This window comes from Salmo salar, chromosome 19 (genome assembly GCF_965601325.2).
Source record: "Salmo salar chromosome 19, fSalSal1, whole genome shotgun sequence".
In the NCBI taxonomy this organism is placed as follows: Eukaryota; Metazoa; Chordata; class Actinopteri; order Salmoniformes; family Salmonidae; genus Salmo; species Salmo salar.
This window is the reverse complement of record NC_138309.1, coordinates 19411060-19555238: the sequence shown is the minus strand read 5'-3', so window position 1 is coordinate 19555238 and position 144179 is coordinate 19411060. Positions and strand designations below refer to the sequence as shown.

At 43.5% G+C, this 144179-nt stretch overlaps 3 protein-coding genes across 4 annotated transcripts in view; 1 reads left to right on the top strand and 2 right to left on the bottom strand.

Moving 5' to 3' along the window:
• Window positions 1–72415: 72415 nt before the first annotated feature.
• On the bottom strand, window positions 72416–79783 carry LOC106578551 (BMP and activin membrane-bound inhibitor homolog). 2 transcript variants are annotated; one of them, XM_082965659.1, is made up of 4 exons: window positions 79692–79783; window positions 79553–79620; window positions 74148–74426; window positions 72416–73415 (listed from the first exon to the last, which is right to left on the bottom strand). In XM_082965659.1, exons 3-4 carry the CDS (start codon window positions 74374–74376, stop codon window positions 72997–72999), a joined length of 648 nt encoding a protein of 215 aa, XP_082821785.1. In that variant the 5' UTR covers window positions 74377–74426; window positions 79553–79620; window positions 79692–79783; the 3' UTR covers window positions 72416–72996. The 2 variants fall into 2 exon arrangements, with proteins under 2 accessions (XP_082821785.1, XP_014012981.1); XM_014157506.3 differs by lacking the exons at window positions 79553–79620; window positions 79692–79783 and adding an exon at window positions 76318–76859.
• Window positions 79784–83159: 3376 nt separating this feature from the next.
• Window positions 83160–124660, bottom strand: LOC106578550 (WW domain-containing adapter protein with coiled-coil-like). Its single transcript, XM_014157505.3, has 13 exons — window positions 124366–124660; window positions 124147–124180; window positions 123210–123402; window positions 115017–115111; window positions 104764–104879; window positions 104042–104163; window positions 101194–101448; window positions 94310–94450; window positions 93831–93979; window positions 91043–91170; window positions 86390–86615; window positions 86004–86131; window positions 83160–85898 (listed from the first exon to the last, which is right to left on the bottom strand). Exons 1-13 carry the CDS (start codon window positions 124404–124406, stop codon window positions 85829–85831), a joined length of 1698 nt encoding a protein of 565 aa, XP_014012980.1. The 5' UTR covers window positions 124407–124660; the 3' UTR covers window positions 83160–85828.
• A 6138-nt stretch (window positions 124661–130798) lies between these two features.
• mpp7a (MAGUK p55 scaffold protein 7a) overlaps window positions 130799–144179 on the top strand; it is a 331927-nt gene continuing 318546 nt past the window's right edge. Inside the window, exon 1 of the mRNA XM_082965658.1 lies at window positions 130799–130994. The gene's annotated coding sequence lies outside the window, so the exon portion shown is untranslated. The remainder of the gene's footprint in view (window positions 130995–144179) is intronic.

The following is a 144179-nucleotide window of genomic DNA, read 5'->3' as shown; positions in this document are numbered from 1 at the left end:
CATTCAGGGCTGTGAGTTTATGAGGTCAAATCCTGTTGAAGTGTGAATTTACTGTTTTTTTAAATATTTGTACTGTCTGTCAACTGTCTTTTCATCCATGTAGCACCATGTTTCACTGCTCTTCTATGCAGGAGTTCTATGCAGGAGTTCTATTTAGAAAATTGTTTTATGTGAAAGCACACTTTCTGCACTGTTGTTGAAATAATAATAGATTCAGTTTTTGAAAAATAGTACATTTTAAGGCAAAAAAAAGGAAGCATGATGTGAAATGCTAACCTGATAATCCAACTGATTATAGGCTACTAAAGCCAATGACCTCCCACCGCGCTCCAGAGTTCTGATGAAAACATTAGGGAAAAAGGCCTATCTGATCATCAAATGCTGCTATTTATTGCTGACCAGCAGATGTCACTAATATGTATTTCGAACAGATAGTGAAGCTCAGAGTAATGAACCGTGTTCAACAACAGTTGGGTGAAAGCGCCGAAGCCTTCAGATAGCCTCTGTTTCCCATCACTAATTGCTGTGATATGGATAAGGCAGATAATCAAAAACAGACGTTCAGATTTCTTAACACACTATAATGACATATAACTGTACGTAACCCTGGTTAAAATCTGAATAAAAGTGAATGCAAGGCCCTTCATGGTTGCTAATTCTACTGTCTGTCAATCTAAAAGCACCTTGAGATATATGCAACTGTCTGCAAATATGCCTTTAGAAGGAATTTTTGTACTTTTTAATTACCATGACTGTGTTTGCTAGTTACAGAGACACGTTGCATTCAAACCCTAGAAGTGCTGTAATCTTCAACAAGTGAGTGCAAAGTGAATAGTACATCATTAAAATGTAACCCTTTATGACATTACATACAGTATCATACGGCTATATCTCAACAGCCTAGTTTATTGCACCTCCTTTTGCCGTCAGAACAGCGTCAGTTCGTCAGGGCGTGGACTCTACAAGGTGCCGAAAGCGTTCCACAGGGATGATGGCCCATGTTGACTCCAATGCTTCCCACAGTTGTGTCAAGTTGACTGGATGTCCTTCGGCTCGTGGAACATTCTTGATACACACTGGAAACTGTTGAGAGTGAAAAACACAGCAGTGTTGCAGTTCTTCACACACTTAAACCAGTGCACCTGGTACCTACTACCAGACCCCGTTCAAAGGCACTTACATCGGTTGTCTTGCCCATTCACCCTCTGAATGACACACACACACAATTCATGTCTCAATTGTCTCAAGGCATTAAAATCCTTCTTTAACCTGTCTCCTCCCCTTCATCTACACTGATTAAAGTGGATTCAACAGATACTTCAATAAGGGATCATAGCTTTCAACTGGTCGGTCTATGTCATAGAAAGTGCAGGTGTTCTCAATGTTTTGTTTACTGAGTACATAATTCCTATTGGAATACAGCCAGGATAGCCAACAATTTGAATTTATGATAATCTGCCAACTGCATTGCAAAGGACTGCTAAGAAACAATGGAATGGACAAAGAAGACCGCCTAAACCATTTCAATTGGAGCAACCATCTCAGTAACGGGTGCAATAAGTTGAACTACTAACGGATTGGTTTAGTTTAGAGAAATGGATGTTAACATCAATCAAAAAGATATTTAAACAAACAATTCTAAAATCAACTTGCTGGGAAATATGCTAATGTTGGGCCTGGTTTTGAATGACCATGTTTAAACAACAGAGTAAAAATGACACAATCACATTCAACTCTGGTTAAAACCAACTCTTGGGTTATTTTACACCTCTGAATGATAATTTAACTCCTGGAATTAATAAAGGTCTGATGTATTTTATGGAGAGTGGAATTCAGCTCTACCGTTAGTAATTTGGCTTTATTTACCCATACACATATCATACAGGGAAGCACACATTTGCTTGTTGCTGGGAGCGTTGTCGACATGACCACAGCTCTGCACAATCCACTAATTTCAATCATGATTCATGTTTCGAGCTATGCATTTAAGTAATTGACAACATGATGTGTAAATGTTAGGTAAAGGGATTTGTTTGAATATAAAAAATGTGTAGCTAATGTGTTTTATGTGTTTCCCGATCTCATATAAAAAGGCTTGGCAATTATTGTAATAGTTTTTAGAGCATGGAGCTTTGTTCCCCACAATGTGCCAAACCAATTGGAGAAAAAAACGGTATAAAGCAAGAATGAATAATACAGTAGTTACTACCGAGGGCAATCGAGTGTCCTGCATTTTCAGTATTATTTAATGCTTTTCATATTAAACAGCTTTAACTTATCAATGAGATTCACTAATTGGATGGGTTATATTGAGGATGATGTTTAACATCTTCATGATTATATGTTTACATTCTAAAAGTTTAAGCTGTGGGGGGGGGGTTAAAATGCCATGGTATTTTTTTAAGATAGTCATACTATGGATAATTGAGGTATTTGAGTTTGAATTTTAGGACCCCTTTAGATATAATTATATTTTGGAGGGGATAAGATATCGCATTTGGCCTTTACTAATATAGCATGTTCATTTAATTCGGAAATGTGCAACACCCATGGTGTTAGAGACCCAACACTCTTGGGGTGTTAGTATATTGACACTTTGAAAAGTAATAGTTTAGCACTGTTTGATCATTTCTAAGAAAGTGTTACATTTAACACAGTGGGAGTTAACATTCCAATCACAAATGTTCTGTGCACACGCATGCACACCCGCATACACACACTGTACCCGTGCTGTTAATCTATCTATATCTGCCCAGGAGCATCTAACTGGTCTCTAATGCTAACAGCAAACTCCTTTCTTTATCCTATGGAAGATGTACCTCCTTGTAATTAAATCAGCCAAATAGGTTCCTGCTTTTTTTCTTCGGGAGGGATGCTGGCACTTTAAACGGGAGGTCTAATAGACAGTCTGGACTGCATTCATCTCTGGCATTAAAATGCAGCTCCCTATTTTTAGATCCCAAACAGACTGTATGGTTAAAGGGAGGGGGGTAGGGGGCCAAACAGACTGTATGGTTAAAGGGAGGGGGGTAGGGGGCCAAACAGACTGTATGGTTAAAGGGAGGGGGGTAGGGGGCCAAACAGACTGTATGGTTAAAGGGAGGGGGGTAGGGGGCCAAACAGACTGTATGGTTAAAGGGAGGGGGGTAGGGGGCCAAACAGACTGTATGGTTAAAGGGGGGGGGGTAGGGGGCCAAACAGACTGTATGGTTAAAGGGAGGGGGGTAGGGGGGCAAACAGACTGTATGGTTAAAGGGAGGGGGGTAGGGGGCCAAACAGACTGTATGGTTAAAGGGAGGGGGGTAGGGGGCCAAACAGACTGTATGGTTAAAGGGAATGGTGGAGCTTTTTGTTTAAAGGGAAGGTTGCAGAATTAGGTTGCTGTTAAACATTCTGATTCGTTTCATCCTTCCAACTAAAAGTTCCAATACGACATATCACTTTACCTTTTGTATTTTTGGAAAAAATGTCTGTTTTATCCGAATTTGACCGAAGTCGTGTCGGAAAAGCGTTCCAAAAAGTGACGTAAAGAGGAGCACTAGCCTCTGTCCACATGAGACGGTTAAGACCCATATCATACCAAGTCTCCTATTTTTTTTTAAATATATATTTTGGCATTCTGAATGAAGCCAATTTATCATCTGACCACATCCTGTGATTTCTGTATCAGATTTTTTTTAATCTCTTATACAGTTTGCAGGCTTTTAGCATAGTCCATTTTCCACCCCTGGCTGACCCCTACTAGCTAACCACTAGCAGGCTTCAAACACATCACTTATTAGCAGTTCAGCGCACCAGCATTTCTCCTACTATTACACAAAATCAAGATAAACATTTACCATCATAGCAGACATTGAACGTCTATAACCAAACTGGCTAAAACTCTGTTGTTGACCAATGGTAGCTACAGTTAGCCACATGCTAACCTGCGTGCTCGTACTAGCAGCAGTAAATCCAGGTAGAGGGAAAGGGAAAGGGGGATACCTAGTCAATTGTACAACTGAATGCATTCAACTGAAATGTGTCTTCCACATTTAACCCAACCCTTCTGAATCAGAGAAGTGAGGAGGGCTGCCTTAATCGACATCCACGTATTCGGCGCCCGGGGAACAGTGGGTAAACTGCCTTGCTCAGGGGCAGAACGACAGATTGTTACTTTGTCAGCTCTATAGTGGCTAACACAAACATTGGCTACCATGATATACTGCAAGTTATATCTGCCAATGAAGATCAGGTAGCTCAGCAAAAATAAAGATATATCTTGAAATAAATAGTGACATCATTCAGTTTGGTAGTTGACAATTTATTTCTGCAAAACGTGCAGTATTGTGTTGATGGAGTTGTTGTAGCTTGCTTGGTAACTACCTAGCTTATATCATCCCCAAACCCCATGCTAGATCTGTGTGAGTGGGCCAGTTTGTTTTCCATGGCCGGTGCAGTTAGTTTGCTGGCTATCTTCGTTTTTTTATCATCTACTAGGAACATAGCATGAAAAAACTTTTTAGGCACTTCAGTACAGTTTAGTACAAGCTCCCGAGTGGTGCAGCAGTCTAAGGCACTGCATCTCAGTACAAGAGGCGTCACTACAGTTCCTGGTTTGAATCCAGGCTGTATCACATCCGACCGTGATTGGTAGTCCCATAGGGTGGAGCACAATTGGCCCAGCATCATCTGGGTTTGGCTGTCATTGTAAATAAGAATTTGTTCTTAACTGACTTGCTGAGTTAAATAAAGGTAAATACTTACCTGATTAACCTCCATCACTGAAGCCACACGTTGTAGTAACACTGATGTTATCAGGGGACTTGGAGCCTACATGGACTGTGGGCACAGAACAGTTTTTTTAGCCTCACCTTCATGGTGAATCCACTCTTTCACTGTCGGTAGCCATCTTAATCATTTGGGACAAAGTGAGCCCCGCATATGACTGCAGTGCCAGGGATTCCCCTGACCCAGTCTGCCCTCTGCTTTTTCACGAAACCGCCAAACATGCATGCCGGAAAACTATGGTTGTAGTGCACTGCCACCACCACCGGGTTATTCCCTTCTTAACGTCAAAACCTCAATGTGTTGTTGGTATATGGGTTTTTGTATTGATTTTGGAATACCATGTCGTTAGATTTGTGGAAACATATTGTGTAAACTGCCCTTTAAGGTTCTGTGTCCAAAAAGGCACCCTATTACCTACAGTACTAGTTAAACGTTGTCTTTACTATTCACATTGTGATAGTGAAGACATCAAAACTATGAAATAACACATATGGAATCACTGCCAAAACAGTGTTAAACAAATCAAAATATATTTTATATTTGAGATTCTTCAAAGTAGCCACCCTTTGCCTTGACGACAGCTTTGCAAACTCTTGGCATTCTCTCCACTAGCTTCATGAGATCATCACCTGGAATGCATTTCAATTAACTGGTGTGCCTTGTTAAAAACGTATGTGTTTGAGCCATTCAGTTGTGTTGTGACAAGGTGGGGGTGGTATACAGAAGATAGCCCTATTTGGTAAAAGACCATCTCCATATTATGGCAAGAACAGCTCAAATAAGCAAAGAGAAACGACAGTCAATCATTACTTTAAAACATGAAGGTCAGTCAATACGGAAAATTTCAAGTGCAGTTAAAAAAAAAACATCAAGCGCTTTGATGAAACTGGCTCTCATGAGGACAGCCACAGGAAAGGAAGACCCAGAGTTACCTCTGCTGTAGAGGATAAGTTAATTAGAGTTACCAGCCTGAGAAATTGCAGTGCAAATAAATGCTTCACAGAGTTCAAGTAACAGACACATCCTAACATCAACTGTTCAGAGGAGACAGTATGAATCAGGCCTTCATTTTTTAATTTAACAAATTTTTTACTTCATGATCGAATTGCTGCAAAGAATCCACTACTAAAGGACACCAACAAGAAGAGGAGACTTGCTTGGACCAAGAAACACGAGCAATGGACATTAAACCGGTGGAAATCTGTCCTTTGGTCTGAGGAGTCCAAATTTGAGATTTTTGGTTCCAACCACTGTGTCTTGGTGAGACAGAGAGTAGGTGAACAGATGATCTCCGCATGTGTGGTTCCCACCGTGAAGCATGGAGGAGAAGGTGTGATGGTGTGGGGGTGCTTTGCTGGTGAAACTATCAGTGATTTATTTAGAATTCAAGGCACATTTAACCAGCATGGCTACCTGCAGCGATAAGCCATCCCATCTGCTTTGCGCTTAGTGGGACTATCATTAGTTTTTCAACAGGACAATGACCCAACACACCTCCAGGCTGCGTAAGGGCTATTTGACCAAGAAGGAGAGTGATGGAGTGCTGCATCAGATGACCTGGCCTCCACAATCACCCGAACTCAACCCAATTGAGATGGTTTGGGATGAGTTGGACCGCAGAGTGAAGGAAAAGCAGCCAACAAGTGTTCAGCATATGTGGGAACTCCTTCAAGACTGTTGGAAAAACATTCCACATGAAGCTGGTTGAGAGAGCGCCAAGAGTGTGCAGAGCTGTCATCAAGAGAAAGGGTGGCTACTTCGAAAAATATAAAATATATTAGTTTAACACTTTTTTGGTTACTACATGATTCCATATGTGTTATTTAATAGTTTTGATGTGTTCACTATTATTCTACAATGTAGAAAATAGTACAAATAAAGAAAGGTGTGTCAACTTTGACTGGTACTGTTTAAAGTGCACTGCCTTTGACCAGAGCCCTATGAGCCCTGGTAAAAGTAGTGGACTATAAAGGGAATAGAGTGCCATTTGGGACGCATATCCCTCTCTTTGTGTTCCCAAGGATTTCAAACTCACAATCAGTTTATGGTTACCTTTCCTTTTCTTTGAGCATTTCCTGCAGGGAAAAAAAGAATCAGGAGGAATTTGGGATTGAGTACTTGGCTGCTCCCTTGTCTGGGAGGTTGTGGGGTGTGGGTGAGGAGAGGATGTGACCCAGTCCTACATAGGGGTGTGTTACGTTGGGTATGGGAGTGTGTATTCAATATCTGTATTCTGTATCTATAATGGATAGCTACAATTTGTACCCTCTTTCCGTCACCTGCATATAGGGTGAAGGCTAGTACACTGCACAGCGATGTCAGATGTCCTCTCCATCCCATTTTTGTATCCCAAATGGCACCTTATTCCCTATTTAGTGCACTACTTTTGACCAATGCCCATAGAGCTCTGGTCAAAAGATGTGCAGTATATAGGGAATAAGGTGCCATTTGGGATACAAAAATGGGATGGAGAGGACATTTCTCAGCCTTTCTCAGCTAATGAGAGCACAGCTGTGTTAAGAACGAAAATCATCTGGAGCCCTGTATGTCCTCTGGCTATGTGTTTACTTTGGCACCTGTGCCCGCTTTGGCATTGGCATCCTGCGTCACCCTCCACTCCCATATACTACCCTAGCACAAACTAGACTCTTTGATTTGCCACATGAGACCCTGTCTCCTGCTGAGTTCAAGTCATTAGTGTGTCTCTAAAACCACCATCACTATTTAGACATTATGGTTCAACCTGCTGTAGGCCTTCCCTCTCTGACTGCATTGACTTTGTCCCTTGTCTAACCATGCATCTACTCTGTCTGTCTGTCTGTCTGTCTGTCTGTCTGTCTGTCTGTCTGTCTGTCTGTCTGTCTGTCTGTCTGTCTGTCTGTCTGTCTGTCTGTCTGTCTGTCTGTCTGTCTGTCTGTCTGTCTGTCTGTCTGTCTGTCTGTCTGTCTGTCTGTCTGTCTGTCTGTCTGTCTGTCTGTCTGTCTGTCTGTCTGTCTGTCTGTCTGTCTGTCTGTCTGTCTGTCTGTCTCACTCACTCACACACTCACACACACACACACACACACACACACACACACACACACACACACACACACACACACACACACACACACACACACACACACACACACACACACACACACACACACACACACACACACACACACGAGCGTGTGTGCGTGCGTGAGTATGGGGAATGTTACAGCCTCTTCTACCAGACCGTCTCCAACAGAAGCACCTGCTGCCCCTTCCCCACACCACCACACATGCACACTTAATCTTTACAATGGAAAACATAAATACCATGATGCCTCAGAGAGAGATGCGAGCTCAGACAACCACCCAGCTACCCAGCCACAGCTTTAGGTCATCCTGGTCAGGCTAGCTCCATCAGATGGTAGACAGTACTGGAAGAGCTTTGTCTCTGAGACAATACATACAAGCCCTGACCATGGTCACGGCATCAAAACATAAGCTTTACCAAAGTGTCACATATTTTAGCGTCTGTGGGAACATATTTCCCCATTGGGGGGGGGGGGGATTTTTTTACTTAGATTGACGCACAGATGCATCAATAGTCTCTTAAGGATTTCATGGCTAAGTCAAAGCGGGTGCTAGTCTACAAACTCCCTGCTTCCAGAGTCACATCCAATCAAACACATGTGGTAACCTCTGCCTGCCGCTACTTCAACCCCATCTAAAGACCTCTTTGTTTTGCTGGAAAAACACATTTAGGCAGCAGGCATTACGGTACAGTGGCCTCCGGTTTAGCGAGCCATGGGATGTTTTCTATTAATACACACACACACACAGCTCTGGGTCCTGTTGCTCTCGTTTGCTATAGACAGATAATGAGAGAGAGAGGGAGTGTAATTCCAATCATCTGTTCTGGGTTTGGTGTGTGTTTGGGGCCCTGAATGCAGCTTCTTTAGGAGGTCCGTTACGCACCACAGAGAAAGTACCGCGAATACATTGTGTGATGTTTACAGTAAACAAACAAACACACAGACAAAGACACACATCACACACAGACCTGACCCTGCTCAAGGCACCTATTGAACTAAAAGACTAGAGCCTGGAGGGCTATAGGAAAATCTGTAGTGACATTCCTGCTTCACATCTCCCCCTCCCACCCTTTACCAATTCTTTATTTTTTTTAGTTCATCTTCTCACTCTTGTTCCCTTTTTGGGTCCCCTGACCCTCAGCTCTAACCCTGATACCAGATCACACAGACAGAATCTCAGGCCTCCACTGTAAGCTGATGAGCCTCCCTACCTGTCCCTCAGAAGCTCAAGGAAGAAAAGGCGGCGTCACGTGACATGGGGTAATTTTCATACCTGTTGCGTTGGTAATGGTGCATCGCTTTCATGATGGGGCCCCAAATGGAAAGAGAGGATTAGATCTACCTCATCTACTACTGTACCTTCAGGAGAGAGAGAGAGCGAGAGGGTGAGAGAGAGAGGGAGATGGGGAGAGAGGGAGAGAGAGAGAGAGAGAGAGAGAGAGAGAGAGAGAGAGAGAGAGAGAATTGGAAAAGGAAATTTTACCCTCTAGTGTCTGATCCATTTCATAACCTGTGTTGAAGAGGAGGGGGGTAGCTACAGTGACAAGAAAAAGTATGTGAACCCTTTGAAATTACCTGGGTTGCTGCATAAATTGGTCATACAATTTGATCTGACTTCATCTAGGTCACAACAATAGACAAACACAGTCTGCTTAAACTAACACAAACAATTCTACGTTTTCATGTCTTTATTGAACACACCGTGTAAACATTCACAGTATAGGGTGGAAATAGTATGTGAACCCTTAGATTTAATAACTGGTTGTGTAACGGCTGTCTTCTGTAGAAATGGACCAAGGCGCAGCAGGTATGTGAATGCTCATCTTTAATTAAAATAAAGAAGTAAAGCATCCACTTAACAATGCAAACAAAGTGACAACAGCTACAGTTCTGCAGGCTAGAAACGCAGTGCAAAAACAACCACCCACAACCCCAAAGAAAAACACACACACCTATATAGGACTTCCAATCAAAGGCAACTATACACACCTGCCTTCAATTGGAAGTCCCAATCATCCACCCAACATTTAACCAACACAAACATGCCACGTCCTGACCCCAAAACTAAAACACTAGCTCCATCTGCTGGTCAGGACGTGACAGTACCCCCCCCTCAAGGTGCAGACCCCGGAATGCACCTACCAACAAAAAACCCCAACACAAAACCCATAAACAATAACCCTAAAACAATAAGGGAGGGAAGGGAGGGTGGCTGCCGTCACCGACGGCACTGTGCTACACCCTCCCTCCCCAACCCACCTATCCTGGAGGTGGCTCAGGTGCAGGGCGTGGACCTTGCTCCACCGCCGGCGTAGCCCACTTCGGTGGCGCTGCTAGCTGCGCCGGGCAGATGGGCCACTTGGGCTGACCCTGGCAGACGGACCACTCGTGCTGGGCCGGAGGACAGGAGGGCCCCTCGGGCTGGACCGGAGGGCAGGAGGGCCCCTCGGGCTGGGCCGGAGGGCAGGAGGGCCCCTCGGGCTGGGCCGGAGGGCAGGAGGGCCCCTCGGGCTGGGCCGGAGGGCAGGAGGGCCACTCGGGCTGGGCCGGAGGGCAGGAGGGCCACTCGGGCTGGGCCGGAGGGCAGGAGGGCCACTCGGGCTGGGCCGGAGGGCAGGAGGGCCACTCGGGCTGGGCCGGAGGGCAGGAGGGCCACTCGGGCTGGGCCGGAGGGCAGGAGGGCCACTCTGGCAGGGCAGGAGGGCAGGAGGGCCACTCTGGCAGGGCCGGAGGGCAGGAGGGCCACTCTGGCAGAACAGGGCAGTCCGGCCACTCTGGCAGAACAGGGCAGTCCGGCCACTCTGGCAGAACAGGGCAGTCCGGCCACTCTGGCAGAACAGGGCAGTCCGGCCACTCTGGCAGAACAGGGCAGTCCGGCCACTCTGGCAGAACAGGGCAGTCCGGCCACTCTGGCAGTTCAGGGCAGTCCGGCCACTCTGGCAGTTCAGGGCAGTCCGGCCACTCTGGCAGTTCAGGGCAGTCCGGCCACTCTGGCAGTTCAGGGCAGTCCGGCCACTCTGGCAGTTCGGCCACTCTGGCAGTTCAGGGCAGTCCGGCCACTCTGGCAGTTCAGGGCAGTCTGGCCACTCCGGCAGTTCAACGCAGTCTGGCCACTCCGGCAGTTCAGCGCAGTCTGGCCACTCCGGCAGTTCAGCGCAGTCTGGCCACTCCGGCAGTTCAGCGCAGTCTGGCCACTCCGGCGACTGTTGACTGGCGGGCAGCCCCGACGACTGTTGACTGGCGGGCAGCTCCGACGACTGTTGACTGGCGGGCAGCTCCGACGACTGTTGACTGGCGGGCAGCTCCGACGACTGTTGACTGGCGGGCAGCTCCGACGACTGTTGACTGGCGGGCAGCTCTGACGACTGTTGACTGGCGGGCAGCTCTGACGACTGTTGACTGGCGGGCAGCTCTGGTGACTGTTGACTGGCGGGCAGCTCTGGTGACTGTTGACTGGCGGGCAGCTCTGATGACGACTGTTGACTCCTGATGCGTGGGGCAGGTATTGGACGTACCAGCCTGGAGACACGCACCTCCATGCTAGTGTGTCTAGCGGGAAACACCGGACCGAAAGGGCGCACTGGCGGTCTTGAGTCCAGGGTTGGCATCACCCCTTCCGGCTCGATGCTCCCCTTGCCCTGGCACCTGCGGGGCGCTGGTACTGGGCGAACTGGGCTGTGCGTCCGTATAGGCGAGATGGTGCGCACCTCAGCGTAACATGACGCCCTCCACCTCGTACGCTCCTCCCTGTAGTCACGGGTAGCTGGCTTACGGCTCCTCCCTGGCCTGGCCAAACTACCCGTGTGCCCCCCCCAAAAAAAATCTTGGGGCTGCCTCTCGGGTTCCCTTAGCTCCCTTAACTTGTCCGCCCAGAATTTTCTTTCGTCCTGCCAGGTCCATTCCTCCATTTTCTTCTCCTGTGGCTTCCTCCTCTTCTGCTGCTTGGTCCTTCGGTGGGTGGTTCTGTAACGGCTGTCTTCTGTAGAAATGGACCAAGGCGCAGCAGGTATGTGAATACTCATCTTTAATTAAAATAAAGAAGTAAAGCATCCACTTAACAATGCAAACAAAGTGACAACAGCTACAGTTCTGCAGGCTAGAAACGCAGTGCAAAAACAACCACCCACAACCCCAAAGAAAAACACACACACCTATATAGGACTTCCAATCAAAGGCAACTATACACACCTGCCTTCAATTGGAAGTCCCAATCATCCACCCAACATTTAACCAACACAAACATGCCACGTCCTGACCCCAAAACTAAAACACTAGCTCCATCTGCTGGTCAGGACGTGACAGGTTGACCCTCCTTTGGCAGCAATAAACTCAACCAAACGTTTTCTGTAGTTGCGGATCAGACCTGCATAACGGTCAGGAGGAATTTTGGACCATTCATCTTTACAAAACTGTTTCAGTTCAGCAATATTCTTAGGATGTCTGGTGTGAACCTCTCATGCCACAGCATTTTAAATCTGGTTGAAGTCAGGACTCTGATTGGGCCACTCCAGAAGATGTATTTTCTTCTGTTGAAGCCATTCTGTTGTTGATTTACTTCTGTGTTTTGGGTCGTTGTCCTGTTGCATCAACCAACTTCTGTTGAGCTTCAATTGGCGGACAGATAGCCTTACATTCTCCTGCAAAATGTCTTGATAAACTTGGGAATTCATTTTTCCGTCAATGATAGCAAGCTGTCCAGGCCCTGAGGCAGCAAAGCAGCCCCAAACCATGATGCTCCCTCCACCATACTTTACAGTTGGGATGTGGTTTTGATGTTGGTGTGCTGTGTTCCTTCCAAACAACTCAACTGTAGTTTCATCTGTCCACAGAATGTTTTGCCAGTAGCGCTGTAGAACATCCAGGTGCACTTTTGCAAACAGTGCTGAACTTTAGAGTAGAGTAGCAACAGTGCTGAACTTTCTCCATTTATAGACAATTTTTCTTACTGTGGACTGATGAACATCAAGGCTTTTAGAGATCATTTTGTAACCCTTTCCAGCTTTATGCAAGTCAACAATTCTTAATCTTAGGTCTTCTGAGATCTCTTTAGTTCGAGGCATGGTTCACATCAGGCAATGCTTCTTGTGAATAGCAAATTCAAATTTTGTGAGTGTTTTTTATAGGGCAGGGCAGCTCTAACCAACATCTCCAATCTCGTCTCATTGATTGGACTCCAGGTTAGCTGACTCCTGACTCCAATTAGCTTTTGGAAATGTCATTAGCCTAGGAGTTCACATACTTTTTCCAACCTACACTGTGAATGTTTAAATGATGTATTCACTATAGACAAGAAAAATACAATAATTTGTGTGCTATTAGTTTAAGCACACTGTGTTTGTCTATTGCTGTGACTAAGATGAAGATCAGATCACATTTTATGACTAATCTATGCAGAAATCCAGGTATTGCAAAGGGTTCCCATACTTTTTCTTGCCACTGTACATTATGGTAGAACTTTATAGAGCAGAAACAACCCAGCAGAATCTCCAATAACAACAGACCAGAGGTGGGACCCGCCAGGAGCTTACGGTTAATGGGCCACATTATACTCATCACACACAGAGGAGGTGTGAGAGTGCGAGAGAGAGGGAGAGAAGGAGAGAGAGAGGCTATGTGCCCACTGCCCACAAAATTAAATGGAAACTGAGCTACACTTCCTAACCTCCTGCCAAATGTATGACCACATTAGAGACACATATTTCCCACAGATCACACAGACCCACAAACAATTTGAAAACAAATCAACCATTAATAAACTCCCATATCTGTTAGGTGAAATAGTGCGCAGTGTGCAATCACAGCAGCAACATTTGTGGCTTGTTGCCATGAGAAAGGACAACCAGTGTGAGAAAACAACATTTTAAATACAGCATATATTTATCTGTTTATTTATTCTCCCTGTCATACTTCAACTACCTGCACATTGTTACAACACTGTACATAGCCAATAATATACCATTTGAAATGTCTATATTCTTTTAAAACTTTTGTGAGTTTAATGTTTACTAATGTTTCTCTTGTTTATTTATCTTTGTTTATTGGCTATTCCACTTGCTTTAGCAATGTAAACATACGTTTCCCTTGCCAATAATAAAGCCCATTGAATTGGGGGGGGGGGGGGGGGGGGGGGGCAGAGAAAGAGCGAGAATGCCGGTAAGCAAGAAAGGGTGCACACTCCATCCCCACAGTACTTCTGTCTGTGACACCGGAATCCCTGCCAGAGGGCCAGGCGTTAGTGACAGCCCAGACGGTGTGTGTGAAGAGTGTGTTTGTGTGTCTGTCTCCAGTGTGTGCGGCTGGAGCACAGGAGCCATTAATAAGGGCAGAAAAGAGGGAGTGCTATTTTCCTCTTTTCCTGCCCACTCAGTGAGACCTGGGAGGAGGTTGTAGCAGGGAGGAGGGAGAAAGACGGGAGGGGGGTTAAAATTGCAGGATGTGGGAGAAAGGCTTTCATCCGGCCTGGAAGACAAAGGAGCTGCCAGTGACGAGCATGGGTTCCCCGCTGCCATCGCCCTACTGCATGGTGGATGGGATGTTAGGGAAGCAGAGGGGAGGCAGAGGGGAGGCAGGGGGGAATAAATCTTTTTTTATGGGGCAGAGGGTGGGAAGGAAGGCAGGGGGTGTTAAGGAGGCTTGGGGGAGGCAGGGGTAGGAAGGTACTGTAGGGCAGGGGTGTTAAGGAGGCTGGGGGGAGGTAGGGGTAGGAAGGGAGGCAGGGGGTGTTAGGGAGGCTGGGGGTGGCAGGGGGAGGCAGGGTAGGAAGGGAGGCAGGGGGTGTTAGGGAGGCCGAAAGAGGCAGGGAGGCAGAGGGATGAGGAAGGGGGGCCTCGCAAATTACTGCTCAGTGTCTAATGGTAGCCTCTCTCTCCCTCCCTCTCTCATGGCTGTTTGTCTCAGACAGACGGTGTAATTACAGACTTTAACATAAGAGCAGGCCTGGTTTTGTGTGGGTAGCCTAACTGACAGCTCTAGTACAACTGTGTGTATGTGTGCGCGTGTGTATGTCTGTGTGTGAGTGTGTGTGGGGTTGGGTCACTTTCATGTCTCATGTTCCATTTCCTTCTTGTGTGTGTGTGTGTGTGTGTGTGTGTGTGTGTGTGTGTGGTGTGTGTGTGTGTGTGTGTGTGTGGTGTGTGTGTGTGTGTGTGTGTGTGTGTGTGTGTGTGTGTGTGACCACATCAGCCAGGCTGTGTAACTTGCTCATTGAGAAAGAAGGCCGTTTTCCAAAAAGCCTAAGCAGCCACAATCTCTCAGAGTCTCTGTCGTCTACTGTGCAGTATATAGTATGTGTGTGTTTGGGTGTGAGGCCACCGTCAATCTCTGTCGTCCTCTGTGCCATATCTTATGACCAGCACTGAGCGATCTGGACTTCCTCATCCCAGACCCTACACTGCGTCCTAAATCCCATCCTATTCCTCATGTAGCGTACTACCGTAGGGCTCTGGGCCTCGTGTCCCAGTTGCAATGTAATTTAAGCATCACGATGATCGTACGAACCAGATGCATCGCTATTTACGAGCCAACTTTTTAAGAGTGTTTCCAAAACCAGGCACGTAGAGGAAACATTCACTAAGTGCGTCGTTAGACATTGTGTCAATACTGATCGGATGGAAATAAAAGCAGCGCTGCTCTCAGATCAGCTTTCTCCATTCAAATCTTACCTTAACGTTTTCATTATTTCACAGTACTGGCGACGGATCAGCTCCTAGAGAGATATTAACACCTATGGCTACAAATACTGAGGCAGCTTTTTCTAAATGCTTACCTTATAATAATGCACGAAATCAAGATTTGTCCGATAATTTTTTAAACGTCATTAAATATATTAAGGCAAAAAATGACAGACAGTAGCCTAGAATTAGCTAAATATTCAACTGATGAACCCAATGATTAATGACAACTTGCTATGTCCTCATTGAGGTTTTATGGGCGTGTTTCATGCGTCTTATTTATACCCTTTTGGAGTGTTTGTGAAATGCATATTGTTATGTTTGGTAGCACTTATTTCTTTTTCCTTTGCCTCCAACCCCCTTTCCATGCGTGGAATGGATGTGGGCGGGGCTAGGTCTACATAGAGGTGCTGTTTTCAGAAAATTCACAAAAGCTCTGACGAAGGCCGTGAGGCCGATACGTAAAGCTTATTAAATATCAAGAGCAGTGTGCGGTTCTCTTTTTCCTTCAAACTGAATGAACATAAAATGTATTTCAATGTGATTAAAATATATAGGCCTACAGAGTCTATAATGTAGGAATATATATATTTTGCAGTAATCTCGGGTTTTCATTTGAAGCATTGTTTTATTCTTCACTTGACATTGTCAACTTTGTATTTCTGTCAACTTCGTTGTGAAGCTGTTGGCGGTCACAGAAAGACAGATAAACCTCTTGATTCTGTGTCAAGCGGTGATCTTCTGTGTATAAAGTGACACGAAATGGAAAAACATTTTCATACGACACAATTAGCTGTTCAGGTTGTCAAACAAATTTGATTTAATTTCAGTCGGTAAATAATAAGCATTTTCAAGTGCATTTTAGTAACGATGGTTTTGGGAAACAGCTCGGCTACAAAAGATCCATCATAGATGGTTCTAACGATGATCTTAACACTACAAAGGCTCTGGGAAACGAGGCCCTGGTCAATAGTAGTGCACTATCTAAGAAATAGGGTGCCATTTGGGACACAAATCTACCACTGCCATTTCACAGGCGCGCTGCGCTCACACCACCCATTCAGTTTACACACACACACACGGATCAACACATATATTCCCCAAACACACTCCATCATTCTTCAGCAAACCGCAGGAGTTTACAGAAAGATAACCCAAACATCATAAGCCCTGGAACGATACACAAGCTAAACATAAGGGCACTCTTGCCACAACTTTTAAAGCCGTTGTTTGGGCATCATTTTCATATGATGCATATTTGTTTGAAATGAAAGAATACATGGGCTTTCAAATGATTGAACCTGTGTGAAGTTTGAGCGTATATTATATAATGTATAGTGTATAGTGTATAGTGTATAGGTCCATGCCATTTCAAACATCTCAACCTTTATGGATGTGAAAGGAAGTGCATTATTTATGAAACGTATGTGGTTGCTCAGTGGTTTGAAAGTAAAGTTATGACTAGAGTTTTTCCGAGACATATTTAGCCAGCTACTCCCCTAGGGGCTCTTCCCTCTGAGTGGATGGTCAGGGGGCCTAGGGTCTGTTCCATCTATCCTCTCCTCCCCACCCTCTACTCAGGATGATGGGTCCAGGGCGGCCTGATTTTTTCTTAAGCGGACGGTCAGGGGGCCGGAAAATAATGACAAATAGACTGCAAATTGACTGCAAGAAGCCCAAACATATATTATATTTGACTAAAACAAAATCATTTCAAACCTTGCTCACATATGTATACGATCACATATATCTCTCTAATATGCGTGGGAATACTTTTCTGTAAAACAATACTGTAAAAACAATTTCCTGTTGTTTTTACAGTCCTTTATGTCTAACAAATAAAATGTAATTTGGCCAGCGGGCCCCCACTTGGGGAACCCTGGTCTAGGGGTTGTTCTCTCTATCCCCCTCACCTTCTACGCAGGGTGACGGGGCATGGGGCTGTTCTATCTATCCTTTCCTCCCCACCCTCCACTCAGGGTGATAGGCCTCTGTCTCAGGAGCTTCGGACCTGTCTCTTAAATATCCCTGAGCTAAGACCATAATCTCAGGCAGAAACTAGAGCCACAGGTTTAATGGACTATTATGCTGACAAACCACTCCCCTAACGCACCCAGCCGACCTGCAGGGGTGCTTCTATCGCTTTCTTTTGCTCCCTATTATAGTTTCTGTATGACTGTCTCACTCTATCTTTTCTCTGTTTATTTTGCCATCTCCCTCCCTCTCCCCTCCTCCCTCTCTAACCTGTAGTATTCCTTTCAGCGGAGGGTGATTCCACCGCTCGGAGGGTGATTCCACCGCTCGGAGGGTGATTCCACCGCTCGCTGGCTGTATATTTGTATCTGACAGAAGCTTTGTTAGGAGACCTCCTGACCTGCCGCGGCCGGCCTCTACTTATCACATTCTTCAGGGAATGGAGACTATTATTGTCTGCATCCCAAATGACACCCTTTTCCCTACATAGTGCACTACTTGGGCTTGGGTCAAAAGTAGTGCACTATGTCGAGAATAGGGCGCCATTTGGAACGTGACCCCATAGCCTCGTGGCTATTAGCTGATGGGACATACTCAGACATACACTATACAGTGCATTTGGAAAGTATTCAGACCCCTTGACTTTTTCTAAATGTTGTTACATTACAGCCTTATTCTAAAATGAAAAATAAAATAACAATAATAATAATAATAATTCCTCCAATCAATCTACACACAATACCCCATAACGACAAAGCGAAAACAGGTTTTTAGAAATGTTTGCAAATATATAAAAAATAAAAAACAGAAATACCTTATTTATATAAGTATTCAGACCCTTTGCTATGAGACTCAAAATTTAGCTCAGGTGCATCCTGTTTCCATTGATCCTCCTTGAGCTGTTTCTACAACTACGTTGGAGTCCACCTGTGGTAAGTTCAATTGATTGGACATGATTTGGAAAGGCATACACCTGTCTACATGAGGACCCACAGTTGACAGTGCATGTCAGAGCAAAAACCAAGCCATGAGGTCGAAGGAATTGACTGTAGAGCTCCGAGACAGGATTGTGTTGAGGAACAGATCTGGGTAAGGGTGCCAACACATTTATGCAGCATCGAAGGTCCCCAAGAACACAGTGGACTCCATCATTCTTAATTGGAAGAAGTTTGGAAGCACCAAGACTCTTCCAAAAGAGGGCTGCCTGGCCAAACTGAGCAATCGGGGGAGAAGGGCCTTGGTTAGGGAGGTGACCAAGAACCCGATGGTCACTCTGAGAGAGTTCCAGAGTTCCACTGCTGTGGATATGGGAGAAACTTCCAAAAGGACAACCATCTCTGCAGCACTCCACCAATCAGGCCTTTATGGTAGAGTGGCCAGACAGAAGCCACTCCTCAGTAAAAGGCACATGACAACCCTCTTGGAGTTTGCCAAAAGGTACCTAAGGACTCTCAGACCATGAGAAACAAGATTCTCTGGTCTGATGAAACCAAGATTTAACTCTTTGGCCTGAATGCCAGGCTTCATGTCTGGAGGAAACCTGGCACCATCCCTACGGTGAAGGATGGTGGTGGCAGCATCATGCAGTGGGGATATTGTTCAGCGGCAGGGACTGTGAGACTAGTCAGGATCAAGGGAAAGATGAACAGAGCAAATTACAGAGAGATCATTGATGAAAACCAGCTCCAGAGTGCTCAGGACCTCAGACTGGGGTGAAGGTTCAACATACAACAGGACAACGACCCTAAGCACACAGCCAAGACAACGCAGGAGTGGCCGAGCAGCCACACACTGGCCTAAGATCACCATGTGCAATGCCAAGCGTCGGCTGGAGTGATGTAAAGCTCACCGCATTTGGACTCTGGAGCAGTGGAAACGCTTTCTCTGGAGTGATGAATCACGCTTCACCATCTGGCAGTCTGACTGACGGATTTGGCGGATGCCAGGAGAACGCTACTTGCCCCAATGCATGGTGCCAACTTAAATGTTTGTTGGAGGAGAAATAATGGTCTGGGGCTGTTTTTCATGGTTCAGGCTAGGCCCCTTAGTTCCAGTGAAGGGAAATCTTACCGCTACAGCATATGTCATTCTAGATGATTCTGTGCTTCCAACTTTGTGGCAACAGTTTGGGGAAGGCCCTTTCCTGTTTAAGCATGACAAGGACCCCGTGCACAAAACGAGGTCCATACAGAAATGGTTTGTCGAGATCGGTGTGGAAGAACTTGAGTGGCCTGCACAGAGCCCTGACCTCAACGCCATCGAACACCTTTGGGATGAGTCGGAAGGCCGACTGCGAGCCAGGCCTAATCGCCCAACATCAGTGCCCGACCTCTTTAATGTTCTTGTGGCTGAATGGAAGCAAGTCCCTGCATCAATGTTCCAACATCTAGTGGAAAGCCTTCCCAGAAGAGTGGAATACATAATAGCAGCAAAGGGGTTACCAACTCCATATTAATGCCCATGATCTTGGAATAAGATGTTTGACGAGCAGGTGTCCACATACTTTTGGTCAAAATAAAATGTACACACACACGTAAACACACACACACACACATATAAACACACCCTTTTAAAATGTCAGAATGATCTATAACATTGAAGGCAGTTGTCTGTTAAATGGCATTTTAATAGCCCAGAGCCTTTTCTATAACCTTTGTTGAGCTGTCTCTTCGCCTAAGAGCTTTTCTGCTTGACTAACCTGTTTAGTCCTGAGTCCCAAAGGGCACACTTTTCCCTGTATAGTGCTCTACTTTCGACCAGGGCCCTATGCATTATGTAGTGAATAGGGTGCCATATGGGACTCAGCCTTTATCCTCCTCCATACCACTCATTCTACAGACAACCGGGTGTGTCATTAAGGCCTTGACAACAGTGCTAAGAGGTCCAAATGAACACACATGCTTGTTTGTTTATGTCTTGTAAAGACTTTAAGCCTCTTTCGGCTTCTTAGAACAATAGTCAAATGCACACACAAGTATTTCATTGTCAGTCAAGCCAGGCTAGTCTTTGTTTTGAGAGGCGACAGGGCTAATATGCTGAGATTTGGTTTAGCGCAATGGTCCGCCCCATAGTTATTATACAGGCCCAGCTCAAACACATATGGTAGGATATCAAAAGTCTGCTATAGTGTGTTGCGTTTGCTCTAATTTTTTCAGGAGGAGGTGTGTCATTAAAGTAAGTACCTCTCTGTTCTACCTCTTGTATCCAAAATACAGTCCGTACATTCACTCTCTGTTAGTCACTCAGATACCCAACAAGCTCTCACAGTCTCACTGCAGAGTTCAACGTTTGTCCATAAACGTCACATTTCAAAGGTTAAGTTTAGTCATTCATTACGAATGGTTAAGTTAAGGGTTAAGGTTTGGGATAGGGTTAAAGAATATATATAATAATGAGTGCTTAGCACTGGGATTGAACATGTGACCCTCAGGGCTGGCTATCCACCATCCCCTAGCAAAACACAAGCCTGTTTGACGGTAATAGCCCTCACTGTTGCCCCTGGTGGCCGGTTTTGAAGCTATCCCTTGACATGCCGCTAACCTGGAAGGACGTCAAATTTCGCAGAGGATCTTGAGCGACCTGGCTGCAGACACCATGCTTATCACGGTCACATCACATGAATGATAGGAGGTTTTTGAAGACACACACACACACACAGAGAAACGCACACACACACAACCAGCCATAATTGGATCAGCACCAGAAGAGGGAGGGGTGTCTAGATGTTTAGAATGGGATTACACCCTATCTCACTGACAGCTCGACGCCTGTTGGTCTGTGAGACGGCTGTCCCCATTGTTTTCCCCAAACGGACACTCAAGTGACACAATGTTGCAAGCATTCCCTTCAGGCTGGCGCTGGCTGTCACACCACCTGGTTGGCTCATGGGATGTGTTTGTGTATGTGTGTGTGTGTGTGTGTGTGTGTGTGTGTTTGTGTGAGCGCAAGTGCGTTAGCTCTCACACCACCTGGCTGACTCATGGGACCTATCATTTTGGTGACCATTTTCTGCCACCGCCCCCCTTCCCTTCCCTTTGTGCTGCTGGTGACTGAACTGCTATCCCGTCATGACAATGTTACTGTGTGAACCGGTAACTGCAGTGGAAGAGCGGAACAAAAATCGGAGTTGTAGATCTCGGCTTCCATTTTGACTCAGAAAGTGATCTTGACCTTTTTTACATTTTTTTATTGAATATCCAAAACTCACAGTGAAGCCGCTCAACAACTACACCACGCCAGTCATCCAACAGACTCCCATTCAGAGCCACGGTGAAGCCGCTCAACAACTACACCACGCCAGTCATCCAACAGACTCCCATTCAGAGCCACACACAGAAGCATCCAGTGACCTTGACCTTGGTGACCACTGCTTTAAAGGGTTTAGTCTGAGACAGACAGTGCATACAGAGCGTCTGTGGTAAAGCAGACAGACAGTGCATACAGAGCGTCTGTGTTAAAGCAGACAGACAGTGCAGACAGTGCAGACAGACAGAGTGTCTGTCACATAGGGCTAAAGAGTTGTAAAGTCACGCCAAGGGTTCTGGACAGTATCCCCTACCATTCCTCCAGAATCATGTCACGGAATGGGCTGTGTTCTATAACTAACATGTACTAGAGTGTTCTACGACTGTCCTAGAATCTGCTGTTAATGTCATATCATATTATGCTGTTGAGCTGTGCTGGACCTGTATCTAACTCTATTGTATCATACTCTTCATAGTTCTCACTCTGTACTAAACACATATGTGAATCCAACGGTGAGGAGAACCACATTCTCTGGAAATAATATTTAAAAGTGTCCCGTGTGATACAACATGTCCGACCACTACAGTATGTCCCTGTGAATCGGTTGGTAAATAGCATTAGTCACTGTCCTCGGCCATATTCCAAATGGCACCCTATTCCACTTCCACTGCACTACTTTTGACCACAACCATAATGGGCACTGGTCAAAAGCAGTGCACTCTATAGGGAATAGGGTGCCATTTGAGACACAGACTTTGTCCTGCATGGCAACCAGACTAAAAAGTGACTTCTCAGGGCATTTTTTTTTACTCTCATAGCAGAAATCCATGTAAAGAATGTTTGTCTTCTCTAACTCAACACACACACCAACCCTGTGATAAACCCTGCTGCGGAACCAGTCACATGACTCAGGGGAGAACTGGTTCCAATCAACATGGACGCAGAGAGTGAGGGACTCCGCACTCAGCTCTCTACCCACGTACAACATCTCACCACACACTCACTCAAACACGCACACACGCACTCACACACGCACACACATACACACAATAGCCCCAGCAAGCCCCATGCTATGCCAACCAGCCAGCGTATATATTTACATCTCCATCTCAATCCGTGTCCCTGCTTTAACTCTAAACTCCAGTGTAAATAGTGAAACAAAGCGGGTCAAACAGGGAGTGTGCAAACAGTGCTTATCCCCCCCTGACGCAGTGTGTGTGTGTGTGTGTGTGTGTGTGTGTGTGTGTGTGTGTGTGTGTGTGTGTGTGTGTGTGTGTGTGTGTGTGTGTGTGTGTGTGTGTGTTTGTGTGTGTGTGTTTGTGGGTGGGTGGGTGGGGGGGTGCATTCAAAGCCGTGGCATACCTCAGAGACTTGACTTGCCAAGTCAGTTTCCCTTCAAAGGCCACTCTTGACAGTACGGTGGCTTGGCACAAAATAACATTACCAAATCCCAATGTGGAGAAATAATTTTCAAGTTTCAAACTTTTTAGAAGTGCTGCAGTACACTCAGCTGTCCTTTGTGTCTCAGTCGGTAGAGCATTGCACTTGTAACGCCAGGGTAGCGTGTTCAATTCCTGGGACCACACAGACATAAAATGTACGCACACGACTGTAAATTGCTTTGGATAAAAGTGTCTGCTAAATGGCTTATATTATAGCTGTCTGTCTTATGCTGCTATTTCTGCTTCGTTTCATGAAGGAAAACTAGAGATAAATCCCAAATGGCACCCTATCCTATTCCCAGAGCCCTGTGCGCTATGTAGGGAATAGGCTGTTATTTGGGACACAGCCTGGTCCTTTGCTTTCCTCTCCTCCTTTCCCCTCCCTCCATTCCTCTGCCAGAAGTTCTTGTAAATGGAGGCTGTGATTTTGATTCATGTGGCACTAGGCAGTCCCACACAGAAGTGTGGCATACAGTGCATGCAGGAGAGAGATTTCACAAATACAGTTTTGGTCTGTGGTGTTCTTTTCTTTCTTCCTCTCTCTATCTCTCCCTCCAGGGTAACTGTATACCAAACGGTTTCTTCCTCTCTCTCTCCATATCTCTACAATACTTCTACACCGGAAAGAAGAATTATCACTGAATCATCACAGTGCATTATTGTAACGTTTGTTTATGTGTCAATTAATCCTATAAGGGATGGGTTGCCAACTGGCGATTTGGCACGAAAATACAATTTCATTAATTAATTAATTAATTCATTCATTCATTCATTCATTCATTCATTCATTCATTCTAGCAGACTGTGTGGAGTCTGTCTCTTTCTGTCCTTATTCCCTCTCTATCGCCCTCTCTCTGTACCCTACCATGACTGTTTCCTTCCTTCCCTCCATCTTTCCTTCCCTCTCTATCGCCCTCTCTCCGTACCCTACCATGACTGTTTCCTTCCTTCCCTCCATCTTTCCTTCCCTCTCTATCGCCCTCTCTCCGTACCCTACCATGACTGTTTCCTTCCTTCCTTCCCTCCATCTTTCCTTCCCTCTCTATCGCCCTCTCTCCGTACCCTACCATGACTGTTTCCTTCCTTCCCTCCATCTTTCCTTCCCTCTCTATCGCCCTCTCTCTGTACCCTACCATGACTGTTTCCTTCCTTCCCTCCATCTTTCCTTCCCTCTCTATCGCCCTCTCTCCGTACCCTACCATGACTGTTTCCTTCCTTCCCTCCATCTTTCCTTCCCTCTCTATCGCCCTCTCTCCGTACCCTACCATGACTGTTTCCTTCCTTCCCTCCATCTTTCCTTCCCTCTCTATCGCCCTCTCTCCGTACCCTACCATGACTGTTTCCTTCCTTCCTTCCCTCCATCTTTCCTTCCCTCTCTATCGCCCTCTCTCCGTACCCTACCATGACTGTTTCCTTCCTTCCCTCCATCTTTCCTTCCCTCTCTATCGCCCTCTCTCCGTACCCTACCATGACTGTTTCCTTCCTTCCCTCCATCTTTCCTTCCCTCTCTATCGCCCTCTCTCCATACCCTACCAAAACTCTATTTCCTTCCCTCCACCCCTCTCTCCCTTAGCCCAGATGGAGGAGTGAGGACTGTAATCTTGGCTGAGTCCTGGGATCTGTCTATACCCTACAATCTAGCAGAGTCATAATTAGGCCTACACCAAGCAGAGAGGATTCTAAATCACACCAGGGGTGGTTTGGCCTTCCTCCTTTCCTTCTTCTTTTTCTTCCTCTTCTCCTTAAATAACGAGAGAGAGAGAGAGAGAGAGAGAAAAAAAAATCAATTTAGGCAGGTTTTGAAGGTTAAATTATAACTCCGCTCCTGCAGTTCCTTTTGCTGAATAGTATTTAGATATTTCTATCGTCTTTATAAAAGGGGGCTTTTGACATAAAGACAAATTAATGTCTGTTTAGTTTTTTTTTTACTCTGAATTTCTCCTGTTTTATGCAGAAGCAAAGTCTCTTTGCTGTTAGGTCCTATAAAAAGGTCCATGTTGCAACACACAGGAAATCATTTACAGAGAGAGAGAGAGGAGTAAAACGACAGAGGAGAAAAAAGGGAAAGAAAGAGAGAGAGAAGGAAAGAGAGTAAGACAGAGACAGAAAGAGAGGGAGAAAGAGAGGGAGAAAGTAAGAGAGAGATAGAGGGGAGGGATCAGATCCTTCTCATTTCTCATGTGGAGAACGTGTAGAATAATCTGTCATGTCTCCGAGGAAAAGCCCACCAGCCTCAGAGGAATGTTGTCCTTCTATTTCTGACCAAACACGATAACCAGCAGAGAGAGAATGAGCAGAGGGGGAGAGAATAAGGAGAGAGGGACAGAGCAAGAGAGAGAGACAGAGAAAGAGAGAGCACAAGGAGAAAGAGGAGGCAGGAACACAAAACAAGGACCACATACACTTGTTTTAGCTCCAGTTAATCGGGCCTGGAGCTCCCCTGTAAATACAGTATAACATATCATATACGTTTATTTGTGCTGAACGAATCCCCGCAGCAGGAGAAAAAAACGACGTTCAAGCGCGACTAACGTGATTATACAGAGATCAGAGGCAGATCCTATCTTCTCCCTTCCGTTTCAAAAACAGAAAGTCACGCAATGCAAAGTCCCTGCTGTGACTCCGCCGGCCTCTCGGACTAGCCTCTCAGGCTACAGCAGAATATTAGATAGACCAACACGTGTAATCCTAATTGCTGGGAACAACGGGAGTAGTGTGTGTAGATAGGATCAAAGAGAAGATGGTCTGGTGTAGATAGACACACTTTTAAAACTGTTATACAGGAAACTGACAGGTACTGTAAGTAGCTATTGAAAGACAGTAGTAGCATAAATGGGAAATGACTGGGCCAGACGTGTTATTATTTACAATCAGCAATATTGACATTAAACTAACAACACTGTGTAATATTTCAATGACCTCCTTTTCTATGAGTCAGGCCCACACACACACACACACACACACACACACACACACACACACACACACACACACACACACACACACACACACACACACACACACACACACACAGCCCTGCCTGTACAATTAACAGAGCCCTATAGCAGCAGTGTGTGGTAGTAGTAACTGGTACATTACCTGGCCTAGCAGCACAAACCCAAGCAGGGCCATACAAGCAGCATCAAATGCTCTGTAGTTTAAAAGGAGACGAGAGGTTTACAGTGTGATTTCACCAAAGCCTAGGAGCTCTCTAACACCAATGTCAACCAGACTCCAATCTGCCTGGGACAGGTGAAAGCCAGGATAAAACGTGTGTGTGTGTGTGTGTGTGTGTGTGTGTGTGTGTGTGTGTGTGTGTGTGTGTGTGTGTGTGTGTGTGTGTGTGCGCGTGCGCGTGCGCGTGTGCGTGTGTGTGTGTGTGTGCGAGGGGGTGGTTCAACACACACTTTATATTATATTAGTGTTCATTCATCAAAAGGGAGGCTACAACGTGCCAAGAGGTTGTTAAACTGTGTTTCATTCACTGGAGTGAAGGAAGGTTTGAGGGAGAACGGTTTAGGATCTCTGTTAGAACCTTAACAGGGTACGTGACCTTGGAAAAGTGTGTTGGGAAACAAAGTGGTCTTTATGAGAGGAATCATAACAGAAATGTGGTAGAAACACACTGGGCAGGTTGCGCACATAAGAACAGCCCCAGGTGATGTAATAAATCATGTGGTGTGTGAACGCATTCTAACAACAATGTAGGGCCTGATTTATGAATTTGGGAAAGTGGTGCAATCTTCATACAGGGTTTTCCCTCTTTCATGTTTTCAATTCTCAGTGAACAAGTCTGCCTACTGTATATTTTCAAATCCAATTATATTCATTACATGCTTTGTAAATAACAAGTTTAGACTAACAGTGAAATGCTTACCAGTCCTTCCCAACAACACAGAGTGAAAGAAAATAGAGAAATGATAGAAAGTAAATCACACAACAATAACTTGGCTAAATACTGTATACGGGGTACGAGTACTGAGTCAATGTGCAGGGGTACGAGGTCATTGAGGTAGATATGTACGTAGAACTAGGAATAAGTTACAGATAACAAACTGTAGCAGCAGCGTATATGATGATTCAAGAAAAGTTAGCTAGTGTATCACCTAGAATCAATTATCATGATTAAAAAGAAACATTCTGTCTCGGTGAAACAAGCATTTTAGAGGGCAAATAATCAAGCAAAAGAACAGATAGCTCATACAAGTATACCATATTTCCTGCACCTGCATAGCGACTGAGGAGATATAGGTCCAGTGTCTCTGTGGATCAGCCCAGGCCAATCCTGGTGTTGAGAGACTGGCAGGCTGGGCTAGGGTGGGGGTATGGGAGGAGAGGAGGTGAGAGATAGAGAGCAGCTGACCGTGTGTGTGTGTGTGTGTGTGTGTGTGTGTGTGTGTGTGTGTGTGTGTGTGTGTGTGTGTGTGTGTGTGTGTGTGTGTGTGCGTGTGCGCGTGTGTGCGTGTGTGCAGCCGTTGCACCACCTGTGGCCTGGTCTGTAGACACTTATCTCCCATCTGTCTGTCTGTCTGTCTGTGAAGGCCCCTGGAGGACAGAGACAAGGGTTGCGTCCCAGATGGCACCTTGTTCCCTATGTACTGCCCTACTTTTGACCAGGGCCCTATGTAAGCCATTTAGTACACAGTCAGAGACAGAGACAAAGGAGGCACCACCTGATCCCAACAGACAGTAGACAGTAACCTGCTCTCTGAAGCTCCTACTGGGCCTGCGGCTGGTGGTGGAGGGGTGTAGAGAGGTGAAGGGCAGTAGGGTGGAATGGAGGTAGAGGGGAGTGCGTGGAGGGTCAGCGGGCTGTGCTTTTACCACATGACATGGATATGGAGACAGTCATTCTAAACCCTGATGCTGGTGTCATGTCTGCTCCTGAGCATCTCTGCCCTGTCATTAGCTGTCACAGGCAGGGCCGCACGCCCTAATTTCAGCCCTGCTCACACTGTGTGTATACCTGTATAATGACAACCAGGAGAGCAGGGCTGGTGCCAGTGGAACTGCCCCGAAGGCAGTGACTCAATCAGGGAAGGAGAGGAGGGACTGACAGCACTGGGCTTGACAGACAAGGCTATGTTGATCATTCTGAAACCTGGAGCCGTTGTAGAGAAGCTCAACACGTGCACACACGCACAAACATGCACAGACACACACATACACACACACACAGCCCTGGACGGACCAGGACCAGTAATTGGCCCAGCATCATGCCCCCGGCCTGAAGGCTTGCTTGGCCCACTCTGGGGGCTCTAGGGGGTGGAGGGGAGGAGGGGGTTTGGGGCTTTGCTCTAAAGCGTGGGTCTGCCTGCCCTGCTGCTCCTGTAGCCTCAGTGTCTGTAGTCTGACTAATTCAAAGCTACGCAGCAGCCGTCCGCCCCACCCGGCGCTGCACTTTAATGTCAGGGGGCACGGCCTGAGCCGACGGTGCCGTGGAATTATCAAGCATGATGGGACACGGAGAGGAGGGGAACATCTGGCGTGGCGCAGCGCTAGCAGAGACAGGGGGAGGGAGGGGTGGGGGGATGACGGGGGCGGAATCCTCCCTCTGCTGCTCTTCAGGAAAGGCGCTCCTCTCCTTTGATCTCCAGCTGGAGCTGTCTGTCGTGCCTCGCCAGATCAAACAGCTAACGCAACAACTTCTAGCTGTAGCCTAGCTCAGGCCTAGCGCTAGCCTAGCATTAGCTTTAGCATGTTCTAGTCTACCATGGTAGCTCTAGCTTAGCGTAGAACTACGTTTGCTAACAATCCCATGAGCTAGGACAGGCAATGGCATAGGTATCATTAGAACATTGGTCAACAATACACTTACTTTTTAGATTTTTGGGCGACTTCAGGTTAGCTCCAGTAAGTGAAAAATGATAGTCCCATGCAATCGCCTCCCTCCCATACCTGTTTATTGTTTTTTCACAGTCGTGCAGCCTCTCTGTCTGTCTCATATGGAGCTTTCCTGTGGTGTTTCAAAAGGCCGACAAACGTTGTATCCCAAATGGCACCCTATTCCCTATACAGTATTGTGCACTAAATTGACCAGGGCCCATATCGAATAGGTTGCCATTTGGGATGAAGATAGACAGTCCAACTCTCTGATACTGGGAAAAGAGTTACATTTTAACTCTGAGAGCAATGTGTTGCACTGTGATCTGCCTTGAATGTTGCCAATGTAGCTTACTGCGTTCCAATGCCTGCCAAGTGTACACTACAGTACTACTTTCTGTGATTATATCAACGGCTGGTTTGATTCATATTGTCAGGGTTTTAGTGGAATAGTTAAATAAAGCATCCGACATTATAAAACCATTAATTGTCCCTTGAGTCTCCGTGGGAGTAATTTTTGTATTAAAAGGATTTGTGCTTAGTTGCCATTAAAAAAACATCTCATCACAAAGCCATTCTGTCCTCCTGGAAAGTTACATTTAGCCAGTGTATCTTTGAGGCTAAATTGAAAAGAAAATAACCAGGAGGTTTTTTCCCTTAACCACTGCATGTTGGGTTGGTATTTCAAAGACATATAATTTCCTCCTCGCTGGTCCTAAACGTCCTCTCTAGACTGAGGCTTTGAAAAGCTTCCAGTGAATCCTATTAAAGAAATATCATATAATTCAATTCAGTTTTCTTCTTTTTTTATCCAAAGAGGCCCTCCTTGTGAACACAATGTGCCTCGAACGTATGAGTCCAACATCTGTTTGTAATGCCTCCCAATTCAGGGCAAGCGGGCGACGGATGGAGAGAGGGAGAAAGGGTTGAGACAGTATTTTTTTGCCATCTGATATGGTCCTGTCCCACACAACAAAGAAAAAGAACATAAATCTTAACTTCTCAACCAAATAATATTGGAGTTGTTTATGTTTCCGTGAAGGGTCATGGTCGACATGACATCCATGACGTGTTCATTCACGCGGCGTCTTGGTGTAGGTCTCAAATGGCACCCTATTCCCTATGTAGTGCACTACTTTTGACCAGAGCCCTATAGGCCCTGGTCAAAAGTAGTGCATTATATAGGGAATAGGATACCATTTGGGACATCATCTCTTTTTAATGGAGGACCGCGGACAGTCTTCAAGCCTTTCTTACGACGACTCGGCCGGAACTCCGTCGTTTCGATGAGTTAGTTTCATACCGTATGGTTTTGTTTCTTCTTCCAATAAAGTCCCCACTGAACTTTGTATTTCAAAGAAACCTGCAGAGACTTATTGAGCTATTTTGTTGAAGTGTTCCTTTTGTTTTCAGAGTGAAACAGCAGTTTTCCATTACCATGTCCTAAAAGGTCCTAATTGTAAAAGAGGACAGTATGCCCACTGGTTCTGAATCTGAATGTGATGTCATCTGGTGGTTTCATTGCCTCTAAAGTGTGGCACACAGTCTTTAGTAGGGAACTAAACCTGGGTTCAAATACTATTTCAAATACTTGTTTTTTTTGTTCAACGCGCTCAAACTCTCTCTCACTCTATCATTCTCTCTCTTTCTCTCTCTGTCGTAATGTTTTTCCGAAAAAAATACCCTCAAACAGGCTAATGAGAATACAGAGGCATAGGTGTGTCTCGACTTGGCAGTAGCTTGAGGCTGAATCACCCTCCTGCTCTGCTCTCCACCCATCTCTACCTGTAAAACACTACAGATCAACATGTGAAGCAGTGTTAGAGTCTGCTTTCACCTAGGTCACAGGGCTGCCTTAGGGTGAGTTCCTGGTTGTGCCCAAATGGCACCATAATATACTGCATAGTGCACTACTTTTAAACAAAAGTAGTGCACTACATAGGGAATAGGGTGCTATCTGGGACAAATTCCCTGCCCTGGGGGGAGAAGACGCCCACGCTACCTCCCTCCGCCTCACAGAGATAAGCCTCACAGGAGAGTGGGGAGAGAAGGGGGGAGGGCATGAGAAGTTCTGAATAGTTCAAAGGGTTCTGGAGGGTTCCGTTTTTTATTTTGATGGAATTTCTGATTCTCGCACTGGGATTTATTCAGAATTTTTACTTTTTTGCTCAACAAATTGATATAAAATGTAAAAACTGTATATCGGTGGACTTTCCATGTAAGCTTGTCGATACACTCAGCCCACATTCCCACAGAGAGAGAGAGATGGTCGGAGGTGGTGGGCGGGCCTTGGTGTTGTGAAGTAGAGGTTCTCAGTGAAGTGTAAATCTTGTCAGCATGGTGTTGGAACAGGAGAGGTTAGCCTTAATTACACACCTGCGGCAGGCAGGTACAGGTGAAAGGGCGCCATGGAGAGAAGCCGAGCGCACGCAACACAAACACACAAAAGCTGTTGCGTGCGTTTGTAAGTGCATGCGTGCGTGGGTGGGTGCGTACGTGTGTGTGTGTGGAGTCATTATTACATGGCAACAAAAGTATCTCACAGGGGTTAAGAGGCAGGAACCTGGAGGAGGAACCTTTTCCATTCCACACATCGCTCTCTTCAACCTCCCTCCTCAACACTCACAGACAGAGAGACAACGGAGGAGGCTACAGGACTGGAACAAACCAAGGCCCAGACTATTATACTGTTCACACTACTGAGCTGAGTTGAGCTGAGCTGTGGCCTAGTTATGCATCCAACATTATACACGTCAAGCATAATAGTTGATTTAACCATAGTGGAAAATAAAAGATGCAAGCCAGCACAGTAAGGTTCCGATCAGCACAATAGTAATGGGTGGGCTGTACGAACCATTGCCTTCAGCATCCCTGTGTAAGTACAGTATGTCTCTCCCTTTCACCAAGCCAATTTGTACTTGGTTTATTTACCCAGCTGTCTTTACTTGAGCGATAACATACAGTTGCAGTCTTAGAAATAAGGGTACGGTATTGTTCCCTGGGGTACAAAAAATGATTGCACATGGTACTGTTCAGTACCTTTCAGGGTACATGTGCGGATAAAGAGGATAACGGTACATTTTTGCACCCAATATTTTGAATATAACGGTACAATCGTCACACTCTCACTCTCAAAAAAGGGGGTACAATGTGAAGGTACAAATCTGTTTCACAAGGTACAAATGTAATTTGTGTACACTTAATACCCACCATAAAGTACAATTATGAATTTTTGCCACCTAAAAGGAACTACTCACTGGCACATCTGTACCATAATTATTATTATCAACATCATATTTCCCAGAATGCTTTACTGCAGGTAGATTTTTTTTAAAGTATTTAATATCTGTGTTTTTGCAGGTACATTGATTGATTGATTACTCTTATGCTACACAAAAATAAATGATGTAGATGTTTCTAAACTAATCCAATCAGTTAGTTTGATTTGTTGCACCCGTTACTGAAAAAGTTGTTTCAGTTTAAATGGCTTAGGTAGTCTCATAATATAATGTGGCTTGCAAAATTCTGATAACTTTCACAGGTTGAGAATGAGCAGGAAATCCTTAAAACCAAGATATTTGAAAATCTGAGAATTTTGGAAAAGTTACTGGAGTTTTGCAAGCCTTCTTGCAGGTCTGATGTTGCCTGTAAACCATAAGTTTCAGGCCACTCACTGTATTAGGGTAAAACTAGGCCTCAAAATAAGTCCTTATGAGATATGAAGTGTATTGTCATAAAGAGTTGAATTTGAATTATAGTATACATCTAGAAACTCACTTGGTGAAGGCCACAGGACTGAAAATAAACAAATTCAACAACCATGTCAGGCATGGGTTCTAACTCTACAGTTCACTAAAAAAGGCAAGTCACACTGGGAAATGATATTGGAGGCGTGGCTTAGTACGGGCATGGCCTTCACTAAGATAGTTATTTTTGGCCACCCGCGAGCAAAAGTGTTGTACCCGTTTGAGTGGTCTATGGTAGAGGAACAAATTTGCCATATAAAATATGCAAATGGCTTTGTCACTGTGGTGGTACTACATAAAGAAAAAAGCATGCTTTTGTACCTGTGGAGAAAGGTACTGTCCGAGGTATGAACTGTGGTACAATTATATACCTATAACGAAAAGTACAAAGGAGGACCTAACAGGGTACCATCTCAGTGACAAGCAGTTCTACCCCTTTAGGAACACATCTAAACCTTTATTTCTGAGTGTATAGTTAGCTGCCTTAATCACACTCTTCTGTCCTCTACAGCGGAACATCATTATCATGACCTTTGACCTTGTGAATGACAACATTACATAAGCCATCCATAACAGTTATTTTTCAAGGAGGATTTTAAGTTAAAAGACATGGCCTTCATCCCAAATGGTACCTTATTCCCTTTATAGTGCACTACTTTAGACCAGAGCCCTATTGGCCCAACGCAAAAGTAGTGCACTAAAGATGGAAAAGGGTGCCATTTGCAACGATAGTTGAGTGAATGACATCAGTAATAACATAGTCTTGTCTCATAGTCTCCTAAGGCAGAGTATAAACAAGGTTTCAGCCAGGGGAGTCTCTCTTCAGAGAAACTTCAAACAACCTCATCTCATGTACTTTGCCTTTGATCACAGTCTCACTTTTGTATCATACTTTTCCAATAATAAACCATCATTTCAACACTATACTGTGTGTGTCTTTGCTTGGATCCCAAATGACACTCTATTCCTTATATAGTGCACTACTTTGAACCAAAGCCCTGTGGCCCCTGATAGGTCCATGGTAAAAGATAGTGCACTTTGGGACGCAACCTCTGTGTTTTCTATCTGATAGCGGTAATTTCCGTCCGAAGGCCTCTTGGACTCTTTCTCCGTCTCTCTCTCTGGCCCGTATCCGAGTGCGTTCGCTCGCCCTTCAACAGACAGCTCTCCTCCTCTATACCTCCGTGGCATGGGAACAGGACAGATAGTGAACGTCCTTCAGGTCCCCCCCAAGGTCGCAGACGCAGCCTCAGTCCTCAGTGATAGGACGAGAGGTGAGTGGCACCGTCACTTGAGATAAACCCAACATACTCCTTCCATAAGTCTGGTATGGAAGGACGATTCATTTCTATGTTCCAAGGCCTAGCTGAATGACTACACGTACACACAGCACACAGTACACAGCGCACACAGACACACACACAGCACATACTCACAACAGATAAGGGATGAGAGCCTTCATTCCCCACTGATACAGACAGCAATCCTGGAACATGTGTCCGCCAGTGTTGTCAACCAGAGAGAGGTAAAGAGAGACAAATTATAGAATAATAAATTATTCCAGGTTTTCCTAAAAGGGCCAGGAACATTCTCTCACACTGCAGACATGGAACAAAACAGTTAAAATAATCTGGAAACTTCTAAAATGATTGACTACGTCCCAAATGGCACCTTATTCCCTATATAGTGAACTACTTTTGACCATGGCCCAAAGTAGTGCACTATACAGTAACAATCCTACAGTCCATAGACTCCCCATCCCCAGCACACAAACACCCGGGCAGGGCATGGCACGGTAGCGTCCCCCTGAACCCTGGAGAGCCCACCATGCCACAGAAAACAAAGCATTCATTGAAAGGCGAAAAGAGAGGGAAGACAGTTTCTCAGGAGGGAGGACAATAGGCGATCTCCTCCGTTTGGCTCACCCTTTCATCCTCGCACGTCCACAAGGGATGCAATTGTTCAAAACAATGCGATACGGGGAAAAGTTTTAGAAGACGCATCGCTTTTAATTAACTGTTGGTAATGATCTCATTATGGAGGGAGCTGAATGGGGCTGAGCGAGGGGTTCCCTGCACCCAACGGAGCGCGCTCACAGAGGTCAGGCAGGGTTCAGTGGACTACAGCATGGCCCCCCTCCACACTGACTAACTGAAAAACATGGAGGAATTTGTTGTGCCTCCCTCCCGCCTTCCATCGACTGAGCCGACACACAGCACTGCAGTGTACATCCACTCTCTCTCTGGGACTCTGTGACTGTCATGGTGGATGGTGGATGTTGGATGGTGGACGTTGGATGATAGATCTTGGATGGTGGATTGATGTTTCAATTTTAGACAGCACAAGAAAAGTCATCTTTTAAATATTGTTAAACCAACACTTGGGTTTCATTCCTCATCGCATTGCTCTCTCTCTCTCTCCAGTTATGTTTTTGTTTGGTCTGAATTGAGCAATGTAGACCTTCATGCTTATAAATATTCCCAAATGCTAAGAAGGGATGTTGCAAAATACTGTATACACAAGACAACAAAAATAAGCTACCCCTAAATTAGCTTTGGATATTTGGCAATTTCAGAGAAGTGTCCAGTGAAGTAATATATTTCTACACAAAAATAACAGAGCGTCTACATTTTTAGAAATGCATTCTGATGCTTTCTTGTGTTTTCTGTCTTCACCAAGCTAAAGGACCAGGAATGAGCTGAAAGTGAGTGGAGAGAGAGAGCGAGAGAGAGTGAGTAGAGCGAGAGAGCGAGAGAGAGAGAGAGAGAGAAAGAGAAGGGGCATGGGATAGTGAGGAGACAGGAGAGAGTGGAGAGAGAGGTTAGAGGTTTGAAGAGAGAGTGGAGAGAGAGGTTAGAGTTGAGAGAGTGGAGATAGAGGTTAGAGGTGAGAAGAGAGAGTGGAGAGAGAGGTTAGAGGTGAGAAGAGAGAGTGGAGAGAGAGGTTAGAGATGAGAAGAGAGAGTGGAGAGAGAGGTTAGAGGTGAGAAGAGAGAGTGGAGAGAGAGGTTAGAGGTTAGAAGAGAGAGTGGAGAGAGAGGTTAGAGGTGAGAAGAGAGAGTGGAGAGAGAGGTTAGAGGTGAGAAGAGAGAGTGGAGAGAGAGGTTAGAGTTGAGAAGAGAGAGTGGAGAGAGAGGTTAGAGGTGAGAAGAGAGAGTGGAGAGAGAGGTTAGAGTTGAGAAGAGAGAGTGGAGAGAGAGGTTCGAGGTGAGAAGAGAGAGAAGTTAGAGGTGAGAAGAGAGAGTGGAGAGAGAAGTTAGAGGTGAGAAGAGAGAGTGGAGAGAGAGGTTAGAGGTGAGAAGAGAGAGTGGAGAGAGAGGTTAGAGGTGAGAAGAGAGAGTGGATAGGATAAGGGACAGCTGTCTGTCTGTCCTCCAGCCACTCCTATCCGCATTCACAGACCCACTTGGCCTGCCTGCCTGCCTGCCTGACATACATGTGCCAAAAAAATCTCATATCAACAGTTTGTCCTGTGTTTGAGCTGATAGGTGGGGCTCTCTCTTTCTCCCTCTCTCTGTCTCTCTTTCCTCTCTCTCTCTCCTTCGCTCTACCTTCTCTCTCTCTTTCTGCAGATAGCTCTTAACTCACTGTGATCAGAAAGACAACTGCCTACTGGGCACACTACGCCATTTAAACCTGGTTAATATTTGGTTGAGATGTTGATCAATGAGATTAGAATCTATATTCACCCACTCAAAAAGACAGCCAAAAGTTAATTGAATTTTCCATGTGTTATCACACTATGCTTTCAACCATCTAAAAGCACAACCAAATTCCAATGGAAAGCAATGTCTCATTTTTGGTTTAGTTGTCACCCAAATCTCTATTACCGCGCTTTCAACCATTTAAAAGCACAGCAAAGTTGAAATGGGAATACAATGTCAGATTAATATGTTATCACTGTGCTGCATCTAATAGCAGAACCAAACTGGATTGCACTTGAGATTACATTAAAAGTACACGGTGCAGATGATCACTGCCGTTCGAGATTCTGCACAGATTATTACAGCAGTTGTGAAGATCTTCACAGACCTGTGATGACCTATACATTCTATCTTGAATATGCACTCTTTCTATGATTACATAAGAAGACATTTATAGTTACAGTGACCTCAACGTGGCCATAGATGTGTTACTCATCTTAAAGTTGAATGTTACATTAGTTTCTAAGATAGACTTCACTTTAGGCTATTTACTGTCTTACAAAAGTAATACTGAATTGTGTTAGGTTGACAACGCAACCAAATATCAGCAATTATTAAAGGAGATGTATTTACTGCTTGGATAGTTTTTTATTTTATTTTTTATTTCACCTTTATTTAACCAGGTAGGCTAGTTGAGAACAAGTTCTCATTTGCAACTGCGACCTGGCCAAGATAAAGCGTAGCAATTCGACACATACAACAACACAGAGTTACACATGGAATAAACAAAACATACAGTCAATAATACAGTAGAACAAAAGAAAACAAAAAGTCTATGTACAGTGAGAACAAATGAGGTAAGTTAAGGCAATAAATAGGCCATGGTGGCGAAGTAATTACAATATAGCAATTAAACACTGGAATGGTAGATGTGCAGAAGATGAATGTGCAAGTAGAGATACTGGGGTGCAAAGGAGCAAGATAAAAAAAAAAATACAGTATAGGGATGAGGTAGGTAGATAGATGGGCTGTTTACAGATGGGCTATGTACAGGTGCAGTGATTTGTGAGCTGCTCTGACAGCTGGTGCTTAAAGCTAATGAGGGAGATATGAGTCTCCAGCTTCAGAGATTTTGGCAGTTCATTCCAGTCATTGGCAGCAGAGAACTGGAAGGACAGACGACCAAAGGAGGAATTGGCTTTGGGGGTGACCAGTGAGATATACCTGCTGGAGCGCGTGCTACGAGTGGGTGCTGCTATGGTGACCAGTCAGCTGAGATAAGGCGGGACTTTACCTAGCAGAGACTTGTAGATAACCTGTAGCCAGTGGGTTTGGCGACGAGTATGACGCGAGGCCCAACCAACGAGAGCGTACAGGTCGCAATGGTGGGTAGTGTATGGGGCTTTGGTGACAAAATGGATGGCATTGTGATAGCCTGAATCCAGTTTGTTGAGTAGAGTGTTGGAGGCTATTTTATAGATGACATCACTGAAGTCAAGGATCGGTAGGATGGTCAGTTTTACAAGGGTATGTTTGGCAGCATGAGTGAAGGCTGCATTGTTGCAATATAGGAAGCCGATTCTAGATTTAATTTTGGATTGGAGATGCTTAATGTGAGTCTGGAAGGAGAGTTTACAGTCTAACCAGACACCCAGGTATTTGTAGTTGTCCACGTATTCTAAGTCAGAGCCGTCCAGAGTAGTGATGCTGGACGGGCGAGCAGGTGTGGGCAGTGATCGACTGAATAGCATGCATTTAGTTTTAGTTGCGTTTAAGAGCAGTTGAAGGCCACGGAAGGAGAGCTGTATGGCATTGAAGCTCGTCTGGAGGTTAGTTAACACAGTGTCCAAAGAGGGGCCAGAAGTATACAGAGTGGTGTTGTCTGCGTAGAGGTGGATCAGAGAATCACCAGCAGCAAGCGCAACATCATTGATGTATACAGAGAAGAGAGTCGGCCCGAGAATTGAACCCTGTGCCACCCCCATAGAGACTGCCAGAGGTCCGGACAACAGGCCCTCTGATTTGACACATTGAACTCTATCAGAGAAGTAGTTGGTAAACCAGGTGAGGCAATCATTTGAGAAACCAAGGCTGTCGAGTCTGCCAATAAGAATGTGGTGATTGACAGAGTCGAAAGCCTTGGCCAGGTCGTTGAATACGGCTGCACAGTAATGTCTCTTATGGATGGCGGTTATGACGTCGTTAAGGACCTTGAGCGTGGCTGAGGTGCACCCATGACCAGCTCTGAAACCAGATTGCATAGCGGAGAAGGTACGGTGGGATTCGAAATGGTCGGTAATCTGTTTGTTAACTTGGCTTTCAAAGACCTTAGAAAGACAGGGTAGGATAGATATAGGTCTGTAGCAGTTTGGGTCTAGAGTGTCACACCCTTTGAAGAGGGGGATGACTGCGGCAGCTTTCTAATCTTTGGGAATCTCAGACAATACGAAAGAGAGGTTGAACAGGCTAGTAATAGGGGTTGCAACAATTTTGGCAGATCATTTTAGAAAGAGAGGGTCCAGATTGTCTAGCCCGGCTGATTTGTATGGGTCCAGATTTTGCAGCTCTTTCAGAACATCAGCTATCTGGATTTGGGTGAAGGAGAAATAGTGGGGGCTTTGGCGGGTTGCTGTGGAGGGTGCCGGGCAGTTGACCGGGGTAGGGGTAGCCAGGTGGAAAGCATGGCCAGCCGTAGAGAAATGCTTATTGAAATTCTCAATTATTGTGGATTTATAGTTCCCTCTGATCCACTGGCTTAATTCCCTTCTTTAACTTTTATTTTTGGTTGATTTGGAGACGTGAATCCAACATATCATTTGTTAACTTGTCGATAAGTTAATAGGCTACTTATTGTATTTCAAAGTGATAATGAATTGTGTTTGGTTGTCAACATAACCAAATATCAACATTTGAAGGAGATTTATCCTCCGTTTATAGTTCCCTCTGTGCCACTGACTTTGTGTGGCTTTAATGCCAGTACAATATAATAATTGCTATGTTGGATTCACATCCGCATCTCAACCAAAAATCTAAATCAAATCAAACTTTCAATGCAATTTAAATAAAGTTTGATTTGATTTAGTCAAATATTTCGGGTTGAGATGTGAATCCAACATGTACATGTTTTACTTAAAGCCAAACTGGTATTAAAGCCAGACTAAGTCAGTGGTACAGATGGAACTATACAAACACAATATACATCTCCTTCAAATGTTGATATTTTGTTGTGTTGACAACCAAACACAATTCAACATAACTATGTATAACACCCTTTGAAATGAACCAGAGCTTGAAACCCTAGACATTGTCTATTTTTAGTTGAATTCTGGGTTGAATTTAAACAATAGCTGTTGATGACTTTGTAAATGCTATATTGGGCTACATAACATCATTGATGATTGATAAAATATGGTCCCATTTCATTTGCTCTGTTAAACCTACCCTTTGGAATGGCTTTGATAGCAACAGTGGACCTCTCAACAATCATTCTCACAATAGCACATTGGTAAAAGTCAGAGACAAACAACATCAATTCAACCAGTTTGTGCCCAGTGGGTGGTCATGTGGGAACAACCCCATAAGGCCTGACAGCCAAAAGGCCTTGAACACATGACAGCCAGGCCTGAATGAGAAAGCTAACCATACCCTTCAAAGGAAAATTCCATCCAAAAACTATATTTTGGTATTTGATGCAAAACGCATCATATGATGCAAAATGCATCATACCGGCTGTATTAATGTACTTTGGAAATTATATATCTTGAAAACTTGATTTCTGACATGCAAAACATTTTGGGACTATATAAACAATGGACTAATGAAAGAATTACCAAACAATTGTTTTGGGATAGAATTTTCCTTTAAGGAGAGTGACTGCTCCCTTTAAAGGCAGAGAAGCAGGCCTCTGCGGCCAACTCATCCCTGCCTCAGCCATGGCCCACAGTCTGCTGCATCCTCTGTAACAGCGGAGCCGCTAAGGTCAATATTTAGTGTTATTTCTTTGACTAGCTAGATGATCTTATCCAGGGTAACTAAAAACATGGCTGACATTTTTTACATGTTATATCATTCAGAGGCGCAAGCTTGATAGTTACCAAAGCAGGATAAACAGCTCCTCTCTAGGGACAGCTGCTGACGCAGTGCTGGGCAGCATCCTAAAATAGCACCCTATTCCCTATAAAGTCATCAATCAATCAATCATATTTATAAAGCCCTTCTTACATCAGCAGATGTCATAAAGTGCTATGCAGAAACCCAGCCTAAAACCCCAAACAGCAAGCAATGCAGATGTAGAAGCACGGTGGCTAGGGAAAAACTCCCTAGAAAGGCCGGAGCCTAAGAAGAAACCTAGAGAGGAACCAGGCTCTGAGGGGTGGCCAGTCCTCTTCTGGCTGTGCCGGGTGGAGATTATAAGAGTACATGGTCATTAAGGCCAGATCGTTCTTCAAGATGTTAAAATGTTCATAGATGACTAGCAGAGTGAAATAATAATCACAGTGGTTGTAGAGGGAGCAACAGGTCAGCACCTCAGGAGTAAAATGTCAGTTTTATTTTCATAGCAGAGCATTAAGAGTTAGAGACAGTAGGTGTGGTAGAGAAAGAGTCGAAAACAGCAGGTCCGGGACAATGTAGCACGTCCAGTGAACAGGTCACGGTTCCTTTGGCCGCAGGCAGAACAGTTGAAACTGGAGCAGCAGCACGACCAGGTGGACTGGGGACAGTCAGGAGTCACCAGGTCAAGTAGTCCTGAGGCATGATCCTAGGGCTTAGGTCCTCTGGGAGGGGAGGGAGAAAGGGAGAGAGAGAGAATTAGAGGAAGCTTACTTAAATTCACACAGGACACCATATAAGACAGTAGAAATACACCAGATACGACAGACTGACCCTTGCCCCCCAGCACATAGACTATTGCAGCATAGATACTGGAGACTGAAACATCGGTGGGTCGGGGGACACCGTGGCCCCGTCCAACGATACCCCGGGACAGGGCCAACCAGGTAGGATATAACCCCACCCACTTTGCCAAAGCACAGCCCCCACATCACTAGAGGGATATCAACAAAGCACCAACTTACTACCCTGAGACAAGGCTGAGTATAGCCCACGAAGATCTCCTCCAACAGAATTCAGGGAACTCAGTGAGGAACGCTGTATACGGCCCAGGAGGCCTGTAAATAGTAGCTATAAAAAGTGATTGAGTAGGCTGCATAGATTTCATGACTAGAAGCTCAAGAGACGATAAGGCAGTCTTTTTTTTTTGTAAATTGAAATTTGCTGTCATAAATGTTAGCAACACTTCCGCCTTTGCAGGATGCGTGGGGATATGGTCACACGTGTAACCAGGAGGAGAGGCCTCATTTAACACAGTATATTCATCAGGCTTGAGCCATGTTTCAGCCAATCACATCAAGATTATGATCAGTGATTAGTTCATTGACTATGACTGCCTTAGAAGTGAGGCATCTAACATTAAGTAATCCTATTTTGAGATATGAGATATCACAATCTCTTTCAACAATGGCAGGAATAGAGGAGGTCTTTATTCCAGTGAGATTGCTAAAGCGAACACCGCCTTGTTTTGTTTTGCACAACCTAGAACGAGGCTCAGACACGGTCTCAATGGGGATAGCTGAGCTGACTACACTGACTGTGCTAGTGGCAGACTCCACTAAGCTGGCAGGCTGGCTAACAGCCTGCTGCCTGGCCTGCACCCTATCTCATTGTGGTGCTAGAGGAGTTAGAGCTCTGTCTATGTTCATAGAGAAATGAGAGCACCCCTCCAGCTAGGATGGAATCCATCACTCCTCAGCAGGCCAGGCTTGGTCCTATTTGTGGGTGAGTCATAGAAAGAGGGCCAATTATCTACAAATTCTATCGTTTGGGAGGAGCAGAAAACAGTTTTCAACCAGCCATTAAGTTGTGAGACTCTGCTGTAGAGCTCATCACTCCTCCTAACTGGGAGGGGGCCAGAGACAATTACGCGATGCCGTCACATCTTTCTAGCTGAGTTACACTCTGAAGCTATGTTGCGTTTGGTGACCTCTTGACTGTTTCATCCTAACATCGTTGGTGCCGACGTGGATAACAATATCTCTATACTCGCCAGTTTTAGCCTGCACCATCTTCAGATTAGCCTTAACGTCGGTAGCCCTGCCCCCTGGTAAACAGTGTATGATCGCTGGATGATTCATTTTAAGTCTAATACTGCGGGTAATGGAGTCGCCAATGACTAGGGTTTTCAATTTGTCAGAGCTAATGGTGGGAGACTTTGGCGGCTCAGAAGGGAGACCCCAGAAAGGGCTGGGAGACCCCAGAAAAGGCTGGGAGACCCCAGAAAAGGCTCGGCCTGTAACCCCGACTCGTTGCTTAATGGGGAGAACCGGTTGAAGGTTTCTGTCAGCTGAATGAACGACACCGGTTGAGCATGCCGACAGCATTTCTTTCCAGAACGCTTGAGAAAGTTGTCCGGCTGCGGGGACTGTGCTGGGGGATACTACTATCTGTACTTACTGGTGGCACAGACGCTGTTTCATTCTTTCCTACACGTAAATTGCCCTTGCCTAACGATTGGGAGACAAGTCTGATAGTTGAGGGTGTTTCTTTTGACAAGGCCCCTATGAAGTTGTGCACTTTATAGGGAAAAGTGTGCCATTTTGGACGTAACCCTGTAGTAAAATTACACAGCACTGCTACCTACCTAAAATATCTCATTATAAGTTATTATATTACAAGTCTATTGTTTCTTCTCTGAGATCAGAGAGATGGTGGAATTGAAATCTTCTGTTTTTACACTTGATTTTTTACACTGCTCTTAGGCCACAAAACTAACTCGATTCAAGAACACTGGAATATTTTTAAAGTCGTTTTTTATCACCCTGAGATTTTCCAATGGGTCTCTGTTATGTTTTTCCAGTTAGCAGGCTAGCTAGCTAGACTAGTTGAATAAACTCAATGTTTATTTCATACATTTTTTCTAGGTCAGCCAAGAAGCCTATTACAGCTAATAGACCTAGCTGTGGTGCATTATAATATAAACAGAATGTTAAACATACCTATAAAGGTAACCTAGTGGTTAAGAGCGCTTAGCCAGTACTTGGGAGGTTGCTGGTTCGATTCCCAGAGCTGACCAGGTGAAAGATCTGTCAGTGTTCCCTTGAGCGAGGCAACTAACCCTAATTTCTTCTGTAAGTCGCTCTGGATAAGAGTGTATACTAAATGACTAAAATGTAAAGACAAAATAAGAGCATTCATATCGCTAGCTGGTTAATTACATCCATAGGTCCCTCTAGTCTGACTGATCATGTCCCAAATAGCACCCTATTCCCTATGTAGTGCACTACTACTACCCATAGGGCTCTGGTCAAAAGCATTGAACCATATGAGGAATAGGGTGCCATTTAGGACTACCCTGACTCTATACACTGAGGTTGGGTGATGCTGGGAGGCATGCTTTGCACTGAGTTTTCAAAGGAGTGTTTTCATGGGTTTTTAAGACCTAACAGATTGAGAGCACGCTACATAGCGTGAGTGTGGATAGTATACCTGGGGGCAGTGGATCACATTGCACGCTGCCTGCCCTGCCACCAATGAGTGTTGAGTATGTTCGTGTAAATCAACTGGAGGTCCAATGCTTCTTCAGTTCTGAGACCCCTATTTTTAAACATGGAGGGGAGTGGGAATGTACTATGTCAAGAAGTACAAGAGGGAGGAAGGAGACAGCCGCACTGATTTGACAACAAGTAGTGATAAAAACTGACTGGGAGAGATAGAGAGAGAGGCAGAGAGACAGAGAGAAACACAGAAGAATACTGTCTGAGTCCCGTAACCTGTATGACATAATAATGCCCCTCAATCCACAATCACATCCACAGACATGCAACATGTGACACATGTTCATCATCCACAAACCCCATCCTGTATGTGTGTGTGTATTTGTGTGTTATGTGTGTTGGGGTGCTTCTTTTGCTCATAGAATATGACATGCAACTTTGAGCTAAAAGCAACAGGATGGTGTTTCCATACACCAAGGCTAAGGTTTCCATTGACTTTTAGCTTTTTTTTGCTTTGCACAGAGGATAGACAGTAGCTTGTGTCCCAAATGCCACCTTATTCCGTATGTAGTGCACTACTTTGGACCAGGGCTTTGGTCACAAGATGTGCACTATATAGGCCAGGGCTCTCCAACCCTGTTCCTGGAGAGCTACCCTCCTGTAGGTTTTCACTTCAACCCCAGTTGTAACTCATCTGATTCAGTTTATCAACCAGCTAATTATTAGAATCAGGTGTGCTAGATTAGGGTTGGAGTGAAAACATACAGGACGGTAGCGCTCCAGGAACAGGGTTGGAGTGAAAACCTACAGGACGGTAGCTCTCCAGGAACAGGGTTGGAGTGAAAACCTACAGGACGGTAGCTCTCCAGGAACAGGGTTGGAGTGAAAACCTACAGGACGGTAGCTCTCCAGGAACAGGAGAGGAGAGCATTGATTTAGGGAATAGGGTGCGATTTGGGGTCCCTGCATGATGTTGGTATTTACAAATGTTTTATTTAACTTTTATTTAACTAGGCAAGTCAGTATTGGTATTACACTGGCTACGTACGAGACACCATCACCATGACAGTCAGAACATGTGTTTCCATGGGTACAGGTTCCACGTTGGCTGGGTTATAGATTGTTCTCCTCTGTGATGTCGTGGCCTCTGGTCTTTTTTCTCCCTCCCCTGGTTAAGCTGTCTTCAACAGGAACAAGGAACAAGGCAAAGCGAAAAGATGAACCCAGTTGCAAAACATACACAAAAAGAAAAGGGTGCTCCAACATTTAAATGCACCCTCAGGCAATTACGTGCCTGTTTCAATTTCTTGCATGTTCTCTCTCTCCTGCCTGTTCAAATTAACTTTGCTCAAACTCTCTGCCGGACATAAATCATCTGATTACATCAACTATACAGTACAGTACATGCTATATGTTTGGGTGAAAATCAGCTACAACATTCAGTATGTAAATTAAATGGTTCAGTTACAGACAAGTATGGTTCTGGTTAGATGGAGAAAGAATGTTCCTTTATAGAGTGCCCAGCTAGCGCATTTGGTTCTTTGGAAGTTGTGGGAACGTATGTTTTTGGTTTCACATTGATTGTGGGAACGAAGCCACACGTTTACTGACCGGTCAAACAGAACGTTTTTTAACTTTCTGAGAACAGAAGTGAACATTTTACCTGTTCTGGGAACATTTATTTTTAGGTTGCAGGGAGGTTCTGAAAACATGTTATACCTATAATCTTCTGTTCTCTATACTTCTGTTCTCTGTACATGGAATTAGTCCACTGTGCCCCCTGGATGGAGCTAGCATGCCATGATTTATATGCATACAAGGCTGTTCATGTCAGTCTCACTCAAACAGACCCCATTTCAAAGGAAACAAGCACTCATTAAGATCAGGTGTGGCCAATTAGTGGGCGTGGCCAACACACCTGAACACACTTAACAAGATAGAGGCTAGAGAGTGTTATGTTGAGAACATTCTTAGAACATTCTCTGAAAGTTACTAACGTCTTCTTGTGGTTTTTATGGAAAGTTTTCTTAACATCCTCGGAACAATTTGAGAACATGACTTTAAATAAAACCATGAGGAAGCCTGTGCAAAATGTTATGCTGAAGTATTGAAATTCCCACAGAAGAATGTTGTTTCTTTACATTCTTTGAACAAGAACGATAAGGAAACGTTATGCTGAAGTACTGAAATTCCCATAGAAGACCATTGTTTCTCTGAACTATTTAAGAACATTCCCAATGTTAAACCAGTTGGAGAACGTTCCTAGAACATTACCAAAATTGAAATGAAATGTAACCATGTTTGAACTTTCAGGAATTGTTTTGTTAAAGTAATGAAATACCAAGAAAATTATGTAAAGTTCCTTAAATGTGCAGAGAATGTTTCAAAGCCAAGCAACTATCCTGCACCATTCCAAGAAAGTTGTGGGAAAGTATGCAAAATAACCATAGGACAACCACACTCTCACCAAGCTCTAAGAAGCATATCGTTCTCAGAATGTTATGTGCTAGCTGGGTGCCCACTGTTTTGGGAATGGTGACTGTTTTTAGGCAGGGTAACCAGTGACACTAGAGAATGTTATTGTGTTGGTTGGATAGAAACCCTATGTACTGTAGCACTTACTGGCTTCCTGTCTGACTGTATGGCAGCTCTATGGATGTTTCTAGTTCACTTGTGTGTTACTAAGAGAGAGGAACATTATTGAGAAATACTGTATGGGTTAAGCTGATTAGACATCCCCAACACACACACAGAGGTTTGTTGATCTTCCTGCTGTTTCTCTGCTCACATTTGTAGTACATCTCTTCACTTCACTGCTTCTTGTTCGGCGAACAGAGGGAATTAAAAAAAGATCAGGCAGACAACAAACAGTGTACTCAAAGCAAATATGCCAAAGGTTGGCTTGTAAAGCGCAAACATATGTCAGCATACAAACACGTGCACACGCACATTTTCTTTCGTACAGTAGCTTGCATTACGTTTCAGACTAACACAGTGAAGTATTTCTCTTTTTCTTTCCGTCATTGATCATAGATCACAGAGGAGCATTCAATACAAATCTCTTTCACTCCCGCTTTCTCCTCTCTCTCTCTCTCTCTCTCTCTCTCTCTCTCTCTGGTTCCCTCTTTCTCCTCTCTCTCTCATTCCCTCTCTCTCCCTCCTGTTCGTTCCCGACTTTCTCCTGTCTCTCCCTCACTCTCTTTCTGTCTCCATGCACATTTACAACCCACATATGAGATTTTCCTGGATTAAAATGCTATACGGAGCGAAGCAGCCTGGCCTCAGAGCCATACTTGACGTATTCCTGAGCATCTCCAAGACGTATGATACCTACTAATGGTCTAGTTACTTTAGACAGAAACCAAAGTAGGGCAGTTGGTCAGGGAGGATGTGTGGGTGTAATCAACAACCGTCTAGCAATCTAAAGGTTGTGGGTTCGAGTCTCTTCGGGTACAACTGTAGCATTTTAGCTAATCCTTCCCTTATCCCTTATTCTAAACTTAACCCATTTCACCTAACCAGCTACTTCAATTATCCTAACCTTTGTCGGTAGTTCACCTAACCGCCAACGTAAATTCTCTTCGAAATGATCCTTTGTTGTTACGCCAACAAGCAACCTGGTCTCGGAGAAAGATGTATAGTACCATACGTCCACCAAGATGTATGATAAGGTACAGCATGTCATGCAATTCATATACTATTGTACGACCGGGTAAGATGTATGATACTATACCCATAATTCGTATGATATTGTATGACCGCTAATCCATTCATTATGTCCCCTAACCTAAAATATCATGCTAAATGGAGTGTCACAGATTTACGTACAGAATAATACAAATCCCTGAGACCATGTTGAGCAGAGTGGTGATCACATGCTACAGTAAGGCCCTCTGAACAGTATGTTGTGTTCCAAGCTGTAATGGAATGTACCGTTCAGTTCACTGACCAGAGAACAGAGGGCAGACCACCACACTATACGCCCTGCAAACAAACACAGACACACACACTGAGCAGAAAGGAAAGAATAGTTTCAGGGAGTGGTTTATGTCCATATCAGTACTGTAACCTAGCTTCTACTCTAGAGGAACAGATTGAACTTGTAATGTTAGCAGGCACGTACTGTATAGTCACTTTGACATCATGGGGGTGTTGTATTGGAATGGGAACAGTGACACTGAGCTGAGGACACGCGTCACAAGGCCATTCCTTATGTTGAAGCTGAACTATCCGTATGAGTTAAATATCCAGTATATATGTCATTACCGAAGAGAGGCAAATTCTTCTAAACTGCACGCCAAAATGGACTCATGGTTTAGTTCTGATGCCAAAGAATGAGCAGATACACACACACACACACACAGAGTAATGTATCTCGAAATGAACAGATTGAACAGATGAAGAATTTCCCTCAACTTCAGGGACCGTGGGTAATCAACCACCAAATCCCAAAGCCTATAATGATTTATAATGTAAAGTCATGGCACGTTAAAATAACCTCTTTAAAAGTGGAATTACACCCCCGTTCATTTGTCACTCCAGATGGAGGCTATGGGCCATCTACCATTCAAACTCCCAGTTTAGAATCTACCCACTACTTCAGACAATCAAATACCCACTTCTGTACCACGGGCTGTTCTTAAAGACCTCTGTCTGGAAACACTACAGCCTACGTTTAGGGCCCTTGCCATTTCATGTTGCCATTTGCACAAACCCAACGTAGAGAGAAAAGACAGAGAAGGCAGAAGATGGGATGATTAAACGAGAAGAGAGGAGGAGAAATGGGGGTTTCAGGCTGAAAATTCAGTGGGCCTTGAAGTTTCAATCTGTGATACTCACTGCCATTTTGGATCAGCTGCCGTTTTGTTGTTTCTTGAATTGCGGAGTGGGCCTTTAAAGTCTCGTGCAGCATTCGCACACTGACGGAAGGGTTCATTTGTGGTTGGAGCGAGAAAAGCTCTATCATTGTCTCTCTGTGACACTTGGCAGAAGAGAGGGAGGAACTTTAACTCCAGTGGGCTCTCTCTTATACAGTCTTTCATCTGGATTTCTTTACTCCAACTGTGTTTTCGGGGGGTTTAAAGGATAACCTTTGACAATAATTGTGATTATGACAATCAACGACACAGACAGAGAGAGAACCTCAGTTAAATGGTAGTCAGTTAGTGTCTGGTTTAGGTCACATGTTAGTCTGACTGATGGGGGGGAGAGATAGTCCTTCTCAGCTGGTTTAAACCAGTTTGTGGAAATAACAGGTCTCCTGGCAGCTGGAATTATGCTAGAATTACACTGTTCAGAGCAGAGCTTCTGTTCTAGCTAAATTACCATCGTCAGAGATAAATTATCATCATTGTTGAACCTTCACATTCTGCTCCTGTGTAGAAAGGTGTGGCCGACCGGGGCTGTTCACTAATCTACATCCCAAATGGCAGAGCCCTGTGGGGAATAGGGTGGTATTTGGGATGCAACCATACCTTGTTCTTGTTCTTTCCCAGCTGCAGTTACAAACTAAAGAGGATATCCCCGGAAATAATTGTGACCTGGAGTTTTTGTTCTCACGACTTCATCTCTGCATCCCAAACGGCACCCTATTCCCTATATAGTGAACTACTTTGACAGGCAATAGTGTGCAATTTGGCCTGCACACCGTTTTTTTTATTTTTAAAGGAGTGAAAACTGTGGAGAAACCTTGAACTCAGCACATGGAAAACAGTCGTTCCCTTCCCAGAGAAAGACTGAGAGAGAAAGAGAGATTGAAAGAGAGCGAGTATGTGTGTGCGTGCGTCTGTGTGCACGTGTGTATGAAGATGACCCAGTCGCCAGGTACTTGTTCACATTTCTCCAGTGGTGTTTACAAACACTAATTACAATTGTAAAACATTCCCAGGGGAATCAGGACAGACAGACAGGCTCCTCTGTCACCACACCACAGACAGCCCTAACTAGAGGCCAAACTGAGCAGTCCCTTAGCCACTGATACAAGTCTCACATTAGAGCATGGCGCTTGCAACGCACGGTCGTGGGTTTGATTCCTGCTGGGGACACCTCTACGAACGTATATGCACACAGGACTGTGAGTCGCTAAGAGCATTTGCTGAATGCATTTAATGATTTTAATTTTATACATTGAGCTGAAAGTTGTCATTACAGTAGCCTTATACCAGAGAACTGGTGTTGCATAATATGGATTAAAAGGACTACGCACATATGAAGTTCTGTCATTTTAGACAATGTTGTTACACATCTCTGACAACAGTCAATCACTGTTGTCTCTTTCCGAGGATCTCCCATTTGACAAATTCGACAGGCTTTATGTCTAGCAGTCAGCTGGAAGTCTCTTTGTGCGTCCCAAATGGCAACCTATTCCCTATATAGTGCACTACATTTGACCAGGGCAATAGGGAATAGGGTGCCATTTGGGATGCATCGTGTCTCTCTCTCGCTCTCTGCCTTCTTCCTGTCTAAAGGACGGCATTTACTGAAACCAAAATAATGATTTGATTGAATCAGGGTCTGTGCTATTACATGTAATTTAGCTGCAAATGAGAGAAAATACAGGCAGCTTTTGTTTTTGTCTATGGGCTGAACGTAATCTCACTGTCTGGTCTAAACCCTTTACTTTTCTCCAGCTCTGTCTGACTCTCTGTCGCCCTAAATAAACACAGAATTACCATTGTCTCTGGAAGCCTCTGATTTCAAATTGTTTGTGTGTGTGTGTGTGTGTGTGTGTGTGTGTGTGTGTGTGTGTGTGTGTGTGTGTGTGTGTGTGTGTGTGTGTGTGTGTGTGTGTGTGTGTGTGTGTGTGTGTGTGTGTGTGTGTGTGTGTGTGTGTGTGTGTGGACAACGTTTGCTTGCGTGTGTGCGTGCGATCAAAGTCAACACAGTCATATTCAGAGCAGCATTCTAAGAATACAAAATAGGCCTCTTCTAATTCTCACAGAGACCGCTATGAAGCCCAATCTCCTACACCCTAAAGTAACCAATTACCAGAAGTGGATTGGAGTACAAGGCTGGGTGAATGTGGGTGCTAAGTAGACAGTAGGCACAACCTATACGAATTTAAAGTAGTTTACTCAGGGGGAAGAGAGGGGGGGTTGGTGGTTAATGTGCTGCTTAAAAGACCTGGTGGCAACACTAAACTGTTGAATCATAGCCACATTTACTCTTATTTCTAGTCTCAACTCCTTCTTAGATTTGACAGCTCGTCAATAGTCTAACTCAAACAGATGTGACCAATGGGACAAACCAAGGTTTGACAAACCAATTGTTTAACTCTGAAAATGAGGGCTTTTCACAGGACAATCTGTACTAGAGCTATTGTTATGGATGCACTGTTAAAGATGACTGCCATTGTAAAGTAAAGTACCCTTTACAGGTAGACTAAACAATATACTTTCTCTACTACAGTCTCCTAATCTGTGTTTTGAAACAGACGTTAAACAGTTTTCCTTCTGAACAGCCAAATAAGCCAAAAAAACGTAACCAACTAGAATAACTGGGATGTGTCTGTTTAAAGACTTTTACTGCATTCTTTGAAGACCCGGGGATAAGTTTCTCATGTCTGGAAACATTAAAACCTCTTATCATTCAAGCCCAGGTTTCCTGCATCTCTCTCTCTCTTTCTCTCTCTCGTGAAAAATGTGTTTGAAATGTTAACCGACCTGTCCACCACTCCCTCTCTCCTCTCCACCCCATCTTTGATTCATGTAATTGGGACTCACTGCATGGAAATGAAAAGGTAGGGCGACCGCAATGACGCATAATTATCCAGCACAATAAAAAATGAGACTGAACATGTTAGGGGGGGAGAAGGAGAGAGCAGAGAGTAGAGAGAGAGAGAGAAAGAGAGGGATAGAGAGAGAGAGGGGGAGAGAAAAAGGGGGAAGAGAGAGAGGGGGGGGGAAGCGAGAGAGAGAGGGGGGGAGAGAGAGCGAGAGAGTGAGTGAGGAAGAAAGAGAGAAGGAGAGAGAGGGAGGAAGAAAGAGAGGGGGGAGAGAGACAGAAGCCTAAACTCAGGTAATAGTCTATCCCAGTCAGAGCGGAGCAGGGTAGAGTAGAGACAGGAAGAAATACCCAGCGGGAGACAGGCCTCATTATGATATCCTGTTACAGCCTGGAGGAGTCTACAACTGAAACAAGCAGCTCTCTCTCTCCCACAGCTCTCTGCCTCCCTTTGCTTCTCCCTCTCCCACAGCGCTCTGCCTCTCTTTCCTTCTCCCTCTCCTTTCCATCTGTAGTCCTGGAAATAAGGAAAAGAGGGAGTGACAGAGAGCGAGAGAGAGAGAAAGAGAGAGAGAGAAAAAGAGAGAGAAGGGAGGAGAGCGATAGAGAGGGAGAAGGAGAAAAGTTGCTATTAACTCAATCTGGTGCGACACATTTCTCAGTGCTCAGAGACTTCTGCTTTTGTTGTGCATTGTCTCTGCCAAATAAACGTAATAAATAAACATCTCTCAAGCTTTTTTTTCCCTCATCCATGCAGTGACTGAACCGACCATGAGCAGAACATGACACATTAAGGAACAATACTATCCACTATTGTGTTCTTTGTAGCGAGCAATAGCATGTGCCTGTGTCCCACCCAGTAGTTACATGTCAACATGGTTGCGTGCTTCCCTCTCCCTCTGTACCTCCATCAGGGTTTAGTTTTCTCCTGCTGCCTGGCTGTCTGGTGGGTGGGTTTGTTACTCCCCTTTATGGGACGCAGGTGCCAGCTGAGTGAGCAAATATTGTCAGTGTTCATTCTCAACCAGTAACAGCATAAAGTACAATGTCCATGAAGGTATTGACAATACTATCCCAATTCTGCTTCATCTTAATAAATGATTTGGTGCTGTGGAACAGTTCTGTCTGTCTTCCCCTCAGGTCGTGGGAAGCGTTAAGCCCAGGCAGTGTTGGAGTCTCCCTCTCAAATGTAATTAATTAAAGACTAGTTCAGAAGGAGCTCTCTGTGTCTCTTGTCTCACTACTGCCTCAAGCACTCTGTGTTGAGACTAAGACTGCATCCCAAATGGATCCCACATGGAACCCTGTCCATTTTATAGAGCACTACTTTAGACCAGGGCCCATAGGGCTCGGGTCAAAAGTAGTGCACTTGAATAGGGTGCCATTTGGGATGCAAGCCTGTTGAGAGTACATATCTCTATTCTCCATAGTGTGAGACTTCTGTACCGCTAAATAACGAGAGTTTAGTTCCTACTACAACAGGGCCATTGGAAACTCCACGAGTTGTGTAGAAAGTATTTTGTAACATGTCTGGAGCCTGAATGTTCTGGTGGTAGGGGGATTTGGTTGGAAATGTTTGGGCTAGGCGTGTGGTTGACTTGGGAACACCATATACAATACTCCTCTTGACGCGTCAATACTTCTCTTCCTCTTCTAACCATAACTTGAACTTCAAACGACTCCCTAAAAGTATGAGCTGCAGTGTTTCCCCTATATGCAACCCTCACACATTTATGGGCCCTGGACAAAAGGAGTGCGCAAAATATAGGGAATGATAGGGTTTCATTTGGGACAAACAAATTTTCCCATTACCCTCAATGTTCTAGCCTTAGATGGCTTTATCATTTGCACCATAGTCATCATGACTTACAGTACATCACCACCCATTTCTGCCACATTGTAAATGACCGTCATCCTGATGATGTTCTCCATAGAAACGAATAAGGAAGTCTAAGCTAAGACTGTCTGAGTGAAACATTAGTTTCCCCTCGGAGCCTTGGAACCCCTTCTACTACAGAGGCAGGCTGCCTGTCATCGCCTCTGCAACGCTAATCAGATTGCATGTGTTTCCTGTTTGCAGTTTTACGGGTCTGCCTGTCCCGTTCGCCTCTGCTCTGCTCTCACCGAGCCCCTTGCCCCACTGGCCCCACATCCAGATGGCTGCACACAGACACACACACGCACTCTCACACACACATATACAAAGACACAAACACTCACATACACACACAACAAAGACACACCACTGAAGTTATAGCCCCAGCATTCCTCCACTAAATGTGTTGTCAGAGCTGATCCCAGTAACTGGAATGGCATGAAGGCCACTGGACACTCCTCTGGAGAGAGGAGAAGATGGGTATACTGGAGATGAATGAAGCTGCTTGTTTTTAGGTGGAGAAGGGGATCAGAGAGGCCTGGTCAGAAAGAGGGTGAAGAGTATCACAGGGCCTCAGAGAGAAGAGTTGATTAAGAAAGAAGGCCACATACATTATACAATCTACACAAAGAAAAATTGCAATAAGGTAACCCAGCGCTGGGTAAATATTGGACAGAACACATGCTGGGTTATTTTGACCCAGCCAGTTGGGCTGCATGAATAACCCAACATGTTGGGTTCCTGGGATTACCGAAAGAGGGGTTCATTTAACCATAAATTGGGTATTTTTTGCTTTCATGCTGGGTTGATCTAGCAGCTGGGTCTATGTAATCCTTAGGTTATTTTCAGGAGGGGTGGCTTATTGGGGGCATGGCTTTCAGATAGATATTATTGGGCACCCATGAGAGTAAATGTAATTACTGTTCAAGTAAAAATGCATTTTACACCTTCTTCTTGAACATTATAATAAGGTATGTCAGAACAGAACAGATGAACAGGAATGACACTTACTCTCACGGGTGGCTAAAAACAACAATCTGAAAGCCACGCCACTACTAAACTACCCCTCCAGTCTTCTGATCTGACCCGCTGGGTCATATCTCAATAACCCAGCACCAATAACCCAGCATCAACAACCCAACCCTTCTCTTTTTAAAGAAAACAACCCAACTAAGTGACCCAATGCCTGCAACCCAGGAGTTGGGTCAACCAAACAATCCAGCATTTTTTAGAGTGTAGGATGGTATTGAAGAACAATTCAAGATATGACCGCGAGCAACCAATATTGTCTTCGTCTACTACGACATGCTGCTACCACGTCTTACTCATGCAGCCACATATATACAGAGTTTGGGCTACAACACTCTTCTAAGAGAGCAGTGTGTGCTTCACTGGGTCTGTGTTTGGACGGAGAGTAGATGACATCACAAACCCAGGCTACAAAAACACTGAAACGGACTATGAAAAATTCCTGGACACCGTTTTGAGGACGGAAAGGTCCTGCCAACAACGGATGTGCTCTCACACACAAACACTCACACACACTCCTGGGCACACTCTCTTAGAGTTTCTTAAACACACACACTCTAACTGCTGGATTTTCTGGCATTACAAAGGTATGCCATCACTTTGGTCGTCACGGTGACCTGTGTTAGATTTCTGCCAGAGAGTGGAAGTTGAGACTATATTCTTTTTGAGTGGATGGCTGGGGCAGAGGACAGTGTGTGTGTGGCCACTGTGTTACATGATAACCTGTGTGATCAGAGCCAACTTTGAAAGGAAAGAGTAAGACTACACTCTCTCATGTTGATAGGAAATGTACACAGTGGTTTAGAATGCATTAAGTCAAACACACTTAGAGTCCTGTACTTAACTACACCACACACACAGCCAACCAATGTGAGAATGGACCAAACTTCCCTTTTCCGAGACACAGGGGATATTTAGAAGACAATGTGTCCCAAATGGCACTCTGTTTTCCTATATGGAGCCCCATGGACCTTGGTCAAAAGTATTGCACTACAAAGGGAATAGGGTGCCATTTGAGATTCAGACAGTTTTGACATTTAGAAAACCCCAGACACAGGGCAATAACCCCAGACTTACAGTTCCCCCTTGTTTCTGTATCTATGAGTGAACAGCATTGGACTACACAAAGTTTTGTTTTAACACAGTGTTTTTTACAGGAGCGGATTCTCTCCGCGCTCCCAAAATGACATATTAAAACCAGAATCTGTTCAATCTGCTGGCATACACACACACACTACAAGCTCAATAGTGGAGGAACATGTCTCCATCACAGCATCAATCTGGAAGTATTAATAACAACATAAACAGTGTGTCGATCACTTAGTGAGACAGAAAGGGGGATTTAATCAGAGAACATCTCGTAGATTTCTTACTTACCACCCAATTGTAAACTTATTCTGCATAAGAATGAATAATTTGCAGACTAAACATCTGTATTATCACACATTATTTACACATCAGTAATATATTAAATGCAATTATCTTTGATTTAGAGCCTGAGACTGGGCTACACTAGGCTGGGTTGGGGCTGGGATTAGCTGGATTGGGTTGAGGCTGGGTTGGACCAATGCAGCCTAGGCCCAGTGGCAGGCCCTAAATGGGACAGGAATTAATACAGCACTTCCTGTCTGACTGCAGGCCTCTCAGGTTCCACCGCTCCATAGAACTCTGGTCTGAATTATGCCTGTCCGTCCCCCTACACAACGCCTGCCCCCCCCACTCAGACTTCAGTGGTCTGCCCAATGTTGGGGAGACAGGCTTAATGTGCTTTTCAATCTTAATGCTGGACAGATGAGGGCTGCCACCACTACCTACACCACACAGGACGAAAGGAAGGGGAGAAGAGGAGAGGGGGGCGCTGTCAAAGCGTTTCCCAAAAGAGAGGGGGAAAGCTGTGGATTATCACAAAGATCTCTTTTAAATAAGAAAAGACAAAGAGGCTATGTTAAAAGGGTTAAGATGCTTGGCCACATAACCTCCCACACTGAATTGGAGAAATAAGCAACCTCTGCTTTAAGTCACTGATTGTGCAACAATCTTATTCAGGGTTATTATTTTTGAGCAATGTCCACGTAGCTATAATTTAGATTTTGAGGAACATTAATTAGCTAAGAACATAGTTATCAACATACAAAGATATTTCATTATCATAAACTCTATCCTCAAAATGTAAAACTAAATGTGTTTTAATTATTCACTATTTGCACCAAACCGTTGCCCCAAATCTGGTTCAAATGGAGGTGGGGGGAGAGAGAGAGCTAAGAGAGAGAGAGAGAGGCCAGGGGCCTGTTAAGATAGTGTCTTAATGTGGCCATAGCATGCACTGGGTGAAGTTTAACAACAATGGCTCTTCTGAGAGCGGCAGTAAACGTGCCTGGAACCTTGACCGCGGCAGTAAACAGGCTTTCCCTCGTGATGAATAGCAGAGCTGGGAGCTGGGTAGAGCAGGAGGAAGGAGAGGAAGGAAAGGAAGGGAAACCTCTCTCTCTTCCCTTCCTCTCTCTGGAATTAACAGATATAAGGAGGAAGGAAATCTGTCTCTCTCTTTTTCTCTTTCCTTTCCTTTCTCTGAGCCAATCAGTGGGAAGGAGGGAGGAACTCTCTCTCTTTGACAATCAAACCAGGCCAGAGGTAAACTAAGATTACAGTAGCTATACAGTGCATTCGGAAAGTATTCAGACCCCTTGACTTTTTCCACATTTTGTTACGTTACAGGCGGTAATGGGCTCCTGAGTGGCGCAGCGGTCTAAGGCACTGCTAGTCTATCGCAGTGCTGGAGGCGTCACTACAGACCCTGATTCGATCCCGGGCTGTATCACAATTAGCCCAGCGTCGTCTGGGTTAGGGGAGGGTTTGGTCGCGGTAGGCCGTCATTGTAAATAAGAATTTGTTCTTAACTGACTTGCCTTGTTAAATAAAGGTTAAATAAAGTAAAATACATCTAAAATTAATTAAATTGTATTATTTTCTCATCAATCTACACACAATACACCATAATGACAAAGCAAAAACAGATTTTTAGAAATGTTTGCAAATAAATATTTAAACACGGAAATATCACATTTACATAACAATTCAGACCCTGTAACTCAGTACTTTGTTGAAGCACCTTTGGCAGCAATTGCAGCCTCAAGTCTTCTTAGGTATGATGCTACAACAGTGGTTCTTAACCTGGGTTCGATCAAACCCCAGGGGTTCGGTGAGTCAGTCTCAGGGGTTCGGCGGAGGTCAAGATGGTACGTCGTGTGATTTCTTTCTTAATATTTTAATCCCTTCATACTAACTATGTCGAGCAAAAAAAGAAAGTGCTCGGACGAATATGTACAATATGGATTCACATGTATAACGGAACGTGATGAGAGTCAGCGTCCTAACTGCATGATTTGCAATGCCAAGTTGAGCAATTCTAGTCTAGCACCGGCAAAACTAAGAGAACACTTCCTTAAGCTGCATGGAGATGGACAATACAAGAACACAACGCTCGCTGAATTCAAGGTGAAGAGAGCCAGATTCGATGAAAAGGCTACTCTGCCTGTTCTCGGCTTTGTACCCATCAACAAACCGATCCTCACAGCATCGTACGAAGTTGCTTACCTGATCGCAAAGCAGGGCAAACCACACACCATTGGTGAAACACTCATAAAACCAGCTGTGTTGAAGATGGCGAATATCATGCTGGGAAAAGCGGCTGAAGTTAAGTTATCCCAAAATCATGTTTTAATGGTTTTGTTCTTTGAACACTGATGTTGATGCACAGTTCATTTTGTGCACCAGTATACCTATGTTTTGAATTTTATTTTTCCAATTAAGAAGTGTTCGGTGAATGCGCATATGAAACTGGTGGGGGTCAGTACCTCCAACAAGGTTAAGAACCACTGTGCTACAAGCTTGGCACAGCTGTATTTGGGGAGCTCTGTCAAGATGGATGGGAGCGTCGCTGCACAGCTATTTTCAGGTCTCTGCAGAGTTGTTCAAATGGGTTCAAGTCCGGTCTCTGGCTTGGCCACTCAAGGACATTCAGAGACTTGTCCCGAAGCCACTCCTGCATTGTCTTGGCTGTGTGCTTAGGGTCGTTGTCCTGTTGGAAGGTGAGCCTTCGTCCCAATCTGAGGTCCTGAGTGCTCTGGAGATTTTCATCAAGGATCTCTCTGTACTTTGCTCCGTTCATCTTTCCCTCGATCCTGACTAGTCTCCCAGTCCTGCCTCTGAAAAACATCCCCACAGCATGATGCTTCCACCACCATGCTTCACCATAGGGATGGTGCCAGGTTTCCTCCAGATGTGATGCTTGGCATTCAGGCTAAAGAGTTCAATCTTGGTTTCATCAGACCAGAGAATCTTGTTTCTCATGGTCTGTGAGTCTTTATGTACCTTTTGGCAAACTCCAAGCGGACTGTCATATGCCTTTTACTAAGGAGTGGTTTCTGTCTGGCCACTCTACCATAAAGCCTGATTGATGGAGTGCTGCAGAGATGGTTGTCTTCTGGAAGTTTCTCCCATCGACACAGAGGAACTCTGGATCTCTGTCAGAGTGACCATTGGGTTCTTGGTCACCTCCCTGACCAAGGCCCTTCTCCCCCGATTGTTCAGTTAGGCCGGGAGAGTCTAGGAAGAGTCTTGGTGGTTCCAAACGTCTTTAATTTAAGAATGATGGAGACCACTGTGTTCTTGAGGCGTTTCAATGCTACAGACATTTTTTGGTATCCTTCCCCAGATCTGTGCCTCGACACAATCCTGTCTCAGAGCTCTACAGACAATTCCATCAACCTCATGGCTTGGTTCTTGCTCTGACATGCACTGTCAACTGTGGGACCTTATATAGACAGGTGTGTGCCTTTCCAAATCATGCCCAATCAATTGAATTTACCACAGGTGGACTCCAATCAAGTTGTAGCAACATCTCAAGGATGATCAGTGGAAACAGGATGCACCTAAGCTCAATGTCGAGTCTCATAGCAAAGGGTTTGAATACTTACGTAAATAAGGTATTTCACTTACATTTTTAAAATAAATTTACAAACATTTCTACAAACCGGTTTTTACTGTGTCATTATGGGGTAGTGTGAGTAGATTGATGAGTATAACATGTATTTAATCAATTTTAGAATAAGGCTGTAATGTAACAAAATGTTGAAAAAGGGAATGGGTCTGAATACTCTCTGAATGCACTGTAGCTCCTGTCCCCCCCTCCCTACAACTCTAATTCATGGAGTATAGGGTTACTGTGAATGGGGGGGACCGCCTTGTCCCGCCTTGCCCCTCGCCGGTCTCCACAGTAAGACTGTCCCAAATGGCACCCGATTCCCGACACAGTGCACTGAATTTGACCAGAGTCTGGTCAAAAGTAGTGTACTAAATAGGGAATAGGGTGCAATTTGGGACAGAGTCTAAAACACCACTGAGGTACAACACTACACACAGAACAGAGGAAGCCTCCTGTCCTGTCTATTTTCCATTGCCCTGCTCTTAGTGACACCAGGGGACTGTCCTACATTGAAACACATTTATGTTTGAAAGGGAACTTCCCTCTTCTTCTCAAGAGCCAGATCCTCCTACCAGTGCAGTGAAGGGCCAGACCAGGGGAATAACTATTTAGTTGCCTTCCTGAGGAGATGGTGTTTTTTTCCCAAACATAGACGATTTATGAAATTGAGATGTTGAGTACATTTGATATGGAGCCTCAGACTTGATTTGGAAACTCTTAAATGTAATAAACTTCCACCCTCCAAAGTAGTATGGTGGATAGTGTTCTGTAACTAGAGGTGATGGGCATTTGGAACTTCAAACAGAGAGGGTTGTGATGAGGTCGCTGTGAACACGTAATGCACTACTTTTGGTCAGGGCCCTGCTATAAAAACACACCAAGCCTCAGAAACGAGAGACACCCTTCCCAGTAACCTCAACACTTAGGGCAACTCTGACCTGGCTATAGGCCTGGCTGTGATCCGTGAGAGATGAACAGCCAGCAGGCGGCTTCACCATACCATCGGAAGCACCAGGGTGAAGGAGAGGAGCCGGTCTGGTGAACCACTGTTTACTCCTGTACTCTAAAGTTTCCAAACAGACATTAGGACTGAGAGGGACTGAAAGGCCTTGAGGAATCTTGTTTACAACAAACGAACTATGACTGAGCTCTGGGGACTCTGGCTTCATACCAAATAGCACCCTGTTCCCTATGTAGTGCACTACTTTTGACCGAAGTTTGGTGAAAAGTAGTGCACTATATAGGGATTAGGGTATCATTTGAGATGCAACCTGTGAATGGTAAATGGCCCTGCTGGATATGCACTTAATGTACAAGGGGAGTCTGTCCCACCAGAAGATGTAGCGGAGGGAGTGAGGAGGAGGAAGGGGTGACTTCTAGGTGTCTGGGTGGGTGGGTGGGAGGAGAGATGGGGGTTCAGAGGGGGGTAAGGAGTCGCATGCTTCCCAGACTAAACAGTTCGGTAGAGTTAATGCATATATGTATTATGACAACATTTTGTTGTTTGGGCACACATTTTTCTTTCTGGAGGCAAGCCGAAGTTCGGAGCCGAAGTCTATGCCCCTTTGTCAGTGATTGGTCAACAGTAGGGATTATTCAATAAAGTATTTGTTGTCATTCAATGAGAGACGACTCATTTTCATGTACCTTTTTCCCTTGAAAAATATTGCACCAAACATCTTAGTTAGATGTAAAATTGAGCGACTAGGATCTCTTCGGCAGACACGTCCAAATTAATGACAGATTCCTTGACTTATCTTAGATTAATTCTGACTATTTTGAGGAATTTTATACTGGCTACGGCTTCTCAAAAAAGTACAAACAGTACTATTGCCACTTTTTTCTTGTTTTTAAAGATAAGGTATTTTAGGGGGGGGGGGCAGGGGACAGGTTGGTCTCATGTGCTGGATCACTGGGTAATAAGGATCCAGTCATTACACAAGCAGACACAGCCTGTCCCCTACTTGAGAGAGGTAGAGAAAGGTAGAGAGGGGAGGAGAGGTGAGAAGTCTGGAGGTCCAAAGTTCTAGAGTCTATCTGTAAAGAGCTAGAGAGGAAAGGAGGAAGAGGTAGAGAAAGCTGGAGAGAGGAGTGGAGGTCATGGAGGAGGACAGGAAAAAATGAGTTTTTTTAGGAAAGATTTACTTGCAATGTGATTGTGATATGTGGTCGTCTTACCTACCTTGAATTCAGGATAATAGTGCCTGCTAAATGACCAACATTTACAAATGTAATGTTTGTAGTTTTATAGGCTATATTTGTCTATCATCAAAGAGGTGGAGAGGAGAGGGGTTGTGATCCCTTACAAAAAAAACATGAATTTCACACGTGATCTTATGTATATGTGAAGTTAATGTGATAACATGAACATGAAACTACACATGTGAAAACATGATCTCGTGAAATAAATGAGAACATACATGCAAAATGTTAACATACCATGAAGCTACACGTGACAACATATGAAACTGCCAATTCAATTTTTACATGTGAACATTTTTGACATGTGAAAATGCAATTCCATGTGAGAGTTAGATTTCCATAAGGGAACGTTTTTCACGTTTGTGGAAATTCGATTTTCACATGTGAAACTGCACATCTCACTTGTGTTTTTTTAAGGGAAGTAATACAATTGTATGGGGATTTTAAGGTAAGGGGTACACTGTTCAACTAAAATAGTGTAAACATCTTTAATCAATATGATTACATTTGACACGATCACTTAGTGATGACTTTTCAATATGACCCCACCTGGGATTTAAACTCACAACGCTGATCTTTCTGGTGCGCCACAAAGTCTGTAGAATTCTCAAAAGTCCCCTACACATTCCTTACATTTAAAAATTATATGGTTGAGAGGGATGAGGCAAAATAAATGGCAAATAAGTCTGGCTGCACAACCGATTGGCAAACGTTCTGCATATTGAGAAATCATGTGACTAAACTGAATAAAAAGAAGAAACTACACTATGAAACAAAGATAAATTACAAAGAATGATAGTAAAAAGCTTTGGAGCACCTTAAATTAAATTTTGGGCAAAAAGGCAAACTCCGCGCCATCATTCATTGAATCAGATGGCTCATTCATCACAAAACCCACTGATATTTTCAAGTACTTTATGATTTTTTTCATTGGCAAGATTAGCAAATTTAGGCATGAATGCCCGCAAAACAAATGCTGACACTACACATCCAAGTATACCTGACCAAATTATGACAATTTTAATTCCGTAAAGTGAGCGTGGAAGAGGTGAAAAAATCATTGTTGTCTATCAACAATGACAAGCCACCGGGGTCTGACAACTTGGATGGAAAAATTACTGAGGATAATAGTGGATGATATTGCCACTCCTATTTGCCATATGTTCAATTTAAGCCAACTAGAAACTGTGTGCCTGGAGGGAAACAAAAGTCATTCCGCTACCTAGAATAGTAAAGCCCAGTTTACTGGCTAAAATAGCCGACCAATCAGCCTGTTACCAACCCTTAGTAAACTTTTGGAAAAAAATGGTGTTTGAACAGATACAATGCTATTTTACAGTAAACAAATTGACAACAGATTTTCAGCACGCTTATAGGGAAGAGCATTCAACAAGCACAGCAACTACACAAATGACTGGTGATTGGCTGAGAGAAATTGATGATAAAAAGATTGTGGGAGTTGTTTTGTTAGACTTCAGTGCAGGTTTTGACATTATCGATCATAGTCTGCTGCTGGAAAAATGTATGTGTTGTGGCTTTACACCCCCTGCTATATTGTGGATAAAGAGTTACCTGTAACAGAACATAGAAGGTGCTCTTTAATGAAAGTCTATTCAACATAATCCAGGTAGAATCTGGAATTCCCCAGGGCAGCTGAATAGGCCCCTTACTTTTTTCAATCTTTACTAACAATATGCGGATGACTCAACATTAAACACGTCAGCTACTACAGCAACTGAAATGACTGGAACACTAAAAAAAGAACTGCAGTAAGTTTCTGAATGGGTGGCAAGGAATAAGTTAGAGTTAAATATTTCAAAAACTAAAAGCATTGTATTTGAGACAAATTATTCACTAAACCCTAAACAACTAAATATTGTAATGAATAATGTGGAAATTGAGCAAGTTCAGGTGACTCAACTGCTTGGAGTAACCCTGGATTGTATACTGTCATGGTCAAAACATGTTTACACAACAGAAGCTAAGATGGGGAGAAGTCTGTCCATAGTAAAGCGCTGCTCTACCTTAACACTATCAACAAGGCAGGTCCTACAGGCCCTAGTTTTGGCTCAGAACAGAGCAGCACGGCTGGCCCTAACATGTACACAGAGAGGTAACATTAATAATATGCATGTAAATCTCTCCTGGCTCAAAATAGATGAGAGATTGACTTCATCACTACTTGTATTTGTGAGAGGTATTGATATGTTGAATGCACTGAGCTGTCTGTTTGAACTACTGGCACACAGCTCAGACACCCATGCATACCCCACAATTCATGCCACCAGAGGTCTCTTCACAGTCCCCAAGTCCAGAACAGACTATGGGAGGCACACATGACTAGATAGAACTCTATTCCACATCAAGTAACTCATGCAAGCAGTACAATTCGATTTTTAAAAAACAGATAAAAATACACCTTATGGAACAGCAGTTGACTGTGAAGTAACACAAACATAGGCACAGACACATGCATACAAACACACAATAACATAGGCACTATACACACGTACACATGGATTTTGTGTTGTAGATATGTGGTAGTAGAGTAGGGCACACAATGTGTTGTGAAATCAGTTGTGAATGTATTGTAATGTTTTTTTAATTGTACAACTGCCTTAATTTTGCTGGACCCCAGGAAGAGTAGCTGCTGCCTTGGAAGCAGCTAATTGGGATCCATAATAAAGACAAATACAATGCATTCAGAAAGAATTCAGACGCCTTGACTTTTTCCACATTTTGTTACATTACAGCCTTATTCTAAAATGAAATACATCATTCTTTCCCCACATCAATCTACACACAATACCCCATGATGACAAAGTGAAAACATTTTTTTTTTTTTATGTTTAGAAATGCATAAAAAAAAGTATTCAGACCCTTTGCTATGAGACTCGAAATTGAGCTCAGGTGCATCCTGTTTCCATTGAACATCCTTGAGATGTTTCCACAACTTGATTGGAGTCCACCTGTAGTAAATTACATTGATTGGACTTGATTTGGAAAGGTACACATCTGTCTATATCAGGTCCCACAGTCGACAGTGCATGTCAGAGCAAAAACCAAGCCATGAGGTCGAAGGAATTGTCCGTAGAGCTCCGAGACAGAATTGTGTCGAGGCACAGATCTGGGGAAGGATACCAAAACATTTTTGCAGCATTGATGGTCCCCAAGAACACAGTGGCCTCCACCAAGACTCATCCTAGAGCTGGCCGTCCGGCCAAACTGAACAATCGAGGGAGAAAGGCCTTGGTCAGGGAGGGGACCAAGAACCCGATGGTCACTCTGACAGAGCTCCAGAGTTCCTCTGTGGAGATGGGAGAACCCTCCAGAAGGACAACCATCTCTGCAGCACTCCACCAATCAGGCCTTTATGGTAAAGTGGCCAGATGGAAGCCACTCCTCAGTAAAGGCACATGACAGCCCGCCCGGAGTTTGCCAAAAGGCACCTTACCATGAGAAACAAGATTGAACTCTTTGGCCTGAATGCCAAGCGTCACGTCTGGAGGAAACCCGGCACCAACCCTACGGTGAAACTGTGGGAATGTTTTTCAGCGGCAGGGACTGAGAGACTAGTCAGGATCGAAGGAAAGATGAACGGAGAAAAGTACAGAGAGATCCTTGATGAAAACCTGCTCCAGAGCGCTCAGGACCTCAGACTGGGGTGAAGGTTTACCTTCCAACAGGACAACGACCCTAAGCATACAGCCAAGACAATGCTGGAATGGATTCGGGACAAGTCTCTGAAAGTCCTTGAGTGGCCCAGCCAGAGCTTGGACTTGAACCCATTCGAACATCTCTGCAAAGACCTGAAAATAGCTGTGCAGTGACATTGCCCATCCAACCTGACAGAGCTTGAGAGGATCTGCAGAGAAGAATGGGAGAAAGTCCCCAAATACAGGTGAGCCAAGCTTGTACCGTCATACCCAAAAAGACTCAAGGCCGTAATCGCTGCCAAAGGTGCTTCAACAAAGTACTGAGTAAAGGGTCTGAAAACTTCGCTAATTTAGATATTTCCGTTTTTTTATTTGTAATAAATTCTCAAAGAATTATACAAACCTGTTTCGCCTTATCATTATGGGGTATTGTGTGTAGATTGATGAGGGGAAAAACCTATGTAATCCATTTTAGAATAAGGCTTTAACGTAACAAATGTGAGAAAAGTCAAGGCGTCTGAATACTTTCCGATTGCACTGTACCTATAATACATCTCTGCACTTAGCAAGTCTGCCATCTGCACTGCTATTTTAGTTATCAGTTATTCTGACTATTCTCTCATCATTGATTTAGTTTTCTTATTTCAGCAATTTGAGGGTTTTCACTATAGTTGTCTAATGTTTGTGAGGCATATTATTATGTTTTAATGTTACACTTCAATCACTATGTGTAATAGTTTTTAAGTATAATAGTTTTTCTTTCATGTATTTAACAAAAAAAGCTGAGATTTACTTTGAAGTCCAAAGTGTTGGAATACAAGTGAACTCAGTCATTGACACGGTCATGGTGGCATAGCAGGCACATCGCAATGCCTCAACCAAGAAGTTGTGAGTTCAAATCCCAGGTGAGAAACGGTTGAATAATAATTACTGTATAAACATTCACAATGTAATCATGTATGTCAAATATGTAAGTTGAAAATACTGCGAGATGTTCCGGGGACATCTTAACAACTACTTTTGGAAATATCATGTGAAAAATAATCACGTGAAACTTCATTTGAAATTTCAACAAATGTGAAGTGTTCCAAAACCACATGATTTCACGTATGAAAGCTTATGTGATCACGTGAAAATCCACATGTGAAACTTCATTTGAAATAACATCACATGAGAAATGTTCCAAAACCACATGGTTTCACATGTGAAATTGTTGTTTTTTCCCCTGTAAGGGATTGAGGGGTTGCAGAGCTCATACATGAACGCTGTCTCCTACCATTACAGTATGCACAAATCATATCCAGCGTTTTACACACAGAATGAATATCATGTTTATAAACTGTACATAACAACAATCACATATAGGCCTATATGCCAAACATGATTTTCCATGTGTATGTAATGTATTAAAAAAATGGGTTTGAAAGATTCCTTCACCACCTAACGTCTTTACATGTCTGTCCCTGTTGCATCCCAAATGACACCCTATCCTCTATATAGTGCACTACTTTTGACCAAAACCCTATAGGTAATAGGGTGCCATTTGTGAAACATCTTGATTTGAAATGGTTAATAGGACACTTTCCCCAAACAAACCCTACAGTATAACGTTCCCCAGAAAGTGTCGTAAACGTCTCAGAGAATAATTATCCAGCGTTTAGGTACATAGCAACCTGAATGTCTAATTTAACTTTGCCCTGCAGTGGTGTAGTACTCCAACACGTGGTACACATGTATGATCTGAATTTGGTCCAGTTTGCTACAGCAGGAAAATAATCCATCAGCAACAGGAAATATGAATTATTATGTGGATTCGATACATTTTTCTTATGGGAAAATCAAGTCTGACATTTCTAAGTGAAAATTACAAACTTCAGAATCCTTTTTTAACCTCAAATACACTACAAGTTGTACACTTCCTGCATTGCAAGAATGTTTTCCTGCAAGAGCCAACCGGTTGATCAAATTAAGATCCTACATCTGTAGATATGTCATAAACAAATAGATAAATTCATTTTGTCAGGAGCGGTTTTATCACTCCACTTAGTTTTTTTTATCACTTATAGACTCCATGTCCCAGTTGTCTGTCTATAGTTGATTTAGTTTGGCTCCCTCCCTGTGAAATACATACACATTTTTCCACAGCACGTTATTGGGTGTCACTTGACAATGGCCACCCACCCTAGCCTGAATCCAAACTGAAACGGAACAATCCGGTTAGGATCCAGGCTACACCCACCCATCCACCCACTATAGAGAAAACAACCCATACTGGGTCTCTAAACACCAGTGCTGCTCCTGTAATCAAATCTCTCAGTGACCAAGATATAATCTGATCTGACATGGTTTTAAAAGCTAAAGTGTGACAACTGGGATGAGATGTGCCACTGGCCATTCATCACCTGGCAGGCTAGAAAAACTGCATCCCAAATGGCACTCTATTCCCTATTTAGTGCACTACTTTTGACCAGGGCCCATAGTGTACCATATATGAAATAGGATGCCATTTGGGACGCAGATCCACAGTCTTATCTGTTATTGTAGGATTAGATTCTCTGGACATATGACTGCCTGCAATCCTTTTAATCCGTCCTTTCAGTCTGGTAATTCCTGGGATCTAGGTCTCACAATGCACACACATAATAACCTCCCTGCACAGAGTCCCACCCGGAGATACGGCTGCCAACTAACACACACACTAGACCGGGGATTTAGCTGCCAACTCAAGGTGTTGCCGCTGCTCACTGTCCCTGCTCTGTTCTCTTCACAGAGAGAGAAGCCTGGCTCTGGCCAGCTGCCAATTTACTTTGTGAAAGCCATTATTATGGGGGGTAGGAGGGCTTATTGAACAGCCTCTGTTGTCATTCTCTGTGTTCACAGTTGGCACCTGATAATGTACTCCATCTCTCCTCTACTACAGAAGTGTGTTGGGATGTATAGGGACCACGTTAACAGCAGGATGTGGCATGAAGGTGGGAGTTGGCATTTCAGTCAAATAGAACGTGGAGGTCCTGCATAGTACATCCAAACTGCTGCAGTGTGTAGTCTTAAAATATGGCCTTTATTCCCTACATGTATGACTAGGACCACCTGACTTGGATAACATCAGACTACATAAGAGGCCTTTTTAACCATCCTTGTTGGGTACTGGCAATATAAGCTTATCCATGTCAGCCGTGAGTGGAAGTTTGAGTGGTCGTAGAGAGAGAGCAAGAAAGAGAGATATGAGTGTGTCTCTGAGGGTAAGAAGTGTCAGAGGCTCGAAGGCGAGGTAGACATTGTTCTGCTGTCTGTTTTTAGGGCCAGGTGAGGGGCCAATAAATGTGTGTATGTGTATGCACTCAGGCTTTGTTGGGGACAGCTCATCACAAGGCCAAGTCTGGATCCTTGGGGTGCTCTCTGGATGTCAGTAAATGAATACAATAGTCTCAACACCAGCCATGGGGACATGTTTGGTGGCTTCCATCCTCCTCACTGAAGCTCAGGGCTCTTCTCTCTGCCACGGTTTAGAGTTAGAATACGCATACTAAAACCAGCAGGACAGCTGACTAGCAGCATGGTTCGTTATCTACACCTATACATAGTCAGACATTGGAGTATCTATTTGGGACTTTTTTGTAATCCTGGAATTGTATTTAATTTGACATATAGTTATTAATCAGATGCTCTAGTCCAGAGCGATTTATAGTAGTGAGTGCATATATTTACATTAGTACTGGTCCCTCGTGGGAATTGAACCCACAACCCTGGCATTGCAAGTGCCATGCTCTACCAACTGAGCCACAATGGACCATCATCATCAATCTCTGTCTCCTGTCTCGGGACTCTTCTGTTAATGACCTTTCATTTGGAGAGCTAGTGTTTGATTTAACCGTGGTTGGACTGCAACTGAGAAACAGCCTTTTAAAAACATAACAACACGCCTATTTACAGATGGTGACATTAAGCTTCAAGAGCCCCTGTCGGATCTCGTAAACATTCCCAACTTGATTTTTCTCAAGGCGGATTTAAATCTAAACGTTAACAACATGCAGGGCTAAATGTTTAGATGGGCTGAAGGTCAAGGAGGACAGGGACCAACCCATGTTGTATCCATTCAAAGGAAGTGAACTTGCTTTGGGTGGAATAAATATTTATTCCATGTCTTATTTAAACGGAGGTCCATTCGTCACAGGGCAGAATGACACTTGAATATGCGTCACGGTGGAAACCCAACAGGAACATCTATTTTCTTGAACGTATAAATTGTTGTTTTCTAAAATGACACAGTGTTTGTTTTTGAGAATGTTTTTATTTATTTTAATGGCTAACAAGTAAATAGTCTTCAGTGGGTCATTTACGGCGTATGTTTTCAAGACAGGCCAGAGGAGTTACAAGAACTCTCTCTGAAAAGGAAAAAGGTCCTAGAGTTCATTTGTGAAACCGTTTATAGTGTGTCCTCATATATATATATATATATATATATATATGCTTCTCCGCATATCAGTTTGTGTACTGTGAGTACATTCTATGTAGTCAAGAGTATTCTACAGAGACAGAGAAGCATTAACCTGAAATCTTCACCAATAACTAATTGATCATGAGTGTCTTTATTACCCAGGATATATCAACATGGATAAGCTGAAATCTCTATAGAGCCTGAGGAAGAGGAAGAAGAGGGGAAAACAAGAATAACATACAAGGCTATAAAAGCTGTGTAATGACCCATTACTATGTGCAGGTGTTAACAGGTCCCATGTGTGTTTACACTTCATATATTGTTTAACACAGGGCACAGAACAGTCTATGGGATCCCTATATACACACAGCACCGACTGCATGAGCGTTTAATCGCCAGCGAGGTGGGGAGAGAAAAAATGAGCTCTGATTTAAATCATGGTAGTTAACCTTCCCCTCTATGAGGTTTGGAAAATGTCACATACCAATAAAAGCTGTATATCTCACCCTCATTGCTGCTAGTGCAGAAACCTGGGACTGGAGTCTATGATTCTTGAGAGGTCTACACACACGAGAGAGAGAGAGAGAGAGAGAGAGAGAGAGAGAGAGAGAGAGAGAGAGACCCAAAAGGCATCCTATTACCTATATATTGCACCATATAGGCAACAGGGTGCCTTTCCAGACGCATCCAGAATCTACACCAATAACAATTCACTGGCAAGTTAGAAAGGGGACATTTTGAAGTGACTTCAAAACAAATTGGGCTTTTGAAGGGAGCCAGTCGACCGCCTCATTACATTTGCATGTCAATACAAACAGCCTGACCGCCTGCCGCTCAGCAAAATGGCAGCCGATCCTAATGGGCCTGGAGAAGTGTTTTATTGTATAGCCACTGTGCACGGGGTCTAACTGTAGCATCAAGAGGCACTACTGGTCTGTGTGTGTGTGTGTGTGTGTGTGGGTGTGTGTGTGTGTGTGTGTGTGTGTGTGTGTGCGTGCGCGTGTGTGTACGTGTACGTGTGTGTGCGTGTGTGTGTACGTGTGTGTACGTGCCCTCCCCCTTCAGACATCCCTGTCTGTCTGGTATCAGCAGGTGATGGGAGCGAGCAGAACAAAAACACAGGGCACATTAGCTGTCCAAACCAGAGGGTCTTGTTATTATTACAGGGTAATAGTCCTGGGGAGACTAAGTGTCTGCGTGGGCTGAGGCCCAGCTAAGGCAGATTGCTGTTAAGTGGTTAGCCTGGTAATAGTGTTTTTCTTAAGGCCTAATGGAGAGAAACAAGAAGTCAGCCTGGAACTGACACACACACAGTAGACACGCACGCATGCAAACGGACACACACACACACACACACACACACACACACACACACACACACACACACACACACACACACACACACACACACACACACACACACACACACACACACACACACACACACCGGTGGACCTAAAATAAACAACTTACTTTCCTTCTCTCTCTGTCTTGGTTACCATGGAGAGGAGTAACACAGTTCCTTTGAACTTTTGAACCGTGGTTCCCAAAACATGGTATGTTCCTTTTGAAGGCCCAACTTTTAGGCTGCTATGTTAACGTTACTACAAGTACACAGAATCCTGCATTGCCATTATTGATTCTTCCACATCATTTATCACAGTCAAAGTCCAACAAAGTTTTACCTCAAAAACAAAAAAAAGTAGCTGGTTGAAATTGGTCATGCAATATGTTTATGTCTCACACTGGACAGGCTTTACAGCTAGATACACGTACCACCAGGGAAGTATTACCACGTAATAAAGTAGGCGGCCTACCAAACAGACGGGAGAAAAGAAGTGAAGGGGCTTTCAACACAACAACAAGAGAAATACAGTCTTCACATTACTGAAGCTATAACTCTGTGGGTTCCATATTAACGCTCCTGATAAGCCATGCATAACTCTCTTAATAAAACGCATGCGCAACCTCAGGTTTGAGATCTATTTCTAAGCTGCATAATAAGAGTGTGAATTGTGGCATAATCACTGGCCTAGTCGCTTGGCAAAGAAAAGAGCCCTCTTCATCAACACAAGCTGGGATACAGGAGGGTTAGTGTGTTGACTGAAACACATTCAGAGTAGCTGAATGGGGAGGGCTTATACTGGCAGTAGACCGAGTATAAAATAAATAGCCACACTACTTCCAGGAGGAATCCAGCGTGTGCAATGAAAGAAACCGAATGTGTTTGAAGGCGAAATCCTGACCTTTGGAGGAGGTTCAAGAATGACTCAGATGTGGAGTACTACTGTGAAACAAGGCCTCACTGTGAAGTCAGTCCTACACGCACCACACGGCCAACACACTCCGCCTGATACTACACACACACGCCACGGCGGCCCACACTCCCACCGTCTGGGTATGAAACGTCCCACCACCATGGCAGTGTGGTCCTCTCACTCACTACACATCCTCTTCCATAGTACTGTACACACACGAACACACCAGGGGGAAAAAACAGCTCGATAAGAAATCTGACATAAGCCACAGCTCTCTGTTCCTCTCTTTCACACAGCAAGGAAGAACACACAGGACAGGGTCTTTCTTTCAGACAAAAATATATATATTTTAAATCTTTACAATAGGCTTGGATCAAGAAACGTACACAGAGGAGTGCACACACCTACAGTCAACACTGAATTATTTAACTATTTATTTTTGTTTAACCCTGGTGTCAGTGTAAAAGTCTTCTTCTATTTAGCTTCTTTTTAAGCAAAACAACTTATTTTACTTTTTACAAATGTGCAAATAAGACAGATTTGGAATCCTTCAGCGCTCCGTGTAAAGTCCAGATTCCACATGCAGACAGGGCCTTGACAGAGCTTTCTCAGTCCGTCGGTCAGTCCTGTCCTCAAGTTTAAATACAGCCTCGATGGTTTGCCTTTCATTTTCAAGTAAAGTGCTCCTTTAGCAAAAACCACAAGGCTTGCGTTCAGTTTAGTCCTCTTTTTTTTCCTCCATTGAAAAAAACCCATCTGTTAAGTAAAATAGACAAAACGGGGTATTCATTTTTATAATTAAAAGAGAAAACCCAACGAGTAGAGGAGACAGTCTTGGCTGTTTTTTGGGCGGGGGGGACGGGGACGACATTAAGTAAAGTCAAACAAACTTAGAAAAGTAAGTCATACAAACTCCAGTTTCCCATGCCCACTGTACATCCCCCAGTGTACCAGAGACAGTATCTTGTCGTTCCCCAGGTCTGCCTGTCTCATCTTGTCACAGGTGAGGCAGCAGTTTTCGTGTCCTGTCACGGGCACCATACACTCCAGGTCAAGCTTCGCCATGTGCCCCTTCTTGGTGTGGTGGCCGTGGAAGCTGTAGTGGAGCCGTGACAGCATCTGCTGCCTCTGGTCCTGCAGCCGCTTGTTCTCGCTGCGGAGCATCCGTAAGGCCAGCATGATGAGAAGGACCAAGATGAGGCCTCCAGCGATGGGCACCGCGATCACCGCTGCCCTGAACCACACCTCTTTGGCCGAGGCCAGCTCCTGTACCCGTGTGACCAGGTGACGGTTGTTGCTCTCAGGCTGGTACCTGCTGTGGTCTGGAGGAGGAGACAAGAGGAAAAGTAGGTTATTTTATTGTCTAATGTACACTGATTTCCAGTGGAAACTTGGCTCCTGCTTTCAGAAGGGAAATGAAATGAGTCGCCGAGCCTTATCCAAAATAAGAGCCAAAATAAATGAATTTCAGCTTATAAACTAGCTAAACTCCAATATTTTTCATAACAGAAAGCCCTACTTGAGAGCTCTCCCTTCCTCTCTGTAAGAATGTGCACCTTTTCATAACTCAATGATGCTAGTATTTATGCCTTCCTACATGTAGCCTGTGAAAGGATATTCTACAAGGCACATTTCTACTCGGTGGAGAAATTGCATGGTGCACATGCAACAAAAAATATCTGATCTGCGTCCAAGTTCTTAAGGTAAACCGGTTGCCCCCAACGCTCCTCTCTTTGCCGCTGTGCTGCAACCCATAAAAAAAGCTAACTGAAGCTGTGTAAAGGTGGGAATTAGAAAAAGGTGTATGCATTACAGAAGACCATTAAACTAACCTCTGTGCTTGATTCAGTTACAGTATAGGGCTATGGTACATTTAAACACTATTTCAGAATATTACAGGGAGGAGGTGACCTGAATAGGCTACACTAGATATTGTCAGTTAGGTTGCTCTGTCTGTCACACATTAGAAACCTCATAGAACAGAATATAAAATAATACCCATAATGTTTCCAGTCAGAGCCATTTCATGTTTTGATTCTCTCTTCTTTTCTTACCTGTTGATTCTCTAGTGTGAGCCAGGTCGTGAAGGCCTCTGTAGTTGCACATGTCGTCGTGACAGCACTCCAGCATAGACAAACCCTCACTCAGGGCATTTGTGTTCTTAGAGCTGCATATGTCGGCAGCGTTCGCTACGGGATCTAGACACCCGTGCGTGAGGGGAGAGTTCGTGTTCATTGGGTCCAGCACCTTGGTGAAACAGGCGTTTAGATCAGATTTACACATGTAGCCCGTGGCCACGCAGTGGGGGGCATCACAGTAACACCGTATTTCTCCTAAAAGAAAAGAAATACGACGCGTTAGTCATAGGCCTACTTGATTCGTTTATGAAGTGTTGTAGGCTAAGTAGTAGCCTATTCTCCAACATTTCAAGAATAACTGACCACACATTCTACATATTATCTAGTAATAACGTCTCAATGAAATTGTTTGTGCTTTGAAACTTTTCCGCGTACAAGGCCTGCCTTTTCTAACTGGGCAGCAGTTTGGGAAATCAAAACATATTCCAACAGGGGAGAAATCTTGCGTTTCGTAGTCAAATTTGTGGAAATGTTATTAACTTCTCAGATAGATATTTGATATAGTCACACACACACATGGCTGTTATATCCAAGAATAACATAAGCCAATAGCATATCTACTTTACTTTTAAAACCAAATAATGATCTCAACTTGCTATTTAGACATTTTAATCGAAAACCAGACTACTTGTCTTTTAAAGACTGTCTAGTCGGATCTGAACTGACATTGGCAAAACGCATGTAAATGACAAGGTAACCCCTGAAAGACTTTGAGAAGTAGACGTGTTCAAATGAAATGCAGCACATACGCCGAGGTTAAGCCCTTTCCGTGCAAAATGGTCCTTTTAGTCCGTCCCTATTATAAAACAGGAACCGTGTATCTTATAATTAGTGGTTTGTTTTCCAAAGTCAATTTTCTTTCAACCCAAATGGAAACTCGTAAAAGGGGGTGAGAGAGCAGCCCAGGAGTCTCCTTTTTTTAGCTTTCACGCAAGAATTAGTGTGGTCAGGACGGGCTGGGCGCAATGAGCTCTCTCGGCTTCTCATCTCAAAAGCTTCCACCAAACAACCTTGATATTATTCGTTTTTTCGCAACAAATAATGTGCTAAAAACGCTCAGCAAATGCTACGAATAGCGTTTCACTTATAGTCAGATTATTTGAAATGACTGAAAACATTTTTATGGAGTTCAACAAGTTAAATATGGCACAAGCTATTTGTATCGACCTGTTATAATTTCCAATATAAATCCATAGCTTTACTAGTTAAAGGCTAATTAACATTGTTACAAGACAGCTACCCCCCAAAAACACACACAGAGACGCACACAAATAAACACAGCCGTTGTATGTTGTTACACGATGTTTTTTGTCTACTTCCAGTCTCCAGTTACATGCTGTCATCTTATTAATCATGCGCTGACCATTGACAGGGCCCTAAACACATTATAATGGCATTACGGCAACAAACTAATAAATATGGTCTCGTAATTGCCAAATGCTTTATATATAGGAGCCAAACATCCGTAGCGTAGTAGCTACTGGGCTTTGCTTTCTACTTTGGAGACTCAAGTTGAAGTATTTACATTAAACCCTATTGCCTATAGGCTACATAATACCACACATCCCATTGATGTGCACTAGCGCGAGAATTATGAGAAACATTAGGGCCATTCGGTCTGTTAAGGCCTTGCTATAGGAACTCATGGGGGAAAACACAGACCACAAACTGTATAGAAAGTTACGTTTTTCTTAGTTATAACAATGTTATGGCACCTGTCCTGTGTTGGAATATATAGTAGATTAAACAAACTAAAAGTTATTGAGATTTAGAAACAGCTATAGAAAACACGCCACCTGGATGCGCGGAAACGTTTTTGTTTAATTTGCATCATTCTTTATTATAGGAAAGATCAAAGTTCGAAAACTAAAGAGAGCGAAGAGAAAGTCATTTTGTTGACAAAACTGCGTTGTTTAATAATTTGACTTATTCAACGTTGCGCAAATGGAAACGGATAAGAAAGCAATGATTAGGCCTTTGGAGGTTCTGACCCTGTTTTCTCGCATTCACCCTTTTTTAACTTTTTCCTTTGGTCAGAAAAAGGCAAAGGGTACATGAAGGCATGTTTTAAGGGATCAAAGTTTACCTTTAGTGAGAAGAACAGCCATGGCACAGAGTTCCAGTTGTAGCCAAATGGAAATGAAACTGGAATGGCGATCCATTTACGACAAGTAGCCTAACTTTTTAGTCACTCTTGTCCAAGTACCAAAACCCGCAGGGCTGAGCTCGAAGACACGGTTACATGAAATCTACAGAAGAAATAGTTGCCACAATCACAATCCACCGGAAGACGTAAGAAAAGCACACGAAAAACGAAAGGCTTTTCCCTGCATAGGAAAACTAGGCTACATGAGAAAAAGCCTAAACGCCGACTGGTGTACTTGAACAGCCCTACTGGAAATGCGGAACACTTGTATCGTTAGTTTCTGAAAAGAGGAAGAAAAAAACATTCCTTTAGTAGAAAACCGGATAAATGTTGTGACTACTTGTCCAATCCGACTTTACACACATCCGCGATGATGGTCAAGCATAACGTTTATAATCCGAAAACAACGAAATGTGAATAAAATGTTGTCTACTCTCGCACCAACACCTCAATAGTCGAGTTCGGGTAGTGGACCTGGAGTTGAAGAAATATCCGAGCCAGACTTCTCTACGTAACACAACTCCGCCCCACCAGCGCCCATTGGAGCACCCCTCGCCCAATTAGCATACTTCATGAACTTTACATTTCCATTGGTTCACCCGGCGGTCACAATTTATCATTCCTCTTACTGATAGTGAGATGTAGTCTATCGTGCTGACTAGGCTACAGTAAAAGTGAAGAAACATTGTTACAGTTTGATTCACTCCTTTTGCAGACTGTGGCGTTGGATACGCGACATTGTTTTTGATTAAATAGCAGCATCAAATATGCCTATAAATGCCTTAGAAACGTGTATAAACTATAACCATAGATGACATTCTACCTCAATAGCCTAATAATGAAAACAAACACTATGTGAACTTCCAAACAGACTAGGCTATTAGCTGATTTGTACATGTCTGTCTGTAGCTATAGTGTCATCCGCATTGCCTCGTCAGGCCGACGCCATCGTGAGCAGGTTCCCCAGGCTACGCCAGCCCGGAGATATCTAGATTGCTTCTGCCTGTGAGAATGGATGTTATGGGCGGAGCGGACAGGCGGTTAGAGAAATTAGCAATCCAAAAAGGCATATGGCGCCACTGAGACGACAGACAGACACTGACACTCAATTACCCTCCAACAATTCTATGCAAAACACACAGCAGCACTGGTCTCCGATCGATATCAAAAGCAACCAGCTCAACTCAAAACCGTCACTATCCGTTGAGGTGTTGATTGTTTAGGATGCAGACTGTTTGATGTTTGGTTTGAAAAATGAAAAGAATGAATTAAGAAAAAAACCTACTTTAAAGGCTGATTGATTGAGTTAGGATAATGAAAGATTACAACCACACAAACATAATTCAGGAAAAAGGTGAAGCATTATTCACCAATGTGGTATTGGTTATTTAAGAATTCTGTGAAGGAAAGAGATTACAGGCTACATGGAATGACAGCTAGGTAAGGTTTTGCACTGATAGCATCAAACATTCTCGTGGATAACTGTGCAGCAGCAGTTTTTGCCTGTTTCTATCCCGTAATTATAAACCCCTTCAGGCAGAATCCCCAGAAAAGGGCAACAACGGCGACCTTCTCACGACGGTAGCTAAATGTCATAGGCCTACTCGCATAGTTCTAAAAGCTTAGCCTTGTGGGTCTAAATGGACACGAATTTTCATAGAGTATGGAGAAGAGAGAGAGAGCAGACATAGAGACGCGCAGGCCTAATTATTTGCCCTACAGATAGATGGTCATCGACTCAGTGTCAAAGGGTAAAGGGGTGCGATTCCGCTCAAGGGGACACGTACAGAAATAACTGGATTGACAGCAATTATCGGTAATTGTCGGTAATTCCTGAGAGGCGCCAGACCTATCCCTGATGTGCATCATCATCCACCCAAATCTATTCAACAAACTAAACCTAACTTGTTCTTCTGCCTCTAAAAATGACAACTGTGGCAATAAGTAGTTTAGTTACATATTTCCCACAGCCCTTGCAACTTTCCATAACAAGCATAAAATTACTACTGTGCTCTGAAATTATGCTCTCCCTCAGGTTAATTAGTCTACGTGTAGGCTATTGGCTTTTGGGGGCAACTGTTCGACATAATAGCCATTTTCCCGAAAATAAAAGCAATTCTAAGAAACCATAGAAATTAAATAGAGGGTGTGATATTCTCAGACAAAAATAATATCCAATAGGCATTGAGGTTCTAGCTCTATCAATTCATCACGAATGGCATGTTCCATGCACGACAGGTAGGCATTTTGCCAGTATCACAGCTGTATGGTCGATTGACGCCATCTACTGACTCAGAGTGAAATGCCCTTTGTGTCTAAACTCAACTGTAGATCACATACTCCCTTGCACGAAAAATGCCTTAATGAATCAATCAATCATATTAACTAAAATCAACTCAAACCAATCAATACAATTAACTCAAATCAACTCAAACCAATCAATCAAATGAACTCAAATATTTGTTCAGTCATTTTAATATGCCTGAATAATACTAGAAGCTGTTTAGTTTCAAACAGTTGGTGCAAAGTAGGACACTGAGTATGGACAGGACAAACTATGCCATGTTATTTCTGTACGTGTCCCCCATCTGTCCCATGATGGCCAGTCAGTCCCAGCTATTGGGGTAAAACCTAGTAGATAGATTGACTGCATAATCAAAAAAGAGAACAGGTAAGAAAACAAAACAGTGTGTGTTTTCATGCTGAGGTGATCAGTGTCGGTGAGCTGGTCAGACTGGGGCTTTTCATGTTGCTGACCATTAAACTGTCCACACCTGGAGGTGTGACTCAGAGACAACAAGGGTGTGTATAGGGCTAGTCGTCTGAGGGCCCCCGGGGTGAGGTTCCCCTAGGTACAGATCTGGGATCAGATTCCCCCTCCCAATCGTGATCTTAACCATTAGTGGGGGAAATGCAAAACTGACCCAGGATCAGCGTAAAGAGGTAAATTCACTATACTTCGCTGGGGAGCGGGGACAGAGAGCTCTGTCTGTCTGCAGCCGTTTGTCCTGCCAATGTCAAGCCCCTGTCTGTCTGTGATGCCTGGTTGGGTTCTCTTTAGCCTGACTACAGGATCCCTGCCTAGAGAGCTATTGTTTGGGCTGTGAGGGAATGACGGCACTTACCTGTCAATAGATAGAGAATGGGAGATAAGTGGGGGTGAGTTGAAGACTACCTGACTAAGTAGAGGATGTCCTGGGACCCCTTCAGTCCAGACGGGATTCTGGCCAGTGATCCACTCACCTGTGTGGAGAGAAACAAGAGGTCAGTTTAGAACTGACCCCCCCCCCCCCCCCCCCCCGCGTCTCTCTCACCTAGGGTCTCCATCTGCCAGCCGAGACGGGAGCAGAGTAAGACAGACATCCTCTGACACCTCTGTCTTCATCCTCTCTTAGACGTGTGTGTCATATCAAGTTTGAGGTCGTCTCGTCTAGGGAAAGATTGGGTGGCTCCATTAATTGTTAATGCTTTCTTGCGTACTACAAAGGTAGAAGGTAGCTATCCACGGTTAATTAGTAGCCTCGGCTCAGTTAATTTAATCAAACATTCAAAGATTGAGCAAGTTGGGAATGTAGCCTGCAGACTTTGATCCCAACAGGACCCACTGTGAGTATTTGAGCCTTCACCACAGGTTTATGAGAGACCTGATCTACAGTGCATCCGTGTGTTCGACATGTAGGACATTTTTAGGTCCCAGATGGACAAAAAAACGATTAGCCTAATTACTATGTTATAATTTACACACTGTACAAGGATCTTCTACCCCCAAGCCATAAGACTTCTGAACAATTAATCAAATGCCCCTCACTCCATTTGTTTTTTTTACACTGCTGCTACTTGCTGTTTATAATCTATGCATAGTCACTTCACCCCCACCTACATGCACAAATTACCTCGACTAATCTGTACCCCTGCACATTGTCTCGGTACAGGTACCCTCTGTATATAGCCTTGTTTTTTAAATTTTATTGTGTTAATTGTTTATTATTTTACTACTTTAGTTTATGTGGTAAATATTTTCTTAACTCTTTCTTGAACTGCACTGTTGGTTAAGGGCTTGTAAGTAAGCATTCCACTGTAAGGTCTACACTTCTTGTATTCGGCACGCGACAAAGTTTCATCACCTTACATAAGGATTTCATAAAACATACATGTATGTCATATAAACTCAACAAAAAAAGAAACGTCCTCTCACTGTCAACCGAGTTTATTTTCAGCAAACTTAACATGTGTAAATATTTGTATGAACATAACAAGATTCAACAACTGAGACATAAACTGAACAAGTTCCACAGACATGTGACTAACAGAAATGGAATAATGTGTCCCTGAACAAAGGGGGGGTCAAAATCAAAAGTAACAGTCAGTATCTGGTGTGGCCACCAGCTGCATTAAGTACTGCAGTGCATCTCCTCCTCATGGACTGCACCAGATTTGCCAGTTCTTGCTGTGAGATGTTACCCCACTCTTCCACCAAGAAACCTGCATGTTCCCAGACATTTCTGGGGGAATGGCCCTAGCCCACACCCTCCGATCGAAGAGGTCCCAGACGTGCTCGATGGGATTGAGATCCGGGCTCTTCGCTGGCCATGGCTGAACACTGACATTCCTGTCTTGCAGGAAATCACACACAGAATGAGCAGTATGGCTGGTGGCATTGTCATGCTGGAGGGTCATGTCAGGATGAGCCTGCAGGAAGGGTACCACATGAGGAGGATGTCTTCCCTGTAACGCACAGAGTTGAGATTGCCTGCAATGACAACAAGCAAAGAGTGAAGAGCACTTTTTGCCAGTCCTGTCTGGTCCAGCGACGGTGGATTTGTGCCCATAGGCGACGTTGTTGCCGGTGATGTCTGATGAGGACCTGACTTACAGGCCTACATGTTCGGATGTACCAATCCTGTGCAGGTGTTGTTACACGTGGTCTGCAACTGCGAGGACGATCAGCTGTCCGTCCTGTCTCCCTGTAGCGCTGTCTTAGGCGTCTCACAGTACGGACATAGCAATTTCTTGCCCTGGCCACATCTGCAGTCCTCATCCCTCCTTGCAGCATGCCTAAGGCACGTTCACGCAGATGAGCAGGGACCCTAGGCATCTTTCTTTTGGTGTTTTTCAGTCAGTAGAAAGGCCTCTTCTGTGTCCTAAGTTTTCATAACTGTGACCTTAATTGCTTACCCTCTGTAAGCTGTTTTCTGTCTTAACGACCGTCCACAGTTGCATGTTCATTAATTGTTTATTGTTCATTGAACAAGCATGGGAAACAGTGTTTAAACCCATTACAATGAAGATCTGTGAAGTTATTTGGATTTTTACGAATTATCTTTGAAAGACAGAAAAAGGGACATTTCTATTTTTGCTGAGTTTATGTAAGCCTACTGTATGAAAGCTACAGTTATTACCTATACGTTTGGTATTTTTAAATTCTAAAGTACATTTTTCCTATAAGTTTAAGTACTGCAGGACTACTCAGACAACTACTAGGCTAAATAACGTCACTGACAGGAACTGACTGTCGATGTTTTTCCATTCTAAGATGTTATCAGCTTCCCGCCTTGTCAGAGGCAGGTTTCATCAGGCTTTAGATTTTTTTATATATATAAAAACTGTGATTAAGCCAGCCAGACATTTTACCAAAGTGGCTTAATCTTCAAGAAGGATCCATACCTTTACAAGAAAATGACTGCAGTTAGTAGCCTGTAGTCTCCAAATGACACATTTCACAGCCGCTGTTGCTTCATTTCAGCACTGCGGTCTACGGTCCAGTGATCTTGCAGTTCTGGTGAGAGAAAATGCTTATTACAAAGTTTGGCAACAGAGTATAAAAAGCAAAGACAGCTAGATTAATTATTTGATATAGTGTACAAGCGTCATAAATTAAGGAAACGTACAAGAATTACGTTGGGCAAACCTACCTGGTTCTTTGTGGTGTGCAATCACATGGGAAAGACAACAGCGCCATCTAGCGATGAGTAGAATCAGTGACACTACTGTAGCCTAGACTAACTCAAGGTTCAAATCGTGGAATTCCTTTGGTTTCATGTGTGAAACATTGATGTGGTGTGGGTTCTGTTCAATGTAAAATATAACTCGTTACCTCCTTTCAACTATGCCTTTGCCGTCTCCATACTCCTTGTATTCAGTGACATTAACTGGAGCCCTTCTCAGTAGAGCTACTGATTTTAAGAGAGTTCCATGTCCTGCAGAGAAATCTGGAGTAGGAACCGGGTAAAGGGAAGGAAAACTGGAATATTAAATGGAGAGTATCATTGGGTAAAGGAAAGCAGGACAACTAGGAGATAAACATGAGTGGGGAGAGGGGACAGGGAGGACTGGCAAGCATTGCCAGATTCCTAATGGCAGCAGTCCACTTGTGATATTCCCATCTTCAACATAAAAGGATTACTTGAACAGTCACAAGAACCGTTATATGCCTTCTAACAAACAAAATACGCTATAATCTAAAAAGGCACATATGGTTCTTTGTTGCACGGGTTCAAATAATGTGTAGTTGTGTGGCGTTTATTTTGCATACACCAGACTGAATACAATGGAATATTACTGGACACATTTAACATGTTCATTGTGTCAACATTGGAACAAACTACCCTGGTACCAGATCAGTTTGCGCTTTTACCTACTCCATTGGGGTCATTGCCAAGTCAAACATGTCTGAATTGACAGTGAGTAAACATGATAGCACAGACTGACACTCAGGCAAGTTCGGCACAAAGCACTTTAACCAAAAATAACTCAATTGAAAGAGCAAAACAGAGACAACTTGGTTCTGTAGAGGCATTTTATTTATTTTATTCAATATACTCAGAGGAAAACAATATACAAAGCAATGTGGTCACATTTACTGAATGTGTTGGTGCAGCTCAAATCACAGACTCACTAGAATAATAGAACAGTGGAGAAAACCATGTCACAGCTGAGGACACATGTGGTTCCCAAATGGCACCCTATCCCCTATATAGTGCACTACTTTTGACAAGAGTCCTATGGGCTCCGGTCAAAAGTAGTACACTACATAGGGAATCGGGTGCTATTTGGGATAGAAACACTGTTCCCGTTCTGACTCAGAGTGAACAGGGGAACAAACACAACATATACAAAGATGCAATTCTGGGTTGGAGTGCCAAAACAACCCGATGTTGATAGATGCATGACATGCTTATTGAATATCTTTGTTTCTGATCAAACTGAAAACAAACTTGGTACATTTATTTCCATGTCAGAGGCTGTGTGACTTAAGACTTTCAACAAGGCACTAGCGTTATAATAGTAATAATACAATGTAAAACCTAACAGAAAACTCCAATAAAATAACCAGTGCTCGCTTGAGTTTAGCATGTTTATTACAATACGTACATTTCACATTTGACCTTGTGACCTGGCTGTCATTGCCCTGCTCGACCTCTGACCATAGTGTACCCTATTCCCTATATAGTACACTACATTTTGACCAGTCCCTATGGGCAGGAAGACTAAAAGGAAGAAGACTGAGACAATGTCATAAAGAACACAAATGGATGCCAAGAGCTCCAATTGCATCATTCAGGTAAGTTCCCCGGGCACTCCACTTGGGTTCCAGTGCACCTGCTGAAGAATCTTGAAAATGATGACATTGCTGTCTTCTCCATTTTAGTCTTGCCTATGAGCCCTGGTCAAAGGTAGTGCAGTAAAAAAGGGAATACGGTGCCATTTCAGACGCACCCCATACCTTGACTCGGTGGTGCCCCAAACCGCTTCTTTAATAGCTCTCATTCGCACTCATTCACTCACTCACTCCTAACAGGGTGCAAAGAAAAATGTGTAGCAATAATTTATAACATTCTGATATACTAGTAATCACTGCAACTTTTTAATAAAACTTGTTTTTTTACCTCTTCTTAAACTCCATTATTACCTTATCAAATGTACATAGGAATGAACTCTTAGTTGAACTGAGATGGTGCCACCTCACATTTAATAAAAGTACAGTTCTCCCCCCCAAAAATAGAAAAATAACTTAGCTGGAAAGTTTTGGAGAAAGAAAAAACCAACTGGAGGGTTTTTAGAAAGACAACTGCTCTGCGGCTCCTCAGAAGAGCTGGACCAGGGGGTTGGGCTTCTGCATGTAATGGGTGTGGCCAGGGTTTTTAGAAAGACAACTGCTCTGCGGCTCCTCAGAAGAGCTGGACCAGGGGGTTGGGCTTCTGCATGTAATGGGTGTGGCCAGGGCAGGGTTAGGGAGGGACTAGCATCGGGAATTAACCTTGATGTAAACAAAGCAACACATTGCTGTGCTCTCTTTCATTCATATTTTTTCCATCACACCATCAGGCACTGGTTTGGCTACTGTGAGCAAACAGATCTCTGAACCATTGCAACCAGGCATGATTAACCTTTTTTTTTTAGGAGGATGGTGGAGATGGGTACCTGTTTCCCAAACATCACCCTATTCCCTATATAGTGCACTACGTTTGCAAAAAGTACTGCCATATAAAGGGAAAAGGGTGCCATTTGAGAGACATTGTGTGTGTTTGTGTAACCTTAATACTTCCACCAGAGGGTAATACATATGTAAAATAAGCCTGGGTTTCATCCATGGAGCATTATTATTATTATTATGCAAGAGCAAAGAAAACTAGAAAACTAAAAACGGGAGTTTGTTTTGTTGGCGTTAGGGTATTTTTTTATGTTTCAGTTATTATAACGCTATCTTCCAGTTCCATGCAGGTCATAGGTCACAGACATGCTCAAGGCAATGGTTCACTGATCTATTAACAAAAAAGCTTGAAGTCTGCAGACTGAGTGCCTCCGTTCCAAATGGCACCCTATTCCCTATATAGTGGACTACTTTCGACCACGGCCCATAGGGTTCCGGTCAAAAGTAGTGTACTATATAGGGAATAGTGTGCACTATATAAGGAATAGGGTGCCATTTGGGACATCGCCCGACTGATGCGTTTAACATGAAGAAGGCTATGAACTGAAGCTGTTGATTCCTCGGGCATAACGTTGACTAGTTCGGATGTCAAAAGCTTTGATAAACATGGCTTTCCATGGCTTCAGTCATCTACAAAACATATTTACAACATGGATAACATCTACAAGAAATCTACATCTCCAGGGTGCAAACAAAACCAACCATGGTTGCGTCCTGTTGGCCCTGTTCAAAAGTAGCGCAGTATAAATTGAAAAGGGTGCCATTTGGGATGCAAGCCATGTCTAACCCTTCTCTCTGCTCTCCTCCTCCACAACAACCATCAACCACTCAGACTCTCTCCACCTAACCCAGCCCCGTCAAAGCCCAGTCCAGTGGTCCAAAGCCAATCCAACTGCAGCTCAAAAGTGTTAAGACTGGGCACAGAACAAGAACACAATGGTTCTCCCAACCAAGAGCTCTCTTCCAACCATGTGCAATGGGTCTCTCCCCCTTATCCTCTCCACTCTTCAAGTCAAGTCCTCAGACCATGAAGGAATTCTGATTCTTCAACTTTTCAAGTTCTTTAATTTGTTGTCTCAAAAATAATATCCTAGAGGAAAGAGTAAAAAATAAACATGTATTAGTCGACATAAAATATTTTAAATAATTTAACATATTGCTATGTTAGCTTGGCAATTAGGGTCTGGATTCTTACCTCTGCTCGCGCAATGTCGCTTGAATTTCACTGACTCGAACTAAGGATCTCAGATTTTTGAGCTCGGTGCAATTTTCAGACATGTTGATGCTTCCCATGGTGTGAGCCTCCTCACGTAGCCTGGACGCCTGGGATAGCCGAAGCAGAGAGCAGTGAAATTATGACAAGACATAATCAAATACCAACAGCCATGACTCTGATCAACGCATAATGAATGTAGGTTCACATCAAAATAACGACATGAATCAGGTATCCAAATAAAGCTAAAATCTATATATAGCTCTTGACCGATCTCCCTAGAAAAACAGGTATTTTATCAAATTGGACAACCTGTTAAAATAAAAACAAACTAATAATACATAAGATTCCTGGGATGCGTAACCTACCTGTTTCTCTGCGTGGTCAGCGGGCCAGCCCTGGACATGCTTGATGAGATTCTCATTGAAGTGTGACGCTAGGGTTGGGGTGAAGGAGCAGGAGGCTAGGGTGGAGGTAAAGGAGCAGGAGGCTGGCCGGGTGGAGGAGCTGGAGGGTGTGGAGGTGGTGGGGGCACTGCTGCTGCTACTGCTGGGGGGGGCGTGGTTGGGACCTGGGGACGGACTCCTCTGACTGCTGTGGAATGACAGGAGCAACGAGAGGAGAGGGTTCAGTCCAATTCTGCATATTATGGGTTAATTATATTCTGTTGTAATAACACTATTGCCAACTTTGTTGTTGTAACAGAGGAGACTGTAGGAGAGGGTCAAACTGATCATATCGGACAAGATGGAACACCACAGAATAAGATCAACAAGTACAAAGGTAGTGGGGCGGCGTTGGGAAACTAACCGAAAGGTTGCTGGATCGAATCCCCGAGCTGACAATGTAAAAATCTGTCATTCTGCCCCGGAGCAAGGCAGTTAACCCACTGTGATACAGTATTGTGGTCCCACTGTAGCTCAGTTGGTAGAGCATGGCGCTTGCAACGCCAGGGTTGTGGGTTCGATTCCCACGGGGGGCCAGTATGTAAAAATGTAATAAAAATGTATGCATGTAAGTCGCTCTGGATAAGAGCGTCTGCTAAATGACTAAAATGTAAATGTAATGTATTGCAAAAAGTAGTATCGACTCAAATGGCTTGTGAATCATAATATGGTTAAATCCGCTTAACAGTTCAATTACATCAGACATGTTGAACTTGATTGTGTGCGATTTCGGCTGGTTAGCCCCATAGAGTCGATTGATGCGCCTAAAAAAAATCCCCATTAAAATCTGTCTGTTTAAGCTAGAGATATCTGCAGTGAAAGGTGGCAGAGCTAGAGCGGTGTTTGACCGACCATGAGACGTCCCGGGAAACAGTCCTGTGAAACCGTCTGTAGTGTCAGAACGGTGTGGCCTACAAACTCTCTGGAAAGGGTGTTCTCCGTTTTGCTATACAACCCCAACAAGTGTCACAGGGCTCGTATGAAGGTAACCTGGTTAAAAAACAAACAATGGAAGTGTGAAGGTAGTTTTATGCCTACCCCAAAAATTGATTAAATACAGTATGTGTATATAAAAAAAATATTTAAAAAAAACACCTAAAGGGGACCAAAAATTCTAAATCAAATAGCTGAACTATCCATAGTATGACCATTTAAAAACAATTCTGTTTGTCAGCTAAGCAGCCACCAACATCTTAGAGTCTAAAGAACTAAACGATGGTGCAATCCAATGAGGCAGGGTTTGACAACTAGGTTTGGCTTCGGGACAATTGTTTTCCTGAGTTAATAGTCAGCAGGCCAGAACATAATTAGTATATATCAGCACAACAAATAAGCCTACACTACAAATTTAACTAAATGTTTAACATCTGATCAGTACATAAATTCAGTGACCATAACATCATTTCGATCTGATTAAGCTCATAAAATCACCAATCTCGCTATTCAATTATTATTTTATGTTTATTTCTCAGTGCGTTGATTGGTGGGGAAAAACAGGTCTACGTAGCCTACTGTAGTCTGCACTACTGTTAATGTCAACATTCATTCAGAACAATTAGCTTGATAGCAAGAGAACATGTCACTCTCAAAAAGTATCAAAAGAAAGGTGGATAATGAAAATCTAAGTTTCAGAGAATAATGAACAGAGAGATATGCATTCCTCATACCATCTTTCTCCAAAACCAAGCCAGTGTGTCTTACTTACAATGAAAAGGTCGCTGTTTGCAAAGAATTCAATCTCGGACAGTATTATGAATCTAAGCACGGTACTTTCAAAGCGGCCTTCCCGCCCCAGACAGATGCCCGGCGCAGAAAAATTAACTACAAGCTACAAACATGGCAGCAGAATCCTCCTTTGTGGCCTGACAAAAATAACAGGTCACAAGTGCCTTCCTAAAAGCGTCCTGGGTTCTAACCAAACACAAAATGCCCTTCACAGACGCGGAGCTATTTAAAACGTGCATGGTGACAAGTTTGAGGAATTGGCTACAGACAAGTCTGTGGATAGCATAATTGCGTCTGTCAAACAGGTGCCCCTGTCTGCGTCAACAGCCGGACACTGTGTCCGTGCTCTGGCGGATGATGTGCATAGGATTGTTCTGGAGGTGCTCAGTCAGGCTGAGCATTTTCCCCTGGCTATTGATGAGAGTACTGACAACACCGATGTAGCACAGTTGTGTGTATATGGCTGTTATTTTCATGGAAATGACTTTAAAGAAGAGCTACTGGCACAGATTCCCCTGGAAGGACACACCACCAGGGACATCCTATTCACAAAGCTGGAACCATTGTTTACGCAGCATGGCCTGTCATTAGAAAACGTTGCGGTCTCCGACGGGGCTCCTGCTATGGTGGGCAGACACATGGGCCTGTTCAGCAGGTTGAAGGAAATCGCCCCACAAATGAATGGCTTGCATTGTCTCACCCATCAGAGTGTGCTGTGTGTCAGACTATAAACGCTGAGCTGAAAGATGTGATGGATAAAGTCATGCGCATAATCAACTTTGTCAGGGGGACATCAAGCACACAACACTGTCTTTTCCGCGAGCTTGTGACCGAAGCAGAGAAGGCCACCCACGATGATCTCCTGCTTCACAACAACGTGCGCTGGCTGAGGAAAGGAAAAGATCAAGAGCCATTCTATGAGCTGCATGACCGGGTTGTGGATTTTGTCCGAAAAAGCGAAATGACAGCAGCTGACCATCTTCGTATTCTGGAAATTGAGGAATTCCTCTCTAACGTAGCTGGTTTGGCTGACATATTCTGTCACTTAAACGGGTTAAATCTGCATTTACAAGAAAGAGGGAAAACAGTCGAGGACATGGTGGAAAAACGTGAGGCCTTTACCAGGAAGCTTGAGTCTTCAATTTGGACTTGTCCTCTGGAAGGCTACTGCGCAGCACACTGAAGAAACGACAGGCAGAGGTACCAGGGGGCAAGAAAACGATACCCTCGCTGGATGAGGCTGCAATTCAAACTGAGCTGATTGAATTCCAGACATTGAGCCAAATCAGGGATGCGCTCCGGAGTGCTGAGTCCTGGCATGCTCAGAGGAATACAGCACAAAAGACATTTGCATTTTATGTGCTAATAATGTTTGGTTCGACTTACATCTGCGAGTCCTTCTTTTCCTCTATCAAATGGATCTATAAAGCCCTTCTTACATCAGCTGATGTCACAAAGTGCTGTACAGAAACCCAGCCAAAAACCCCAAACAGCAAGCAATGCAGGTTTAGAACCTATGAACACAATCAAGACTCACAACAGGAACCGGCTTTCACATAAGTCAATGGAGGACAGACTGCACATCAACATCACATCCCTCTCACCTGACATCCACAAGATCATGTCCGGGGGGGAAATGCAACTCCTCCCATTGAGTAAGTAACTTAGTATTTAATAAATAATCAAATAGGCTACTAACATTATTATTATTAATGATGTGCTTACCCATGGCAGGTCTCATGCTGACACTATTTTCTGTTTGTCGTTACAGGAGAAGGTTATCCCGAGTCTCCCGATACAGACACTCAGACACTGCCCAGCGCTTTTTTAAAATGAAATTATTGTTTTATGTAGGATGCTACCTTGTTTGCTAGTTGAAATTGTAAGTAGGCCTAATAAATAAATACAAATCTCACTTCTATTAGGCCATTTTTCTTTTCTTGTGAAAGATGCTGTTTAGCCACATAACCGACTGGCTGAGGTGGGCCAAGTTATTTTATATGGGCCTTGGCTCTGAGGAAATAACACTCCAATTAAGCCCTCTTGTTGTTTGTAAAGTCAAATTAATATGAAGATTATTGTGGAAGTGAATGACTTGACTGGTGTAGTTTTTCCTCCATCTGTGGCTTGGCGCCACTTGTGTAACAAGTCAGCTATATTTTCAGCGCCAGGCGCTGTTCACCTCCTATTGATTGCGGTTGCAGCTTTACATTTCAGCACCTAAAAAAATGGTCCGCTACCTGCTTTATTAGTGGACTGTCTCCTGCCTTCTCTCTCCTCATGAATGAAGTTTGCATTAATTAGGTAGGGTCACTTCCTTCTTGGGACATTGCGTCTCAGGTCTAATATATATATATATATATAAAAAAGTGAATTAACTAAAATGTTCAGAATTAATTTTGCGGGCCGCCAGTTGGGGAACCCTGCAATAGGGTCTTCACAATAATTTATCAAAGACTTGTTGTCCATTAACCCACCAGCAGGTGGCACCTCAACACTACATATTGAAATAATATGTAAACAGTGTTTTACAAGGCATGATCATGGCATTGTACATCAACCCTTGAGGTTCTCTGCTTTCTCTTCACATCAGTCTGAAATGTACACAAGAGCTTCTTGAAGACTCTTTGTAGCAATGATAAATTGTTGTTTTACCTCTTTTAGTTGAAAACACCAATTGTAAATCGCTCTAGATTAGAGCATCTGCTAAATTATGATTTTCATAGATTTCTCACTGAAAACATTTTAAAAACACAAACACATTCAACACAATGTCACAAAGAGCTCCAGCCAGTGATGAATCAAAAAGAAAATAGTCTGCTAATGACAAAACTGTAAATGTGGGCTAACCCTTGGCGCTGGAGTGTCCTTGGGGAGGCGGCGATGTCATGTCCGTGCGGTTTGTCGCTGGGGAGGGGCTGCTGGGGGGAGGGCTGGGGGGCTGATCCCTGCTGCTTCACAACTGGCGTGTTGCTCACCTGGACCACACAGAGAGGAGGAGAGTTAGAGAGGAAACACCAGAACCATGGAAGTTCACCTGGACCACAAAGACATAGACCAACACAGACAGAAACACCGACAGACAGACAGACACAGACAGACACCAACCCACAGACTGACCGACCCACCCACCCACACAGACAGACCGAGCCACCCACCCACACAGACAGACCGAGCCACCCACCCACACAGACCCGCAGACCCACCGCAGACCAACCGACACAGACCCGCAGACCGACAGATCCACAGACCCACCGCAGACCCGCAGACCGACCGACCGGCAGACCGACCCGCAGACCGACCCCGACCGGCAGACCGACCCGCAGACCGACCCCGACCCGCAGACCGCCAGCGACACCGCCAGCCAGCCAGCCAGCCAGCCAGCCAGCCAGCCAGCCAGCCAGCGACACCGCCAGCCAGCCAGCCAGCCAGCGACACCGCCAGCCAGCCAGCGACACCGCCAGCCAGCCAGTCAGCCAGCGACACCGCCAGCCAGCCAGTCAGCCAGCGACACCGCCAGCCAGCCAGCGACACCGCCAGCCAGCCAGTCAGCCAGCGACACCGACAGCCAGCCAGTCAGCCAGCGACACCGACAGCCAGCCAGCGACACCGCCAGCCAGCCAGTCAGCCAGCGACAGCGCGCCAGTCAGCCAGCGACACCGCCAGCCAGCCAGTCAGCCAGCGACACCGCCAGCCAGCCAGCCAGCCAGCGACACCTCCAGCCAGCCAGACAGCCAGCGACACCGCCAGCCAGCCAGACAGCCAGCGACACCGCCAGCCAGCCAGTCAGCCAGCGACACCGCCAGCCAGCCAGTCAGCCAGCGACACCGCCAGCCAGCCAGTCAGCCAGCGACACCGCCAGCCAGCCAGTCAGCCAGCGACACCGCCAGCCAGCCAGCGACACCGCCAGCCAGCCAGTCAGCCAGCGACATCGCCAGCCAGCCAGTCAGCCAGCGACACCGTCAGCCAGCCAGCGACACCGCCAGCCAGCCAGCGACACCGCCAGCCAGCCAGCCAGCGACACCGCCAGCCAGCCAGCCAGCGACACCGCCAGCCAGCCAGCCAGCCAGCCAGCGACACCGCCAGCCAGCCAGCCAGCGACACCGCCAGCCAGCCAGCGACACCGCCAGCCAGCCAGCGACACCGCCAGTCAGCCAGCGACACCGCCAGTCAGCCAGCGACACCGCCAGCCAGCCAGTCAGCCAGCGACACCGCCAGCCAGCCAGTCAGCCAGCGACACCGCCAGCCAGCCAGCCAGCGACACCGCCAGCCAGCCAGCCAGCGACACCGCCAGCCAGCCAGCCAGCGACACCGCCAGCCAGCCAGCCAGCGACACCGCCAGCCAGCCAGCCAGCGACACCGCCAGCCAGCCAGCCAGCGACACCGCCAGCCAGCCAGCCAGCGACACCGCCAGCCAGCCAGCCAGCGACACCGCCAGCCAGCCAGCCAGCCAGCGACACCGCCAGCCAGCCAGCCAGCCAGCGACACCGCCAGCCAGCCAGCCAGCCAGCGACACCGCCAGCCAGCCAGCCAGCCAGCGACACCGCCAGCCAGCCAGCCAGCCAGCGACACCGCCAGCCAGCCAGCGACACCGCCAGCCAGCCAGCCAGCCAGCGACACCGCCAGCCAGCCAGCGACACCGCCAGCCAGCCAGCCAGCCAGCGACACCGCCAGCCAGCCAGTCAGCCAGCGACACCGCCAGCCAGCCAGTCAGCCAGCGACACCGCCAGCCAGCCAGTCAGCCAGCGACACCGCCAGCCAGCCAGTCAGCCAGCGACACCGCCAGCCAGCCAGTCAGCCAGCGACACCGCCAGCCAGCCAGTCAGCCAGCGACACCGCCAGCCAGCCAGTCAGCCAGCGACACCGCCAGCCAGCCAGCGACACCGCCAGCCAGCCAGCGACACCGCCAGCCAGCGACACCGCCAGCCAGCGACACCGCCAACCAGCGACACCGCCAACCAGCGACACCGCCAGCCAGCCAGCCAGCGACACCGCCAGCCAGCCAGCGACACCGCCAACCAGCGACACCGCCAGCCAGCCAGCCAGCAAGTCAGTCAGCCAGCGACACCGCCAGCCAGCCAGCCAGCCAGTCAGTCAGCCAGCGACACCGCCAGCCAGCCAGCCAGCCAGCGACACCGCCAGCCAGCGACACCGCCAGCCAGCCAGCCAGTCAGCCAGCGACACCGCCAGCCAGTCAGCCAGCGACACCCAGACAGCAACAGCCAGACAGCCGAGGCCAGATAAGAATAGCTCTAGTGAGATAAACATTCATTATTAAAGACTAAGATGCAGACACACTCCGCCAGACACAGACTCACAGAAAACAAGAGCTGCTTCAAGTGCTGTCACAACACACGTTCCTCTACAAAGGCAGTTTAGACAACGACACGCTTATTACACTGACAAAAACACAAATCTGAAAGATAAACACACCCCCTACAGCACTAATAAATGTGAACAACCTGGGTAGGTCTTAGAACAGCTGGTCATGATTCTGTGAAACACCAAGAGTAAATACTCCTCGCCCCAGACCAGCTGGATTATGAAGTCAACAAAACCACTACCATTCCCTCCACTCAGGGGGACAGTGGGGTAAAGAGGCCCTACCTTAGGCTGGGGGGGATAGAGTAGACAGTACCTTGGTTTGTGAGGCGACAGGCGGCGTGCTGTGCAGGGCTTTGTGGTGACCAGCGTTGGTCTGAGGCGTGCTGATCCTGGGAGACACGTAGGAGCGGGGAGAGGAGGCGTCTGATGTCAAGGACATGGGGGACTGGTTCGACTGCTGGGCTGTTGGTGTTAACAGAGAGGTTGGAAAGTGATTTAGTAAAAACCATTTCCAGGACAAAGCTGCATTTTGTAAGCAACTCAAAAGCAACTCAAAGCAATGTTAGGGACTAACAGAATTGTAGATGAAAACAGTGTCTTCTTTGCAGAGTGTAACAGCGCTAAAAGAAGACCGACGCAAAATCAACCACTGACATGAGATGCTAAAAACACGTATGGATGCAGTTTGAGGGAGAGGGCATGGATATGGTTACACATTTGATCACCATTCCAATTCTGGTTTAGACACAACCGTGGCTGCAAAACAAAACAGTGTGGATGAAGAAGTCCTACCTTGGCTAGAGAGCTGGGCTGCTTGGGAGAGCTGGGCTGCTTGGGAGAGCAGAGTGGTGATGTTGAAGGCCGACGGGCCGGCCGTGAGGATCTTATGAAGCAACGACTGTAACGACGCTTGAGTGACAGCAGCTTTGAGGACTAGGGAGAGAGGAAATAGTGAGGAAAGATAAAGACTACCTAAAAGCATAACAGATGATCCCTAATTAGGGGTGTAACGGTACATGTATTCGTACCGAACAGGTCGGTGCAGGGAACCTGGTTGGGGGTCGCACTGTGAACCAGAATGAATACATAAAAAAATGAAATAAAAACACTAGCCCTATAGGCTATGCCTTCGCTGCGTGGTATGCCTCGAGTAAATCTGAGCTGAGAAAACATTTCAGGCTATCCGTTAAAACTAGAGCCGATGTGCACGTTATGATTATAATCTTAATTGACGCATTTCAAACCATCCTTTTGTGAGGCGCAACCGGGGAAAAAGTTATGTTCGATGGGGAGTTCAATAAAACAGGACGATTCCCCATCATTGTTTAAAATCTCCAGTTTGGGAAAATGTTAGCTTCCAAAAGCGATGGACAGAGAGTTGTGGATAAAACGTTAACAGTATGTCGCCACGCTCAACGAGAATAGCCTACGCAGCTGCCAACAGCTCAAATATGTTGACACATTTACACACTCTCCCCGCCGCAAGACAGAAACACAAAGAAACAGTCGTCTCCCCATTCAAGCAGCCCTTGGCAGTGGATTCTGACCGGGACAAAGAAATAACAGGAGCGGTATGTAGGCTGTGTTTTTTAACAGTCTTTGGTTTATAGCCGTGGATATGTCCATACTCTGTGGTTGAGAAGAGGGGGCTTCAGTAGTGGTTTCAGGACCTGGTGAACGTGTCCGAGTCACATTACGAACTTCAATCTTACACCCAGTTCAGCAAACAGGTAGTACCCGCTCAATATAAGCAAACCACAGCCAAAGCTTTCAATGAATTTTCCATAGCACCTTGTGTTGCGCTTAACAGTGACAGCCGATCACATTACCCTGGGAGATGGGAGATGTACCGGGCTAGATGCGCATCTGGCACTGAAAAAGGCAGTGTCATGGTGCGTTCGTAACTAAGTGGGAAGTGGATATTTACCAAATACAACTAGGAAAAATCCACTTGAACGGCCTTGAAACTGATAAATGAATTGTGGTAAACTATCATCCTGGGCAACCACCTCTCCCACATGGTGTCATGCAACAAAACATGTATAAAAAAAAGCAATCTATTGATGTGGCTTTTGAACTATAATTTGTTTACAACATGATAGCTGTACTTGTAGCATGGTTGACACAGCTCCTTGACAATTATCCAAATCTGCCTTTCTCAATGAGTTTAAGTCACATGAATAAATCCAACTGGTAAATTCCCACCTCCCACATGGTTACAAACGCAGCACCAGAGTGAAAACTGCAGAGGCCCAACATAACAATCCGGTCACAACAGACAATGCAAGGAACATTGCTGAACATCGTGAATGGCAAATAACTTTCCTGTTGTACCGAAAACAAACTGACAAAACCGCAGTATGTACCAAACCGTGGTTTTGGTGAGCCGTCACACCTCTAATCCCTAAAATAATCCCTGCTTTAGATCAATACTGATCAGACCCACGTTAAAGCCACACTCCGTAAAATGTGCAGTGGACATCACCAAAGAGTGAGCTGGCCCACCAACAAAATGTAAACAACGGCGCAAATGCATTTGGTGACAGTAGCTCCTCTCTAGCTCAGGGCTTTTCAATTCCGGTCCTGGGGGTCGAAACACTTCTGGTTTTTGTTTCCACCTGGTAGTTAACTGCACCCACCTGGTGTCCCAGGTCTGAATTAGTCCCTTATTAGGAGAGGATGATGAAAACCAGAAGTGTCTCGGCCCTCCAGGACCTGCATTGAACAGCCGTTCTCAGGCTGCTCCAAGTGTCTCTTTTGAAGTAGGTGCAAACTGCATCAGAACGGTGAAACAGTAGCACTGAGTAGAGTTTGACACGGGAGTGAAAATTCATTCCTGTCCCGTCTTGTCATTTTTTCCCCTGTAATGATCTCACAACAGTTCTATAACCCTGGAACTTTGCTGTCCCTTCCCGATAAAAATCAGTCCCACTCATTTTTGCGAGCAGAAATATGTAGCTTATTGTGTTTGTTTAGGAAGTATGTAAAATCATTTCAGCAATGCAACATGTGACTGATGCGGTTGTCTTACCTACTTTAGTAGAATGCACTGACTGTTGGTCCTAAGTCGCTCTGGATAACAGCGTATTCTAAATGACTTAAATGTAGACAGATTAAGGCTGGAGGACGAGGCCCGAGACCAAAGCACCCAGAAATCTGTAGCCTACAGCTGAGCACATATGAACATGTACAACACACGTTTTTTAAAACTGATTGGCAGTAGGCTACTGGGTAAGTCGATCTATATTTATTTCACTCTTCACCTCAGATGGCACGGGTTTAGTTAAATACACAAAGAAACTGGGCTTGATGGTGAAGTGGTAAGGAGTAGAGAAGCTATGCTGCTTCAGGCCGCTTGTCCCACTCTCCGGTTGGTAGGCTATTTGATTCAACTTCAGCATTTAAAAAAAAAAAGTTTTTATTTTTTTTTTTACAAGCCCTGTACTCAGTTCCTTCCTTGTCAAAGACAACTCCATAAAAAAATGTAGCTAAAACGTTGCTCTTTCCTTGTCCTTAATGTTAGTGATGGGTCCTTGGCTGAAACACATTGTAATTCCGCTATGGACGGCTTCATCATTTAGCTGTCTGATGTAGGTTGGCATCTGAGGTAGCCTGGTGACTGGCTACAACTAAAGGTGTGAGTCGGGGGAGGGGGGAAAATGACAATTTCTTTTTTACTAAGTAAACTATATTAGGCCTAGCCTACACAGTTGTTTTAATGAAATGCTCCACACAACATATTTCCACCCCCAAAAAACTCAGTTTATAACTACTCCCATACTGCCCTGTTCATGTAGACTGTCGATACTGTCCCGAATTTCACTCCCATTCATGCCAGAATCCTGGACCCTAAAGAGTCCTGTTCCCATGTCAACCTCTATCACAGAGCAGTGTTGTCTGGATTCCAGGTCAACTGATAGATGCTTACTAATGGGAAGCCTACATCATGTTGGATTGAACTGATTCCTGGAAGACCCATTAGCAGTCACTTCTCTGTAGGTTTAGGTGTGCAGACAGAGCTGAGTAAGGGAAAGCAGGGAATCTGGACGAGAGCAGAGCATCAGCAGGAAAAGAGACCGTCTGACCCACTTCTGGAGACAGTCTCTCAGCGCGTCCCAATTGGCACCCTACATCCTTCGTAGGGCACCAGTTTTGACCAGGACCCAAGTTTGACAATTCCACATTCTGAATCGCCACCATTCGACGACACCCAGCAGGTGATTCAAGGAACACAGACGACATTTGTGTTGGTCCGTTCTGTCCTTTTGGCCTACTTAAGTACAGGCAGGAAGAAAAGCTTCCATTCTTGGTCGTGGCCAGTAGTAGGCACAAAGATGTCTAGAGAGAGAGAAAAAGTGGCTACACGAAGGTACTACAGCAGCATTACATTTGTTGGTTGAGTAGTGTTACTACATATTCCAATACAGTCTGATGTATATTTATTCAGGTCCTGTTCGATTCAGAATGAGACAGATATGCAACAGACCTAGACAGCGGTAGGTAGATAGATCTAACCAGGCTACTTCCCAATAGCAAAACCCCAAAATGCAGAAACTGGAAATACAAGCATTTACATAACCCGCTACTAATATTGTATCCCAGGTCATGCTAATACATTTGAGTGAATATTCATTCAGTTCTCGTGTTAGATGTTAAAATGCTTAGTATGGGACCTTCCAGGACCTTCCGGGCTAGGCTGAGGTAAAATATCAGTCAATTGACATAACAGTGCCTGGTAACCTGGCTAATTCCCAATGTTAAAACCCAGAAATGTGGAAAGATGAGCCAGTATAGTATAGTCTGCTCCGCTAAGATACTGCATTCTGCTTTTGACTCAGGGATCGTAAAGCAGTCAGACAGAATGACCCGCTCGCCCCAGACAGACATGTTATTTTCTGCATGGCCACTCATCGATGCATACTGAAGCAGGATTGGGCTACGGCTGTGTGACATTGGCCCCGATGAGCACATTTGGAGCACTCAAGTAGGCCTTCCCCTCACAAGCCAGGCAGAGCCAGGGCCAGCCTCCAACCGAGAGACCTGGTAGTAGCAATACTAATGATAGGACATTTTTGTAAAAATGGCTAGTTACATAGAGATATAGTTTGACGATATATTGTATAATTCTTGAGCTACTTGGCTGTACCTGCCCCAAAACTATTTTTCCTTCATCGCTTGTTCTTCATATTTTTAAATAGGGAGCCAAATTGTTTTCAGCACTTGCATTTCCATGACTGATAAAAATGTTTTCTCGTGGCTCTCCTCTTGTTTCTGCAGCCGATATGGTGAGAAATATGTTTGGAACATCGAATAGCAATAAAAATCACAGTATTGTGAGATTCACAATACATATCGTATTGGCACCAAAGTATCGTGAGGTCCCTGGCCATTGCCAGCCCTAAGCAATACCAGAACACCAAACGAGATGAAAAAGACAGAATAGGCAGAAAGAGAGCGGAGAGAAACAGAGAGAGAAAGAGGGGACAAACAGAAAGAGAGAAAAGGGGGGGATAAAAGAGGTAGAAGGACAAGGGTAGGAGAGAGGCAGTGTTTTTGTAGCACACATGCGATGGAGTTTGCAAAACAAATACCTACTGGACCGATGCAAATAATCATGATATCATTCTGCCAGGTAAGCCATGGGTCGCGTCAGAGTTCAGAAATTTGCATTTTCAAAACGCAGACCATCAAAATAATCTGCGTTATAAACCATTTCATCAGCATTTCATATCGAAAATCAGCTGGGCTTTATTTGCTTCAATAGAGTGATCAGGGGCGTGCAACTAGTTTTCCTTCATAAAAAAATACATTAGGCAGAAAATGGCTTCATTTTCATCAGATGACGGAAGTGCAACGCTATTTGGCTAGCAGCCAAAGTAAATTAGCTTACAAATGGAAAAGCAAGGTCTTTCTTTCAAAAACGATGCATCGCCATCATACACTATATAAAGAAAAGTATGTGGACACCCTCTCAAATTAGTGGATTCGCCTTTTTCAGCCGCACCCATTGCTGACAGGTGTATAAAACCAAGCACACAGCCATGCAATCTCCATAGACAAACATTGGCAGTAGAATGGCCTTTCTGAAGAGCTCAGTGGCTTTCAACATGGCACCGTCATAGGATGCTCAAATTAGTTTACTCAAATTTCTGCCCTGCGAGAGCTGCCCTGGTCAACTGTAAGTGCTGTTATTGTGAAGTGGAAACGTCTAGGAGCAACAACTGCTCAGCAGCGTAGTGGTAGGCCACACAACCTCACAGAACGGAGTGCTGAAGCTAATAATAATCAGCTGTCCTCCGTTGCAACACTCACTACTGACTTCCAAACTACCTCTGGAAGCAATGTCAGCACAATAACTGTTCAACAGGAGCTTCATGAAATGGGTTTTCATGGCCGAGCAGCCGCACACAAGCCTAAGATTACCATGATCAATGCCAAGCGTTGGCTGGAGTGGTGTAAAGCTCACAGCCATTGGACTCTGGAGCAGTGGAAATGTTTGGGGAAGGCCCTTTCCTGTTTCAGCATGACAATGCCCCCTTGCACAAAGCGAGGTCCATACAGAAATAGTTTGTTGAGATCGGCGTGGAATAACTTGACTGGCCTGCACAGAGCCCTGACCTCAACCCCATCGAACACCTTTGGGATGAATTGGAAAGCCAACTGCGAGCCAGTCCTAATCGCCCGACCTCACTAATGCTTGATGCTGAATGGAAGCAGCAATGTTCCAGCATCTAGTGGAAAGCCTTTCCAGAAGAGTGGAGGCTGTTATAGCAGTAAAGGGGGGAACAACTCCATATTAATGCCCATGACTTTGGAATGAGATATTCGACGAGCAGGTGTCCACATACTTTTGTATAGTGTATTCATATAGTGTATTTCTAATGTTTATCATAGAATGTAGCCAGCTACATTTCCTAAAGTTTTACTTGAAGTTAATCTTGTATTTTACTGGAGAAAATTAGGCTGCACTGAGAAAAGTAGCTGCACATCAGTCAGAGCGCTGTCTTTTAATAGAATGCCCATTCGTGAATTCTCATCCGAGTGGAGAAGTGCTACTGAAGTAGAAAATCAGTCTGATGGTGAGAAATTGAGGGGGGGGGGCTGTAAGCATAGGCTACCTGGTAGTTAACATTTTGGGGGAAGCCTTTCTATCTACCAAAAGACTTTATTAGAATCAACGCTAACAGCAACAGAAAATGGTAGATGCGCGCACACCGGACACACGGGAAATTCTTGTTGCTTCTTCAGAAAGTTGCAGGAAATACGAATCACTGATGCATTCTATTCATGTCTTCTGATAAACTTGGGCAAATTAACTAAATATTGTTGAATTCCATTTTAATGTCTGGATACCGTGATTCCCTTTGCATGACATATTTTTATAGAGCCATAGTAACCTGCCAGTCAGGTCTACAGATCTGCCTATTATCTGTGAGTTTCAGTCCTCAGATAAAGGGCAGCAAGAGAAACATGGGCACAAGGTTGAAGGACTACTGTCTCCATCATGAGCAAAAACAAAACCTTTCAGTATCACTTGCTGCTCCTAAATATTCAGCCATATTCTCTCTCGCCTACTCCCTCTATAACCTAGCTTCCCTTGCTGTCCGCGAAAACATTCACCATAGTAGCCCTCAAAGATAAAAGACTTTGTGCACGTGCGTCCCTCCCTCTCTCACCCTCGTTGATCTTGGCCATGTCGACGCTGGCGTTGTTGAGCTGCAAGGCGGTCTGAAGTGCTGGGAGGAGCTGTCTGAGCAGGGAGGGGTCCTGGAGCAGGGGGGTATGGGCGTGGGACTGCAGGACCGGGGACACCGGCACCGTGGTGAGGGCTGAGGAGGTACAGGGGGTACCCGACGTGGGGTTCAGGACCGAGCCTGAGGAGGACGACTGTGAAGACACCGAGGCTGGCTGCTTCTCCACCTGGGCTGACTCTGTGAGGGAGGGAGGAGAGCGGCAGCCTTGTTAGATCTCACATGCTAAAAGCACTCACAACTGATTTAGTGCTGAGCAATTATTTTTCTTTTTTTAAACAACTAATTGACAGGCATCGGTTCAATTATTAGAATTTCATTTAGTTAACTTTTTTTCCTTCTGTGAGCTCAATGTGCACATCGCAGTTTCTCTAGAGATAAATCAGATCCAGCCTGAACTGTGCAATGTAGTAGGGAGTTGTAGTTCCAACAGGCCAATATTCTACATAGTTTAGCGCATTACTGTGGTAATTAACTAGAATGACCATAATCCATTGCGCATCTACTTGTCCGGTCTGTGTTTATTTTACGCCTGCTATAGAAGGGAGAAGAATGCACATCGTGAGGTGAGAGAGAGCAGCTGTTGCTTTGCGACATCTCTCTACCTGAAAAATACATGATCTAAGTGATTGATAGTTGGTATTCAGCAGTCATAAATGTATGCCTTATTTACTTTGAAGAACTACAAAATAGGGATTTTGTCAGACAGCAGCTCTATAGAGATGATTACTTGGAATTAAACAGTCATCAAATAAAACAAATATAATATAGACTGAAAGAGTTGATTAAAGTGAATAAATGACTTAAGTGATGAGCGGTAATGGGCAGTTACTACCATCACGGGACTTTAATTGTTTATTCTGTGTTGTTACAGCATTCAACCAACATAATGCATTTCATGTAAAAACACTAGCATTAAAATCGCTCAGTACTTTCCGATTCTTCAAGATAATCTGTGTAGGAAATGTTCAATGGAACTCAAGAAGCCGGTAGGTAAGCTTAGCCTATTAAACAATAGAGGCGGGACTATACCAGTATTGCGATACTCGTTAGTATCATGGCAGGGAAAGTATACACAAAGAGGCTTTGACTTCTTTAGGAAAACAGCTCTAATGTCGGAAACAAACAGTCACATTAATGTATTTTCATAGCTATAGCACATTTTATATACAGCAGGCTTTTAAAGGACCAAAGAGTTTTGTCTGCTTCATGTTTTCATTGTTGCCATGGAAAAAAATGATGCGACACTTATATCACATCCCTACTGGGCAGCAGATGCATTTGTTATAAACGGTATTCGCTCCAGTGGAAACTGCCTGTTAAAATTGGCAGAATCTCATTTTCTAATAAGTCAGCAAGTGGGTGTGTTGAGTCAGTGACAGACACACAGAAGTTCTCTGTTGGATAAATATGCCAAATGATTCAAACCATCTCAAATCAACAGGCTTGTGAAGTCTGATTAGAACCTGGCTGTTGGCTTATTTGAGAGTAGTAGGCATGTGGACTGTAAGGTGCTAACTTAGAAAGCTGAATCTCTCCCTGAGAGCTTTTTTCCCTTCCATGCTGGCCCTCAAGATTTTAGCTTCCAAAGAGTAGCTCCTCCGAAATAACAAACTTGATCCTGTTCTTCCTTTTGTTTAAGCTGTACCACGTATGAAGCAACCACAAACCAGTGACCTTGGCATAGTGAACACGCATGACAAACCTGAGTCCAAATAAATCTTGCAAATACCGTTTCAGCCCAGATGCCAGGTCTGGTAGGGTAGACAGAGCAATGTGCACCAGCGCCGCGTTCTGGCTGTTTGACAGGAGGGGAGAGCTCTACTCTGCTCTGGACGGTGCAGTAAGTCTCGCTCTCTTTCCCCCTCCGTTGCTCTCTCTCCCGGACGGTGACAGTGCAGTCAGTCTCTCTGTGTTTGCCAGAAGACATCAATCAGGTCTCTATGACGGCCCATGTCCCCCCCCACCCTCCCCCAGTCTCCACTGACTGGCTGTACAGCACGGCACGCACACCAACATGAACCACTGCCACCGCTCCTGCAGTATACCCCCTAAGAGGCTACTGTTTCACTGAGATAATGAAAGGCCTGAGAATAAGACAGTGGTTTTTGAAGACAAGCAGCCCACAGATTTCTTCAGACATTTTAGAACTCAACACGGCCTCCTTCCAGAGGCACACGTTCAAAACATGACATTGATTCACAGATGCAGCATTAATTGAATCATACGTATAGAAGGCACGGCCATAATAAGTCTCATTCTTTTGGTAAATTTAGCATACGTCAGCCAGAAATTTAACAAGGATCATCCATGACTGATAAGAACATTCAGCAACCATCATTGCACAAAAAAGTAAAATCGCATGTTTCTAGCAATTTGGCCAGGTCTTCCGTGTAGAAGGTATTCTGACCTCAATGGGAGACATGGTAAAAAAAAATACTTAAAAAAAGCAGCAAAAAACAGACTTACTAGCAGCAGTAAAGCCAGTATGTAGTTGTACGACTTACTAGCAGCAGTAAAGCCAGTATGTAGTTGTACGACTTACTAGCAGCAGTAAAGCCAGTATGTAGTTGTACGACTTACTAGCAGCAGTAAAGCCAGTATGTAGTTGTACGACTTACTAGCAGCAGTAAAGCCAGTATGTAGTTGTACGACTTACTAGCAGCAGTAAAGCCAGTATGTAGTTGTACGACTTACTAGCAGCAGTAAAGCCAGTATGTAGTTGTACGACTTACTAGCAGCAGTAAAGTCAGTATGTAGTTGTACGACTTACTAGCAGCAGTAAAGCCAGTGACTGCTGTAGCCTGCTGCATGGCCTCCCGTCTGTAGTCCCTGTCTTTGGGGAAACTGTTGACAGGCGCCGACTTAGTGCAGGACTCCTTCTGCCTCTGCTCTCTGGAAACAAACAGTTAGAACTCAAGTCTGCGTCTCCAATGACACCCTATTCCCTATATATTGCACTACTTTTGACCTGGGCCATAAGTTAAAACACATGGGAAAATCTTCATTTTTGACATGTGATATAGGGCAGGGGTTCCCAAACGCTTTCCACTCAGGGCCCCCTTCCAGGGTTGGGGAACATCCTGCGAGTGTGCCACGTCTATTTCTATGGGCACAAGCACTGTTCATGACACAAACTGTTTACAGCCCTCTTGTTGACGGCAAGAAAACGTTGCAGTTTAAAAGCTAATTTTCTTACAATTCTATACATTTTGTTTATTCATGTAATACTTTAAACATTACAACAAAATCTATGGGCTAAAGAACCTAGCTAAAAAACTAACTGACATGGGCTAGTTGGACATTTCTGACAAGTTATAAATAGCCACAAATAGCTCTAAGGTACACCGCTGCCCCCCCGTCATCACTGACTGAAAAGACCAGCATTATAAAAATGAAAAGGGAACCAGGCCAGCCAGCGAAGTACAGCTCAGCTACGCTAGGATCCGTCATGTGAAAGGGGAATTAAGTGAATGAAGATGGCATAATGCCTACCTCTCCAGCCACTCTTTGGGTTTCTCCCACTGCGAGACCTCTGTTCTGCAGTTGTAGTAGTACTTCTTCCCAGAGGAACTGATGTGCTCTGACCAGTCATCTTTATCATCATAAGGCTGAGGAGGAGAGAAGACGACAGTTATGAGAGAAGGTGGAGGGAGGCAGATGGGGACATTTAGGTTAAGAAGGCTCTCCTGAGACAGGAATACTACAGGAGGCCACCATCATAGACAACTACTACCACCAAGACATTGGTCTCACAACGGAGGACCTACCAGCTGTTATGAGCAACAGAGAGCTATGGCAAGCCATCATTCAACGCATTGCAAGTCAGCAAAGCAAGGTACATTTGGGTAAGAAGGGGAGAGAAAGGGAGATTTTGCAAAGGAAAGAGGAAACTGTAGGCAAATAAGGAGAAGGCAGACATTTTAGGTAAATGGGGAATAGAGAAGAGGAGACATTTTATGTATGAGAGGAGAATATGCAATGATACATTTTATGCCATCAAGATTTGATAGGTGAGAAAAAAGATACTGCAGCGAGAGAGAGAGAGAGAGAGAGCGAGCGAGAGCAATTAGGTCTGATGCAAGAGCTTGCAATATGAAATGTCTAGGATGTGAGGCGCTATCTGGGCCTTAAGGTTGGACTCTAATACCAGGGCTGGTTGGGAGATGACATGTAGGGATGGATGCTGGCTTACTCAACTAACAGCTAGGATGGCTTCTCAAGCTTTGAAAATGTTGACGTTTATGTCATTGTTGAGGTCTATGCTTCTATGTACAACACCAAGAGAAAGTAACATTTTGTGATTCTGAAAACCACCTGCCCAGGGAATAGATACAAATCTGTCAACAAAGCGGACACATTTCCAGACGTGTGATTAATGTTGTGCATAGTACCAGTATATAAATCTAATAAACTCAGATCTTGCAAAGTAGTGATGGGCTTGAGTAATAGAGTACTGGAACGGACATCAAGCTCCATCTTTAACCAGAGATCACTTACTATTTTTATACTGAAACAAACTATTTGGTGGAATGTCCTTTGTGGCTGCCCGAATGCGCAAGTTACATTTTGTCATGAACACGACGTTAATTAGCTATGACTCTAGAGTTCCATTTGTACATGTGCATTTGCGGGGCACAACTAAAAAGAAAGCAAGCATCACACAGTTCTTCCTAAATTCCCTTTCCCCTCCGTTTCTCATTCATTCAATTGCGTTCCGACTGCTCAACCCACACAGACACACGTTAGGCACACTGAAATACACGCCCATAAAAACATCTTACTGATGGGGTACACAAGCTACACTGAACAAAATGATCAAGGCAACATGTAAAGTGTTGGTCCCATGTATCATGAGCTGAAATAAAAGATCCCTGTTTGCATCCCTGTTAGTGAGCATTTCTCTTTTGCCAAGATAATCCATCCACCTGACAGGTGTGGCATGTCAAGAAGCTGATTAAACAGCATGATCATTACACAGTTGCACGTTGTGCTAGAGACAAAAGGCCACTTAAATGTGTCTCAGGTTTTGAGGGAGCGTGTAATTGACTGCAGGAATGTCACCAGAGCTGGCCTCCATTCTTAAATGGAAGAAGTTAGGAACCACCAAGACTCTACCTAGAACTGGACAGCCGGCCTAACTGAGCAATCGGGGGTGAAGGGCCTTGGTCAGGGAGGTGACCAAGAACCCGATTGTCACTCTGACAGAGCTCCAGAGTTCCTCTGTGGAGATGGGAAAACATTCCAGAAGGACAACCATCTCTGCAGCACTCCACCAATCAGGCCTTTACAGTAGAGTGGCCAGACAGAAGCCACTCCTCAGGAAAAGGCACATCACAGCCCACTTGGATTTTGCCAAAAGGCACCTAAAGGACTTTCAGAAAATGAGAAATTAGATTCTCTGCTCTGATGAAACCAAGATTCAACTCTTCGACCTGAATGTCAAAAGTCACATCTGGAGGAAACTTGGCACCATCCCAATGGTGAAGCATGGCGGTGGCAGCATCATGCTGTGGGATCAGTGGCAGGGACTGGGAGACTAGTCAGGATCGAGGGAAAGATGAGCTGAGCAAAGTACAGAGAGATCCTTGATGAAAACCTGCTTCAGAGCATCCTGGACTTCAGACTGGGGCAAAGGTTCACCTTCTAACAGGATAACGACCCTAACCACACAGCCAAGACAATGCAGGAGTGGCTTCGGGACAAGTCTCTGAATGTCCTCGAGTTGGCCTGCCAGAGCCGATCGAACATCTCTGGAGAGACGTGAAAATAGCTGTGCAGCGACGCTCCCCATCCAAACTGACAGAGCTTGAGAGGATCTGCAGAGAAGAACAGGAGAAACTCCCCAAATACAGGTGTGCCAAGCTTGTAGCGTCATAACCAAGAAGACTCGAGGTTGTAATCGCTGCTAAAGTTGCTTCAATAAAGTACAGAGTAAAGAGTCTGAATACTTATGTAAATGAGATGTCATTTTTTTATAAAATGTAAACATTTCAACAAAAAATTTGTTTTGCTTCCTCATTATGGGTGTGCGTGTAGATCGATGAGGGTGGGGGGGATTTTTTTTAATCAATTTTAGAATTAAGGCTGTAACGTAACAAAATGTGGGAAAAGTCAAGGGGTCTGAATAGTTACTGAATGCACTGTACAGAGATAGATATATCTATCGGGCAATTAAGCAATTAGGATTTGTTATCTGTAATGGTTATGATAAATGAGGCAGTGTTGTGCATTGTTGGCATAGGCCTAGAGATAAACAAGCACATTTTTGTCCAGTGCAGGCCTTGTGTCATAACAATATTTTTACCCCATTCCAAGTCAAAATATGTCTAATGCCCATCCCTATTGCAAATCCTCCTTTTTGACAAGTGACAAACAACTTTGTAACCTACAAACATAACAACCACGTTCAATTTGCACCGGAACAAGGTTCCTTGCTGGTTGTCGCATCCCAGTCTTCATAGACACGACCATCCTATGTCATGTGCAAACTGTCCACAAGACATTAAGATCCTCCTGTCCAACGACATTCAGTGTGAACCTGATTGAAGATAACCACTCCTACTCTGGGTCGCTATATACATGGGTTTATCTATAAACTAATGTACTAGTGAGGATTTCCTATGCTAGACACCTTGTTACAGTTGTTGATAAATCATTTATGTAATTACATTAAGGTGGGAACATAGCAATATTCAATCAAATTCACGAGTTGATTTAAAACCCATTTAACCCTTTCGCGTGGTCGGTGTCTTGACGGATTTGTCCGAAATCGTGTGGCAAATTTTTTTACTTCTCCATCCTTGCCGTTATGGCAGTGTAAATTGTTGTTGTATCATATATTAAGCATTAAGTTATATTAGACATTGAACATGAACCCTGGATCTAGCCGTCAGACAGTTTTTTGTATAGAGATCTCAGAAATGCAGTACAACTACGTAACATCTCATGCCTCCTTATGTTACAGGGTGATAACAGTTTCCAGGGGCACACAAATCACCCAAAATATGTGATTTAGTGCTGTTCCAGATCAAATATAATCTTGGTAGACCGAGTCGTCGTCTGTTCTTCAACCAATCGAAATGTTAAACCAAGTATTTTCATTATATAGACAACCTATGTGTTTTAATAAAATCAACTATATGTTGGCTACTGAGCTTGTCTGATGCTTTAAGCACACTGTGATTAAATAATTCAGACACAAATGACTCAAGAGGGAGCCAGTGATCATGATAGCCTAACCAGGAGAGAGAGAGAGAAAAAAATATATATATTAAAAAATTCCTGAACCACCTAATACCACCTAATGTTCCCAAAGTTACCGGTAACCTTTACCATTAGGAGTGCCAATTTATCTTACAATTTCTTATACTTAACCAGGAAAGTTAGTTTAGAACAAATTCTGATTTACAATGATGGCTTAACCCGGACAACGCTGAGCCAATTGTGCGCCGCCCTATGGGACTCCCACAGCACAGCCTGGAATCGAACCAGGGTCTGTAGTGACGCCTCTAGCACTAAGATGCAGTGCCTTAGCCCACTGCGCCACTCGGGAGCCCAAACTTCTAACAATCTGCGTGACAGTTATGATTTTCATATGCACATTTTCGTGGAAGTTTCATTTCTTTTATAAAATCGTATCTCAAAATCCTTGTCATGTGATTAATAAAAATGATATCTTAATGAAAATTATACAAACCTAAAAGTAACTTCTTTACCTTGCTATCTATATAAAAAGAGCCTACGTAAAACCAACAAATAGCAACATTTCAGCCTGCAGATACAAAAGATCCTGATAAAAATAGATCACATTGGCTATGCATGGCCTATCTGCAAGGAACTCCACAGCTCATTAATAGTGGTGGTGAGTTAAGACAATCACAAATACAAATCAGACCGACAAATGGGCACATTTATAAGCCTATATTTGCTCGCAGGCCAGGTAGTCTAGGCCTACTATGTATAATCAGGTGAGTGTCCTTACTCAACATTGACCGGAGCGCTCCAAACAAAATTAATAAATTGACAACTCGTAAATGGAATAACGCAAAATGTGTTTCTCACAAGTGTAGCCTAGGATGTGCACTCTACAAACAACATGTACATTCCTACAATGAGAACTGTAAAATACCAATAATAATAATAATAATAATAATAAATTCAATGTATTAACAGAAATGATGGGAATGAATGGTAATTGTACTACTGGTTTAGCTATCCCCACAGCCTTCGCAATGGATTAGTCCACTGAGACAGGCGTCAATCAAGACAGGTGCCATACAATTTATCATTTTTTGGGGCAGCTGCTCGACCCTAAACAAATATTGTCGACCAAAAGCCAATCGACTTCATGGGGTCAGCCCTAATGCGCTTACAAAACGTAATGCCTCTAACTGAAAAAGTCCCCCCTTACCTTGATACTGTCATTAACATGGTTCTTCAATTAGGAATTATATTTGTTGGAATGCGAATTTGGTGTCAAGCTGTTTAATTACACTGTGATATTTTCACACACACACACACCATCTGATCCAGGAAGACATTTTCGGAATGACAGTCAAGTGACAAACAGCTGTTGTGATGGAGCATGTGATGAAAGGAAAGGTGTTTGCGAGGAATGTCCAGAATATTTTGGTGTGGGGAGTCTCATTCGTTATGACGGTGAAGATAGTTGTTCTGGATACACGGTTCTAAGATCCCTAGCGAATTGATGTTGAACATCTGCTGTCCGCTTGATTTACAGCAGGATCGTTAGATTTAAGAGAAAGCATCAAGGTAATGAATTAGTTCATGTTTTCAGATATTTTTGTGCACAGTCTACGGTGCGCAACTGTGTATATAGACTGTTTACTCAACACCCAACGCTATTCTTATTAATTACTCTGGATATAATTGAGAAATTACATAGCCTACTGGGCTTCTCACAATAAGATCTAATATTGAAATAACATTAAATATATTTTGGTTTCCATGTTACACCTGAAATTGTAAAACAGTACAAGGGGCTTGACGTAGCCTACTTGAACTTGGAGCTCAGACCTTCATGTTGTGTATTGGAATAGGTCTGTATCTGGAAAATCAAATATTTCCTCCTTGTAATTATGTAGCCAAATTATAAAAAGTTATATCTTGCGACCTTATAACTATCCGCGATTTCATTTTTATCCATTTTGTGAGATTTGTTTGTTTGTGGTTTGTTTCCCGCCTCTTCAGTTGAAGGGTCTTGCGCCACGCTTACGGTAAAACCATTTGCGGCTATTATGAGGACGTCAACATTAATGCTGGCTTCAACTTGGCTTTCCATACAAATCCTTCCATTACAAAAGGAACCTGGTTTTGGTGTGTTTCTCATTATAAAACCAGCGATGGCGAGATTAAAAAATGGTGATATTAATGCTAGAGCTGTTTATGGATGTATTAAAACCTGTTAGGGCTAGGGGGCAGTATTGACACGGCTGGATAAAAAAACATACCCGATTTAATCTGGTTACCACTCCTACCCAGTAACTAGAATATGCATATACTTATTACATATGGATAGAAAACACCCTAAATTTTCTAAAACTGTTTGAATGGTGTCTGTGAGTATAACAGAACTCATTTGGCAGGCAAAACCCTGAGACATTTTCTGACAGGAAGTGGATACCTGATGTGTTGTATTACCTTTAAACCTATCCCATTGAAAAACACAGGGGCTGAGGAATATTTTGGCACTTCCTATTGCTTCCACTAGATGTCACCAGCCTTTACAAAGTGTTTTGAGTCTTCTGGAGGGAGATCTGACCGAACAAGAGCCATGGAACGATGATGGCCCATTAGACACCTGGCGCGCGAGTTCATGTTGGGTACCCTCGTTCCAATACATTATAAAAGAGTATGCATTCGTCCACCTTGAATATTATTCATGTTCTGGTTAAAAAAAGGCCCTAATGATTTATGCTATACAACGTTTGACATGTTTGAACGAACGTAACTATATTTTTTCCCCTCGTTCATGACGAGAAGTCCGGCTGGCTTAGATCATGTGCTAACAAGACGGAGATTTTTGGACATAAATGATGAGCTTTTTTTAACACAACTACATTCGTTATGGACCTGTGATACCTGGAAGTGACATCTGATGAAGAGAATCAAAGGTAATGGATTATTTACATAGTATTTTCGATTTTAGATCTCCCCAACATGACGTCTAGTCTGTATCGCAACGCGTATTTTTCTGGGCGCAGTGCTCAGATTATTGCAAAGTGTGATTTCCCAGTAAGGTTATTTTTAAATCTGGCAAGTTGATTGCGTTCAAGAGATGTAAATCTATAATTCTTTAAATGACAATATAATATTTTACCAATGTTTTCTAATTTTAATTATTTAATTTGTGACGCTGACTTGACTGCCGGTTATTGGAGGGAAACGATTTCCTCAACATCAATGCCATAGTAAAACGCTGTTTTTGGATATAAATATGAACTTGATAGAACTAAAAATGCATGCATTGTCTAACATAATGTCCTAGGAGTGTCATCTGATGGAGATTGTAAAAGGTTAGTGCATCATTTTAGCTGGTTTTATGGTTTTGGTGACCCTGTCTTTGACTTGACAAAACATTACACACAACTCTTGTAAATGTACTGTCCTAACATACTCTAAATTTATGCTTTCGCCGTAAAACCTTTTTGAAATCGTAAAACGTGGTTAGATTAAGGAGATGTTTATCTTTCAAAGGGTGTAAAATAGTTGTATGTTTGAAAAATTTGAATTTTGACTTTTATTTGGATTCAAATTTGCCGCTCTTGAAATGCACCTGCTGTTGATGGAGTGCACCACGGGTGGCACGCTAGCGTCCCACCTAGCCCATAGAGGTTAAGCGTGCATGCATTTCCTTATTTTTTTAACCTTTATTTAACCAGGTAGGCCAGTTGAGAACAAGTTCTCATTTACAACTGCGACCTGGCCAAGATAAAGCAAAGCAGTGCGACAACAATAACAGAGTTACACATGGGATAAACAAATGTACAGTCAATAACACAATAGAAAAATCTATATACAGTGTGTGCAAATGTAGAAGAGTAGGGAGGTAAGGCAATAAATAGGCCGTAGTGGAGAAGTAATTACAATTTAGCATTAACACTGGAGTGATAGATGTGCAGATAATGATGTGCAAGTAGAGATACTGGGGGGCAAAAAGAGCAAGAGGATAACTAACAATATGGGGATGAGGTATTTGGGTGTGCTATTTACAGATGGGCTGTATACAGGTACAGTGATCGGTAAGCTGCTCTGACAGCTGATGCTTAAAGTTAGAGAGATATAAGTCTCCAGCTTCAGAGATTTTTGTAATTCGTTCCAGTCATTGGCAGCAGAGAACTGGAAGGAAAGGCGGCCAAAGGAAGTGTTGGCGTTGGGGATGACGAGTGAAATATACCTGCTGGAGCAAGTGTTACGGGTGGGTGTTGCTATGGTGACCAGTGAGCTGAGATAAGGCGGGGCTTTACCCAGCAAAGACTTAAAGATGACCTGGAGCAAGTGGTTTTGGCGACAAATATATAGTGAGGGCCAGCCGACGAGAGCATACAGGTCACGGTGGTGGGTAGTATATGTGGCTTTGGTGACAAAACGGACGGCACTGTGATAGACTGCATCCAATTTGCTGAGTTGAGTGTTGGAGGCTATTTTGTAAATCGCCGAAGTCAAGGATCAGTAGGATAGTCAGTTTTACGAGGGTATGTTTGGCAGCGTGAGTGAAGGAAGCTTTGTTGCGAAATAGGAAGCCGATTCTAGATTTAATTTTGGATTGGAGATGCTTAATGTGAGTCGAAGGAGAGTTTAGTCTAACCAGACACCTAGGTATTTGTAGTTGTCCACATATTCTAAGTCAGAACCGTCCAGAGTAGTGATGCTAGCCGGGCGGCAGGGTGCGGGAAGCAATCGTTTGAATAGCATGCATTTAGTTTTACTAGCATTTAAAAGCAGTTGGAGGCCACCGAATGAGAGTTATATGGCATTGAAGCTCATCTGGAGGTTGGTTAACACAGTGTCCAAAGAAGGGCCAGATGTATACAGAATGGTGTCGTCTGCGTAGAGGTGGATCAGAGAATCACCAGCAGCAAGAGCAACATCATTGATGTATACAGAGAAAAGAGTCGGCCCGAGAATTGAACCCTGTGGCACCCTCATAGAGACTGCCAGAGGTCAGGACAACAGGCCCGCCAATTTGACACACTGAACTCTGTCTGAGAAGTAGTTGGTGAACCAGGCGAGGCAGTCATTTGAGAAGCCAAGGCTATCGAGTCTGCCGATAAGAATGTGGTGATTGACAGAGTCGAAAGCCTTGGCCAAGTTGATGAAGACGGCTGCACAGTACTGTCTTTTATCGATGGCGGTTATGATATCGTTTAGGACCTTGAGCGTGGCTGAGGTGCACCCATGACCAGCTCTGAAACCAGATTGCATAGTGGAGAAGGTATGGTGGGATTCTAAATGGTCAGTGATCTGTTTATTAACTTGGCTTAAAAAGATTTTAGAAAAAGGGCAGGATAGATATAGGTCTATAACAGTTTGGGTCTAGAGTGTCTCCCCCTTTGAAGAAGGGGTTGACTGTGGCAGCTTTCCAATCTTTGCGGATCTCAGACGATATGAAAGAGATTGAATAGGCTAGTAATAGGGGTTGCAACAATTTCGGCAGATAATTGTTGCTGCCGCAGTCATCCCCCTCTTCAAAGGGGGAGACACTCTAGACCCAAACTGTTATCGACCTATATCCATCCTGCCCGTCCTTTTCTAAAATCTTCATAAGCCAAGTTAATCAACTTTTTGGAATAAGTGTTACAGGATGCACATTTCTTTTGAAAAAGCTAGCCTTAACTTTCCTAACTGACTGTATATTGGTTCCTAACTATCCTGAAAAGTTGCATATCGCTGGGGCTATTCAATGCTAATGCAGAACGCCACTGGATGTTTTTGTGCTGGTCAAGGGCAGTCAAGTCTGGGGTGAACCAAGGACTATATCTGTTCTTAGTTCTACATTTTTTGAACGGGGCATGCTTATTTAATTAAGATGGTGAGGAAAGCACTTTTGAAGAGCAACCAGGCATCCTCTACTGACGGGATGAGGTCAATATCCTTCCAGGATACCCGGGCCAGGTCGATTAGAAAGGCCTGCTCGCTGAAGTGTTTTAGGGAGCGTTTGACAGTTACCAATGTCTGTATGAACCCTGCTTAAAGGCTATATAGTCCTAGGCCTATGTTGTATAGGTGGAGTTACGGGCCAATTGGTATATATTCCTTTTAGTACACATGTGGAACTGAATAAAAATCATATTTATTTTAGTTTAAAACCATTTTTAAATGTGGATCCAATGTCACACATTGGACCCATTAGTTATAGAAAGACCCACATACCGGACAAGGTCTTGGTCCAGTCTCTGGGGTGTAGCTGTAGATTCCCACTCAAAGAGACAGACTGTCTAAACCTCTTCAATATGCTAAATACGTCAATCACTAGGGGTTCATCACAATAGTCTCTCCTTACTCCTGAAGTGTGCACTTGTACACCCCCCACATTTCAAATCATTGGAGTGGTATAGGCATGTGCTAGAGGAGTTTACACCATATTTCTTAAAGCAATAATTTCAAATCCACACAGTAAAGTGAACAATTGCACACTGCTGGGGAAAGGAGAGATAGGGACATGGCCCAGCCCACCATGACATAGCATTGACAACAGAGAGGTGGTAAGCGGGTACTGTACTTACTGCGTCTGATGTCTTGCTGGGGTTTGAATGCGAATTGGAGCTGCTATGATGTGTGTTGTGGTTGTGTGAATTTTCCTGTGGAGAATAACTCGTCCCTAGAAAAGAACAAAAAGGTAGATGGTTTTTATTCATCCAATAGGCAACATTGTTATTATACTATCATATTGCTAGATATGGAACAATAACGACAGTCCTTTGTCATCTGGCCAATTCTGTCTGTGTAACTGAAAATCCAATCAAGATAAATGGTAGCCTAACTAACCTAGTAGCCTAACTTATGGGACTCCCAATAACGGCCGGTTGTGATACAGCATGGAACCAAACCAGGGTGTGCAGTGACACCTTTAGCGCTGAGATGCAGTGCCTTAGACCACTCCGTACCTCGGGAGCACTGATACGGGCATATATATATATATATAAAATAAATTTAGAGGAAAACTGACAAGGCAGAAAGATATTTATCCAATTCAAACAAAAAAGTTGAAGCTTACAAATGTTTTACTCCTAATCAATGCCAAATAAAAGTGGCATCACTGGCAGATTTCTGTATTTAACTAGGCAAGTGAGATAACTGGCAGATGAGTACTTTACCCATCTAATAAGATGTGTTTTAAACTTCCTTGTGATGCAGAAATAATGGTGTGTTAACATTGACTGGACCATAATGCCTGTGGATGCAGGCCCAGAGGGAGGAGGGATGATTGTGTGCGCGCGTGCGCATGTCAATGTACCAGTGAGAGCCTCCTGTCCCATAGGGCAGGTGTCAGTCATACTGCTATTCCACTGTAAAATCAATGGATCCAGCCTTTAACATGAGCAAATTCTATATTTTTTTTAATCAAACATGTTGCAAGCTACTCTGATTTATTTATTTTTGCTTTCAAATAGGCCCGTTCTTCTCTTCTACCCTGCAACTCTTCACTTTGTGTACAAGATGTGTATTCTGTCAATATACCTAGTAAAATAACAGTTATTAAACAACCTAGGGGGACCCAGATGTTTTTATTTTTTTTCTTGAACAGAGCTTTTTACATCTTATTTTTCCTGGTTTGGAATTTAGTCTTTTTTTTGTCTGAATATAACAATCACTCATTGACATAATGAAATGGACGTTCTGAGTCCATGTCAATGCTGAAATCACACCAGAAGACCATTTAGGCCTGAAAAAAAAAATAAATTATATATATATATATATATATATATATTTTATTTGAGTGTAATTCCCCTTTTATTGAGTATCTAGCAAGAGTGGAATGTGTCAGTCGAGCAGTGTTTCTGCCATTAGCCCTACTGCTGTAGCACACGTCAGGGCAGAGTTTGAAGAAACAATAGCCATCCAATGGATACAAATCAAATGAACACAGTTGTCAGGTATGACTACTTTGCAGTACACATTTAATTGAGAAGGTTTATGGTGGAAGTCTGTCTACCTACAAGATGCCAGTTATCATTAGCATCACTAAATGGCTACATACGGACAGACGGTCAATCTTGCTGGAAATTAATTGGCAGATAGGTTTGGCTTTTTAAGCCAATAGTGGCTAACCAGGGGTGGGATAATGTCAAAGTGGCTTTGATTGGATAGTGGCCCGGGAGCTTTATGTTTATGAAAGTTTGTGATGGCGAGCTATGAGCTACTGGTAGCTCGCCATCTACCCATTTAAGACCCCAGTCAAAAGTATGGACACCTACTCATTCATGGGTTTTTCTTTATTTTACTATTTTCTACATTGTAGAATAATAGTGAAGACATCAAAACAATGAAATAACACATATGGAATCATGTAGTAACCAAAAAAAATAAAAATAATAAAAGTGTTTTGTTTATTTGAGACTCTTCAAAGTAGCCACCCTTTGCATTGATGACAGCTTTGGACACTCTTGCCATTCTATCAACCAGCTTCATGAGGTAGTCACCTGGAATGCATTTCAATTAACAGGTGTGCCTTGTTACAAGTTCATTTGTTGAATTGATTTCCTTCTTAATGCATTTGAGCCAATCAGTTGTGTTGTGACAAGGTAGGGGTGTTATACAGAAGATAGCCCTATCTGGTAAAAGACCAAGTCCATATTATGGCAAGAACAGCTCAAATAAACAAAGAGAAACGACAGTCCATCATTACTTTAAGACATGAAGGTCAGTCAATCCAGAAAATGTCAAGAACTTTTAAAGTTCCTTCAAGTGCAGTCGCAAAAACCATCAAGCGCTATGATGGAACGGACTCTCATGAGGACCGCCACAGGAAAGGAAGACCCAGAGTTAACTCTGCTGCAGAGGAGAAGTTCATTAGAGTTACCAGCCTCTGCTTTACAGAGTTCAAGTAGCAGACATCAACTGTTTAGAGGAGACTGTGTGAATCAGGCCTTCATGGTCTAATTGCTGCAAAGAAACCACTACTAAAGGAGACCAATAAGAAGAGACTTGCTTGGGCCAAGAAAAACAAGTCAGGGACATTAGATCAGTGGGAATCTATCCTTTGGTCTGATGAGACCAAATTTGAGATTTTTGGTTCCACTTTCCGTGTCTTTGTGAGATGCAGAGTTGGTGAACGGATGATCTCCGCATGTGTGGTTCCCACCGTGAAGCATGGAGGTGGTGGTGCTTTGCTGGTGACACTGTCGGTGATTAATTTAGAATTCAAGGCAGACTTAACCAGCATGGCTACCACAGCATTCTGCAGCGACACACCATCCCATCTGGTTTGCGCTTAGTGGGACTATCATTTATTTTTCAACAGGACAATGACCCAACACACCTCCAGGCTGTGTAAGGGCTATTTGACTAAGAAGGAGAGTGATGGAGTGCTGCATCAGATGACCTGGCCTCCACAATCAACCGACCTCAACTGAGATGGTTTGGGATGATTTGGACTGCAGAGGGAAGGAAAAGCAGCCAACAAGTGCTCAGCATATGTGGGAACTCCTTCAAGAGTTTTGGAAAAGCTTTCCAGGTGAAGCTGGTTGAGAGAATGCCAAGAGTGTGTAAAGCTGTCATTAAGGCAAAGGGTGGCTACTTTGAAGAATGTAAAATATATTTGGATTTGTTTATCACTTTTTTGGTTACTACATGATTCCATGTGTGTTATTTCATAGTTTTGATGTCTTCACTATTATTATTATTATACAATGTAGAAAATAGTAAAAAAAGAAAAAAGAAATACCCTTAATGCGAGGGAAACCCGTGACAGCGCAGCCCAGTTTCACAACTGGTGCAAGCTCAATTAGAATTCGGGCTGGTGACGTCGTTACCATGCAACCACCAAGCTGATCACTGCTGGATGCTGAAAACGACTAGCTAGCTTGTCTGGGATTGTTGCTGTTAGCTAGCACATGGACAAGCAGTACTCAGACATGACACGAATTAACACCATACCTGGATCCGTCATTCATTTTTGCACTACACAATAAACTTATGATAACAGTCAATGCTAGTCAAATGCTAGCAAATCAGAGTTGAAACAAGCTAGCGAGCTAACGTGAGCTAGTAGGAATTTTAGCTGGCCAGGTCGTGTTGAAAGCTAGCTAGCTACATCATATCAAACCTGTCATCTGGTTTGCTTGGTTTGCTAGCTGCTAATAGCCAATGCCATGACAAGCAAGGTTAAGCTACATAGCTAGCCTGTTACGCCAACAACGATGCTAACCGTTTAGCTAACGTCAACAAGCTATTACATGGCTCCAAGTCTGGCTGGCACTGGCAGGAGTATGGGATAACGTTAGTTAGTACTGCATGGTGAGGGTGAATTCAATTCTTCAACATCTTGCTAGCTAGCAACATTAGCAAAGCCAGCTGCAGTCACATATAGGCTCAAGCAAGATGACCTAATTTCTGATTTCTGGAGGCAGTGGAAACAATCTGAGCTAGCCCACCCTGAGTAGACTTCAAAGTGCCAATGGAAACGTGGCTATTGTGTACTGCTTTTGACTACCAGGGCCCATATGACAGGGCATCCCTGAACAAAACAGGTGGGGGAAATAGAGGTGTCAAACACTCATATCTATGGCAACCAAAAGGCCAGCCATTGCCCAGAATAACTATTAGCTGTGCAGCCAGCAGTATCAGCAGCAGACGTTTAATAATAAATATGGTTGGGTATGGAGGTATGCTTTATCTAAAGATGTTTCAACAGCCAACAAATTCAATCAATTCAGACATTATCACATAAATGAGTGTCACACTTATTTCCTTGTAAGCGTAAATGTGATAATTTAACTGCATATCTCTAGGTTAGAAGACTGACAAACAGGCAGGTGAAGATGGTGCCACTGTGCAATAGAGATCCTAAAGCCTAATGACTCACGTGAAAACCAGAACATTGAGGCTTAGTTTGTGGTCACTGCATGAAAGACTATGGGGTAATAAGTAGCTGTCAACGTCTAGTCGACCAACTTCGGCAACTTTCAAAACATGCATTTTTCCTTTGTTCAAGTAATCATTGATCTTACATTACTAGATAGATTTTAGAAAGCTCGCCATTGCATTGCTTTCAACAATCACAGCATGTAAGAGTGATTTCTTCAAGGATTTCTGCATTTCAAAAGTATAAGAACAGAGCCCTCGTCCTTAACTCGGAGCCTGGTCCCATGCAGTAGGCCTAGGTGCTGTGGCCATCTCTTGAAGAATGATCGAAGAGTTGGCTACAACATATAGGGCCTATAGTATGGGATGAATGTTAGTTAGCGCCTTCCAACAGTGAAAGACTGCTGGAAAAAGGGGGTTAAGAAAGTATGTATCATTTAACTAACATGTCAAACCGAAAGCAAATTGATTAATAAAATGTACTGCCATTTCCGAGCACTTAGGATATAAACGCCCCATAAAAAAAAGAAATGTTCTCGCAATCATAGGCTGAGCTTGTATATCAGAGGCATGTTTTACCTAGATGAAATACAACGTTGAGTTCACTCTGTCATGCATTTGATCATATGTAATTAGGCAGGCTTTTTTTCAGTGTAGTATTTACAGCGTATGCACTGACTTATCATAGGGGAACTCAATTCAGGGGCTGTATTCATAGTGTCTCAGAGTGGGAGTGCTGCAGTTTTGCCTTTTAGACCATAATGACTAAGATTACATGGACAGGAGGGACCTGATCCTAGACCTCTGACACGTTTGTTGAATATGGGCCCAGATGTCCCTTTGGCTGCGTTTACAGGGCAGGGAAGTTTAGATATTTTTCCCACTAATTCGTTCTTTTGACCAATAATAAATCCGCTAGTTTCAAATCAGATACATTTCAACACTGATCTGATTGGTCAAAAGACGAATTAGTGAACAAAATATCAGATTTGGGCTGCCTTTGCCACTGTTACATATAGCCCACGTGCCACAGATATGTTCAGCTAGATATTAGGGGTGTAAAGGTACACGTATTTGTACCGAACAACTAGGTACAGGGACCTTGGTACGGTCCACACTACGAAACCAACAAATATTTACAATACAAAAACGCTATGCCTACGCTGTAGACCTCGAGTAAATCATTCCAGGCTATTTAAACTATACAAAAATATAAAAACACAATGTGAACCGCTGGCTCCATGTTTCATAAGCTGAAATAAAGGATCCCACTAATGTTCCATGCGCACAAAAAGCTGGTTTCTCAAATGTTGTGCACAAATTTGTTTACATCCCTGTTAGTGAGCATTTCTCCTTTGCCAAAATAATCCATCCACCTGACAGGTGTCGCATATCAGTAAGATGATTAAACAGCATGGTCATTACACAGGTGCACCTTGTGCTGGGGACAATGAAAGACCACTAAAACGTGCAGTTGCTTCACAACACAATGCCACAGTTGAGGGAGCATATAATTGGCATGCTGTCTGCAGGAATACCCACCAGAGCGGTTTCCAGAGAATTGAATGTTAATTTCTCTACCATAAGACACCTTCGACGTCATTTAAAGAAATTCGCAGTATGTCCAACCAGCCTCACAACCACAGACCACGTGAAACCACACCAGCCCAGGATTTCCACATCCAGCTTCTTCACCTGCGGGATCGTCTGAGACCAGCCACCCAGACAGCTGATGAAACTGAGGAGTATTTCTGTCTGTAATAAAGCCCTTTTGTGGGGAAAAACTTATTCTGATTGCCTAGGCCTGGCTCCCCACCCATGGCTGCGCCAATGAATTGATTTCAATTGACTGATTTCCTTATATGAACTGTAACTCAGTAAAATCGTTGAAATTGTTGCATGTTGCGTTTATATTCTTGTTCAGCATAGTTAAAACAACTATAGCATTTCAAACTGTCCTTTTGTGAGGCACGGTCAGGAACAAATTCTGTTCTATAGCGAGTGGTGGGTTCAATAAACCAGGAGGATTCTCCATCATCGTTTAAAATCTCCAATTTAGGAACATTTTGGTTTCAACGGCGATGGACAGAGTATGTCGCCACTGCTCAACAAAAATAGCCTATGCAGCTGCCAACACCTCAAACATGTTGACACACTTATGCCGACATCGACCCAGTATTCCTACCACTGGAGCAAGACTGAAAGGCAAAAAAACATCTTCACCCCTATGCATTCATGTTTCCAGCTGTGGATATGCACCCATTCTCATGGTTGAAAAGAATAGGGGGTTTCAGCACCTCGTGAAAGTGTTCGAGCCACGTTACAAACTTCGTCCTCTCACAACCATTTCAGCAAACAGGTAGTACCCGCTCTATATAAGCTGAAGTTGTCAATGAATTGGCCAATGCACCCTGCACTGCGCTTACTGCAGATGGACTGCAGAGTGCTACTTAACAGTGACAGCCCATCACATTACCTGAAGTGGGAAATTACAAGCCCCGTGCTACAGACACGGCCCCTTTATGAGAGTCACAAGTGTGCATATTTGTGTCTTCGTAAGAAAACATTCTAGCATACAATGTCTGAGCCATGTTTATGTATTGATTTCACACGCCTATTGCACTTTATTTTATTGCGGTTGTTGAGTAATCGTGTGTTTTCATTCATTTTTAACAAAATACAAAGTGTTGTTATTCCTGATTGTGCTCTCATCAGGCATTATGTGACTCATGATCACATATGGAATCAGGAATAACACTTTGTATTTTCTTAAACAAAAATCGACAAAAGTAACTGTTGGAAATTTCATTTTTCCGCTGTACTGAAACGTGACCCCAAAACGTACCAAACCATGGGTTTTGTGAAACGTTAGACCCGTACCAGATATTGATGAAGTGATATAATCTACACACTGGTCTTTCACTGTTCGTACATGTCTCATTAGGTTAAGCCATTCTCATTGTGGGTGAAGAAGACAAACAGCGACCGATTTCCAGTCAGGGTAGGGGAGAGAGCAGACATTTTGGATAAAATGACTGAAGCCAAGGCTAGCACAGTACCTGTAAATTAGCCTAAATAATCTGAAGATGTATAAAAGAATAATGCACAGCTCGAGTTAACCAGATACAAACCAGAAGAAGTATAACAATGGCAAATGAAGGTTGCACACTATAATGCTGTTATGTCACTGCCAAGTATCCAAAGTTGGTGTGTTTGAATACTATTTCCAAAATAATATTACAATGAAAGACTAGTGGTTAGTTAGGGAAATGTTTACAGAGGCTACCTGAATTAATCAAAATATAAGCAAATAGTTGACAGAACTATTAATCTAATATTGTGCATTTGCAAACTGAAGGGCTAGTTCAAGGAGATGCACTTTACTGAGCTGTCTAGTTTCCCCACAGCACTCAGAACATTGTCTCGCCTTCCCTATCCTAGATAGTAAGTACCATTCCACTAATGTTTGACAATGCGACAGGTAAATAACTGTGGCATTAAAACGTTTGAGAAATGTGGCTTGCTATCTGCCTACTAGAATCACAACAATGGTTGCCAAATTAACCACACAAAACTATTAAAGATCGATTTTAGGCATGTGACCAAACACTACTTCTCAGTCTTACAAGTCATAACTGTTGCCTTGTGCTTCAGATCCAGAAAAGCAACCTAATGAGAGAAAATAGGTCCTATTGTTGTTGTATTAGCAACAGTGCAGTATTTCTGAATAGGTGTAGGCTGTATCATCCTAGGCTATATCATCCAATTTAACATAAGGCTGCAGACAAATCAGTAGTAAAATTAGCCATGGGAGAAATTAAGTCAGACACTGGTGGTTCGCTACTTCAAATCGATGGTTTGTTTTGATCAAGATCGTTTTAGACATATCTCACCTCCATCCCTCTCTCTGGCCCGGTGCGTGTGGACTGCCTTTCCTCTGCCATGCCCCGTGTTATCGATGTGTTTGTTGTCAGGACTGTCAGATCGCCGATACATTTTACATGGAGGAGTGGCATCTGCGGTGTCTCGCATCTTGTCATGGCGATGATCACCACCGGGGTGACTCTTCGACGAGTATTTGAGCGTCTGAAAACACCAAAGACATCAATAACGTTATATTCTGGAACTGCAATCTGTTCAGAGCAATGCTCGATTAGAACGGCTCGAGCGGAATCTATAAATAACCTGCCCAAATATCATTGCCAATAAAAAAGTGTTTGTCTTGCAAATTCCAAAAAGTCGTGACTTAATCTTGTAGTTAGATCAGCTGTGCCTGTAGTACGTCACACGCTATTATACTGGCTCCATGGATGAGCATTGGAAATAAACTGAACCCTGCGCATTTAAGAATAAACTAAATGCTGGGTTAAACGCCACATTTCGAAATCCACCAAATGAAAGCAATAGATCCGTGGTAGTTCAAGCGCTGTCTGTCTTGACATATAACTAGGTATAATTATTCAATTGCACAGAAAACATCATTTATATGGCTGTACAAATTGGTAACTGGACGTTGTTTACATTCCTCTGATCTTACATCGCGCGAGCTGTGACATATTACGAATAGGCCGGGATTCCAGCTAACGTTAGCTAACAGGCTAACTGAACTCCAATAAAACTCGCTAGTAAATGTGTTCATAAGGCAAAGTTCGATCTGCCGGTCATAATTATAAAAACAAACAGAGCATTATTTTTTGTTGTTGTTCAAATTCAAAGGAAAGTGGCTACTTTTCGATTTATTTTCCGCACTGAGGCCTGTAGTGTTCAGGAAGCCTGCACTAGAGTATCCATTTTAATCTTAATTTGTTGCTAGCTAACATTAACAAGTACCTGGTAGGGCTGTGAATCCCTTCGGTCGTTGCACCTAAAAAATAAAGAAACAGGTTGTAAAGATGAATGTAAAAAAACAACAACAAAAAAACTGTACAATAGTCTGCAACAGCTGAATATCTGCCATAAATGTCTACTTATTTTGGTTTCAATAAAAATGGCGGATTGTCAAAGCTAAGAAAGAAATTCTGAATAGAAGTAAGGTTAGGAGCTATTTACCCATCGCTGAGTCTCGGTTGTTTCCTTGCATACATTACCATCAATGCCGTGTTAGTGTGTGTGGAGTGGATGTGAAAGATGGACTAAGTTATACGTTTTATTTTTGTTTCAGCAACCCGTTCTCGTCTATTATTTCAATAGTTCTGATTATTTTGAGGAGCTCTTCGGCTTCGCTAATCAGAAGAGAGCTCACGGTCCATCTCCCACTCGCAAACACCAACTGCCCCTATCTACCAAAAAGCGAAGCTCAGGCTGCAAACCACCCGCTTCCCTCCCACCACTACATCCGGGAAACTGTGGGGCTAAACTCGGCCGCCATCATCCGGTTGCCGATTAAATAACATCGGCAAAAAAAATATTAGCTACCGGTACTTCTGTCACTTTTGGTCACAAATACACTCTTTCAAAGGAGTTGATGTCTAGTAATTCGAGTATCTACTTAAAACAGATTCTCCCTTTTTCGATTGTGGCTATCTTGTGACACTTGGTGGATATTTGAGGAAGTGAATTGACAAATATTGTGACCTATTGTACTGTATGTTGTGTACTGTACTTCTAAGGATGACAAGGACTGTATGGTTAAAAGAGACGGGGTAAAAGGAGTGGCTAATAATTCTTGCTGCACATCTGACTGGCTGACTGACTGCAAATTGAGAAATTGTGTGACTAAATTCAACAAAAAGAAGAAGAAACTATTATGAAATCAAGATCAATGATATAAAGAATGATGAAAAATAACTTTGGAGAAATGATGGGCAGAAAGACAAATTAAACTCCATCTTTCATCGAATCAGATGGCTTATTCATCACAAAACTTTGATTTTGCCAATTATTTTAATGACTACTTCATTGGCAAAGTGGGCAAACTTAGGCATGAAATGCCAACAACGAACAGTGAGCCATTGTACTCACGCACTGACAGCTCTTAGCAAACTGCTCTTAGCAAAAAAATGGTGTTTGACCAAATACAATGCTATTTCTTTGTAAACAAATTAACAACACAGACTTTCAGCATGCTTATAGAGAAGGGCACTCAACATGTACTGTACTAACACAAATTACTAATGATTGGTTGAAAGAAATTGATAATAAGGAGATTTGGGAGCTGTAATGTTAGATTTAGTGAAACCTTTGATATTATTGACCATAACCTTTTGTTGAGAAAATAGTTTGGCTTTTCAACTTCTGCCATATCGTGTATTCAGAGCTACTGTATCTATCATAACTTAGAGGGTTTTCTTTAATGGAAGCTTCTCTAATTTCAAACATGTAAAGTGTGGTGTACCACAGGGCAGCTCTCTAGGCTCTCTACTCTTCTATTTTTACCAATGACCTGCCACTGGCATTAAACAAAGCATGTGTGTCCACGTATGCTGATGATTCAACTACATACGCATCAGCAGTCACAGCGAATGAAGTCACTGAAAACCTTAACAAAGACTTGCAATCTGTTTTGGAATGGGTGACCAGTAATAAACTGGTCCTGAACATTTCTAAAACTAAGAGCATTGTATTTGGTCCAAATCATTCCCTAAGTTCTAGACCTCAGCTGAATCTGGTAATGAATGGTGTGGCTGTTGAACAAGTTGAGGAGACTAAATTACTTGGTGTTACCTTAGATTGTAAACTTCCATGGTCAAAACATATAGATTCAATGGTTGTAACGATGGGGAGAGGTCTGTCGGTAATAAAGAGATGCTCTGCTTTTTTTCCCCCACCACACTCCACAAACCAAGTCCTGAAGGCTCAAATTTGATCGTATCTTGATTATTGTGCAGTCATATGGTCAAGTGCTGCAAATGTAGCATGGTTCGTTCTGCGTTGTGTACTTTTACTTAGGACACTGCCACAACTGGAATTCTGATGGTTGGATCATTTTTATTCGACCTGCACACGAAGAGACAACACACAATATGTTAGCCCTTGGTGCAGTCACAGCTCTCGGGCACCTTGCTAGTTGAAGGTCCGGCAAAAGAGAACAATAAGAGGGTACGTAAGTACATATAACCCGCGATGGACCAAACCAAAATATACAAAACTTTTACAATTAGGTGTATTTACAATATAGATATATAAAAAAAATGTTTTACACCGAAAAATAACATTAACTATGCAGCTGTAATTAAATAAAGAAAACACATTGAATTATTATTATTGTTATTAACTTATTAACATCCCCTCTTGACCTGGCCTACTTGAACTGTCCTTGTGTGCAACTTGGTGCATAATCTAGGGGAACAACATCACTCTACTACACAAAGGAAGATCTAGTTAAGCTGCAACTGGCCCAGAACCGAGCGGCACATCTTGCTCTTCATTGTAATCAGAGGGCTAATATTAAGAATATGCATGCCAGTCTTTCTTGGCTAAGAGTTAAGGAAAGACTGACTGCGTCACATCTTGTTTTTATAAGAAACATTAATGTGTTGTAAATTCCAAATTGTTTGCATAGTCAACTTACACACATCATTGACACACACACACTTACCCCACCAGACATGCTACCAGGGGTCTTTTCACAGTCCCCAGGTCCAGAACAAGGTAATTTACATATTGTTAGCATGGTCAGAATGAAGAGAGAGCCTAAAGGCCATGGACAAAAGAAGCTATGTGCATCAGCACTTTGGTGCACAATGCATTTCGACTATGGGTCAGGAGGGCACAGTATGGAGCTCTCTTTGTTGATTAATTTCTAGAACAAGCTGATTGTAGACTCATGCAATTCTTAATGCTTTGTTGGTTAAGACAATCAACATACATTTAACAGGAGTGAAAACATTTCTACACAATGTTGCATCATTACACTTTCATGATTGAAAAGGTTAATAGAAGAAGCAATTACATCCAAATAAATAGGCTAGTTAGTTTTTGTAGAGGGAGTCTTTGGGGGACCAATTAGTTTATTGAAATCACCCTACAGTTTTGTTTGGGGAAAAAATAACAAAGCAGGTTTTCTTTGGTACTGTTTCTGGTCAGTTGTGGACTCTGTCAGCAACAAATAAGTCTCTGAAAGCACTGTAGCACTTTAGGAAGCGATTGAGCCATCCAGTGAAAGTAGAGAGTTAGAAGCCATTAGTGTACTCGTGTCAATGTGTTTTACTGTAAACCTGTTTCAAAAAAGCAAATCTAAATTTCAAGCCTTTAATTAATACAGGTAGCTTGTTTTTTATATTCCCATTTGACTGTTTAAATGGGGCTTTCCCATTCATGTACTCTAATACTAGCGCTTGAAGGCTACAATTGGCCTCAATCAATCAAATATCACTTAGTGCTCCTCTTCTTCCAAATTAATACAGGATAGTAGGCTAGCAGGGATACTGAAAATTACTTCTGTATTTTATCTTTATTTGACCATTGAAAATTAGGTGTATTTAGGCCTAGGCCTACTTGTAAGTGCCAGAACTGACTAACAATCCACGTGATCTGTATAAAAAAAACACCAGGGGGCGCCATAGATCAACTTTTCTTATAGTACATCTGAAAATAACACTTGTTGCCTATGATTGGTGCTTCTCTGCACTGAGATTGAGCCACACCCTATGTTAGCATGTCATAAACACCTCAATAGCATTTTATTGCAGCCAGGGATTTAAAGATGCAACATATACATCCAATACATGTATGTATAAGCAATACATAAATAGCTTGAAGTAGTAAGGCCAGCCAACCCTGGAAGGCTAAATTCTTCAGGGGGCAGGTATGTGCAAGTCTCACTTATAACCTTTAGCTTGGGCATGTTAAAACAAACCAATAACAGAGATATAGAACAGGAAGAAGCCTAAATCAAGCAAAGCAAAACGACTCATTCTTCTCATATTTCCTAATAAATCTACAGAACATTTCAGAGAGCAAAAAGCCTGATATCATTCCTCTTGTCCATGATGCCTGGTTAGTAATAGTGGAAAAAGTTCCCAATTGTCACACTTGAGTAAAAGTAAAGATATCTTAATAAAAAATTACTCAAGTAAAAGTGAAAGTCACCCAGTAAAATACTACTTGAGTACAAGTTTAAAACTATTTGGTTTTAAATATATGTAAGTATCAAAAGTAAATATAATTGATAAAATATACTTAAGTATCAAAAGTGAAAGTAAAGGTATAAACCATTTCAAATTCCTTATATTAAGCAACCCAGAAGGTACAATTACATTTTTTATTTTTATTTGAGGATAGCCAGTAGAACACACTTCAACATGCAGACATAATTTACGAATGAAGAATTTGTGTTTTGTGAGTCTGCCAGAACAGAGGTAGTAGGGATGACCAGAGGTAGTAGGGATGATAAGTGTGTGAATTTGATCATTTTCCTGTCCTGCTAAGCATTCAAAAAGTACTTTTGGGTGTTAGGAATAACATATAGAGTAAAAAGTACATTATTTTCTTTAGGAATGTAGTGAAGTAAAATGAAAAGTTGTCAAAAACATAGATGGTAAAGTAAATTACAGATACCCCCCAAAACGACTTAAGTGGTACTCTAAAGTATTTTTACTTAATTACTTTACACCAATGCTGGCTAGTAGTGCCACTCGACTGTATATAAATAGTGGGCAGTACTAAGTTTGAGCTTGACTTAGCATGTCCACAATTGCCTTCGTTTTTAGTCAGCGGTTCCCAAACTAGGGGTCACAACGCCATGTGGGGTCACCTGATATAAAAATGGGTTAGTGGGAGAATTTAGAAAATCCAGAAGAATTAGATTTTCTATATATATATCAAAATATATAGATATATTATAATATCGTCTTTGTATCTCAAATATAAAAGATACAATTCAACCAGAGTTCTCTTAGATCATGGGAAAAGGTCGCACTTGAATCATTCCCACAGTGAATGGCTAGGTCCGCTTCGCAATGAAACCACACACCATTGCAGACTGATATTACCGGCCGCATTTGATATGGTGAAAACAATGTGTGGGAAGGCAGAGGCACAGAAACTCATATCAATACCTTTGTCAGATAACACTGTTAAACGAATAAGATATGCTGTTGCTAACAATCAAGAAGTAACTCGCCCTGAACGACTCAAACTCCTCAATTTATCCTCTCCAAATGGACTTTAGCTGTGAGGGTCGAGATGCATATGCATTGACTTTGTTTGCTATAGCCTACATGTCGGGGATGCTATTCACGAGTACATATTGTTCTGTCCCACGATTCCCGAGCATGAAACGGCATATGGGATGTTCAGTGTGCTGCTAAGCTATATTGACGAAAAACAGATTCTATATGGGATCGAATGGTGGCCTTTTCCACAAATGGGGCTCCATCTATCACCGGGCGAAGAGCAGCCCAAAGGGACTCAAATTGATTAAATATCCGTCCGTCTCCCTCTGAGCACTAATGCCGCGTTCAACCCCCTGGGAACACGGAACGGGGAAATCTCCGACTTCCGAGCGTTCAAGAAAACTGATAAACTCGGAAAGAAACGAGCTCCGACTGGAAAACAATTGTTTTGAACGGTCATCCAACTCGGAATTCAACTCGCGAAATCGGGCCTCATTCCAGAGCTCAGACTTTCCAACCTAAAGATCACTGACGTCATGATTTGACCTTGTATTTTTCCGAGTTCCCAGATGTCTTGAAAGCACCATAAAACTAATGGTAGGCTACCTACCCTTCGCTAGCTCATACTGTATCTATGTGAAGCTGGATTCAGTGCTCTCGTCTGCAGTAAAACCATATATCGATCCAGGTTGGATGTGAAAGCAGAGATGGGGTGCGTACTGTAGCCCACAGCCGCTGACTTTGAGACTCTCAGACATGACTTTCATCAAGCACACACATCTCATTAGTGGTGGCGAGATAAGAGACATAATGTCAGACAATTTGCAATTGACTGCCCCACATTAAAAGTATGTGATGGTGAGTTGAGAAGACAGTCAGAAATACTGTTTGAATGTTGTTCAATTGACTGCCATAAAAAAAGTAAACGTTGGCTATTAATTAGTCTGCATAATTGTTTTCACATGGATGGGGTAACGATCATTTTCAGATTTCAAAATGGGGTTGTGGGCCTAAAAAGTTTGGGAACCCCTGTTTTAAACATCTTCATAATACTGGTAAACAAACTCTGCTTACACACAGATTAGAATAAGTAAGTACATTTTTTATGATAAATAGTATAATATTTTGATATCGGAATATTAGATAATCCAAATGTATACTTTATCATATTTTAGAGTACATTTATGGATAATTTACTTATAAAGCCTTTATAAATAATTTGAAGTATACCTTAAAGTTAACATGGCGAATATCCAAATGAGATACAGTATTATTGACTTAGTCTGAACACTGTACTTTTTCTCTTATTCGAACAATGTAGCAAGAGAAGCAGGCATTGGCGGTTGATTGATAACTGAGAGAACCAATAAAAATGTGCAGATGAACAACTGGCAACGCCCAAAACGGGAATACGAATGAGGATGGCACTGGGCGTTTCTTTGTGGAAGGCTCGCGTCCCAGACAGAGAAAGAACTAGGATGATCTATTGAAACAGGCAGAAAGTCTCCGTCTAGAATGTAAACATCAAGTAAGGCTGGCTGCAAAGGAGTTTCTATCCCGAAGTGATCTTGTGAAGTGCCAACCTCTGTGTGAGCAAAGTTGCACCAACGCAACGAAGCTTGAGTGAGTAATATTGTATTTGACGATTCCATGTTGCGTGGGAAAGAAACTTGCAAGCTGCACTCATAGCAAAGTTAACATTAGTTAGGAAATTAGCTAAATTGTGTTTTACATGCGCTCACATCGCTTAACTAGATGTATATCTGAAATATGTGAGAATTTAGCTGTACTTTCCGAAAGGAAAAGTTAGCCATCGCTAGCTAGCAAGCGCGGTTGCGAAGGAATACGGAGCCCTTTCTTGAGCTCGAGCCAAGTGTTTTGAAACGGAGCTTGTCACTGACAGCGCGAGGCAAGTAGTCAGTATTTTCAAGCTAACCTCAACTTATTTTGGGGCATTTTCCGTGTCTAGAATAAGGACATAAACAAACGAAAAAATACATGTTATGGTAGCTAGATCCTTATCTTTATTTATGTAATAGTGAAGCTAACTAGCGAGCTAGTTCCTTCAACGATATAGCTCGGCTCGCTCTCAACCAAGTAGTTCAAGTCGGAGCAAGTTGATAGTAAAATGACTGGAATCGTTAGGATTCTAGATACAGATTGCATTTGCTCTGTTCGTTGTATTATTGGTAGATTATGACAAAGGTATTCAGTGGGTTATGTCTCTGCCATATTAGGCAAATATACCAATGTAGATCATGTCACCTGCATCCGTTCTGGGTGACAGCAGGTGTTCCAAATGGAAACACCACCAGTATTTGCACATGTATTTAGGTCAGGCAAATCATTTTATGTCAGTGTCTGTTTGTACAGTATTGAGTGTATGGATAACACTTTACATTAAGTTGTGAAGTGTAATAATATTGTTTTTATACAATTTTAGTCAGGGGACAGACGGCGTGATTGGGTGGGGGTCTGACTTGGTCTGGGATCGGGGTCATGGGCAAACCCAAACGGAAGCTGCGGGGATTTTAAAAATATTTTCTTTGGCGATTTCTGCTGAAAATCTGCGGATGTTTTTTTTTGGCCTCTAGTGTAGTAACATTATTTAATAACATTGGGAACATGGTTTTATGTAAATAAATGCTTAATTCTGTGTATTAAAGACAATGAACCCACGGTTGTCCTTCTACTAAAGCTCAGTCAAAAATAACCTCTACACAGACTCAACCTTTATATTATCCTTTTATCGTAAGTGTTTCCTTTATGGAAAAATATATATGATAGATAAATAAATAGAGCATCATCAACAAAGTGCAAAGGCATATAAATACAAATAATACATTGAATCCATCTATAGTTACATAAACACCAAATCGATTAGATTAACAATTCTGTCCCTTCGTTCCCTAAATGAACTATTATCAAATGGCTTCAAACCAAATCACAGAAAGAGTGGTAGAGTTGGTGGGTGTGTATGTGACTGACATGCTTTTTAGATCTCAATGCTATTATACTTTGCAATCAACAACATTTAAAAAAATATGTATCACCGCAATGTGAGCTAAGGCTGGCATCCTGTCCTGCCTAGCTGCCCACCAGTCCACTGCACTCAGTTCCATAGAGTCTGCCTTGTTGATGCCCATGTATCTGTGCCACTCCTCTGCAGACACCTGGCTCAGAGCAGGGACGGAATGGACATAGTCCTTAATGTCCTTTCTTGGTCCTACCACCTGGGCTGGATCTTGAACAGTTAGTGAAGTGAACAGGGAAAGGTTTCTCCAGCACAGTCTGCAGCTTGATTGAGCATGCTGCCATGGCAGACTGGAACAACTCAGTGCAGGAGAGCCTGTCTTCCTCTGGAAGCTGCCCCAGCAGCTCAGTTGTATGAGGGCACCAGTCCTCAGCCCGAGCTATTCTGCCATACTCAAACTGCACTTGCAGGTCCTCCAGCTTGCTGGCGATGTTGTGGCCTGTTGGCACAGAGGTCTCCTCCAGCTTTGTCAGGTTAGCCACTATCTTCATGCTATGCTCCACAATGAGCACTGTCTGGGCTTTCAGCTGGGCCTTGTGTTCCCTCAGCAGCTCACAAAGGTCCTGGACACACTACAAGGGTCCTGGACACACACGCGGCTACTTGGCCGTTTCTAATAAGGTCGTGTTGAAGTCAGTGAGCACATTCAGGTACTATGTCAGGTACTCCAATCCTTCTTCATGTAGCTAGCTGAGTCGCTTACAAAAGCCTACACATTGCTAAAGTCAACCCCACTGTTGTTGACACAGGAAATGACAGCTTGGGACACAGTGGTAAAGTTGATTTTATCCAAGAAAGCAAGGTCTGCTACAACAGGTCACTCACCCACTGACTGGAGTAGGATGGCGAGTGCACATCTTCCAAATGCATCGGTCGTCTCATCAATATAAATGTCCTTTCCCTGTACAGCATCTTTGATGTCCTGTTCATATTGTGAATAGAGCTCTGGAAGGTACTCTGTACGCAGGTGGGATGGCGCTGGGATAGGCCCTCCCTGCTTGCAGTGTTTCTTCAGAAATGTGGAGAACTTGCTGCTTTTGTAATTCCTAACTTCTCACTTGTTTTGATAGCTCCACCACATCACTTTGGTGTGAAGAATAGATATTAGCTAACTAGAACAAACCTACTAGCTAGTTAATATATCTGTAGCTAGCTAAACCATCAGAATGTTTACCTGGTCCACTAGCCCTCCTATTTTTCTGTCGGAGTGACCTCAGGTGCTCCACCGCAGTTTGACGTCATATGTAGTCGATTAAATGCTGATAGCCTGCAGAATAGTACTCCTCCATCCTCGTACAGTTCAGCTGGAAACTCCCTGGCCTTGGCTGTTATACTGGTCGCCAAGTGTTTACTCCTCAGCTCCTCTGCTGTAAATCTGGGCATTTTATGTTAGCTGTCTGAGGAGAGAAGTATCTGTCATTCATTCACACAGCTGTCTGCACCCTACACCTCTCACTCACACAGGAGAGGGGCTACGGTGGGAGACTGGGCTACACCTCTCACTCACACAGGAGAGGGGCTACGGTGGGAGACTGGGCTACACCTCTCACTCACACAGGAGAGGGGCTACGGTGGGAGACTGGGCTACACCTCTCACTCACACAGGAGAGGGGCTACGGTGGGAGACTGGGCTACACCTCTCACTCACACAGGGGAGGGGCTACGGTGGGAGACTGGGCTACACCTCTGGCTATACTTTTCGGTGATTGAAATACATCAATGAAAACAGAGGAAAAACTTAAATTCAACAAGTCAACTTGATTTAACTTTGATATCACCTGTCATGTCATTTTTAGCTTTAGAATCCAATTAATTCTATTTGAAATTCCGCAGGTTTTCGTCAGGATTCTGCGTGTGCGGATTACTTGCGGGTCTAGTCATGAGTAGTCTATCCTGCACATGTACATCGGATACAACCAATGATCAGGCCTAGCCTTAATAATGTGGTTTGCGGTCTGCTTCAGGGGGTGAGGAATAGGCCAAACCAGGGGATGATGGCAGGGCTGTGGTCTGACTGGGGCTGCTCAGATCACCCTCCTCTTGTCTTCATCCCATGGCTAGAAAGCTAAAGCCTGGCCAGATTCCTGTGGATCCCGGTTAGTCTCCAATGTTCCGTTGGCGCCGCATGCCCTTCCTGTATAATTCAAAGGGGATCAGATGGTGACTGTAGAAGGGCTTCACCCTTGGCTCACCTAAACTTCTTGGCTTTAATGTTACCAACTGAAATGCACCCAGGTTGCTCTTATACCTGTGTGTAGCAACACTGTAATAACTACTGTAACAACAGTGTTGTTACAAAGCTAGTACTGTAATTGTATATTAATGGAGTTGAGCAGCTTTTGTTATTGGAATTAGAAAACTAGCCTAAACTTTGTGTCTACTGACAATGCAAGAAGTCTTCCCCCAGACAGTGAGAGAACAGTTTCTTTAGAAGGATTCCTTACAGGGGTCAATCAGTGGAAGGATTTCACCTGGATGTTGCATCCTGGTGTTGTGTTGATGTGTTCCTACCCTCCAACAGCTGGAAACTGGGGGAGGGGGATGCCTGAGTGGGGTCAGCCCTGAGAGAGCAGCTTCAGACGGGGAGCGATGGAGGGGGCAGTGTGGGGCGGCCTGGTCCTATGAACCTGTGTCTGAGAGACCCCTGGCTTGACATGACTTACATTCCTCAGGTTTTGTTCCTCGTGTGACGGGAGTGGTGGGTCTCTCGGGAGGGGGAGCGATGTCTGGAAATGCTATTTGTGCTATGCTCAAATTACACTCAGTCAGCTCGTAGTCTCACGAGTCATCTGCTGTATGCACTAGGCCAACTTTGATTGAGACAAAAACGCTTCCTGCTGAGCTATTGATTAAACTAAAGCCAGGTTATGAATTTCTGTGGGCTTTCATATTTGAGGGAGAGAAGTGGGATATCTGTGTTAGCCCAGCCTAAGTTAGAATTTGAAATACTTTATACTGTAGTCTTGGTCTCTAGGAAATAAGGTATGCCTATCAGGAACAATCCTTTATGCACAGGCCTAGTTATTTCTGCTAGGGCTTGGAATTGGCAGGGACCGATATGTATTGCGATTCTATTTGTATCACGATTATTTATATATATATATATATATATAGCGATTCAAAACTGCGTTTTTATTGTGATTCGATGTTCCAAACATATTGCTCACTATATGTCTGTTGCAGAGAGATAAAATTGACATGTTTTGATCAGTCATTAAGATAAAAGTGCTGAAAACATGTTGGCTCACCATTTTTAGAAAGAAGAAAGAGAAATGTCAGAGTTTTGGTGCAGGTAGGCTACAGCTAACTACTGCTAGCAAGTTTATTATTGATTTATTTTACAAATCGATAGTCACAGTATCGATTATAAAATCGATACTCTACGGTATCGATGTTTCCACCATCACTAATTTCTACACCTCATTTCAAAAGGGTCGTGGGGGTTAAATGTCAGGTATGTAGGCTACGTTCAGTAAGTGGATACTTGTACTGTATGCGGCAATGTAGGCCATCCACTTCCACATTCACATGTGGAAAAACAAGTAAATAGCTAAGGCATGTGAGACGGTTGTACAAAGGTCCTGGCCTCCTAACTGCTTCTGTACTGCCTCATCAGCACCCTATTCTTCATTGGGCTCTGTTCAAAAGTAGTGCACTCTACAGAGATTAGGGTCATTTGGGACGCAACCACTGCAGATGACAGGCAGCAGCTCCTCTGGCTTGTTCAGTAACCCAGGGACAGGGTGGGACATGCCAAATGACTGCCGAGTGATGACATATTTAGGTGAATGGATGCTTAAGTATTCTACTGCATCTCTTTAGGGGTCAGATGTTGGTGTGTTTAGTAGAGGTCGACCAATTATGATTTTTCAACGCCGATGCCGATTATTGGAGGACCAAAAAAAGCCGATTCCGATTAATCGGCCGATTGTTGTTATTGTTTTTTTAATATGTGTGTGTATATATATATACACACACAGCTCTGAAGTGACAACGATACTGAAGAGTCTGCTTAGGAGACAAATACTCTCAACTGTTTGAATAATAAAAATAGAGTTTAAGTTACCTGTGATGAATGCTGAAAACAAAAACTGTAATTTCTATATGCAGGAAATCCTATTTTAATAATGGGCATGGTAAGAATTTACTACCAAAGTGCGAGTCATAATTCCCATGACACCTTCTAGCAAAATCTGAAAAGCGGTTCCTTCATTTATTCCATAGGATATTTTTAGATTAACTTAAAATATTTGGTAAAATGTTTGGTTTAGGCTTACACCACCTTGCCAATTTTATAACTGTGTAGATATCCATAGGATATAACTCTGATCAATATAAGCGAAGATAAACATTTTTGTAGATTGGATTTATGAAAATATGTTGACAAACGTTACCCAGTGAGATTTACACGGGTATCAAAACGCCGAGGCGGTTTAAGCACAAAACACAGACCTTATTTGAAGTAGATCAAGACATTCTCTATGGAAGACATGAACGGTAAAATAACGAAGGAACCCCTTTCAAGTTCAGCCGCAAGTTATTACAGGAATTATGACGCGTCGACTATTTCTCTCTAAACCATATATCTTTGACTATTACGAGCCTGCTGCTGCCTACCACCGCTCAGTCAGACTGCTATATCAAATATCAAATCATAGACTTAACTATAATATAATAAACCTTTAGGTTCCGGATTTGACCATATTAATGAACTATCATCTCGAAAACATTATTCTTTCAGTGACATACGGAACCGTTCCGTATTTTATCTAACGGGTGGCATCCATAAATCTAAATATTCCTGTTAGATCACACAACCTACAATGTTATTTCATAGTTCTGTAAAATTCTGGCAAATTAGTTCGCAATGAGCCTGATTCTGTATACCCTGATTCTGCGTGCAACAAACGCAAGAGAACTGACACAATTTCACCTGGTTAATATTGCCTGCTAACCTGGATTTCTTTTAGCTAAATATGCAGGTTTAAAAATATATACTTCTGTGTATTGATTTTAACCTCTATGGGCTAGGTGGGACGCTTGCACTCAACAGCCAGTGTAATCCTGTGGCGCGATATTCAAATACCTTAGAAATGCTATTACTTCAATTTCTCAAACATATGACTATTTTACACCATTTTAAAGACAAGACTCTCGTTAATCTAACCACACTGTCCAATTTCAAAAAGGCTTTACAACGAAAGCAAAACATTAGATTATGTCAGCAGAGTACCCAGCCAGAAATAATCAGACACCCATTTTTCAAGCTAGCATGTAATGTCACATAAACCCAAACCACAGCTAAATGCAGCACTAACCTTTGATGATCTTCATCAGATGACACACCTAGGACATTATGTTATACAATACATGCATGTTTTGTTCAATCAAGTTCATATTTATATCAAAAACCAGCTTTTTACATTAGCATGTGACGTTCAGAACTAGCATACCCCCCGCAAACGTCCGGTGAATTTACTAAATTACTCACTATAAACGTTCACAAAAAATATAACAATTATTTTAAGAATTATAGATACAGAACTCCTCTATGCACTCGCTATGTCCGATTTTAAAATAGCTTTTCGGTGAAAGCACATTTTGCAATATTCTGAGTAGATAGCCCGGCATCACAGGGCTAGGTATTTAGACACCCACCAAGTTTAGCACTCACCAAAATCAGATTTACTATAAGAAAAATGTTATTACCTTTGCTGTTCTTCGTCAGAATGCACTCCCAGGACTTCTACTTCAATAACAAATGTTGGGTTGGTTCAAAATAATCCATAGTTATATCCAAATAGCGGCGTTTTGTTAGTGCGTTTAAGACACTATCCGAAGTGTAAATAAGGGTCACACGCACGACGCATTTCGTGACAAAAAATGTCTAAATATTCCATTACCGTACTTCGAAGCATGTCAACCGCTGTTTAAAATCAATTTTTATGCCATTTTTCTCGTAAAAAAGCGATAATATTCCAACCGGGAGTGGTGGTTTTCGTTCAAAGAGAGAGAGAAAGTAAACATTGAGTCGACTCGGGCACGCGCGCCCCGTCCCATTGTCCTCAGATCGGCCACTTCCAAAATGCGCTAATGTTTTTCAGCCATGGGCTGCAAAGCCACGATTCAGCTTTCTGGCGTCTTCTGAGAGCCTATGGGAGCGTTAGAAAATGTCACATCATGCCAGAGCTCCCCTGTTTTTGTTAGAGATGATCAATAAGGCCATGAAATGGTCAGAGAGAGCGCTTCCTGTTTGGAATCTTCTCAGGTTTTGGCCTGCCAAATGAGTTCTGTTATACTCACAGACACCATTCACACAGTTTTAGAAACTTTAGGGTGTTTTCTATCCAAATCAAACAATTATATGCATATTCTAGTTACTGGGCAGGAGTAGTAACCAGATTAAATCGGGTACGTTTTTTATCCGGCCGTGCAAATACTGCCCCCTATCCCCAACAGGTTAAGAAAGGCATTGATGTTTATGGTTAGGTACAGTCGTGCAACGATTGTGCTTTTTTCGCAAATGCGCTTTTGTTAAATCATCCCCGTTTGGCGTTGTCTGCTGTCTTTGTTAGGAAGAAATAGTCTTCACAGTTCGCAACAAGCCAGGCGGCCCAAACTGCTGCATATACCCTGACTCTGTTTGCAAGAGAAGTGACACATTTTCCCTAGTTAAAAGAAATTCATGTTAGCAGGCAATATTAACTAAATATGCAGGTTTAAAAATATATACTTGTGTATTGATTTTAAGAAAGACATTGATGTGTATGGTTAGGTACACGTCGGAGCAAAGACAGTCCTTTTTCGCGAATGCGCACCACATCGATTATATGCAAAGCAGGACAGGCTAGATAAACTAGTAATATCATCAACCATGTGTAGTTAACTAGTGATTATGATTGATTGATTGTTTTTTTATAAGATAAGTTTAATGCTAGCTTGCAACTTACCTTGGCAACGTAAAGCAGGTGGTTAGAGCGTTGGGCTAGTTAACGTAAGGTTGCATCCCCAAGCTGACAAGGTAAAAACCTGTCATTCTGCCCCTGAACAAGGCAGTTAACCCACCGTTCCTAGGCCGTCATTGAAAATAAGAATGTGTTCTTTAACTGTCTTGCCAAGTTAAATAAAGGTTTACATATTTTTTTTTTAAAATTGGCAAATTGGTGGCCAAAAATACCGATTACCGAATGTTATGAAAACTTGAAATCGGCCCTAATTAATCGGCCATTACGATTAATCGGTCGACCCTCTAGTGTTTAGTGTTTCTCGCTCCAGGAATGCATAGGGATGTGGAGGTACCTGTAGTGTACACAGCACACACTACATTGCATCCCAAGTGGCCCCCTATTCCCTTGATAGTGCACTACTTTTGACCAGAACCCTTAAAGTTGTGCACTATATAGGTAATAGGGTGCCATTTGGGACCTACTGTCAGTGCTATAAGTCATTGGAGCCAGGCAATCATCACAGCCACTGTTTAGAGGAAACGAGCTCTCGGGACATCTATCCGTCCATCCGACAATGGCCTGGAATTCTCTCTCTTGGATTAATTGCTGTCAATGTCAGCTTCGGTTGCCTTGTAAGGGTCTTAGGTCAGACAGCGCTTCTGTTTCCTCCTCTGGACCGGCCGTGTAGTGTCGGGTTACCCATCACCGTGGTGCGTTCTGAGCTGTGCTGGAATGAGTCCACCAGGCAGATGTCAGCCATCAGACACCAGCAACAGTCAGCGGTCACATTTGATTACCAGCCATAAAGCTTCTCCTCTATCCCCCCAGGCACGTTGTCACTACAATAGACTGGTGGTGGGGTCCTATGAGGAGAAAACAGAGAAACACACCGGCAATCAAAGTAATGGGCGTGGGAACCAGGAGTGTTAGGCCACCCACAACCCTTGTGGGGGACAAGAGAAGGTTAGGCATCAAGATGTTGTGATATGGACATCGGACACTGAAGCTCAAATGTTTCCCATGAACAAAATAATATATATATTGTGCTGTATGTTTATCAATAGTCTCAGAGTAGGAGTGCTGATTTACGGTCAGGGGGACCTGATCTTAGGTCAGTAATCTACATGATCATCTCTAGGCTGCAGTTCGTTCACATCACATTATATTCATTCCATTCTCCTACAGCTGATCTCAGACCAGTGAGTATAGAAGCTCCATTACAGTGCAACACACTAGCAGAACAGAAGAGTGCTCAGCCCAGCTCTATACATGGCAGAGCAGCTCAGACTGACACGGAACCCAAACCGGCTGCGTGCGTGCACCATCGTGCATAAATGTATTTTGTCCCCCCCCCACACTAAACGCGATCACAACACACAGGTTAAAATATCAAAACAAACTCTGAACCAATTACATTAATTTGGGGACATGTCGAAAAGCATTAAACATTTATGCCAATTTAGCTAGCTAGCTTGCACTTGCTCGCTAATTTGTCCTCTTTAGCTAGCTTGCTGTTGCTAGCTAATTTGTCCTGGGATATAAACATTGAGTTGTTATTTTACCTGAAATGCACAAGGTCCTCTACTCCGCCAATTAACCTCTTACATCTAGACGGAACACCTGCTCCAATATCCAATGATAGGCGTGGCGCGAATTACAAATTCCTCAAAAATACAAAAACTTCCATTTTTCAAACATATGACTATTTCACAGCATTTTAAAGACAAGACTCTCCTTTATCTAACCACACTGTCCGATTTCAAAAAGGCTTTACAGCGAAAGCAAAACATTAGATTATGTCAGCAGAGTACCAAGCCAGAAATAATCAGACACCCATTTTTCAAGCTAGCATATAATGTCACAAAAACCCAGAAGACAGCTAAATGCAGCACTAACCTTTGATGATCTTCATCAGATGACACCTAGGACATTATGTTATACAATACATGCATGTTTTGTTCAATCAAGTTCATATTTACATCAAAAAACAGCTTTTTACATTAGCATGTGACGTTCAGAACTAGCATACCCCCCGCAAACTTCCGGTGAATTTACTAAATTACTCACGATAAACGTTCACAAAAAGCATAACAATTATTTTAAGAATTATAGATACAGAACTCCTCTATGCACTCGATATGTCCGATTTTAAAATAGCTTTTTGGTGAAAGCACATTTTGCAATATTCTAAGTACATAGCCCAGGCATCACGGGCTAGCTATTTAGACACCCGGCAGGTTTAGCCTTCACCAAAATCAGATTTACTATTATAAAAGTTTGATTACCTTTTGTTGTCTTCGTCAGAATGCACTCCCAGGACTGCTACTTCAATAACAAATGTTGGTTTGGTCCAAAATAATCCATCGTTGTATCCAAATTGCGGCGTTTTGTTCGTGCGTTCCAGACACTATCTGAAAGGGTAAATAAGGGTCGTGCGCATGGCGCAATTCGTGACAAAAAAAATCTAAATATTTCATTACCGTACTTCAAAGCATGTCAACCGCTGTTTAAAATCCATTTTTATGCAATTTTTCTCGTAAAAAAGCGATAATATTCCGACCGGGAATGTCCATTTAGCTAAACAGAGGAAAGTAAACAAAGCTTTCGGTCGATGCGGGCACGAGCCTGAGTCTCACAGTACTGTAACCAGCCACTACCCAAACGCGCTACTTTGTTTCAACCAGAGCCTGCAAAGCCACGATTCAGCTTTTTACCGCCTTCTGAGACCCTATGGCAGCCGTAGGAAGTGTCACGGGACAGCAGAGATCCTCACTCTTCAATAAACAGAGACAAGAAGAACGACACCTTGTCAGACAGGCCACTTCCTGAATGAAACCTTCTCAGATTTTGGCCTGCCATATGAGTTCTGTTATACTCACAGACACCATTCAAACAGTTTTAGAAACTTTAGGGTGTTTTCTATCCATATGTGATAAGTATATGCATATTCTAGTTACTGGGTAGGAGTGGTAACCAGATTAAATCGGGTACGTTTTTTTATCCAGCCATGAAAATACTGCCCCCTAGCCATAACAGGTTTTAATCCACACATAAAACGGTCAACCGAATCGTTTCTAGTCACCTCTCCTCCTTCCAGGCCTTTTCTTCTCTTGACTTTATATTGCGATTGGAAACTTTTATAAATTAGGTGCGTTACCGCCACTGACCTCGTTCGTCTTTGTCACCCACGTGGGTATAACCAATGAGGAGATGGCACGTGGGTACCTGCTTCTATAAACCAATGAGGAGATGGGAGAGGCAAGACTTGCAGCGCGATCTGCATCACAAATAGAACTGACTTCTATTTTAGCCCTTGGCAACGCAGACGCTCGTTGGCGCGCACGAGCAGTATGGGTGCAATAATTTAATAATATACATTTCTACATTTATTTGGCGAAGTGAGCGGTGTAGTCAGCCTCTAACGTCAGCCAGGGGCTTATTTGTCTGCTGTTCTTTTATTGATGACGGTGTTCCATGAATGGTCCCTGTTCTGTTCCCAGCATTAGACTACAACTACGACTCTCTACGGGTCCCTTAACCCGTGCCTGTAAATTATTCAACTACCAGGCAAGGAAGACAGGGAAAACAAGACAGAAACAGGACTAACAACTGTGTGTGTTGCTCCGCCTGTCATGTCATATGGTGGTAGGTGGGAAACGTTAACCACAGCACATACAATACCTGCCTGTTTTTGTCAAATATGGGGTGATGAAAGTCCACCTGGACCAGTCTTGAGTAGTAGTGCTGATATAGGATCAGTTTTGCCTTTTCAGATCACAAAGAGTAAGATTACATGAACAGGATGGACCTGATGTTTGTTCTGCACTTCTACTCTGAGATGCTTTTTGAATACTGGCTCTGATGTGTAAACCTACTATTTCTAAAGTGGACAAGGAAAGAGGAGGCGAAAAGGGTGTATGTGTGTGAAGACCTTGTCACTGGTTTACCTGTTACCTCACATCAGCATAATAGGATATCTGTTTATGGTTTGTGGATTACAAATAATATGTCCAACATTATAGCCTTTCAATGGTGTGAATCCAGTACTCGTGTTAATGGTCATGAGTTGGTTTCTTCATTTAGCCTGTATGTGCGTGCAGTGTGATGACATTGTCCTTGTCACTCACATCGTCCTTGTCACTGGTTTTTCCTGTCACTCCACGTCAGCGCTATCTGCATCATAGGATATCTGTTTATGGTTTGTAGATTACAAATAAAGTGTCCAACATTATAACCTGTCAGTGGTGTGTATTGAATACCTATATTAATGTGTGTGTGTGTGTGTGTGTGTGTGTGTGTGGGTGCTTTGCATCCTTAGTTACCCTTTTTAGGGCACAATAAAATCCTTGATGCGGAGAACGTGGACAGAATCACAGAATCCAGACATTAAAACGAAATTCGACAATATTCAAAAATGTATTGAACTTAGTAGGGAATCAACTAAATGTATTGAAAATGTATTCATTTGCCCAAGTTTATCTGTAAGACATGACCAGAATGCATCAGTGATACAGTATTTCCTGCAACTCTCTGAAGAGGCAATGAGGATATGTGCGGTGTTCACGCCGACCACTTTGTGTAGCTGTTAGCGAAGATGCAAGTGAAATGTCTTCTGGAGTTTTTACACTTGTAGGATGGCCAAAGTTAGGGTGACTAAATCAATGGAGGCTGGGTTCTGTGACTGGCTCACTTTCCCACTGAACCAGTCATCTTTCTTCTCGACTCCGCAGGACATAAAACAAAATAAAGGTAAGATTGATATAGAGTTTGAGAGCTGACATGTAGTATTTTCATATTTTAGTATACGCTTTTCATATTCATTAGAAA

Bases quoted from the DNA above. Each gene is read 5' to 3' on its own strand.
- LOC106578551 (XM_014157506.3), bottom strand. From the start codon at position 76,393: ATGGATCGCCATTCCAGTTTCATTTCCATTTGGCTACAACTGGAACTC. The intron at 74,427-76,317 runs GTAAACTTTGAT...CTTTTCTTTTAG, and splicing joins GGCTGTTCTTCTCACTAAAG to GAGAAATACGGTGTTACTGT. The intron at 73,416-74,147 runs GTAAGAAAAGAA...CTCCTCCTCCAG, and splicing joins TCACACTAGAGAATCAACAG to ACCACAGCAGGTACCAGCCT.
- LOC106578550 (XM_014157505.3), bottom strand. From the start codon at position 124,406: ATGGTAATGTATGCAAGGAAACAACCGAGACTCAGCGATGG. The intron at 123,403-124,146 runs GTACTTGTTAAT...TGGTGTTTTCAG, and splicing joins GGGATTCACAGCCCTACCAG to ACGCTCAAATACTCGTCGAA. The intron at 101,449-104,041 runs GTAAGTCGTACA...CCTCCCTCACAG, and splicing joins CACTGGCTTTACTGCTGCTA to AGTCAGCCCAGGTGGAGAAG.